A 104,843-nucleotide genomic window follows, 5' to 3' on the forward strand; every position below is an offset into this window, starting at 1 on the left:
ACTGGAAAGAGGACGAAGCCTACGATAACGAGCTACCTCGCTATATCCACTACTCGATTGAGTTTAAGGTGATATACAATAATAGGGTCCTTTTAAAGGACACAGAGCCAGACCTTGTGCTGGCGCCGGGTGCTTACTGGCTCAAGTACTTGCAACCAAAGCTCGAGAAACTGGTCGCGGCTAAGCTCCGACGAACTCAGGACTCGGTACAAATTAATAATACGACTATCACAGTCTCTGTACGAAATCGCTCCGCGCGCGATCTCGTCAAATATTTTAGCGGCTTTAATATTAACTAGAGGCTTATCGAGAAGCAGCTTCGAACATGGGCGCCCCTCTTTCAAAAAGGCAAGCCACTACGACTCGCGATCGCCTTTACCTACGTAGACATCGCCAGGCCCGGCGACGTATCAACGGGCACCACTACTCGGGGGAGATTATCTGCTACCCAAACAATGCTTACCAGACAAACAACGCAGCTACACGCTGAAGTAACGACGGGCCAGCAGACCACCTAGAACGAACTATACGAGCGTATGCGATGCCCAGGGCCTCCGTGCCACCTCGGACTATACTGCTGGCGCGATAGTGCGAACAGCAAACACTATCGACTACGCACTCATTACTTCCGAAGCCTTATTCGGTATATAGAAGAAGGTTACGCTATTAACTGTCATAACGATATACCCGATTTCCTTCGTACCCAGCTCTACGCCGAAGAACAGCAAGATATAAAGCGTAAGTAAAAGCGGAAGCGCGACGTTTCCCCCGAGATCTTCCATTTATTTAGATTACTAATGTCTTACCTGGCCAATCCAACGAGCAAGCCTCTGAGGAACATCCAGCTAGCAGCCCTAATCCTATTGCTATTTACGGTTCCAGGGATCGCGCCGTTAAGAGATATTGCGAATGGCAGTGTACTAAGGTGGACGATATAGGACTAAAGTTCGAGTTTCGAAAGGCTCGAGATTTAACTCTAGCTGAGGGCTTTGACTTGGAGCAGCTGCACGAGGATCAGGATGACCAGTTTCTTCTAGACAAGGGTGTAAAGCGTGGCATTGCGAGACGCTTCGTGCGCGATGTAAAGACCTGGGCTAGTCTTTTAAGTAACGAGTAGCAAGTAATAAACGACGATATATTGCTTTTATTTATATTTGTTCTAGTTTTAAGCTTCTACGATTCTTTAATAAACAGTCCTGTATGCCGAAAATGTCCCTCTACACTTAACCGTCTTGACCCTACGACGTCTACATACCACTCTAGAAAAACGGCAAAATCCTGCTGCATTGTATAGAGGTGCCCGTGTCGTTTAATAAAGGCCTTGAGCTCGGCAAAGAACTCTTTAATGGGATTCAAGTCGGGCGAGTACGGTAACAAGAACAGGAGCTTAACTCCGGCATTGTTACATAGCTGTTAGATTCTATCGGATTAATAAAACGGTGCATTATCCATGATCAGGACAGACTTCGGTTCCGGCCATCTCCCACATAAAGGCAGAAGCTCTTAAATAAAGTCTTTAAATTCTTTACTATCCGTAAACCCCTGGAAGATACGCGAAAGCATAATGCCGTCTTGGGTGTAAGCCGGCAGGATCTGGTACCTACGACTACGGTGGAACCGTGCTATTTGTACGGGTGCCACGCCTTAAGGAGACCACCCGGTTCGTCGAAATCCCGCACGCTTGTTACAACCCGATTCGTTAATGTACACTAGGTGGTAAGAACGGAAGTCGGATAGAGTATGGCTATAAAAGTCGCGTAGGTCGGCATTCCGTTCTTCGGCGACGCGTCGGGTAGTTTTCTTAGACCATCCGATGGACGCGAGGGCTCTGCTCACGCTTATTTTCGTCACCTCGACGTCGAACTCGGCCGCGAGAAATGCGACCATCTCGTCCTGGTACATTTCGGGCCTCTCGATCAAACGATCGCATAGAGCGTCAATCATCGGCGGCGTGATGGTTCGAGGTCGTCCGACGGCGTTTCGAGGCGCTCTGGTGGTGCGAAAGCATCGCAGGTTCGCTCGGATCGTACGAATAGAACGGGTGCTACACCCAACAGCTTCCGCAATCTGTTTATTAGCAAACTGATTACTCTCGATCATGACTTGGGCGCGTTCGTGTGTAGCCTCTGCCAGGTTTGGGGCCATTAATGTCACCTTGATGGCGGATGCGTGGATGGGGGTTAATGTCTTTGTTCTGGGTGTTCCAAGACAAGAACAAAGGCACGCTTAGGCCACCTGCCGCCTAAAAGCCCCGCCACGGGACGACTACCCCCCCCCCCCTCCCCAATACCTGCCTGAGAAGGCTGCTACATTGCGACTATTCACTAGACATTACAACAACAGGCAAATCTCCCTGTGCATCTACCAATTACATCGCCATACGCCAACGTCAAACACAGGAAAAACGACTCGATTGGCAGGACGTGCAGATCCCGTGACTGGCTCAGCCTCATCACAATTACCCCGACAACGTTCGACAATGTGTGCCTTGTGCTGGACTCCTGTTCAGCAGGCCCAGCCCTATGCCTGCATGGCCTCAATCGTCTTTCACACTTCCAACCGATTGCCTGGTCCTTAGCCGATGCATCAAGCGACATCCAAGCCGTAATGGCTGAAGTATTCGCTACTGCAGCCAGCGCCCTTGCCGTTGCTGAATTGACTGCGAAAGTCATCGAGCTTTGTGTACAATACTCGAAAGATGTCGCAAGCGCGAGGGCTGACATACAACAAATCGTAACTACGGTAACCTGCCTGTATAGCGTCATCGAGGATGTACAGCAGCTTTTGAAAGGACCCCATAGATGTAAGCTTCTCTCGACAGAGAAGCTCGATGGCGCGCTTCGAGACGGGCAATTACAACTCATCAGCCTCCATCAGAAGTTGACTTCGAGTAAAACGACGCCATTTGGGTTCAGCACATGGAAATGGCCGTTCCAAGCCAAGGACGTCGACAAGGTTGTCACTCATCTAAGGGGATGTAGCCAAACAATATCCTTGGCCTTACAGGTTGATCAAATGTAAGTCGCTTCTTCCGGTCTAGGTCTATTCTTAACTGCTTACAACGTATACCTACAGGACCGTTCTTCTTACCATCGATCAAAAACTTGTCCTCGGGAAACTCCCCGTCGCACAAGGAGCTACCTTCGACTCCCATGCCGAAGAACCTAATCCAATCTGCCTTCGAGACACTCGAGTCGATCTGTTGCGCGAAATCGACGAATGGATCCAGTCTCCGAACGCCGAAGCGATGTTCTGGCTCAATGGCATGGCAGGAACGGGCAAGTCGACTATCTCGCGTACCCTAGCGCATACTGCCTCCACGGGCGGGTTTCTTGGTGCTAGCTTCTTCTTCAAACGTGGTGAAGGGGATCGTGGCGGCGTCTCTAAGTTCATCTCCACCCTGGCAGCGCAGCTGTGCTCACGGGAACCGGCTGTTATACCGCACATCCAAGCTGCTATCGATTCCGACCCTGCGATCTTCGGAAACGCGATGCGAGAACAAATCGAGAAGCTTCTATTTCAACCGCTATCGAAAATTTCCGGAGCTGCTTATAAAGACCGTGCTCTTCTAATTGTCGTCGACGCCCTTGACGAGTGCGAGCGCGAGGAGGATATTAGACACCTTATTTACTTGTTCTCGGGCTCGAAAAGACTAAAATCGCCACGACTCAAGATCTTTCTTACCAGCAGACCCGAGCTTCCCATCCGTCTTGGCTTTACTGCGATCAAAGGAGCATACCAAGATCTTGTTCTTCACGAGGTTGCTGGGCCTGTTATTGAGCGGGATATCCGCGCTTTCATCGAAAGTGAGCTCACACAGGTCAGGAATACGTATAATGCTTCCGTGCCAGACAATCGACACGTACCCGCCACATGGCCGCGCGAAGCTGACATTCAAACTCTGGTCAAGATGGCGGTGCCACTGTTCATCTTCGCCGCTACCGTCTGTCGCTTTATCGGTGATCGCAGACTTGGCAGCCCGGATAAAAAGCTTCGAAGGGTTTTAGAACAACACACTACAGGTCTAGAATCCAAACTTAATGCTACGTATTTGCCTGTTTTGGAACAGCTGGTCTCCGGTCTTTCAGAACAGGAGCAAAAAGATGCGTTGAGATCGTTCCGCAATGTCGTCGGTTCGATCGTGGTGCTTGCTAGTCCCCTTTCTGCTTCGGCTCTGGCTCAGTTGCTTGACACTACTTTGGACGACGTGCTAAATAATCTAGACTTACTTTATTCCGTTCTCAGTATCCCCGATTCATCTGAACAACCGATCCGGTTGCTGCATCTATCCTTCCGCGACTTCCTTCTCGACCCGGAGAAGCGAGAGAGCAACCAGTTCTGGATTGATGAGAAAGAGGTCCATCGTCGGCTAGCCACGGAATGTCTGCGAGTCATGAATAGCTCGCTGCGGACGGATATCTGCCAAGTACAAGCACCAGGGACGACACTCTCCGATATCGACCCCCAGCGAATCAGGGAGCACCTGCGGCCAGAGATACAGTATGCCTGCCGCTACTGGGTTTACCACCTAGAACATTCAGGCACACAGCTCTCCGATAGTGACGAGGTATACAAATTCTTAACCCGTCACTTCCTCCACTGGCTAGAAGCGCTCAGTTTAATGAACAGAGTTTCGGAAAGCTTAGAAATTCTAGCTACGATAAAAGGCCTCACTGTAAGTTATAAATTAATTCGTTTCGTTAGGTAGCTAATATCCGTTGAAGTCAAGTCCTACTAAACAACTCGACGCTTTCTTCGACGATGCGAACCGCTTTATTCTAGCTAACGTTTCTACTATCCAAGTTGCCCCTCTTCAAGTCTATTCATCTGGCCTCCTCTTCGCCCCGAAACAGAGCGTAATCCGCGCTACATTTCAAGATCTTATCCCACAATGGATCTTGCACCAGCCAGTAGTAGATGACAAGTGGAATAATTGCCGCCAGACGCTCGAGGGCCACAGCTCCTACGTCAGCTCGGTGGCGTTCTCGCCCGACAGCAAGCTGGTGGCGTCGGCGTCGTACGACAAGACGGTCAAGGTCTGGGACGCGCAGACGGGCCAAGAGAAGCAGACGCTCGAGGGCCACAGTTCTTCGGTCAGCTCGGTAGCGTTCTCGCCCGACAGCAAGCTGGTGGCGTCGGCGTCGCGCGACAACACGGTCAAGGTCTGGGACGCGCAGACGGGCCAAGAGAAGCAGACCACCCACATAGGCACTACTTCCTCTACATTATCATTTAGCCCGGACTCTTCACATCTTCTCACCGCTGTTGGTGCTATTCCCGTTGGTAGCCAACCTAGCCAGCCATCACCTCCACCGCGCAAGATTGCACGCCTCGGCTATGGTATCAGCGAGGATCGCAGCTGGATAACTTGGTATGGAAATTATCTGTTATGGTTACCGCCTGATTTCCGGCCAGTATTATCCGCTGTTGCCGGCTCTTTGATTACGATCGGCTGTGCTTCGGGGAGGGTGGTTTTTATAGAATACGACATGGAAGGGGTTGGGAAGCAGTAATTCTTGTGCAATTTCTATTCTAGGGCTTCTACTCTTTATCTTCTTTTTTCTACTACCTTTGAAAATGGAGGGTTCCAGGGAGCGCCGTCAATTTATAGACCGCTTCGCCTTCGTTGGGGGACCAGGAAGATTCTAGACACAGGTCCGAAATGAGTAATATTTGTTGCCACCGTAAAGCAGGAGGGGTATATGCCAAATCTATCTAGTGGCGCCAGCCCTCAATCAATCGATAGAATTGAAAAGGGCCATGCCGGCTTCTTCATGGTGCTCAATTTGGGATGCTGGAACATTCCTCGAAAAGGGGTCATGTACGTATGCTTTTGAGGTAATGCCTTCATGTGGTTATATAGAAAGCAGCGTGGAGCTAATTCGCGACCCCGCGCCATTAGGGTCAACTGTCCTCGTAATTGATTACCTAAGAGCCTATATGGGATTACAGGTACATGCCAAGCCTTGGAAGAGTACAAATTCAGGCACCTGGTCAGCGAGTAAGCGTCACTGTGCACCTGTCCCAAAAGGGAAAGTGGTCCGAGCGGAAAGAGATTCTCGGCCCACTATCAAGGAAGCCGATTTCGTTACCTGCTGTATATAGTACATCCAAGAAAGACACGACAAAAGCACCTTGCTATTGCGTCTCGTTCTTGGACCCTTCGACACTCGCCCGTGCTCGAGAAGGACTTCCGCCATGTCCGTCCGTCCCGTCATGACCGCCCGCTGTAGCGGCGTGTAGCCCTGCGCGTCAAGTCCGTTGATAGCGACGTCGTAGCGCTGCAGTAGTACCATCCCCCACCACACCTCCGGACACACCAGCACTCCGGACTAGTAAAATAACAACAACCCCTTTAACTTCTGTATAAGTGTATTAACCAACTAACCATGTAATTAAGGTGTTATTTACATAGTTTTAATCAGAATCTCTTGCTCTATAAGTGCCATGAAGTTATTGGAGATGTGGCGTCTTGGCATCGGTGTTTCGGCTCTTAGAAGTCCGCGCCGATTGCAGAATTATCTGTATTTTGAGATGTGTGCGCCCCCTGACTAGAGACTCTTGCTCCTTATACACGAGGTATCAGAACCAGCCAAAATGCCTTCCCCCAGCTATACCGAGGACCAGCTAGTCGATACTATATTCGACATTACAGACAACGGCCTCTCCCTATCGAAATCGGCCCAGAAGCATGGGATTCCCAAGCAGACCCTTTCTGACCGGATGAGGGGCAAGGGAAGCAAGGAGGAGTATAGTCGTGATCAGAGACTATCGGAGAATGAAGAGAAGAGACTAGTCGACTGGATTCTGCGCCAAGAGAGCCTCGGATATGCCCCCTCCCACTCTCAAATCCGGGCCTACGTAGTCTCGATTTTGAGCAGGAATGGGGAAGACCTGGAGGCGCACCCTTGGGGGTTAATTGGGTGGCGAGGTTCGTGAAACGCACCGAGAGTATATCGAATAAGATGGGCCGGCGTCAGGAGGCAGTTCGGTTCAATAATTTCACCCCCAAGGCCGTCAAATGGTACTTCGATATCAGAGAAGGAATATGGCTGGATCAAGCCACAGAACACAGTCAATGTCGATAAGGGAGGCATCATGGCTGGGTTTGGTATGCCCCTGAATTCTCTGGCCAATTCTGAACCTATACTGACTCTCTCAAAGGACTGGATAGCTTGGTTGTTGGCTCTTCTGATATGAAACAGAAGGCCTTGCTGAAAGGGGCGCAAACCAGGGCCTGGACCTCCTTTATCGAGGCAGTAACAGCAGATGGTCGAGCACTCAAGCCAGGAATTATTTTCAAGGGAAAGGACCTCCAGAAGCAGTGGTTCGTTGAGCAGTTCCGGACTATAGCAGACTGGTATTATATTACCAGCCCCAATGGGTGGATAGATCACCACATTGCTATAGAGTGGCTCAACCAGGTATACCTGCCACAAACCAAGCCGGCCGACGAAGGAGAAGCTCGATTGATTATACTAGATGGTCATGGGAGTCACGCACAGGTGAGAGCTTATTTTTCCGATTTTCCTACGTCTGGATTCTGCGATCCTAAGTTGCTGACCCCTTTTCCAGGATGAGTGGATGGCGACCTGCTTCCTGAACAACGTATACTGTTGTTATCTGCCGGCACATACTAGCCATGGCCTCCAGCCCCTGGATAATGGGCCATTCAACGCCCTGAAGGCAGCGTATAGGCGAGAGCTCGAGAAGCTGGCTGTATTAACCGATTCCGCACCAGTTGATAAGGTTAACTTTATTAGAGCCTATTCGGCGGCCAGGTCGGTTAGTCTGACCGAGAAGAATATAAAGTCGGGGTGGAAGGTAACTGGGAATTGGCCAATCTCACGAACTAAGGCCTTGAGCCACCCAGAAATACAGCCGGACCTGGTTGATACACCCCTGGCAGATGAGGGAGGATGGCGCAGCCCCTGACTCGCCTCGCACGCCGAGAAACGGCCGCCAGATCAGAGATCTGGCTATAGGAAAGAGCCCCCTGACTCGCCGACTATTCGGAAAGATGGCCTCTAGTTACGAGTATCAACAGGCCGAGTTAGCAGTTAAGGATGCTACTATAGCAAGACTGGAGGAAGAACTGGCTCGAGCCAAGCGCGGAAGGACTAGACGGGCTATACCAAACCCCAACAAGCGCTTTATGGACTTGGCAGAGGCGCTGGGGGCCCCTGGACAAGAGGAGGTTATAGTCGTGGAAGAGGAGCCCCTTCGTCGCAGAAGGAGGGCTCGAGAGGTTGCGGTGGTAGAGGAGGAGGAAGAGGACGAGGAGGAGGAGATTGAGCCACCTCAGATCATGACTAGATCTGGTCGCATGGTGAAGCGGCGTAGACTGTCTTAAAGAGCTTGAAATTCTGATTAAAACTAGCTATATAACACTCTGATTGATTGACTATAACCTGTTTTTATCTATAAGTGAACATGTGGTGTTTTAGCTTATTTAACTAGTCCGGAGTGCTGGTGTGTCCGGAGGTGTGGTGGGGATGGTAGTCGAAGGGTGTCCATCGAGCCACCCGCCACCGCGAGATGTAGAAGAGGTGCGCTGGTTTCGGGCAGCACGGACGGGCCTTGCTGTTGCTGCTGTTCGCCGACGCTCATGTTGGACTGGTACTTCGAAGACGCTGCCGATGGGCATGTTGTTGGCATCGGATCGGCTGTTGTGGTACCAGGACAGATACCTCGCCATTCTAGCGCGCCCGAACGCGCTCCAGCAGCTATTTTACTATTCAAAGGCCCTTTCCGCTTCGGAGCCCTTTGAATCGGCCTGGGAATCGATCATAACTTTGTTTGATCCGTTGCTTGGCTCTGGTAGTCAACGCTCGCGTCTCCTACCTATTGACTTCGCTTTTATTAAAGCTCAATGTATTATGTTGAGCGGCAAACGTGGCGATGAATGTCAAACTTCAGTGACAGACTTCCTCGGCAACCTTGATAACCACACTAGCAGAACTACTCGAAACTGGATGGAAAGCGGGTAAGTTATTCACGCACTTCGGATGCCGTGCAATAGTTGACAGTGAACAGTTACTACATTGGAATCTCCAATTGCTGCGCCTTGTTATGTTGGGGCAAGGAGAGTAGCAGTTCCATCTACGAGACCATCCGGACCAGAAGAAAATCAGGCTCCCGCAAGGAAGATGACGAGCAATACAAGAACAGGGAGATCCCCGACCCCAACCACCCTGACAACGCAAAGGGCCTGGAACAAGCTCGTTGTCTTGCCGAAGGGACGTACAACAATTTTTTCTCTAGATTTGCCGACCCTAATATTTTGCCTTACCTACATACCATACTCGTATTCCATCGCTATCTGATTCTTTTCCCATCAGCTATGAGTCTGCTCGAGACAACGTTCCCTTGGAAACTGGTATCAGCGCTTCTCAATTCTTTTCTGCATTCGTACCACGAATATGAGAGAATTCAAAGTGACGAGTTCCCGAGGCCGGTCAAACAATCACCCAGACCACTCCCAGAAGACTTCGCCCTCCGGGGTTTAGTTTGGGCCGACAAGTACTTCCCGCCCGATTGGTTCTCCAATAACAAGATTGACGATGACGAGAAGTATTTCGAGGTCGCCTCTATGACGGATGAGCGAAAGGAGAGGGTTCTTTGGCTCGGCATTTCTATTGCGCGGCATGGCAAGTGGCTGCTTTATGACGACAAATCTCACCAGTTCTCTGTCCCTTCTCGATTCGAACAGGATATCAATATCATGAGTGTTAATACCGAAATGGACATGGTCTCCGAGCTCAACCTGTCACGAGCGTCCACGCTTGTCCCATATTTAGCCGGCAACAAGGCAATGGGCAAAGCCGAGAAAGGCGACAAAGATATACCGGATATCGAGGATTCCAGCCGATATGGCGAGACATCCCATCTTTGGACCAGGCTATCACATTACGCTGAGAATTTTGCGGGGTGGTGTGGGTGTTGGTGTGGACGTCGAAATAAACATCCTCCGTGCACGAGAGCTCCGAAGCCTCGACGATAGCTAGAGGGAGACTGAAACTTGGTTCCGTAAGAAATTTTCAAAGTAGCCATTCTATGAAAGGGAATGTGTTCTGACCACCAATTTTGGAGTTCGATCAACAAGCATCTTTTTTTGCAACAGAGACTACAGAGACTGCAGCATGAATATTGGATGGTGGAAGAAGCGGGTTAAGGGGGTGGCTGGTGTCAGCCACGGGAGAAGGTGGCTGTGCTACATGGGGCCGCGCTTCCAGTTCAATTGCAGTCAGAGCTCGTAACAGCAACAAATCTCATCTAAACAACGGAACATGCACCTGGTTGGGATCGAGCAAAGCGGAAAGCGGATACAATTCCATCGAAATGGATGTATGCTGCAACCATTACAGCCACGTGGAAAATCTGGTGACTTGCGCCGCAGATGTCGAAAAGCCGAGGTGCCCATCTCTCAGGAATCCTAGCCGCGTAGATGGCAGCGCCCACGAGATTTGACGTCGCCATCCAGCCCATCCAAACCAACGACATGCGCGATTTTTGCACAGCCCAGCCGTAAACCAGAATTCCGTGCACGACGAAAATAATAGAGCTCAGTCCAAAGCCAGCGTAGAAACAAACCCGCCAGCTGCGGAACCTTGGCGAAGCAAAGTGCGGATCAAGCGTAAGAATAGCACAAGTCAGTGCAGTACCACTGGTAGAGGACCAATAAAGCAAGCGCATGCTTTCGTTACAGAAGAATCCATAGTAGATAGTTGGGATTCCAGCTCCCCACATCAATATGAGAATCCCTAGATAGTCGAGCTTATTGCAGAACGACGTTAGGGGATGGCTGTGGTTCCATAGGATATGGAAGGTTGCAGAAAAAAGAAAGCAAACCGCCACCCCCAGACAGTACGTAGACACAACGACCAAGTCGACTACTTCCCTATTGGCCTGGAATTTGTAAACGACTTGGTGAAAATATACAGACAGCGTAATGAAAACGGCTGCACCGATAAGGTGCGAATAAGCGTTGACTGTCTGGTTATGGAGGTAGAAGAGGCTTGTGAGTGACCTCCAAACAGAGCCGGAAGTCGGCCTGTAGCCCGATAGAATGTATTCGTTGTCTTGTTGCCACGAAGGAATCTTGTGGAAGAACAGCAGCCGGGACGGCGTGTACCATGGCTGAGATGCCTCACTATTGCTGTTGGTGGGATCTCCGATGGGAGATACCGATTGCTCTGATCCGAGAGATCGGGATCGTGAGCGTGAGTGGGGGTATGGGCGGCGATACATTGAATCTATAAGCTACAGTAAAGAAACGATAAAGAAGTCGTACAGCCGGCGTTGGGAGCCTTTGTCAGCTGTACAGATACCCCGTTCTACCTCATTGGCAAGAATCCTAGATTGAAATCTGGACGGTGAACCTGGATTTTACTGTATAGTAATTATAACATATTTTCGTTATTGGTCACTAGCGTAGAGCCGGTTCGCGAGCCCGCATCATTTTAGAACTAACTGCCCAATCCTCCTAAACTGCGCAAGAATAACTGCGCAAGAACAACCGCAGCATTTGGGCAGCATTCCGTATTAGAAGCCATATACGGCACATCAGGAGCGGCGAATATCGGTCACTGTCGGTTATGGCGCCACGAGAAGGCGTTTGTACTGCCGCTGAGACCCAACAGAACTTGGGACTGGAAATAACCCGTGAGCCTCTTCGCGCTGATGCGGCAAAAAGAGAGTACGGTTTGCCACTGAGTAATTCTGGTTCCATTGCGAATCCGTCAAAAATTGGATACTTGGAGACTACGGTTACAAGGCCCCTTTTGTCATGGCTCTGAATCATCGCAACTCCTAGTTCTCTCGTACTGTACTGTCGGCTCCCGTTCAACTTCTCTGGTCGAGCGGATGCGGATTCGCTCCTCAGCCTCTCAGCGTCGGCGTCTCCTCTACCTGCCATGCCAGGAATAGCGGAGTTTCCTGGAAGTCAGCGTCTACCGTGGCGGCGTACGAAGCAGTGAGTAGGACAAGGTCGGGTACGGTACAGTGATCTCGAAGTGGCCTGCGTCTTTGCTCATGGTGGCTCGGTCACAATTGGAAGTCAGCCAAGCGACTACAGCGAGTACAGCGACAGCTGTCGTCTCCCAAGTCTGACTTCTGCCAAGGTCATTAGAATCGGATAGACCGTTCCGGACGACTTCGAGTGTGACGGCCCTCTTATAGTAGTAGTCAATCAACCTGATTATGGGTAAACAGTATGGAATGGCACTCTGCAGCACTGAATAGAAGCCTCCTTTGCCAACGTATGTCACACTAGCCTAGGCCCACCTTCTGTGGTAGTAGGTAGGCGATGTCCAGGGATTCTGGTACAAGTATTTGAGCATAACTGGCCCAAGAGCATCGTTCCTCTCACGCACGAGCCTAACCTCCCCGTATTATTAACAATCGACTGGGGCAGTACGCAGACATAAAATCCCCCACTTTCCCACAGGGTTGCCTACATACAGGGTCTGGGAACCAACACGGCTATCTTAGTTCTCAGAATCTCGTCTTCGTCTCACTTGGCCAATACTACTTGCAACACAAAAGGAGAATCACACCACAGCTCCCTTTGTCATGAAGAACATCACATCCAGCCTGCCGCCACTAAAGGAGGCCACACCCATGGGCATCTTCCAGGCCCTTCTCGGCCAGTGGATAGGGCAACTGGACATTACACAGACGAGCTCCATTCTCACTCTTGCTGGACTCCCTTGGAGCACATTCCTGGAGTGTCTATAGAGCTTCAATGGCGCACTAGCGTGAACTAGCGGGCCAGGTCTAGAACCCACCGTTATTAGCGTAGAGCCGGTTCGCGATCCCGCGTCATTTGAGAACCAACTGCCCAACCCTCCTGAACTGTGCAAGAACTTCTCCTCGAGACACGTCGAAGAGAAGCTGGCCCGGGATCCCTCTCGCCAACATGGGTTCGGAACCGGATCAGCAGCTCCCCTGGTGACGTTCGCCCAACTCGAGCTCATCATGCCATCCCCATTTGACACCCGCAAGCCAAGCGCGACTATATCTACCGTTACGCGGGACGCTATTGCTACTCTTCCGACTCTGCACTCTGCAAAGAGACAGTACTGTACTGTATGTCACTGGATGTTTCCGGTTTCATTCGGAATCGGCGTACCACATCGATAAGGGCACAATTGGATACTACGGTCGGGCGGACCAGAGTGGCAGGTTGGCCTCTCAGTATCATTTCTGCATACTACTCGGTGAGGAGTGGAGGGACCTGAAAGTGCCTCGTGTGAGCCAGCAAGTGCGACACGGCCAACAACGGAGCACAACAATATCGGCGCTGCTGTTCGCTGGCTTTGCTCATTTGGACCGGCGGCGCCACCAGCAGCTCTGCATCCTGAGGTCGACATCTGCCCTTGCGACGACTGGCTCTAGGGAGATGGATGTTGGTTTCATCCATGAGCCAATTGATTGCCTATGTATACAGTCGCTAGCGAAACCTACGTCCTCTTCCTCTCTCTTATAGTTCTAGTTCTGAACCACTTTGGAGGGGTAGCTGTTGACATTATGTACCCCGCCATGCTCCCAGGTACAGAGCCAATCTCTGCTTTTGCTACTCGTTCACTTGGACATCCACAGACCGATTACTATGCATTTGGATTACTTACTGTATGCTCAACGAGAGCTAGAGCTAGAAACTGTTGGCAGTCGTATGCCTTCCTTATGGCACTACAATCGTTCCTGTAAGCGTCTACAAACAGATGTTTTGTCACAATTCGGTCAACGTCGTTTTCCGCGTTGAGTTATTACAGTAACAGATAAGAATGAATACAGTACGATCTATTGATACTCGTTTGGCACGAGCCGAATAACTTCCATGCAATGGTCAGTCATAACAGTCCTTTAATCCAGGTAGTATTTGACAATCTTAATTGAACTGCAGGCCCTCATGAAAAGTTACATCCAAACGTCCATTATTGCCGACACAATGTCGAACTTTTGCTTTCGCTCGCCGATGGTAAGCTCCAGAATGTAACCCGGCCCGCTGCTTCGATGTGTAATGGGACCTGGACAAACATAGTCTGCATTGTCGCTGCCTTCTATACCAAATGTATTCGCAGATATAGAGAGTACTGGAATAATCCCACTTTTGTAGTAATCTCTTACCAATCTGCTACATTCTGCAATTACTACTGACTTGTGTAGAGGCATATAAGCGAGATTGTAAATATTCAAAGTGATATCCGAATCCGTAAAATCTAGCTCATATCGGTCGTTCATTTTACCGTGCGGCTTAAGGCTTGATAGGAACAGATTGAAGGCGCTCCCTGTTAGTTAATAGTCGTCATTCGTTACTATCAATGCCAAGTACCGCCCTTCGCAGCCAGGCGGCGGCTCGCTTTCGATGTCGCCAATGACAGTGAAGAAGATTTGTTTATCAAAGCAAGTTTTGAGGAAAGACATATTGCGAAAGAGCTCATCCCAGATCTTTTTCGAAGCTGGGCTATTTGCAATGTATGAAGTGTAGTCGTCCATAGGTAAGAAACTGGTCATAGGAATGCCTCTGATTGGTGATACATAGTTATCCTGTTTGTTGTAAACCGTAATATAGATATACCTACTTCACGGAGTAGTGACGCGGCATACCCACGCCTCAGCCGTAGACTATATACCATTCGACGCCTAGCGCATGCCATCGCCTATAAGAAGTAAACTGAACTCGTGATGTTTGAGATTGTGTATACCACGTAATCGAAGGCTTCTCAATCGCTATCCACCTGTCCACCTGTCTCCTGATCTGCGCATTCGCTTTCCTCTATTTGCCACAGCGACAGACCGGGCCTCGTAGAGACTTATGCTATAGTTTGCGGCGAGGTCTGGAAAAACACAGTTTGCTGTCACGAATCTGTTCGTTACAAAGCAAGACACCTTAACCAACAGTGCTGTACGAAGCCTATAGAGGCTGAGTTCAGAGGATGTGTCCCAGTAATGCGTTAGGATATGTTTCGAGGCCTCCCTTGGTAACAGAGCTTCAGGGGGATTGTCATCCTTGGCCAACTTTTCTCCTTGAAGTGGAATTTGCACGGGCTTTTCTCTTTCGACTCGTCACCCTTCCAAGTCTCCCGGCAACTAAAGCCACACGGGTATATAGCCCAGGTGCCCGGCCTCTACACTCCTGGATTTTCTCGTCCTTCCCTTCGTCAGCAAAGCCTTTACCCTAATCCTGTTATCATTCCTTCCGGTCATGCCTGCACAAAATCGTGCTTTCAATTTTATGGAGCACAGAGAGCTTGGTGAGAAGCTCGCACATTGCTATAATCTAGCCTATGAGTTCGAGGAGTCCGCCAAAATAGTCTAAAAAAAAACTCGGTAACCTGCTTAGTTGCGACTGCAGTTGTGACTGGGACTGTAAACTGCTATTTGTGGGGACGTCCTCCGCGGACTTGGACCTAGATACCTTGAAATTCGACTGCCTTCCGTACTCCCAGGCGTGCCGGCAAGTCCATGATTGGACGGCAAGGCGGCGTACCCTGCCTACTTAGAACCCCTAATCTCTTCTGCTAACACACTCCTATCTAACGCTCACGTTCCTACAAGCCATCTCCACGTCGCCGGGTTTGGTTCCTTTGGCAATGGCTCGTGTGTGACAAGGGCAGTAAGGGCTTGGTTCTGATTCAACTAATAATTGACTATGGCACTTCTAGGGGCTCTGGTCTTCTGTCTTTCCTCTCCATCCGGGAGGGTGATTCGTCAAGCTTATATACACCTAGTCTGACATCCTTCGGACGTCTTTTATCTCCTTAGCCGCCATACCCTTCAGGAATGTTATTATCCGTTAGGTCGATATGCATGCCTTCGTTAGCATGCGTGTGACATCGTGATACTCTTTACAACATCTACAACAGCACGTATTAGGCAGGTTGCTCCCCACTGAAGACTATTCGTGATTGCGGGATTTTGATTCTGGTTTTGCTTGTACATCTGTGTTTATCCCGTTCCCCATTCAAATCCGACTCCACCCACAGAGTAGATAACAGTAAATCGCAAAACGGCAAGCTTCCCGCAGCCAAGGTATGTGTTACAGACTATAAAGCAAGGCGATGTTGTACATACCGGGTGGCACTCGGTATGTGTCTCGGTCGCGCAAGTCTGAAGCTAACGACGGCTACTCTGAAGCGTCCAGATCCTGTTGGTTCGCGCAACCTCCGCCAACGCAGTTCTTGGGGCCTCTGTCACCATAACCGCGGGCACAAGCCTCCGACTTGGTCACTCGCTTGGACAAGTCACCTTCCGCCAGCTGTTGTTTTGTAAATGGAAGTTTCCGGGGCTTGATTTTGCTCCTCTCTTCCTTGTACTTCAAGACCGCCCCAAAATGAAAGTTCGTCCGCGCAGCGGGGCGGTTAGGCTCCGTGTGGAGCCTCAGGTGCTGTATCCAATTGTCTTTCCGGTTAAATTTCCTATTACAGAAGTCGCACTCCGCCTCTGCTCCAAGGCCATGTTTCCTACAGTAAGCTGTCAGCAGCGGGCATTACGGGAAAGGGCGAACGAAGTCGTACGTGTTCTGGTGTCTCTGAAGGTGCTCGCGCCTCTTGTAAGCCGTCCTATTCTTACATCCCGGAAAGCTACACACGTGAACTGATTTCGGGATTTTGGCTACGGAGATTTGGGCGTCATCCATGTAGCCTACCTCCTTCACGTTGCTTCGTAGGTTAGAAGCCGGCGAATCGGCCTTCATATCTCTGTGGAAACGCATGGACGATGGAGCGGCTATACCGTGAGCGTCCATGGCGTGGCTGTCGGCCATTCCTGGCCGTAGTGAAAATCGCTTATAGCCTTGGGCGACCACCCTGGGTGATAGCGTTCGAATAAGAGACAGCTGTGCCAGGGGATCAAGTAACGGGTATTGTTGCCAATTATAGGGGCCTCTAGGCTCGAGAAGGGAGGCGGGCTGGTGTACAGGGCCTCCAAATATATGGGTGAAGTCGAAATCGTTGTCGCAAACCATTGGAGAAGAATATTTAGATTTCACATCAACAGGAAAGTATCCGTTGAGGGTTTTTGAACAAAACATATTATAGGTTATAGGTGCGGAACCCTTAATGGTGTCCAACTCTTCCATAGCTCTTGGTGATCAACTTGAATTGGGAGTCGATCCATTGAATAGCGGTTTTTACAGGCTACGGTAGAGCGTGTTTAAGGAACTCCTCGCGGAAGAAGCACAAGAACGCCGTCGACTTTCATCAGTATGCCGTTTAGCAAGCTAATAACAACGATTCGGTGGTTGCTAAGTTGACTGCGTTGGACCAGGGTTGCCCAGCACCGCTCGAGTTCAGGTCATCTGCCTCAGGGCCTTACATAAGGGATGAAGTCATGACTCGTTTGAGAAAGGTTGGACAAATGATGATATAGTTATAGGGGCGCAGCTCTTAGCTACAAAGTAGCATTTTAGGTCTGTACCTCTAATCTTGCTCCTCTGGATCGTACCTACCCGTAGCATACTTTTTGCGTCTATTTCTGACCGCGCTAGCTGAAGCTACTCTGGCTTTATTGACTTTGTACTGTACAGTACCTCAAGATACATTTATAAAACAGAGACTGGTGTGGTGCTTGGTAGTGCCAACTATGTAAGGCCGTTCTGTGTCGTTAATATTATCTGCGGATAGCAGAATGCTTTTTTGTAGCGGTTTAAAGCATCTTAATCCTACTATATCCACTTTGCGAGTATCATTTGCTAGCTAACAGAAATGTCAGATGCACAGGCTACGATATGGTAGATGCGTATTTCAGGAGGCAGAGTTGCTGATCCGCCGCTCCAAATAACGAAAGCCAGCGAACAGCGGCGGATTTGAAGCCAGATGGGGACTCCACCAGGCGCCGGTACTGTTTTACTTTAGTCGCCCGCCTCCTTCGACTCCCACCGAGAGCGACAAAAGTAGACGCCGAACATATGACTGCCTCACAGCCCTCTTTGCGCCCGAGAATTCAGGCGTCAACACTTAACCTTTATCATTCATCAACGTCTTCTGGTGTCCTTGGATCGTTAGATTGTCTGCTAGGAACAGTTCTATCACGAAGTTTTTCCTTTGTTTCCATTGCGTCTGCCGACGATCATCGCTACTTCACAGTCTTACCAGCTTTTCCGACCCCACCCATCCACCTATGGACACATCTGAGAAGAAGCCTCCTACCCCACCACCGTTGCCCCCAATGCCAGTCTCAGCGGCGCCTGCACCTACACTTGCAACTGCACTTGCACCCGTCAGCAATGTTTCGCAAAAGAGCGAACGCCCTTCCGTGTACCTGGCTTCCCTCGAAGCCCTGGGACCAAACGTGGTGGAAAATGCCCTGTACATCCCGCCGTTCGATAACCGGCCTGAGCCCATGTGGTATTTCTTCTACGGGACCTTGACCAAGCCCGAGATCCTGCAGCACGTCATTGACGCGGACGAGACGCCAGCATACCGCCCAGCCAAGATCATCGGCTACGAGCTTGCTTCGTGGGGCCAATACCCTGCTCTGATCGACAACCTAGAAGGTAACAAAGTTGCCGGGTTCGCCTTCCAGGTCCCGACCCGCGAGCAAGAGGAGAAGCTAGCACGCTATGAGACAGACGCGTATCGCATACATTGTTGCAAGATCGAGTTCACGGATGGGCAAGATCCGGTAGAAGTGTATGGGAATACCTTCATGTATGCTGGTGACGCCGAGGCGTTGAAAGCTGGGCGGTTCGACCGGCGTTTGTGGCAAATTCGTACGGGACAAGTGCTACCCGAGGGTTGGGGAAGTCTTTTAGGTAACGGCGAAAAGCGACAACCTTAGATGCGCATCACTTCCTCAGCAACGCACGACGACTCAGACGAGGTGTAACAATACAGTATACTACAAGGACTAGGTTCATAAGGTGTTGCCATTTAGCTTTGCTAGAGACGGCTGTGTGCTGGTGATTTAGGGATTGCGTTCAGGATAGATATCATGCCTATTCAAATTGATGGGCCTAGCCTGTTTGTTGGCCGAGTTCGTAGCCTTCTTTTACTGCATCTTGTGTACGGTGTACCTGTGTCCTCACTTGTCGAGTTACCGAATGCTCCGATATTGACTGCTGAAAGAAATCCTGAAGACGCTGATGCTAGGTCTGGCACACCCACCTAGCTGCGGCAGCCTGGGGCGTCATAGTGTGGCCGGCATATGCCTTTTTCGTTTTGCGGGCCTCGGTCCAGGTAGAGGTAATTGTGGAGGTTTCCTTTTGGGGGACTCAGCCTTATCCTTCCATTGGTAGGTAGTGATCGTAGGCATAGAGGTTCCGTGCTTTGCATTCCGCGAAGGTCTATGTCCAGTTGAAGTGTTTGCACCGCCAAGCAGGGGGAAAAGCAGCAGCTTTCTTGTTATTTTGAACGTTGATCATCTTATACAGTCCGTGTACGGTTGGGCCGCCTTCTTCAACCGTGCCGATCATAGTCAGTAAACGTACTACGACCCCCCGTCCGTCTACCAATCGAGAAACCAGGAACAGCCGCCTTAAGGCGACCGCAACACCAAAAGCAAGATATAACCTACGATCACGCCCCGTAGAATTGGAGCAGCATCTCGATCGACGAAAGCGCCGGAGGTGCGGATGAGATGAAGCTTGAACTCGGCGGGATTCTCAGCGACGTAGGATTGAGCGACCCCTCGGCGTTTCTGCGGCGTCTCGGAGCGTTCTAAGATCAGCGTCGTCCGCGATGCGCCACTGGCGTTACTGCACTCGATATAGCCTTCGCCCCCAACCATCTGATCCAGCATTGACATTGGTTCCCACGTTGGCGTGGGCGGAAGACATCATCGCAGCCTCTTGGAAGTGCAAGAAAAGAGCAACAAGCAGGCGAAGTCGGTGATCCTACGAAATCGGATACAGCTACACTGAGAAGGGCTGAGGAACCGGACGAGATCTCGACTACGGCAAAAGAAGCTCACACCGCGCGTCGATCGCACTCTGGACCCTGCAGCACGACGACGATACAGCGAACGACGACGACAGCTATGATGATAGACCACTGTCATCGTAATGTTTCGCGTTGCTCTTCGCCTGCGCCTGTCTCCGCACCGGCGCCTTCTCACCGGACGTCCAGTTCTTGGGTGACATCAGGATCTGGCAGCGAAAACCCAACGCCAACATCCGACGCGACAAAAAGGCGGACGCTGTGACAGCTAATCCTCGGCGTGCTAGTCTGGCTAGTCGGTCTAGATGATTGCGGAACAGAACGCCACGGGAAGTGCCCGGAAGACTAGGCTACTGTGACATACGTTGTACGACCTTTCGTATTACAATGTGTGCCGATCAAGGCGCAAAGGAGGTTTTTGTTCAATTCTGCAGAGTACCGTTCCATACGGAAATCTATGTTCAGACTGTAGCGAGCATTTCTACTGCCCTGCCCCCTCGGCTCCCCGTTAACGAACCGCGCACTTCTAGACCGCCACAATTCCAATCCAGTATCCCCCATGTCACGGCAGCGAACCCCCGTGTGCCCGCTGCGGGTATCTTAGAAAAAAATAGGGAAGAATATCGTTCAGACCTTGGGCGAATGGCTAGCGGTTCTTGTGTCCGCGTTTCGACTTCGACGAATTCGCGGAAGTGGATTGTCCAGGTTTTTGCCGAATGCCGGATAGCATTCGCTGATATTTCCAACGTACAGCTGGTTCACTCTGTATGCTAAGTTTGCTTCTGGGTTATTTGCTGCCCAGCGTGCAGAATGAGGGTTGCTTGAGACTTACATCGCCGGTGTGTAGTGCTTCGTACGTGATACATGTTGTCGTTCTTATCCAGGACCGCTGTGCGCCTAACGCTGTCGAGCTTGATCAGGTATAATTCCTCTCGCAGAACGCGAGCTCCAGACACGCTCGTCTTTTCAGCGGCTTACTTGACTAGTCGGTACTCGGTCTCATCTCGTCAGACGATCTTGATGCGTTGGGGCTTCCTGGGGTCCATGGTCACGGCGCGGCATCGCCAGTCCTTCTGTTCTCCCGTCGCTCGTATCTCCTTCTCGATCGCGGCTCGAACCGTTCCGGCGGTCACAGCCGCCCGTTTATCGTCCTCCATCCGGGAGGTGTCAATCGTGCAGTACAAGGTATCGGTGAACGTGGAGGGCGTCGTGTTCATCGAGGTAAGCATATGTACGTTGCGAGATTCTTGTTCGGTCAGGTTATGAGATTTGGACTTGAACGCATTCTCAGGTTTCCATCCTGGTTGCTGTCTGCCAAAAACGACATTACTGTATGTACATGCCACGCTTGTTACTAATGAATGTCGATAGCGGGGTAACATAAGGCGTAGAAGTCAACTCCTCCACTGGGTGTATTGCCTCCTTGACTACCAGACTGTGCCGCTAATGCATTTTCAAAGCCAGTAGATCTCCTTATCCCATTATCCGTTCCTGGAGTGAGAAGCTTGATGAATCGAACCCCATCACTGACGGTTGTTGTTCCTCCGCAGGAACTTCTGTCATGCTCCCATCTTCGTGGATTTTCATCACCAAACAGTGTTCGTCCCCAATGGTACGTTGGCCATGGATCTCTGACCCGTAGCTGTAGAACGGCTACGAAGTAGCACTTCATACTCACGAAATATCCTACTGTACCTTGAGGCACGATCCCAATAAGACCGGAAGTAGCTTTGGGCAGCATGGTCAGAAACGGTCTCCGCTACCGTAGGTCCCTCCACATCCAGTCCGCGCGTTGTACTGAAAACGAAGAACGTCGGGCGACACCCAAGAACTGCTGGACAAGGTCAACGCCGTCCAGTCTCAGCTGGCCCACCACAACGAAAAATAAGTCTATCCCCGCCCTCGTACAGCAGAGTTCTCCTACTCACGCACAGTGTGGTAGATTAACCACTAAGCCGAAGCTTAGCTATTCGAAAATTGGGTTAGGTACGTTATCCCTGTGAAGAGACTATGCCCCGCCTCTCTAAGGCATCTAGCGTACGAGGGTCCGTATTATGGTATCGTTGGTATGGTGTCCCAACCAATACTGTAGTGGGTGGGCTATACGTGCCTGAGTGTGGAAAAGGCTTGGCTAGCTGTGTCGTCTGGGCTTGTGCAAAGTGCGCTCGGGATGGGTGGTAACCACGTTACCTGGTGATCGCAACGGTCTAGATCTGGCTCCGAACTATCGTGTTGAAAGTAGTGGTTCGTCCTAGCAGCCTCGATAATCTTGGTATAATAATGAATTTGCTTATGTTTTTGAAGAGCTTCGAGCGTCACCACCGTGGCTCAGTTATTCGTCATTCACGTCCCTCATCGTCGTCGTGCTTCCGTCACAGGGCTTAGTGAGGGGGGAAAGGGATTGAAGCTGTATTAGAGTTAAAGCCAGTGGACCCCTTAGATCAATCTCGTTCTAGATCCCGTTCTAGATCCCGTTCTAGACCACTTTGACCCCAGGCACTTAATTTTTAACCGTTACAACGTTAATATTCTCTAAACCATTCTATTTTAATTGAGATGAAGTATCGGTTACGATTTGTTACGGTAAATAACTCTAATAATGAAAGCGTAGGTGAAGATTCGGATTCAAAGATACTGAATCATTTATCTACTGCTGGTTCCCGCAAACTATGTAGTCCAAGGTCCCAGCCTTCAAGATAGCCATAGTATCATAGGACCTTGTAAAGCAAACAACACAAATCACAAGCGGTCAGTATCGGATGTGGAGGGAAGCATGGTGTAGCAGGGCAGGGGTCTTTGGTTTGAGCATGAGATGGGTCGTGCATGTCGATAGAATTGCACAGACTTTTGGCTTTCGACCGTCGGGTGGGGACTGGGTAGCTTCGTTCAGCCTCGAGGAGTCACTGTGCGCCGGCATGGTTCGTGGGTGGTAGACTTGGGGCGAACGGCGACCCCAAGTTCCAGTGCTGGTGAAGGTAGAAGTGCGCTTTTACGGTCGTGCCTGGTCGTTCACACTCGTCAAATCCTTTACTACGGCTTCCTCGAGAGTCAGTATCTACGATGTAGACGTGTGAGATGCCCTCACTTTCCGCTTGCCACGCCGTAGCTACGGTACATTCAGTTGAGTGGGACTAACCAGGGAGGGTTAAGTGAGGAATACGGACAATGGATGTGCCAAAACCCCTTGACAGGGTTAGAGCATCGTGCATTGATCATCTAGATGTATTAGGCGTCATGCAGTGCTTCCGCCTCTGAGTACTCCATCTCCATGTCCCAGACCCAAAACCGCTCAATCGACCAAGTTTCGATGCTGTAAAGTAGCCCAGTATTGGTCCAGAAAAGCAGCATACGCGTCTAGATCCTGCTCCGACTCCCAGGTTGGGCATTCATACCCAATCCACTTTACAGAGTAGTATAGGAATCCACTTCTGGTGTCGTAGTGCCCTATCACCGCATCCATGTTATGATCTGATTTACCCTCTCTGATTGCGGGCCGCTGCTGGCCCTCCTGCCATACAGTACCTGCCATCGTTGGAGATGCAGCCCTACGGATGTATTGCTAGGTGCTGACGCCTGTACCGTACAGTATATACTGTAAAATCCAGGTTCCGCGTCCGCCATTCAGACGTCAAAAGAATAAGCCCGGGGTACTGTGGGGCGCCATCGCCGTGCGTAAGCGATGTGGGGGAAGTACTAGTCATCGCCAAGCAAGGCTTCTGTAGGGCTGCATGTGTGGCGCGCTGACAGGTGCCGCTACCGCTAAGCCCTGTACTCCAGCGGACTTGGAGTCAACAGTGGATTACACCACGGGGTGGAGGAGCAGTTTTGAGCTGACTGTACTGTGCGTACATGGTACATACATACAGTACATACAGTTTGCATAATGCAGTTGTTAAGTCCAGACTCGGTATTTAGAGGTAATAGCGATAGAGTAGCGGGTCCGTGGAGGCTTGGAATGCGAGCTTCACTGATCTATATACAGTATATTATATAAATCAATATATATATCATCCTGCCAATATAATCAGCTCAATAATAGCATGGAGCTAGTCCAAGCTATAGTAGCAGGCAGTAACCTTTTACAACTACTTTACATACCAAATTGCCACGTTACATTAACATAATGCCGAGTCTAGCCAGCCCTCGTCCTATGCGACTTATTTGCCTAAGCCCCAGCCGGTAGGATCTTCCCGGCGCAGAACCATCTCGCGTAGGCCAGACCCAACCCGACTATTACTGACTTATTACCATCTGTTACAGGTCTGGCACCCATGCATTATACGAGGCACTTGGGCTATTGGGGTACCAGCCATACCATTTCATTGAAACCCTTAAGCAGGGTATTTCTCACCAGAAGCTCGCCCGTGAACTCCTAGACGCCTGGCAGAGCGGTACCGTGAAACCGTAAAGCCGCGGCGACTTCGACAAGTGGTTCGGGAACTATGATGTACGTATTAACGATTCGGACCTTTCCGCGTTCGGTCCCCGGCAATCCTCGCCGCCTTTTCTTCGTCCGGCATGGGACGCTTAGCGTGCTCACTCTCTTCAACAACCACAGGCCCTGACCGAGGTGCCCGCCTATGCCGTTCCCCAAATGGTGGCGGCCTACCCCGAAGCCAAGTTCCTTCTTCTCGAACGCTCGCCAAAAAGCTGGGCCAAGAGCTTCCAGGAGGCGGTCATTCCCGAAGCCCGCCGCGCCGGCCAGTTCCCGGCCAACTTTTTGAAGCTCATGGATGCTGGGTTCCGGGAGTTCAACGACATGTTCTACATTATTGGCCACGAGGTCTCTGGGGGTGCGTTTAACGGGCCCGGTGGGTTCGAGAACTGTATTCGCTGGTATAAAGAACAGTACGTTTCTCGTCTGTTTCACCCTTCCGTGTTCCCTGTGTTCCCTAACAGAAGACCCGAGCGTTCGGATCCCACGAAACTGAGTCCCGTGTCCTAGTGTGAAAAGAGTTAAAGACCTAGTTCCTGCGGAGCGGCTCCATGTCGTACACCTGGAAAAAGGCTTTGGCTGGGGCGACCTTTGCAGGATCTTGGAAGTGGCTGATCCCTGTAAGCCATGGCCTCGCAGGAACAATGCAAAGGAGCTCAAGGCCTTATTAAAGCCGCACATTGCGCGTGCCACCACCAGGGCCGTGACCAAAGCTGCCGCAGTTGGCGTTGGAATAACGCTCTTGCTAGTTTATATAACTAACAGTAAATGAAAGTACGTAACCAGCGAGCTACAGTATTAAGCTGGACGACAGTCTCGCTTTCGAGATTGCGTGGTTCAACATGGAGTACGTGGTCGAAACAGAGTTTGGCCGGGGAAACAACTCAAGTAGTGGAAAGCACGGTCCATGCCTAGGCACTTAGTCGCCGTGTTGTGCGAATATATTTGGAATACGAGTACACGAGCATACACTGGTCACGAGCACAGGAAACCCGAGGATATGGGGAGGGGTTCCACGTGATTTATTCAGTCTTCACAAGGTTTGCCAGCCCTCGCATACTCTAATCAGTTTTCGCATCCGAACCAAGCGGTATACAAATTCAAATATCGATTCGTTAATGCGTCTATAACGTTCTTTGGTGAATATTAGGTTGTTCCATCATGCGTGGCAAAATGACTATATAGTGCCTCCTGTTCTTCGTTCGTCATCGTGGTTGCTAAGCTACGTTTGGAGGCGATGAGCTCTGGAGTTGTATACGACCCGTGGGTTTTAAACGATCATCGATTGAATGCGTGCGTTCTTTTAAGGCGGAAGGGCCTGTGTTGCCTTCAAGACTACCCCAACCGCGGGAGAGCCCTTCACCAGAATTGGAGCGCTGACAAGGACTACGCCCACCATGTCCGCAAATGCGGTCAAATGCAGCTCGAAAAGTGTCAAGTCCTGTCCCAATGGAATTCTCTGCGATGATTCTCAACCGGAACTGATCATCCATAGCGAATCGCTAATGCCAGTAGTTGTGATTCCTTCGGCAGTTGACGGGGATCTTCTGCCAGCATAAAAGCACGCGTCGTGATTTTGACACGTCAATGCTCCTAGGCTACCATAAAAGGGCCGGAAGTTGGTCAATTCGCTAGCGCCAGCGACAGTTGACTGCATGCAGTATACACGCTACGTGGTCTAGGGGCCTTTGCATGCGACATTCAAAGCGCTACTGTTCGCCTTGCTGTTGTTACTTTTTTGACTTTCCACTTCCCAGCTCCTCTGTACCCTCCTCAATTCCAATTGCGTGGCATCAAGCTTGTGATTTCATTTCGATAACCTGCTGTTCCTTTTACGGTTTACTCGACTAGGACTCATCTCAAGCTTCATCACGCATTCGCTCTAAATCCACGACTTGGGTTACGCGGTATCCTGCTCCGGCTTAACGGTCTTCTCCCTTTTGAACTCCCTTCCACTTGGCTTCGCATTCGCCAACTTGAATTTTCCATTCTACCCTCGCGTTTTGAATACCCACCGTGGCCCCCGTCTCGCAATTGACCTACGCATGCATGCAGGACCCGGGGCAATGGACACCGATTGAGTCTCGGTCGGCCTTCGCAAAGAGTGGCGGCTCCTACCCGACCGTATGAAAAACGACATCCGGAAGCACAAGATTGATGGCTCCTCCCTAGTTCGAGCCACCAACAAGCAACGATACAGTATGATCTTCTCGGCTATTGGGGTCTCGCAGTCCCCCTAGAATATGATATTACTCGAGTTTCTCGAAAGGCTCCAGGCCTCCCACGCCACATTCTCCAGCAACCCATGACCAAACCCAAAGCGCAAACCCGACTGGGCTCAAGCGCCCAACGGCGAGCGGCGGCGTTTTCAGCTGACTGACTTCTCCCTTTCCACAGTTTGCACTTTTCGGTATGTGCCTCTGGAACCCCGGCGCCAAAGCTATTGGCATCCTTGAACCCGAGTCGGATCCTGATGCCGACGACGGCGCCCGACGCATCAACATTCAAAGTCACGGACCCGGCTACAAGGGACATCAGCGCCAAATCAACGGCCTCCTCGCACGTCCCAGCTGAAGCCTGATGAAACAACCTTCCCAACGACCCCCTCCGCGACCATAACCTTCCTCTCTACGGCGAGTCTGACGAGGAGTCTGCGTCGGAAACCTCGGCCGCTATGTGGGATAAAGACGACGGCGAGGACGCAGCAAGTCGGACTGACGCCGCAGACCAGCATCCCAGCCCGGGCATCGGTCTGCCCCGACAAGCCGCGAGCCGCGCTTGCCCAGGCGACCAAGAGCTTCGAGGACGACTGGTCTCGGCGCATGTCCGATCGGCTCAGATTGGAAGCGCCGCGTACCTGGATAGACGAGACCCGATCGAAGGCCGAGATCGTTCGCGCGCTCCGGCAGGAACATACACATTTAGATAAGCGCATCCGCGGCTTATACGAGCAGCTTCTGTCTCCAAACCAGTGGCGTTCGTCAGCCGACCTCGCGCAGGTCGCCGTCGTCCAGCCCTCTGTTGAAGATCGCCAGCCCGTGCGGTACAAGCTGGACTTGGCCGTGTGGTTTTCCTGGTCAGTCCGGCGCCCCTCCTTGCGTTCCCGTGCCTAGTTGTTCAAGCCCCTCTCCACCCGGCCCGTCCACTTCTTCTGCCCCTGGAATCGTCGACAAGACAGTACGGAGAACCCACTCGTTTTCTCTTCACTCTGCCGACATTCTTTGCTAGGTCCTGGGGACGAGGACGACTCCGACGGCCAGATCCCGGAGCCTTGCTTATTCGCCGAAGCGTGCAACAGCTGGAACGAGGCCGACTGGGAGGGAACCTGCGAGCTTTTCGGCCGTGACGCCTCCGCCACCAAGGCCAACGTCGGCGCCTTCTTGAGGCCGTGAACCGTTACCAAGCCATGGTCACGTTCGCCTGTCCTGCCCAGCCCGTGCAGCGGGGCATGGCCGGCGCGCTGCTGGCGGACGACATGGGTCTTGGAAAGACCCGGTTGGTGTTCGCTTTCCGACTTCATCTCATCAAACTGCGACATGACTTAGTTGACTCTCCCGACGAGCATCTGCCCCTAGGCCATCCTCCCGGCGCCTGGTGTCCTAGCCGAGCAGGGAAGTACGACCTTCCGCAGTACGCCTGCGGGCGAGGCGGCCGGGCCTGTCGGATCGCCCAGAAGTTCCCAGAAGCTTACAGACCTTCCCGCCGTCCTCTTCATGCCGGCCCGCCTAACCGACGGCCGGACCAAGCAAGTCAAGACATCGATTTCCGCCCTACCAGCCCCGCTGGCCACAATTATATTCAAAGTGAACCACTCGCGTTGGTGCCTGGTCCAGAGCAGAAACACTGCAAACGAGCGTTTCGTATTGAAGAAGTTGAGTAGGGCGCTGCCACTCCCAAGTGATCCTTCTCGTCTTGCAGAGTCTGATAACGCCAGCCTCGAGTGCTATTTCGCGAGCAGTTCTGTCCAACTCGACGGCCGCTTCCACGACAGATTCACCGCCAGCCCTCTTCGTCCTTGACGGAAGTGTCACGGCCTTGCCAACACCACCTAGGGCGCCGCCGAGGTCACCGCCCTCTTGGTACTCACCACCTTCTTACCCGGCCTTGTCCTGAGCAAGCTTGGTGGCGTCGTGGGTGGCTCCTTTAGAGCGGGTTGTGTAGTTGCCCAGCTCCTTTGATGCGGCCGGCGGCATTTGGACTCGTCAGCTGTTGCTGGAAGATACCCGGGATTGACTGGATGCTGCGCCCCCGCGACACGCTGTCGGTGCAGGACGGCTCCTCGAAGGACCTCGATCGCGGCAGTCTCTCTCGCATTCCAGGCCCAGGACGCTCTGTTGGGCGATTATAGCAAGCACTTCCGGGAGGACTTCCGCTCGTCGAGGAAGGATATCCGCCTCTGTCTGTAGCCCGGGGTTTAGAGCACGTGAGCGTGCTAACCTCCGAGGACGTTAGCGACAGCGACTCGAGCTTCGTCACAGACGGCTTCGTGGATGCAAACAGCGCCAGGTTCATTACTCCCGCAAAGCCCGACAAGAAGTCGTTTCAACGCAGCAGTCGACGACGCAGTGGACGAGGACGGCAGATCAAGCAATCACAGCGACGGTCTGGGTGTGCCAGCGGTGGTCTCTTGAACCTGCAGACCTGTAGGTATTCGTGGCACGTGGACTCATACTTAGAGCGGGCTTGCCAGCTACGTAGCGTACTGCTATACTCCGAAAGATAAACCGACAAGGAAATGCCATCGGATATATAAGCAAGTAGATATCCAGCTCACGAAGATGGCGTAATCGACCAAGTAATATATAAGTCAAATAGAAAACCATTTAAGCTCATATCCCCTATCGTAGTGTAAACCCCACTTTATAAATTCGACCACGAGCTGGAGTCGGCAAAAACCTTTTCCACAACAGAGACCAGTGTATTAACTATTAAGACGATGGTCTCGGGTGCCGGGTTGTACGCCGGCATGATCATGACATGATCACCCTTTTTGTCCCGCGCAGCCCTGTCCGTAGTAGATGGCCACGTTGTACGAGGCAGCCAGCGCCGCCGAGTGAACCTGCTGCGCGATTTGTAGTCGGGGGTCAAAAGGCTCCTTGCTGGTCTTGTCCTTCACGAACTCAATGCCCCAGAACAAACCCCGGCCACGAATATTGCCCACGTAGGTGTAAATACCAAGTTTTTCCTTGAGAAGTTTCTCCAGATAAGCCCCTTAGCTTCGGACATTAGCGAGCAAGTCGTCGCGCTGAATAATCTGTTAGACCTTCAGGGCTGTGGCGCAGCCCAGCGGGTAATCTTGGTAAGTGTGGCCATGAGTGAGCATCCATCAAGTCGGAAACCTTGTCGCCGGCCAGGATGGCTGACACTGGCTGATACCCTGCCGCCAGGCCTTTACCTACTGCTTGGATATCGGGAACGACCCCCTCTTGCTCCCAGGCGTGTAGAGTTCCGGTCCGGCCCATTCCCGACATGACTTCATCCAGAATCAGTAGCGCGCCATACTTATCACACACGGCTTTCATGGCCGGGAAGTAACCAGGCACAGCGGGTATACAGCCAGAAGCCGCACCGACGACAGGCTCGGCAATGAAGGCCGTCACGGTCTGGGGCCCAAGTTCGAGGAAAGCCTCTTCCAGCTCCGACGCTTTTCGCAAGACAAACTCGTCGTCACTCTCATCTTGGAGACGTTGCCGATACTCATTGCATGGAGGTATGCGGTGCACGCCAGGCAGTAGCAGGGACTCAAAGGGGGCGCGTCGTGTCAGGTGTCCTCCTAGAGCTAGGGACCCAAGAGTAATGCCGTGATAAGACACCTCACGTGAGATGTAATTGATACGACGTGGCTCTCCTTTCCACACCAAGTATTCGTGGGCAAGTTTCATGGCACCCTCCATCGCTTCCGAGCCTTGTAGTAGAAGAGCAACGTCAGTGGTAAATTGCACCTAAGCGGGAAGGAAGGCCCACTGACCCGAACTAGTCACCCAGGCTTGTCGGAAGCAGCCTTTGCGATGTAGACTTGAACCATTCGGCGAGTTCCCGCCTGCTATTGTTGTCGAAGAACCCATGTGCGGCATATGACAACTGGCTAGCCTGGGCGGCCATAGCATCGATGACCTCTTGGTTGCCATGCCCGAGACAGGTCACAGCCGCACCACCGCAAGCGTCCAAGATCTGCCGGCCATCTGACAAGCGAATATAATCCCCTTGGCCTCCAACAGCTATGGGCCGGTACCCTCCACTCGACATGGTATAACGATGTGTAGAAGAGCCCGGGGAAGTTATTTGGCTGGCTGATCTGTATCCTCGAATATCTTCAACACTATAATACAACGAGCGAATTAAGTACGAACATAGGCTAAAGCAGATAACCCTCTAGACGACATATTTCTCATCAAGTAGGGGACAGGCGCACGCTTATAGAATAAGCCGTGGCATGTTACCTATGACCCCCATGCTGTACTTCTTCGGGCGTTTGGCCGCCAAGAAATGTGGCGCGAAATTCGACGCGAAATCCGCCGAGGAGTGGTTGAAGTAGGTTGGCTCCAGCCTATAGGACTGGGCTATAACGGTCTAGGTATTCGTTTTACGCAGGGTTAGAAAACTACGTATTGGCTGGTAACACCATACCCGCGAAGAGTTCCAGATATTTCCAGAAGCAGCGAACCGCCAGATATAGCGGAAATCAGGAACTGCATCCAGTATTAGACGTGGATTGTATTATTGTTAGTTTGGAGCAGACAAAGGAGCTAGAGACGATGCTGAACGCTAAGCTGTATTCAGTCTGGGGCCCCTGTTCTACGCTGCCATGGACTCTTTAATAACTAAGAGCTTCTCTTTCACATAGAAATCGTCAAGTTTAAGAGGTATTGCGCACCTAGTTTAGAGGACTTCTTAACATAACAGGATCGATAATACGCTAGAACCTTGTTTAATTATATAATGAAGCCCGGTATGCAGTACTGTAATCGCTGATAACGGTTCTGCTAATTGTCCATTGTCTGCCCTAGAGTCGGACGGATTACTTCAAGTGGAGTGCAGAATTGGATGACAGATACAGTACGTACTGTAGCAGGCAGCCCTACAGAAGTCTTTCTTGGTGTGCTGACCAGTACCTTTATCACATCACCTGCGCACGGTGCCGGGACCCCACAGTAGGCTGACGCTGAACGTCCCTGGCACACATGTGTACAGCGAGTCGATATTGCAGACCAACGGGCCCTTCCAGACCGCCCACGGCGCCCGCCTGTCCTTCCGCCGCACCTAGCCCAGTTCGATGACTTCATGCCGGCCTACCGCGCCGGCAACCTGAACTGTTGGGGCTTCCACCCCGTCGTGGCCGAGGCTGAGAAGACCCACGGCAGCGCTGCGCGGCTGTACGAGGCGCAGGCCCACCACTTCTTCACACCGCAGCTCCTAGTGGGCGTGCGGGCTTACTCGCTGCACTCGATCCTGCATGACTGGGCGGACGCGGAAGGCGTGCGGATCCGCAAGAACCTGCGGCCCGCTGTACTCTACTTTCGTTGGTGCCGCTGCTCGCAAGCTTCAAGGTAGAGATTACGACGTAGGCTGGGCAATACGAACGGACAGAAAGGGTAAACTGCATCCATTTCCGAATTCCAAAGTTTCGCGAATCGAAAGCCACAGTGGGGGTACTCCACAATGTCCCCACCGATACTACGCGTGCGGCGCTCCAGTCCCCACAAGAAAAGCGACAGTCGGTTCATTCTGGCTTGAAAGAAAGCTGATCTGTTTATCCGCTCGAGTGATAGCTCGGCCTGACTTTTCGGGCATTTGCTCCGCTGCGTAGGATTCAATTTGATTTGCTAGTGTTAACGACAAGTGAGAGCAATGTGAACGGTAAGTGTTTTAAACCTTGTACAGTCACTAGCGAAACCAGTGTCCTCTCTACACTCTTTAATAGTTGCCATTCTGGCCCCACTTTATAGGGGTAGTTGCTGACACTATGTACCCCTCCATTCTTATAAGTACAGCGCCAATTTTGGCTTTGCTTACTCTCCACTTGTGCATAACTTAAATACAAGACCTGGAGCCAGAAGTTGCTGACCGTTTATGCTCTTCTTGGCGCTGTAATTGGTTCTAAGCGTCTGCAAACAAATCTTTCGACACAAGTCTGGTTGGCTTCACCATCGGTGCATATTCCATCCTCCGTCCATCCTCCGTCCGTATAACAGGGGCGAGTTCCCATGTCGAGGTCAGTCGCAATTTTCGTCTGCTTGGTCTTCTCTACTTTCCTTCTCCTTCTGGGTCACTATCACTATCATTGCCCCGAGATGTAGTATCCGGATAGCGGGATCGAGTATTTGATGCTCTATTTACTATTTTCCAGTTGATCTGGTTCACCCTACTAATGATTACCGCAGTTTAGACGCCCGCGAATTGGCTGCAAAGCATAAATATATATATATACAACACTATATTATATAAGTAATAGTGAGATCTGGTCTACCGTAGTTTCATGTCAGGTCTATCGCTTCCCTAAATTGCTCCATCCTCCGATTCATCTGCCCACATATTTAATGCTTCAAGAGAGGATAGGAAATCCGGATGTTCTGGGCCTAATCGGTGTTCCCGTAGTTGCACACATCGTTCCATTATGTCTTGTTTTCCTTCCTGGGTGCCTCTGCTTGATTCTTGGCACCCACAGGGGTGCTATTAGTATCGGATCCCATCTCAAAGCCTTCTAAGCCTCTCTTGAGCTTCTTTCCTGTAGAAGTTAGTAGGCCCGGCTGAAGGGGGTACTCATACACATGATCAATGTTACGCACTGTAATTGCGCTGAGTAATACGATTTCTACCCGTCTGCGCTCGGCAAGGTCTGAAATCTTGGTCCAATCCTCTACTGGTCTGCTCGAGGGAGAGAAAGCAATGCTTCTGTGGAGCTGAATACTGGTTGGGTGTCATGATAGTCCCATATTCTAGATATTAGGGTTGATATGAGGTCTGAGCCTCGGTATCGCAATGGCCTCTCTGTTCACTTCTGTGGGTATGCCGATAGCCCTGGGTTCCTTTTTGGGGGGCATCATCATCGCAGGTGTCCATGCCTACCACGGAAGCACCGTCATGCTCGTGTCTGCAGCCGCATTTCGGTTATGGGTAGCGTGTGAATGGATAGTGTATTCTCAGAAAAAGCACCGGATGAAGGGCTACGTCTTCATGGAGGCGTTTCTTCTTTCGGTGGTGGTCGTAGCCGGTGCTATGGGCATAACGTATGCCAAAGACTGGCGTCTTCTTCCTGTACTTAGGCTCTACATGCTACTGGTGAGTGGTGGTCTATCCCATATGAAAATGGATACTCTGACAAATTAGGTCATCTCCATTGGCTATGGACTAGAAGATCTGTTGGCCGCGATATGGGCGATCCAGTATCGGAATGACAGCGATGAATAATCGGACAATCTGGGATCTGGTTGATCCCTGGTCTCCGGTAACGGGCTGGGATATGCTATTTGGAGCATAGTGATGGCGCTTTGGGCCAGTTCATCAAGATACTCTGTTCCCATGGCCCAGTTATCGATCGTAGTTTTCGAGCCTCTACTGCGGCAACTGCATTTTAAAATGTATAACGCTACTTAAGCAACAGCCGTCATTTGATATGGTCTGAGGAGCACGGCCACAGATGTGCACTTGGTCTCCCGTCTAGAATCGAGCTCATCCATCTTCCCATCGTTGGTAACTTTATCTGTACAGTCCAATGTCAAGTTGATAGAACCAAAAGCATGGAATCGTACACTGTGCCAACGTGAGAATGGAGCTTCATCGATATTCGAAGGTCACTTACGGCCACTGGGGGTCCTCATCGCTGCAGACCCACGTTTGGTTGATATTGAGCCTACGACTGAGGCTGTTGAAGCCAAAGGTCGTCTGCGTGATAGTACCCTCTGGCCCATCGGTGCATGTATACGGAATGGTACTATAGAAGCCGCCGAACGGCTGGCTATCCGACGCACTACATTGAGATGTGTGCGACAACGTGGGATTCGATAGTTCGAAGCTGAGATTTCCCCGTGCATTCGACACCTGGTGGTCGAAGTTTTTGATTTCCCAAGAAAAGTTGCCGAGGGTTGCAGCCTGGCAGCCTGTGGCATTCGTCCGGCTGCGCATTGGCGAAGCAGCTGCCGATAATGTAGTCAAGACGGAGATGGCGTGCTGCATGGTGGTCAAGTGACAGGGTCAAGGAAATTTTTATTTTAGAATCATGGAGCGTTGAGGCTACTGCTCCCTAAATATCCGGCTGGCCAGCCGCCTTTGCGCGAATAAATACCAGAGCATGGCCTACGGTAGATCCAATTGAGTGGGACTAACCAGGGAGGGCTAAGTGAGGAATAGGGACGATGGATGTGCCAAAACCCCTTCACAAGATTAGAAGATCGTGCATTTGATCATCTAGATGTATTAGGCGTCCTGCAGTGCTTCCGCCTCTGAGTACTCCACCCCCCTGTCCCAGACCCAAAACCGCTCAATCGACCAAGTTTCGATGCTGTAAAGTAGCCCAGTATTGGTCCAGAAAAGTAGTATACGCGTCTAGATCCTGCTCCGACTCCCAGGTTGGGCATTCGTACCCAATCCACTTTACAGAGTAGTATAGGAATCCACTTCTGCTGTCGTAGTGCCCTATCACCGCATCCATATTATGATCTGATTTTCCCTCCCTGATTGCGGGCCGCTGCTGGCTCTCCAGCCATACGGCCACAGAACCATCTCGTCCGCATACCCAGAGCAAGTCCACGTTCGGCCCGGCCTCCAGCAAACGCTCCCTGTTCTCGGCTAACACGCCATGGAATACAGCATTAGGCGTTTGTAGAGTGTAGAGAACCTGCACTACGACTAGATTCAATGACCAATGTGTTCGGATCCCCAAGCCTTTCAAAGCTGATGTAAGATCTTGCGTTGCCATGTTTTATGCTTCCTTTCGTCAAATATAATCTATCCTGACGAAAAGCTGCGATGTGCGACCATAGTTCTGTACGGTATGTACTAGTGGGAAGCTTGTGTAGAACCGTGTCTGGAAGGCGCTTTTATGTGGATTCCGCTCCCCTATTCCGGTTATGGCGTAACAGCACCAGCTGGGTAGCGACATTATTGACGACGTAGGCCTGAATAGGCTTTTGCCGTGTACACTATAACTATCCGATTCGGGTCACAGTAGGCACATCTAGCACTAAAAGTCGACCTAGGTAAAAGTTGGCTCCTGTCTCAAAATTGCCAAAAAGCGCCATAGTATAGTTGCAGTTTTCCAACTCATATAGATGGGCATCTCGTCAGATCTGCGTCCTTAGGGCTTAGGTGAGCGAGGAAAGTCGCAGTGTAAGAATCATGGCAACTGGGTTGGATCCCTTATGTCAATCAGGTACCAAACGAGCCATGAATACGACCGCGCTTGCACGACTAAGCCTAGACGCTATAACCGAAGACATGACGTCCATTTTAGCACGTACTACCCACGACCTCCTCTCCCACGTAACATCGCCGGATGCAGTTGGCATTCATCAAGCCTCCAGGTGTTGCCGAAGATGGACGGGAGGCGTCTCCGATAGTTCCGTGGACAGTGAGGCATTATTACTTCAAGGTTTCATTTCCTATCTGGTGAAGGCCTCCAACACCAGTTCGCTTACATTGCTGGCTACCTTGGTGTACTTACACCGGTTGAAAGGGAAGCTCGCGTTGGCGACACGCAAATACAAATGTACAATGTACCGTATCTTCCTAGCTGCGCTTATAGTAGCGACGAAGTATCTACATGACTGGTCGCCGAGGAACAAGAAGTGGGCCAAATACAGTCGTTGGTCTTGTGGGCCCGTCAGTTTCCGGTTCACTCTACCGGATGTCAACCTGATGGAGGTCGAGATGTTGTCCTTGCTCGAATGGCGGCTAGGCGTCACTGAAGATGATTTCGTCCACGTTCAGGTGCCATCCCTGAGCCCCATAGGACAGCTGAGAAAACATCACCAGGTTCGGCACACCGGCGTCCGCAGCTGGGATGATATTCGAAGGCAGTGACGTAGCTGGAAAACAGTACACCGATACTCGGCTTGGGAACCTGTCTGGTGGTCTTTTGGGACTTTTCTTCTTTCTCCGACAGCTTGACAGACCCCTGCCGGCGCCCTACAGCTTGAAATGACCACTAAGAATCGGAAGGTAATTCAATACCTATCAGCCTTGGAAGGCATTTTCCGGCATGATAATATCTGTAATACATGAAGCACTTCAGAGTTCATTTAGATACCTTCACGGCTAGCTATTCCATCTAGAAGAGATATCCCACCGACAACGACTTGTTTCTGGTATGAATCTTCGATGGTGGGATCATACTGCAGGGCGGTAAAGTATTGATTAGTATGGGATGCAGGTGGGATTTGGGAACAACTTGCCGTTGAGACAATGGTGTATGTAGAACTGGATTGCAAGAGCCATTTTCCCGACACCTTCTTCTAATATCACCAGTCTGTGGAGTGGTACCTCGGAAGACATCGCGACACGTTAGCTAGCGATGAAGTCAGCATCGATGAAATTGTTACGCATCACGGTATGCCCGAAGTTGCGGGGACAGTCCTACAGTAGAATACAGGTCATACCGTAGTGTATTAGGGTGTGTGGTAAGTGAAAGAAGATCGTCTTTGGGCGCTTGGCAGCATGTTGTGGCTCATATACAACTCAATCAAGCCATTGCTAGATCTAGCCATGCTCAGTCCGATGGGTCGGAATGAGGTCCCCAGCCTGGTGAGATCGTACCCTCGACTAACGATGGCTGCAGCGGACCGAAAGCATGATGCTGGGTAGGGATCTTCTGCTTCCGCTTTGAATCGGGGCCTCTACGCCGAAATAACACAAGTGAAGCGGTTGAGAATGTCAGGCTCTTCGGCAGGCCGCGTCAGATCCATGGGAAGTAGGGCATTTGCCGCCGCTCCCGAGCGCCGATACTGTCGCGTGTATGTATAACACCAAAAGATAACTTAGAGTAAATCTCAATTGATCACAATTTCATCGTCAAGGAGCTATGTATTCACCCATTATGGCTTTCTCGCATGCCAAACGTGCCTTCATAAGTAGTCAGTATATCTTGCTTGCCATCAAAGAGAGGCTGTCTGCTACGCAGTGGGCACTGTATTACTCACATGGTGCATGAAAACCTTTTCGAATGAGTGCAGACCTCAAGTCGCACTCTGTTCTCAAACAGTACCAAATCTTCCAATCTCCAATTGCCGTAACGCATCAACGGCGCTCTTGACATGGACGAAATCGCTGGTTGCATCCCAAAATTGAACCACCGTCCGATATCCTGTTGGTCCTCGCTCTCAGGCCACGGGTGAAATGGGATCTCCTGTTGTTGATGCTCCACCTCTACAAACCCAAGCTTTTCGAGAGTGGAGGCAAGATCCTCCTGAGGCCACAGAGGCTTCCCGTGTGTGTCAAAAGCTTCATACAGCTGGTCCGTCCAGCGGTAGATCTCTGCATCCTGTGGCAAGCTGCCATCTTTGCTGAATGGACGAAAGTCGATCTCAATATGTTCGAAAACTCCCAAGCCGGGCTTCAGGTGGCTTTGTTACAGGATCAGCCTTTTATTTCGTAGATGTGACAGAACACGTGGTAACTGACTTGAAAACGTTTTGGTACAGGGTCGTCCAGTTCGCAACGCAGCCTCCCAGAAGCTGCATGTGGATCAAATCCATGGAATCCTTTTCAAGGCCCCAATTGAGATCGGTGATATCCTGTCCTTGAAAACTGACGCCCGGGGGGATTCTATGCTCGTGTTAGCAGCCTCAAAGCCTCTCAAAATATGCCGTTATCATACAGTTGGGGCTGCATTCTTAAACATGTATCTAATCCGATGACCTTTGCAAATGGATAGAGTCTATATGTATCAGTCAGTCACGAGTGCCCTTTCCAAGTGAATGCTATGATTAGTACTCAGCCATTTCGTTGCACCAAATCCCTGTACCACAGCCGAGATCGAGAACTCTCAGCACTGCGTTGCTCTCTATAGGACGTGCATGCAAGCCGCGGACAGAACCCATCGCTTGGCGGGTTTTGATGAAGAAGCTGTGGAAACGATCCAGCCTATCTTGCTCCCCCTCGTCAATCGGAAATAGGCAATTCCCTCTTGTACTATACGCTCGACCATTCTCTATAAAGTACTCTACATACTCCCGAGCTGCCTGGGCAGGACCCCTAATCACCCAGGTTAGTACTGTTCGACAAGTATTGTTGTGGTATGACAAGTTCAAAACAAAATTAGGGACCTTGTAAAGGTAGAGGACCATATACATACACCAGGCTGTTAGCCATTTGTAGTACTCGAATAGTTCTGGTACTAATAGCACATGTTCGATGTACAATCCACAGTTTGTTGGCTTGAACAAAGAAGAACGCGGATGCTTCTAGGAGTGTGGAGCAAAGGTAAGAATATATAGATATGATTACGTCTTTATCCTTTTCCCTTTACACTAGCTTACATGTAGTAGCTGTCATATGCAATATTTATGCAAATACTCCATGCCCAGGCTCTAGTGAATGGGCGCCTATACCCCTATGGGCATCTATTCACTCTATCGTACACGACCCTGACACCTTGCTCGTGAAGGTAGATGCCACCTTACAGATCCCTCCCCAATATCCTTTTTGATTTAATAGCGCTAGTTGCTCCGAGTAGATGCTCCGAGAATGCTAATGGGACCGGATGTAGATCACGACGGGTGCGCCAAAACAGTGTGGTTGAACCGGGAACGGGGTTGAAGACAGCTACGGATAGACGCAGGTCAATATGGCATACGATTACGTCTTGCGACCTGTTAGATTCGCTTTCTGAGCTAGGTTATTGCTAGCTTCAACTCAAGCACAGTGATTTAGGAATATTGATGCAATCCCAACCATCGCGTTTCGCCTCCTCAGTTGGTGGCCCAGCGCCACTGTAAACCTGTACCCAAGAGTAGTGGTGTTCTTCTATAGGGCAACTGCATGGCGCCTGAAGAATAGAATTTGACTGGTACTCTGCATAAAGTTGGACGCACAACCCGGCTGGTAACTTGGCAGACTACTAACAAGGTAGATCGTCTTGGCAGGCATATCACACGGCATAATACGAGGATTTGGCTTGATAGTTCGAGAGCTTTAGCGAGGTTACGATAGCGCCACGTCCTCGTTTCAGGGCAGCCTGTTAGTCTGTTCGTAGCAGTAGCAACGCCTGCTCATCTGGCTCGCATCAAGACACCGAAGAGAGCATGTATTAATAATAGACCGTATCTACGGCTAGTCACAATCTGCTCTTACGCCATAACCGAAACGGGGTAGCCGATATGTACATAACAAGGCGGTTCTACGCAGATACGGTAAGGTTATACCCCTGGCACAACCTAGTCATGTACCCTAATGACAGAAGTTATCTACCTCGGTGGACTCGCCCGTCTGGAATTGATTTTATTCTTATGCCACCTGAAGATCAACAATACGTCCAGGGTAATTAGAGCCAGGCCCCCGACACCAGCTCCGACCCCAATGCCGACCTTAGCTGCTGTGGATATTGCTCATCTCGTGGCTGTAATACTAGTTTCAGGGATGATGTAGTTCGTTGCTGGCGGCACAGCGGTCGTTCTCGCCCGGTACGTACTTTCTGCTGGCTACCTAATCGGCCACTCTCGGAGAATGTCACTGCAGCAAGCGGATGTACGTTGACTAAGGGAGGGCCGAATTGGTGCGATCCTACCACCGCCGCATGGTTATTAGGTGTATGTTATGTTGAAAATGGCTAGCTTGATCCCGGCTCGATGTGACACTGCCCCTTCAAGGTTGAATGAAATTACGCGAAGGGATACCAATCGATAACCAGTAGAGTCTATTAATCCAGCTGCCTTTGGTAAAGTAGGCTATCCTGGGGCCTCAGGCAGACCAACGCACGCCACTTCGTGTATGCAAACCCTTCATTCACGGAGCAACCGTTCCTGGAGGTCGGGATCAAGGATTGACTCGAGGTCTCTGTCCGCGGCGGGATAATAGACATGATACCTTTACTGCCTAGCTGTTCAAGCTCGAGTGATAGACCATGATAGGAGAACTCGAAGCAGGAGGAATGATAATCTGCCTTTAGTTGATGGGCTCGATCGTTTTTCTGCGGCAATGCCATGATGGGTAGGCCGTGTGCTTCGTTAGTAGTGTCGATGGTGATGTTTTTGGCGCTGCACATCGTCATGGAGGGCTTGTGGTTGCGAAAAGTGAAGAAAAAGGGGGAAAGTCGGATCCTGTCTAATAAAGGATGTACGTGTTATAGTTGTGCCGGGCAGATCGATCATCGAGTGCTGTCGAGGACTGCGGAAATTCACATCCGACTTAGAGGCAGTTTCCTGTTGGTCGACTTGAAAGCCTATTTCTGGGTACAACCATCCATAATCTTTCTCTCATGGAGGCCTCCCTCGATATCTAGTGTCGTGCAATGGATGACATGCCATGACTAGGTACCGTATTGTCAGCCTCTAATCTAAATCGGTACAGTTGCGGCTGACAGATCAGTGCCGTTCATCTCCCATGTGGTCGAATGCAAGGTGAGATAGGGCGCATCTGAGGCTGCCTATCTGTCATGCACGCCTGGGCCATCCGAAGAGGAGGCTACTATGTTGAATACGAGTTGGCTCGTAGGATTTGGCAGTGTTTGTGAGGCCGTGATCGTACACGGCCGACTCCCAACGCTGTCACACGAAGCCATGGCGTTCTGGCAGTGCGTAGGTAGCATTCCTCTTCCACGCTACTACTACAACAAGACTTAGAAAGTATTGCCATGCTCAATGACATGCAGGAAGCCGAGATTATCTCTTCCCTGACGAGGAGTCTCGCTTCGTGGGATTGTCGGTCCAAGAAGCCAAGACGAACATATTTGATGTGGGAAGCAACATACTAGACGTGATTTGACTCATGATAAGATGTAGGCCCAATAAGAAGCATTACAAAAGTCTACTTCTTAGACAGGATTTTCTGTCACTGACTGTACGGCCTTTCGCATTACGCATAATTTGGGACACCGATTTCTTCAATCGCAGCAGTCGGTAGCCGGGAACGCCAGGTCGTTTGCCATTTTAGCCTTGTGGCCTTCGCCCGACGGCAGCGCCAGCACCCTATAGCCTTCGGTGTAGCATCGGTGCCCTGTTGGAGTGCTGTGGGTCAATCCATTTGCCCCGTCATCATATCTTAGGCCTACGTTAAAACAACTGCAGGGACTGCGGTTGCCTGCACAATGGGCTGCTGTCCATCTATATAAGGCTATAGTACTACTCTCGATACTGTTTTCCCATCGCCCTTACTTCATTTTTGCAGCCACAAATGGCAGTCAATTCCAGGCAATTGGAAGTGACTCATGTGCCCCCGACTTGACCATATCGAACCTTTTATGGGGCTACGTACACCACACCAGTCATTCTTGAACAACAACGACGACCCCTCCCAAGGGCTATGGCTTTCACCGATGGAACTGATGATGTCTCTCAGTAAGTATGGTATTGGCCCTTTGGCGAGCTGTGACGAGAACTGATGAGAAGAAGTAGTTCATTCTTGGGCACCAGAGGCATCGGCAACAATGTCTCCCCACGGCAACACCAACGCCCTATGGATCGAATAGGCAGCCGAATATAGCCCTTGGCTCAATCGAATACCGCGGCGGTGACAGGGGTAGCAACACAATGGCGAGAGGCAATAGCAGCAATGCAAATCGAACCCTACGAGGCGGGTTTGACGGACCACACCAGTTTCTCCCACGGCCGACCCAGGAGTACATCAACTCGCTCGACAAAGAGCTGCCGCATTTACCCACCAACTTACTGGCGCAGGAACAAGATGACGTGTTGAATCAAGTCAACGACCGGCTCTCTCAATGTGCTTTTGACTTCGTGGCAAGATACCAATTTCCGGTCCCTCTTACCCAGGATAAGCGGCCAGTCGAAGGACCAAGTGATCGGGAATGGACGGAGTGGGTGGCCCTGCTTAAGAGCCTGGCAACCAAGAGGAGGATTCCGAGCCGTGTCATTTATGGTGGACAAATTAAGCAGCTGGTTACCATCTTAGAAAACTCTCTGGAGATGCGCCATGCTGCAAAACACCAATCCCGGCCGCTAAAAGACGACAGGAATGTCCTGCAGCTAATTAGTGCAGGTATTCAAGTGGCCAAGTTCCTCAAGGACGCTCCAGCTACGGAATACCTAGACAAACTATATTGCGAAACTGAGGAACTGATCCAATCTCGGAAACTTGCGCCTGCGTCAACCGACGGTAGTCTTGTACCCCATAACCGGAGTAGTAACACAGGCAGAGGCCAGTTAGCCTAGACGTTTAGATAGATCAGAGGGACTTGGTGTTTTGTCCCAAATCAGAGATGTCTTCGACTATGATCCTTGGGTAAATTGATCGCTGGACTGATAGTAGCAGACACGTACTCATGTGCTGTGACGCCGTAACTGGAACATGGCAGTGTTTACGATCCGGTTAGTATCCAAATCGCACATTAAGACTTGTCGAGTCCATTCACAGTTGACGTGAGTTCATAATACAATATGGCAACGCAAACCCCTACTTCCGCTTGGAAAGGCTCAGGGGTAGGATCGCATTGGTCGTTAGATCTAATCGTAGTGCGGGTTCCCCCATGTATGCTACTATGGACTAACTAGATATCTAAGACACGGCTTACAATTATCAACATCGTAAAATAGTACCAGACTGGCTGACTTAGAGTATTTCCATCTGAAGTGACCGTTAGACCCGCCGTAGGGGTCGGCGAGCGAATAAAAGAGACATTGGCGAACGTGCTGTTAGTTGGCATGAGACTGATTATTGTACCAATGGTACCTATAGTGCGGGTTGTCCCATTTGCGCTACCTGTCCAATCGGCGCTTGCAGTCCGGACCGAGCCAGAGTGCAGGACTGTAGTTGGGTTGGGGGTGGAATCCGTGATGGTGACAAACACAGTTTGTATTACAGTTCTCGTGATACGTTGAGCCCCACCCGTGTTGGCGTTGGTGGCCGGGGCATCCAAGGAACTCTCAGTGGTTGTCGTCGTTTGTTGCGGCGAGCTTTGTGTGTGGGGGCAGTAATCAGGCTCGAACTCTAGGGAGCCTATGGCTTTGAGCGTTCCCACCTGGAACTCGAACTTGACAATGTCCCCAGGTGAGACTTCCAAGCCTAACACACCCACAATGGGAGCGAGCAAGACGGGGATGGACAATCTCATCTTGACCAGACCCCGAGGAATGATGGTACTGCGCCTCAGCGGTCCTTAAGTACATCCATGGCTGTCTCGTCCCGGACGTCGGCCATTATTGCTCGTTTGCCCCGAGGGCGTACGGAACCAGACGCGCTCTATGGGGCCTCGATGGATATGGGTTCCATGGCTCTATTTTGTAATATCAGTCACTAGCGAAACCTACGTCCCCTTCCCACTCTTTGGTAGTTTCCGTATTCCTGGAGTGTCCATTAAGCTACAATAGCGTCCCGCGTAACGGTAGATATAGCAAGTGCTGGTTTGCGGGCGCGAAACGTTGATAACATGATGAGCTCGAGTTGGGCGAACCTCGCCAGGGGAGCTGCTGGTCCGATTCTGAACCCATATTGACGAGGAGGAATCTCGAGCCAGCTTCTCTTCGGCGTGTCTTGAGGAGAAGTTCTTGTGCAGTTCAGGAGGATTGAGCAGTTGGTCCTAAAATGACGCGGGTCGCGAACCAGCTCTACGCTAACAACGGTGGGTTCTAGGCCTGGCCCGCTGGCTGCGCTAGTGCGCCATTGCTACTCTTCCGACCTGCACTCCAACAGTAGGGCCAACAGGTCTGCAGGCAACTAGGAAGTCAAGACCGGAAACAGCGCGCGAGGATCTTCGAGCTCTCGACGGATGCAGCGAAAGGAGAATACGCTGCTGGATGATTCAGGCTCCATTCGGGATCGGCGCACTTCGAAAAGAGTACAACGAGAGATAACGGTCGTGCGGACCAGAATGGTAGTTTGGCCTCCCAGTATCATTTCTGCATACTACTTGGTAGGAATTAGAGGGACTCCAGAGTGCCTCTCGTGAGCAGCAAGTGCGCCACGCCCGGTAATGGACACGACTATATCGGCGTCTGCTTAGGGTCCCCATTCGCTCTAAGTCTGCTGGCTTTGCTCATTTGGACTGGCGGCGCCATCAGCAGCTCTCTACTCTGGGGTCTACATCTCGCCTACCGCAGCTTAACAACGTAGAGCTAGAGATAACTTTGAACCGACTATGAAGAAGCACTTCCTGATCGAGAGTCTAGATTCGCATGATGGGTACTGTATGTCTAATATGTACATAAGCTAGTATGACAAGGTTTTGAGTGCAGAGCCAACTGTAGAAGACAGGGACCGGCTGCCTTAGCAATCCTATCTGGGTCAGTAGCGAAGCTGGGGCCAGTTCCTGATTTGGGGCGGAAGCGTACCTGGGCCAGTCCTTATGCTGAGAGGAATAACAGCCCAATGCAGAGCCCGATCCGGTCCCTAGTCGGGGCCCTTTCTGCGGACCTGGCTCTCGTACAACCAGGATATGAGGCAGAAGCCAGTTGCGGAACTAATGGCTAACTCAGATAAGCTATGTACGTTCTCGGTGGGTAGCCCCAAGCATCGAATTGGCTGCGGTGGGACATGAGGCTAGTTCAGAAGCGAGGTTTCCTAGACAATGGGCCAGAAGCAATACGAAAAGGAGCGACATCTGGCTCCTACTTTGCCCTGGGTCAATAGTGGCTAGCAGCCAAGGCGTCGCGCAAGGCGGTCGCCAAGGTTGGAAGTGCCCGTAAAGGATCTCAAGGAAACACGTCAGGACTTTGCGCAGCCTCCGGGTGCTGCGGGGATTTTTCCATGGCGATCCAAAAAGACCTTATCACTCAGCCATGCGATATGCCCGTGCAAGTTGGAGAGCGTGAATACAATTGCTGACTAGAAACATAGTGAACATGTGAGACTCTATGGCCCAGCTGAAAGTGGTAAGCCGTTTTCGTTCCATTGGGTATTCCATGTTTCGAACCTTAATTCCGATAATTATAGTACAAAAGCTACAAAGGTAAGACCTCGTAAATCGGTATCGCAATATACGTATTTAGCATAACCTAAAACCGTGCGGTGTGTACTATGAACTGCGGGCGGATTCGAGGCCTGTGCTTCGAGACTCGATGTGGTAAAACTGTGATCGGTGTAGGCTGGTTACGGAGCGTGGCGTTGTTACGGTGCGCCTCGCCGTCTCCGTCCACGGTTCGGTCCGTCTGGGCGTTGCGAAAGGACATCGCGGAGGAGGGGGTCATCTTTGTCTTTATCGACGTGATGTACCCGCACATGCCTAAAAGGGAATCTGCGTTAGTATCGTTGGCTCCTCCCTTCATGCGACCAGTTCCAAGAAACAGCCTATCTATCCGTCCAAGACTTACCTCTGCAGATTGTCCGGCCGGGGGTATTTGTGTTCGCGATCAGGGCAGAACGGGCACACATACCCCGGCGACTCATGGACCAAACCATGCCGTATCATCTCGTTCTTCCGCTTGAACCCCTTTCCGCCCTCGCTTCGCGGACATCCCTTGACGGCGCAGTAGTGGGGCCGCGCCGAGGAGTGGACGTTGGCGTGGGAGTTGAGCAAGTACTGCGTCTGGAATGGGGCCGCGTTGCAGCCGGCAAATTTGCAGACAAAATTGCTCGTTGGATTTGTCATGTTGTCTATGCTCATCCGATCCGTAATGGAACTAGCGGGGGTGGGCAGATCCGAGATGTTTGGCCTGTCTCCATTGTTGCTGCTAAATTCGGAGCCGGACCGCAGCCTATTGCCGGTGCTGGGAGGTGAGAACGCTGCATGAAACGGATTGAGGATCGGTATGGAATGCGCCGGCGATGGCATACTGTGACTGTAGGCATAGTTGGGCGAAACCGGAGGCGAGGCGTGCGGGCTGCCCATGACCGGCATGCGGGACATTGCGGGCGGGGAATTCGGGAAGGATGGAGTGGGAGGAGGGTTGTGCCTCATGGCATGTTCTTTCTCCGTCATGCCGGGGTGGTCACTGAGCTGGTCCCCGAGTTGGGACCTGATGGGAGGTAAAGAAGCGTGACCGTTGACCTCCGATTGGGGAGAACCAATGGGCGGCAGGTCACCATGCATGCTGGGTGTCGGTAATTGCGTGGGAGACTTCGCATCGCTCGGATGTCGCAGGACTTGACTTGATGTTTGCCGCGGGGAGTACAAGTCTTGGGTTGCTGGTGACGTGTAAGGAGACATCGGAGGTGCTAGTACCGATTTGGGCGCTTGCGACATCGTCTCCCTCCGCAGAGGCAGTGGATGAGGCGTTCGTTGCTGCTGCCGCAGACTCGTGGAGCGGTCGCCATTCCGAGACGAGAACGTCTCTTGTGGGACAAGCTCCCTCTCACGCGGCTCCTGAACATCGCGCGGTTCGTCGGCCTGCACTGCCGACAGAGCGCTGGCTGCGAGAGATTTGAGGTCTATGGCGGGTGGTATGGTCGGGCGCGATTCCGGAGACATGGCCGGACTGTGCGTATGCTCGTCGTCTATTTCGATGTCACTGGATTCGCCCGAACTTGAGGTATAGCTTCCCTCCTCGTCATCCCCCTCCTCTTCCTCCTCTTCTCCGCCCTCGCCTAATGATGATGCCAGTGGCCGACTTCCCGCCTCAAAGGCGATATCCGGCCGCTTTCCACCGTCCATGTACTGTATCAACACAGCATCGCCTTGGCTAGGGGGTACCTTTCGCCGACGATTAGAAGACTTGCGTTTGCGACCGGGGTTGGAGGGAAGACTGACTCTAGGTAGCGGAATTGCAGGCGGAGGGGGAGGGCGAGAGGTTGAGTTTCGGTCGAAGAGGTTTCATGGGCGGGCTGTTGCGGAATAGCCCTTCATCGGGGTCGTATATCTCGCTGTCTTGGGCGAGAGCTGGTCCGTCGAAGGTAGTAGTCATAGTTCTCGGCTGGTTCTTGGGTATATCGTTGCCGTTACTCGCGCATTAGTGGGCTTCGGTACGCGCCACAGCGTGCGCGGCGCGATGCTGCTGCTGCTCAAAATGGGACCGTCAGATAGCTACTATTGCCAGTAAGTCTGCGCGACTCTTTTTCTGTCTCGAGAGACAAGTCCAGATAGTACCGTCGAAACAGCCCAGCCACTACGGCCTTGGGTCGGCCGAGGCAGAGGGTAAATTGCGCCGACGTGAGCGGTCGCGTAGGCTCGCACAAAGATGTCCCCTAATCTGAAGCAGTCGCCGACAGAGGGGATGGGCGCAGGTTGGTTTCGCGATCGGCAGGCGCAGCGGCGCGCAAACCTCCGTTGTGACAATATATTTAATTATTGTCTTGTGTAAGTTCGCCAAGGTTATGGTCGCAACAGGTTTGAGTGCAGTTGGCTCACACACACATGCATACCACACCATCCAAGAATGCGCGGCTCTTCGGGGGCGAGATACAGCGACACAGGTGGTCGGGGAGGCCAAGCATGGGCGGCGTACGAAAAGGGAGGGAGAGAAGCACTACCATGGAGCGAATGGGGATTTACAGCAGAGAGAAATAACTAAAGAATCCCCTCCACCTTTCCCTCCTCTCTGTGCCAGGAGCCAGGATAGAAACGATGGCGGTAAAGCGTCTAAGGTTGGAGCCCCAAGCTGATGTTCGACAAGTCCAGGCTTGGGACCTGACTCACGTATTTGCAAACCAATATTTTGTCAAGTTGTGTATGATCAAAATGCAGTGCATCCCAGCACTGACTTTTCAGTAGACGAGTGGGAGCTGGCTAAGCAAGGATGAATGACGATTGAAAGGAATGCCTCCTTTCGAGATGGAGTTGGGTGTAGAAGGCTGGGTCGGAGGCCCCTGGACCCAAACCCCCAAGGCACATGTGCATATACGAAAGGCGCCTTGAAAACAAACCTCGAGGACAATGCCTGCATATTACTTGGATGAGAAACCTTGCTTTCCATTGAGCTATAAGCCAGGATGTTGGATCAGGCCTCGAGTCGACCTCCGGCTCGTCCCGACTAATCCCATTGTTATATTACAAGGAAGGCCTCGGTGGAAAGTGGGTTGCAAGGAGCCTGACATTGAAGAGCTCAAGTTAACTCCTTGTTGTGCCTATACTTACAGTCATATTCGTCTTTTTCGTATCCTTTTCGGCCTCAGGGGGCTCGCTTTCGGTGAAGACGCCAGAAACTGAGGGAGTACTCAGGCCAGGGAACAGTGATAAAATATGGGATGCAGATAGTGACTGGCCGTGGATGCGGTATATTATTGACGAAATAGTGCGTGACGCACAACACACTTTCTATTAAAGTCAGGATGACCTGGAGAATATTCTTGCGGTGGATGACACGAAAATCATTCCCAAGGATCCCTCCAGATAGTTATCCTTAGTACCTACATTGATCCGAGGCTACTCAGCATGTTACCTCGCATAATCCCCTCCGTAATGAGCGTGCCATGGCCTAGGTCCAAGATGTGAGCTGGATACATTCGATCCTTGTCGAAAGGAACACACCCTTGATCTTATCAAAGACAAACACCAAAGATTTCCTCCCTATGAACCCGTCCAGATTCGGGAATTGATCAACGCCAGACTCCAGTGTGATGCAATCAAGGGTGTACAGGCCTCCCGTAAAGGGAACGTCGTACTGACCTCACTTTCTCTCACAGCCTCGCAGCTGCTGCTGGAGCAGCAGAGAGCCTCAACCAGCCTTTCTCGGTTTTAAAAATACCTTCATGCAGCTACACAACCAATGCGTCTTCAATTGTGACGTGGCTTGAAGAAAATGTGGATATCGACTGTGTGTCCCGGGTGGAAGACCGGATACTTGCAAGGAGCTGCCCTAAGATAGAACTCGCGTACTTATACAGTTGCCTGGGTGCTCTGTTCTTACTAGTGCCAGAGCAATGCATTTTCATGGGTCCTATTTAGGAAACTTTGTGGTAGCTCAGGCGCATTGAGCCGACTGGTCGTCAAGGGGGGCAAGTGAGGATGTGTGGTCTTCTCGGGCACAGCGTCTAAAGGAAGCAACGCAGGCTCTAGCCCTTGTTCAGGTTGGCCACCATTACAGGGGTCGTTTCGTAAGCTGATCCCGTCGGAGAGCCTCTTTGATTGGTCTCCAGCGAGCGACAAGGGAAACGGTGCGACGATCTCCAGTCTCCCGCTGATCTTGTCACCATCGGGGGAAGCCTTCCTCCTCGACCTCTCGAGCCAAGCGGCTTCCTTCGTGAGGAGTAAGGGGTGAAACAATCCCCAGGTTGACCTGGCCGCCATCACAGGGGTATCGGTAAAGCAGACTTCGTTGGGCCGGGATTTGAGTCAGCTAAGAGCGACGTTGTATTTTCAATAACCATCATAGATGACACTTTCTCATCCTTGGTCCAATATGAAGATCGAGGTATACCCACCCACCCTGTTGCAAGCTGGGGTGGCCATGAAGCAGCCATTGGCTGTTAGCGACGCACGATACGACTCCCTTCACGCCGTGCTCATGGATCACCCAGGCGAGGTTGTCGCGGACATGTGAATCTGTCACATTCCCGAATGCCGGCCGTGCTTGCTTCCTCAATCTCACTATCTCATGTCCTGGGCGGTACAGACTCCGCCTCGATGCATATACGGCAGGATACGGACAGGCCATGCGCAAAGTATGCGTGGTGAGTCGCGAGCTCACGGTTTAAGAGAACCCAGTGGATAATGACAAACCGAGTAAGTCATGTCTTGTGCCGGAATTTATTACACGCGCTAAGTATCTCAGCTTCTTAGGGAAAACAGGTCTTACACAGAGTGGAGAAGCTGGACCAAGCCAGCTTGGTTGCATCACCCGGGATGGGAACAGAATGTATATAGGACCATGTAGCTTCCGACCACCGTAGTGCTTTTCTACAGGTCTCTTGAATATCTATTGCTATCCTTCATCATTTGAAGCATTGGGGAAAATGCGCTGCGTCTGCAACATATGCCACGCGGACCCTCTTTGTCGATTCTCGAGCCTTACCAGGAACTCTTTGGTTCTTTTCGGTCATTACTGGCGTATGTTGAGACGTTACCTCCCCCCCCCCCGGGATGATTGAATGCCTCGATGTGTGCGGAACCCTAGTCAGGGGTTGTCACCCAAAACGGCCACAGCGCCAGTTTCACAGCTGCTTGTCCATGGTAATCTTTACCCGAAGGACAAGTCGTATCACCTGGCATGAGTGCTCATCTCGCTTCCTCTAGGCGCAATTAATTTATCACTCTCTACAAGCGCTGGCGCGAACTCGACGTTGTGCCTTGTTTGTCCCCGACACCCCCATATTTACCCATGAGGGGCCAATACCCCTTTCGCCTTTCGATACCTCACTTCATGCTGCCACCTGACTTCTTCAACATGAAGGATCAGAGAAAATACGAATGCAAGTACTGCTCCCGTCTTTTCAGACGTTCTGAGCACAAGATGCGACATGAGAGGACTCGTCAGTTATCCCAACTTCCCACTTGTCTGTAGTGTGCTAATCGACCTGCAGATACGAAGGAAAAGCCCTTTGTTTGCGATTGCAAAGATTCATTTGCGCGATTGGATTTATTGAAACGTCACAAAAGACTTGTGCATAAGGATGATTCGAACAAGTCACCGGATATGGCTGCTTCAGCCGTTGAGTCCTTGGATGTGAAATCGTGGAAGGATCCATCACAGCAGCCAGTAGGCGGCAATAGCACCGATCCGAGGCTGGACGGCGTCCCGGATAGTATCAACCAAAGGAATCAGGTCGAAGCGTTGGCGCTGTCTTTTGGAAGCGGTGAGTGGAAACCGAGCCGACTCGAGTCAAATATTTACTGATGAGTCTCCAGGGGACCAAAGAACCTGGATCAACGACATCGACTTGCCGGAGAAAATGGATTTAGATATAAGTGGACATATCCCGTCCTCCAAGCCGTCTCAGACATCGTTGGTGCGATGGAAAGTTGATCCTTTTCCTTGCTCATTTGATGGCTCGGATAGCTGTTATCCCGTGCCACCATCGCCCGGAACGGTCCATGGAAATCCTTCTTCTAGGCTGTCAGTACCACTTTGCGAATCTTATCCCCTACCTGCTAGTGGCATTACCCACGTCTCAGCCTGTGCCCAGAGCCCGCTCGCGTCTCACGCTACCGTCCCAAATGACCAACAGCCTGCTCAAGTCGCTCGATCGCTGGGTAGGTTTGCTTGCGAACCTTTAGCTCCAGTCGCTCCTACCACCGATCTGACACTAGACGATCGTCGGGGTATTGTCAGCGAGCCCCATCAGAAGGCTCTCTTGCTGCATGACTGTGGCAACGGTGAAGGAGAAGAGAATCCCTCCAGGCACCAACCAGAGCAAGCTGTCCGGATTGGGAGAATTTCATCGCCCAAGAAAACCGCAGTGGACGTCGGACCACCAATTAGGCCGACATTTGTGGGCTTCATTGGATCGGTGATGGACGCTCTGGTCCTTTTCGAGAGTTGCTTGAATGGTACGAAGACCGCCGTCCGTCGAAACCCACGCAAAGATGAGCTGTCGAGCCTGATACGTAGCGGCAACATCTTTGTCTACCAGGATATATCCAGTGACATACACCGATGGTGCGACGAGCTGTCTTGGCACAGAGTTCTTCAACCCTCCAAACGCAACACGTTCTCAATTTACCGCGAATTAGTGAAGCAAGCGATGATCCAGGCGCCTAAGATCAAGAAGGGTGGTCTGGTCAAGAAGGTATTGGCAGTGAAGCATAACGGGATTAAACACTTTTTGGTCTCGTACTGCATTGAAGATATGGAGAACAAGCTACCCAGGCCTTCCGAGTGCTTGCAGATCACGCTGCGGGATGGGCTTATCTCGGACGGAGGCGGGCAGGAGACTGTTCTGAAACGAATATCCACGCCTAGTTATCAGAAAGGCAAGAAGCGGAAACGCCGAACTTCGACTGAGAAAAGAGATATATGCCGATTCGTTACGAAAAATCCAAAGTATAGCCAAATGGACGTCTCAAACAATTTTAAGATACCCATAAAGTAAGTGCCAGGTTCTAATTTAACGAGTTCTATAAATCTGACTCCTACGTAGCTCTCTCCATAATATTTTACGAGAGAAACATCGCTGGTTGTCGCATGAAGAGGAAGTGAGATAAGAAGTGCCTTTGGTCGTTACTGCCCGTTGTGGATAGTAACGATGGAGAAGTTCGCATCGATCGACATCAACAACCTGCCTGAAGAGGAACACGTGCTGTTCTACAAATTCGACGACATCTTCAAGGGCAGGGAAGAGGTCGTCAGGTCGTGGCGGTCACCCACAACCACTCAGCTACGGAGCTCACACTGCCACAATCAATGGAGCATCACTAGACTGGCCTACATGGCGACATGCCCGTGGGGACTAGACTGCTGTTATGGTCTCCTATTGTTTTCTTTTCTTCTTTTTCCTTTTTTACCTGTACTCTATCTTTAGTCTGCCTGATGTGCGTACTTGCCAGCTCCTAGGAGAGAAGTCAGAGATACGTAGGGCTTAATGGGTCCCACGTGCTCGTTTCTCGCGCCACACCATAACTCATAATACGATTTCCATACGGGCCTCATACAGCTTCACCGCGCTTTTGCCGCCTGTGCATACACATGCAAGCAACTGTGTGCGTAGTACCACTCCGTCTGAGATAAAGCCATGCATGCGCAGCTAGTGCTTTCAATGAAGTAAAGGGGCGTGCGCCCATCGGGGGAAGAGGCTGTGGTACCCTGGACTGTGGTCGGTCTGTATAATTAGCAAGGCAGCAAGCACTGGGCTATTTCATCCAGGAGAGTACATAACCTCCCAATACAAAGATTCTTTGGGGCCTAGTCAAAATGATATTGATCATCCCCGTTTTGACAACTCTTTTCGCGGGTGTCTTAAGTTTGGACACCGATGGTATCAATCACAGTGTGGAATGTTCTGTTTGAGTTACTTGTACAACTGGCTCCAACGAAACACAATCCTTGACCAGATCCACCACGTATGCAGCGCAAGCAGAAACTCGGGCCAGCTATTTAGGGAAGCGATAAACCTGACATGGAACTACGGTAGACCAAGTCTCACAGGAAAAGAAGCGGGAGGGATAACATGGTAGAGAGAAACCAACCACTAGTTTAGAGTATGGATAAGCAAAGGTTGCTCCATTCAGAAACTCCCTCTTTGCAAAACGTGGTGTTTGTTGCACTGCTTGTTTGCACTGCCCCTCGACCGACCGCACTTCCTTGCTGCTAGAGATCGGATTGGCCTGAATCAATACATCCCATGTACTTGCTGGTACCGGCACCCGTACAGCACCTTCGCCTGCCGTCCTCTCTTTATTTGACCTAACATACATTATACATACCTTGGATTGTTTCCCCTCGACCTGTTGTTTTCCCATCTTCTGCCAACCGGCCTACCTGAGCATTTCACATTTCTCGCAGTCCCTAATCATAGCATCATTTGTTGTTGTTATTCAAACTTGAGGCCCAACAACACGTTACTACGCAATCGCTTATGGAAGGTTTGCTGGCATCTTTACGAAGGCAGTACCCTAGGAAGGCTATGTTAAACGCGGCAAACGAGAGAGTGACCGGACAGCCATAAGAGGAGGCAGACGCATTCCACGCCCGACATCTGGAATTCTCTCATTTCCCATATCGTCTCTAGACCCAGCCATTCGCAAATATGGCCGACTCTACCAACCAGGACGTGGCGACACCCCGACGACCCCGGGCCCCGACCATCACCATAGATACCACAGCAGTTGGCGCATCGCAAGATGATAACCCGGATCCCACGGCTGCTGCACCTCATCGTCATTCTCCTATCTCTCCCACCGACGACACCGCGAGTCCTACATCAACCGCAAACCCATTGAACCACAGCTGGACGGCTTCGACCGCTATGCCTCAACGGCAACCTTCCGGGGCCTCTGCGACTTCGGATTACCAGGGTTCCCGATCTTTCGACAGCGACAACAGCCGGCCCCAAAGCCCCCATAATGTCTCCAGCCCTGTCACCTCGAGGGGGAACGACCGTGTCCAGAATTTCCTGGCGGTGCCCAACAATTACAAATCAAGGCAGAACTCGGTAGACAGTGAGGATGGCAACAGATCTATCGCTTCTGCTTCTTACGAGGGCGAGACGGTGGCACAGACGGCATCGTGGCAACCCGACAGAGGCGAGAAGATTGGTGGTATGGCGGACGACGCCAACAACGACGAAATCATGAAGGATGCGGATGCTCTAAAGCCAGACGCAGGCAGGGAAGCTGACTTCGAAGTGAAAAACAATCCCTTTGCGTATAGTCCGGGACAGCTCACCAAAATGTTCAACCCGAAGTCGTTGGCTGCGTTCTATGCCCTCGGTGGTCTTTCTGGCATGGAGAAGGGCCTTCGCACCAACCGGGACACAGGCTTGAGTGTAGATGAAAAGAATTTGGATGGTTCTGTATCGTTACAGGATGTGGCCAAAAAGGACGTAAAGTTGACGACAGAAGGAGTGGAGAGTCCAAGCCCCAAGACGCCTGTCGGCAGAACCAACACGGCCGGCCACGAAATCAACGATGCATTCTCCGACCGCAAGCGTGTTTATGGCGACAACAGGATTCCCGAGAAGAAGGGCAAGAGCTTTTTACAGCTCGTATGGATCACGTACAACGATAAAGTTCTGATTCTTCTTTCTGTTGCCGCTGTTGTATCCCTGGCCATCGGCTTATATCAAACCTTCGGTACCGCACACGACCCCGAGCATCCAGGAGTTGAATGGGTTGAAGGTGTCGCCATTATTGTGGCTATCGTTATTGTTGTACTCGTTGGATCTTTGAACGATTGGCAAAAGGGGCGCCAGTTTGCCAAACTCAACAAAAAGAAGCAAGATCGAGTCGTGAGGGCTGTGCGATCGGGACAGACCGTCGAAGTTTCCGTATTCGACATCATGGCCGGAGACGTCGTGCACCTTGAACCCGGTGACCTGATTCCTGTCGACGGTATTCTGATCCAGGGCTACAATGTCAAGTGCGATGAGTCCCAAGCAACTGGTGAATCCGACATCATCAAGAAGCGAGGTGGCGACGAGGTCTATGCTGCTATCGAAAACGGCGAAAATCTGAAGAAGGCAGATCCATTCATTCAATCTGGAGCACGAGTTATGGAAGGAGCTGGTACATTTTTGGCTACGTCCACTGGCATTTATTCCAGCTACGGAAAGACCATGATGGCTTTGGATGAAGATCCAGAGATCACGCCTCTCCAGTCCAAGCTCAACGTCATTGCCGAATATATCGCCAAACTTGGCGGTGCTGCTGGTATACTGCTGTTTCTCGTCCTGTTCATCAAGTTCCTCGTGGTACTGCCTCACAACCCTGCCACGCCTGCGGAAAAGGGCCAAAACTTTTTGAACATCTTCATTGTCGTTGTGACAATCATCGTCGTCGCTGTCCCTGAAGGTCTCCCTCTCGCTGTCACACTTGCTCTGGCGTTTGCAACAACTCGTATGCTTCGAGAGAACAACCTCGTGCGGCACCTGAAGGCTTGCGAGGTCATGGGTAACGCTACCACGATCTGCTCAGACAAGACCGGAACCCTTACGCAGAATAAAATGCAGGTCGTATCTGGAACAGTTGGAACCAGTCACCGCTTCGGCGGCGATAGCGACAACTCCACCACTAGCCCTACCGCTAAGGAGCTTGTGAACTCTCTTGGGCAGGAAGTCAAGGATTTGCTCCTGAAATCAATCACTCTTAACTCGACCGCATTTGAAGGCGATGTTGATGGCGTGAAGACCTTCATCGGTTCCAAAACGGAAACGGCCCTTCTTACATTTGCCAAGGAGCATCTTGGTATGGGCCCTGTTAGCGAGGAACGCTCTAACGCCAAAGTCTTGCAGCTAATCCCGTTTGACTCCGGCCGGAAATGCATGGGTGCTGTTGTGCAGCTGGCCAACGGCAAGGCCCGTCTCTACGTTAAGGGAGCATCTGAGATTCTACTGGCAAAATGCACGGAAATGTTGCGCGACCCCTCCCAGGACATGGCACGTGTCCCTCTCAGTGAGGAGAGCGCAGAAACTGTTCGTGGCCTCATAGACAGCTATGCCTCCAGATCTCTCAGAACTATTGGCATCGTGTTCCGCGATCTCGACAAGTGGCCCCCGCGAAACACCAGACGAACTGGCGGCGAAGTAAACTTCGATGACATATTCCAGAGAATGACTTTCCTGGGGATGGTCGGCATCCAAGATCCGCTTCGTGAGGGTGTTGCCGATGCCGCCCTGAGCTGCCAGAAAGCTGGTGTCATGGTCCGCATGGTTACTGGTGATAACAAGTTGACGGCACAAGCAATCGTAAAGGAATGTGGTATTCTGCAACCCGAGGGTCTTGTTATGGAAGGACCAGAATTCCGTAATCTCTCAAGGACGCAGCAAGAATCCATCATCCCCGACTTCAAGTTCTGGCCCGCTCCAGCCCCGAAGACAAACGTATCCTGGTTCGACGCCTCAAAGACCTGGGTGAGACTGTTGCCGTGACGGGTGATGGTACGAACGATGCTCCCGCCTTGAAGCTTGCTGATGTCGGTTTCTCCATGGGCATTGCTGGTACTGAAGTTGCCAAGGAAGCCTCTGCAATCATTCTCATGGATGACAACTTCAACAGTATTGTCAAGGCCTTGAAGTGGGGTCGCGCTGTCAATGATGCTGTGAAACGCTTCCTGCAGTTCCAGCTTACCGTCAACATCACTGCCGTAATCCTAACATTTGTCACCGCTGTTTCCAACGATAAAGAATCGTCCGTTTTGACTGCTGTCCAGCTTCTCTGGGTCAACCTGATCATGGACACTCTTGCCGCTCTTGCCCTCGCTACCGACCCCCCTCAAGATAGTGTGCTAGATCGAAAGCCAGAACCGCGTGGTTCAAGCATCATCTCCGTTACCATGTGGAAGATGATTATCGGACAGGCCATTTATCAGCTCGGCATCACACTTCTCATATACTACGGATCTCCTAGCATTCTCTCTTACGACGATAACATCGAGAAGGCTCAACTGAACACCCTCGTATTCAACACATTTGTATGGATGCAGATCTTCAACCAGTGGAAGTAAGTATTAATCACCCTCTTCTATTGCTCCCAACGGATCTTTATTTGGATCGTGTGACTAACTGTGACTTTAGCAACCGTCGTCTCGATAACAAGTTCAATATCTTCGAGGGCCTCTTCCAGAACTGGTTCTTTATTGGCATCAACACACTCATGTGCGGTGCTCAGGTCTTGATCATCTTCGTTGGTGGCGACGCGTTCAACATCGTACGAGTTGACATGAATGGCCAGAAATCACCCCCACAGACAGGAGCTCAATGGGGATACGCTATTTTCCTCGGAATCCTCTCCATTCCTGTTGGCGCCATTATTCGATTGATTCCTGACAGTCTGCTTGCGAGCCTTGTCCCGGAGCAGGTCAAACGGAAGTCGCCCCGCCTCCCGGGCCTGACCGTGTCGGACGAAGAGCGATTCAACTACTACCCAGCTGCGTTTACTGAAGTTCGAGATGAACTTGCCTGGTTGAAACGCATCAAGGGTGGACGACTCAACAACCTGAAGTTCGCCATGCAACATCCACGAGAGATGCTGCTTAACAGATCCAGGTCGAAGAGTCCCGTCCACTCTCGATCTAACTCAATATCAAACATGCCGTTCCCGCCCTCGACCCCGGTCCGCGAGGACAGCGTGGGGTCAATGGCACCTACACCAACCCCAGATTCGCGCAAGCGCTCGCGCTCAATGAGATCGCGCTCTAATTCCGCACTGGGCGCGCCTACCGTCATGACCGGCATTATCGCGGGAAGTATCGCAGCAACCTGGTCGCCCGTTGAGAGGAAAGATGACGACACGGTTAAGCCGGAACAGGATACCGCGTAACCCAAGTCGTGGATTTAGAGCGAATGCATGATGAAGCTTGAAATGAGCCCTAGTCGAGTAAACCATAAAAGGAACATCAGGTTAATCCTGGCTCTCCGTTGATTTCTCTGTTGGATTGGATTTCGTCCTTTCCCCCTCATTCTTTCCAGGTGATAGCGCCAAGCCATCATTGCTCTCAGCCAATTCTATCTTGCCATCCCCGAGTGAACTCCAAGGTAGGAGCCGATCCATTTTTTCCTCCACGGCCTTCAGGTTGCTGTCCATCTCCTTGTCCATTCTTATCATGCGATCATCCATCGAAATAATCTGCGCCTTGGGGCTTTGCATACATCGCAAGATGTCCGCGTCGACTTTATTGGGTCTGTCTTTCGATCAGTAGTAATACGGGCTGCGCTACAGCTAGTGATCTTACTATTTTGCAGGAGGCTCTTGGTAGTTGCATTGAATGGCTTTCTCTTCAAATTCCTTACACAGCTTCAGCTCGTCCTGTTTATCTTCCAGCTGTTGGCCACTGTTTAAGGCCTGAACTAGGAGTTAGCAGTGGGATTTTAAAAGTAATGGCATGAGGCCTACTAACTGGGTAGGCTATGGTACCCATTGCGAGAGACCGTTTCCGTTTTATGCCAGCGCTAAGCTCACTACCAGCTCCTACAAACTTTGCAGACGGTGGTGCGCTGGTAGCCTGCTTCTCCTCATCCCTAGGCAGACTATACAGAAAGCTCTGCAACGAGGGCATCAAGCTCCTTCAAGATCTGGACGTACTTCCTGACCTTAGAATGGTCTAACTCAGGAGTGCCGTCCACGTTCAAGGGGCCACCCTTATACAAGCTAAGGTTGGGGTCGTTCAAAGGCGCACACTGTCCCCAGTTCTCGCCGGGTGGTGGCGTTGGGGCATCAGAGCCTTGTCCATCCATATCGTTCACGTCAGTCATGAGGTCGTTGTAATGAGGCTCCTTAAGAACGTTCTTGACCTCCATGTCAGTGCCTTCGCCCTTGCCATGAACACGAAGTAAGCCACGCTGTTGCTCTTGCCGAATGGGAAACTCATTGACGTGCTGAATCTTTTCGGTTTGCAGAGTGGACTCCACCAATTTTGCGATTGAGGGCCACTTCAGAAGCAAGCCGGCCAGAGTCGTGTGGTTGGCGGGCATTGACGGCTTTCCGGGATCAACAGGCGGTTCTGGTTCCTGCTCTATCTCGATCTCGTTGGCTTGCTGGAAGACCTGGTCGGCGGCTTCCTTCGTCATTGCCGGCTCTCCGTTCGTTTCTCTGTCGGATTGAATCTCGTCCTCGCCGCCCTCCAGCTCGTCTTGAGAGTCGTTGTCTCCAGGCGATTGTGCCAAGTCGTGGTTGTCCTCAACCGATTCCATCTTGACGTTCTCGAGTGAACCTCCATTTGTTAATGCCCTGTCGATCTTTTTGTCCATCCGCTTCAAGTTGCTATTCACCCGACTGTCCATCCTTGACATACGTTCATCAATCGAAGTCGTTTGCGCCTTGAGGCTTTGCAGTATCTCCAAGATATCTGCGCTCACTTTATCGGGCCTGTCATCATGTCAACAACAGTAACAACACTGACCGGCTAGGTAATAGAAACTTACTGCTTTGCAGGAGGCTCTCGGTAATTGCATTGGATACCTTTTTCCTTGCAATTCTTGCATGGCTTCAGCTCGTCGCATTTAGCTTTCAGTTGCCGGCAGCTATCACAAGCCTACAGCATGAGTTGTTAGTGGAATGTATAGGTATGATAATAGCTTGGATGCTTACCTGCGAAGCACGTTGCGCCTTTCTCTTAGTCGCAATGGCAACTGGGGCTGGGTATGCCACCTCTGGACTCGGCGCATGATATCCATAGCCGTGGTTTTGAGGCTCATAGTGGCCAGGAAGCTGGACTGGTGTTGGAGGGGCAGGCGTGTAGGCTCCAGGCGGCCGGTACATGGCAGGCGACTGAGGATACTGTGGGCCGTTATCGAAACTCGGGGGCCTTCGGTGGTCGTCTTGTTGGTGATTTGGGTGAGGCATCTGGTGAGGTGTGGGTGGTAGACCATCTGGCGCATTACCAGTCGAGTTCGGTCGGCGCAGCTGGGGGAGGGTCATGTCTTCTTGGGCAGGGTCAGGTTTCACAAGAGGCTCTCTGGAGTACTGGTGATACGGTGGCGGGATATGCGCTGGCGAGGAGGATGTCGATGGTGATCCTGTATTGGAGGTGGCGCAAATCGATCTGGCTCATGATAACGGCGCTCGTCAAGCTGGGCTTGCACCGGGTTGTGTGGCAGCTCGCCGGGACGAGAGAAATGGATGATGGTGAGGAGGAGGCGGCTGGTACTGCGGTGGAGGTAATTGGAGATGATGAGGGCCAGCAGAGTGCGGTGGAGGAGGATTGGTTGGTTGAGGTTGAGGAAGTTGCTGCCAGTGCGACGGACCGACAGCTGTGAGACGAGGTCGTTTGGCCTCGGGCGGTCCAGACTCCATATTCGAATCAACGGATGTGAAATATGTTGCTTGAAGTCAGGCAGGCCATTCAGGAAAGTGTGTGAGTTGACTTCCCTGATTTTGGCCCACGAGCGTTGGTGGAAAGGCTCGAATGCCATTATGTAGTTCATCGTAGATTTCGCGGTGTGCTTCCTTCGGTGTGCATTTTGACTGTCAGGAACTATTGCTATCACGGCCCCAGGCCAATGAGAACGGCATCGAAACGCGGGCCCTGGCACCGGTGACCTCGTTGTGAATTTCCGCAAGCGATTGGTTGAAGGTGTAGATCACCTACGCCCGGACAATAAGGAACAACCGCCCGACAGCAGTGGGCAATGATCTCAACGAGCATCGGATTTAACACTTTGCATGATATACAGAGGGCCCTGCCCTCCCCTACCCGCAGACAAGCCTGTCAGTCTGGTCATTGTGCCGAATCGTCACAGTCGCGTCTTGTGTATACTGATACCTGTAGTGGCCATGTTGCACTTCACAAGGTGGGCTGGCCATGGCAGTGCTACACGACCGGCAATATGTATCGGCAGCCTCCAACGGTCATGCAAGGGGTGTAGGAACGCCACCACTATCAACGCTCGGAAAGGGCCTCATTGAGTACCCACTAAAGAAGCTTAATGAGACATCAGGAGACTCGCCAAACCGCCAAACGGAGGCGTAAATTCTGTAGCGCATCTGGCGAAACCTTATTGTCTTGTGGTTCGCCGCCCTCCTCGCGGGCGCGCTGGGAGTATCGAGAGCTAGGTTGGTTACTGTTGTCTCACCGCCAGTAGCAGCGTTTGTTGTTGTCACGTCCTGGCTGAGGGCTACCTGGCGGTGCACGGCCGTGACCATGCAGACCAGGGTTCAGAAAGGCAGCAACACCAACCACCCACGCCCTGCAGGAACGCACGGGGACCCCGGAAAGGAGGCTCCGGGGTTGGTGGAGGACTTCCAGCCTTGTTGGCGACGCAGACACAGGGACTGCACAGTACTACTTCATATCCGCCGGCGGTGCTTGTCTCCCGACTGCGAATAGCAGGCATAGACGGTACTGGTTCAAGCTGATCTTGGTAATCGACGGCACGAAGCCTGGGTGGCCACCTTTCTCAGCCGGTTTGGAAGCGATTGGTTCTGGAGGCAAATTATGGTGATAGCACTGCGTGACAGTCGCCCGAGAGCGGTGGGCAGTGTTCGCGAAGGGCCCTGCCCTGACTGTTGGCTGCATGGGTTGGGTTGTCCTGCATTGAGTAGCCCTACACACATCCCTGGCGCCAGCCTGGCACGGGCTGTCTTTCGTCCCAGTGCACTCGTGAGGCATGCCCAACCCTGGCGGCCACCGCTTCTTTGTCTGCAAGCCGAACGAGAGGACGCTCCAGCACCGGTGAATCCAAACTCGGCTCATTTATTTCGCGCTCTGCTAGAGACTGCTCACAAAACCCCGCGTACAATGTGGGGTGCAAGAGCAAACGATGTAAGCTGATTGGCTACTCTTTCCACTTACTACGCGCAAAGTGCTCCACGACCAATCCCTGCTCCCGTCATGACGCTGATCGCAACCCCTGGGCGCAGATGTGCTCGTGCGCGCTGGGAGTACCAAAGCCTAGGTTGTTTGCTTTTTCTCTCAGCGCCAGTAGTAGAGTTTGTTGTTGTCATGTCCTGGCCGTTGGCTACATGAATTGAGCTGTGCTGCATCGAGAAGCCCTGTGCGCAACATTGGAGCCAGCCTGGTTGTTTCTTCATGTTTCTCCGTTACCAAAGCGTGGAGCCTAGCTTCAAAGCGTTGGGCCTACTTGGAAGCGCTTGCTTTGGGGAGTCGGTCGCAGTGCACAGCCGTGTGACAATGCAAACCAGGGCCCAGAAAGGGAGCAATACCAATAAATTACGCCCTGCAGCAGATGTACTGAGATAGCAGTGCGTAATAGTTGCCCGATAGCTGAAAATAGTGCTTGCAAAAGCCTCTGTCTGACCGCTGGGTGCATCGGTTGCATTGTTCTGCATCGAACAGACCCATCCATCGCTGAGCCTGTCTGGCTTTTTCTGTCTCTCGCTCCAATAGCTAGCAGCAGCATGCCGAAGCCTTGTAGTGTTCCTGGAGCGGCCCTGTTATACGTCAAAGATAATAGTTTGTCGACGTTTCGCATTATTCTCTTCATTACTTGACGTCCTTACAATGCATCGTGACTAGTCATCGAACGAATGAAGTAAACCTTAGTGATGGAAGTGCCAGGCGCCAGTTCCAAGTACCGAAACTAATCCAAACCTTTCAGCTCCCTCCAAACAGACTTATCTATGTCGCATGAGTCGAGTCTTGGATGGCCGTCTCTCGACGTTCCCGTCTCCTCTTGTCGCACTGGAGTTGGCATTTGAGGCAGACCCAACCACTGGCCACTTTTCGACGTTCGAGGCATTGGTTGCACCTAAACCACTGATCTTTGCAGATTCGTTTTTCCCACCATGCTTCCCACCATTTTTCGTCTTCCTTCTTCTTAGGAATTAGGTCTTCTTTATGGTAATCACGCAAATGTTCTCTGAAATGGTCCTTTCTGCCAAATCCAGGATGCGTGCATTTCTTATAGTCGCAGATTATGAGAGTTTGCACTTCGTTATGAACATTCTTCACGTGTCGATCTAGGTCAGGTTGACGGCGGAAAACTTTACTGCAACCGTCGAAGTCGCATCGAAAAGATTTTGCTCGAGGCAGTAGTTCTTGAGGTTTAGAGTCATTCTGACGCGGCAACGTCAAATTCTAGCAAAGTGTTAATTCTTCCACATTGCAGCACAAGATAGCACACTCACCTTTCCTTTGTCGTACTCCATCTTCACGGTCTCTAAGCGTCTGTCTTCTAAAGCTGAATGCTCCTTTAGCGACTGTAGAAACGTCAGAACGTCTGGACCATCGTTGTCCACAATACGGTGGATCTGTGCTTCGAGACACAAAAGAATAGCAGGCTCTCGTTGACCAATGCACAGTTCACCTTCCTTTATGGGCTGCTGAAATATCCTGTGTATCCTGTGAGTATGGATATTACGCTGGCCGTGTTGGTGGTCGTACCTTCCCATCTCCATCGATAGCAGGACGCCAACGCCCAACTTGTTAACGTGACCCAACCAAACCTCCCCTTTAGATAGCCATCTTAGCTTAGTTAGCTTCGATGCAATTTCCCCATTGGAATAAAAAGTCTCCAGCATCTCCTTAGAAACGTTTGATCTTGCGAAGCCTATCCATGCCATCATCCGCAGGATGGACTGCAAACTGGAGGACATCATGTCTACCTGAAGTATCCGAGCCCAGTCGTCCATAGACCAATCGAGAGGCGCCCCTTTAAGGTAAGCTAAAATCCGATTATATTCAGGCTCAATATTGCCACGGGAGTGCCTCTCACGGTTTATCCGTCCAAAGAGGTGGATAACTCGGCGAATCATAGTCTCTGAAGCTGGTACGCCGTCCGGTTCGTTTATCAACTCACCGGACGAGACTGAGCTTCGATCATCGCTCTCCCGGTTGTCAGGGACCAACCGAACTCCTTCGACCCCGAATACCTCGCGTAAGGGAGGCGGAGTTTTCTTGCTGGCGGACGAGACTACACCAAGGTTGAGTGTGGTGGTGCGTGAAGTGACGGGGATGGGGTCATGGATATTGGCGGGGAGCTCTTCAAGCTGGGTGGTTGGGGCTGATTTACCAGTAGTTTTTGAAGTCATGCCACTGTTGCGAAGCTCTTGTCGCTCAATACAGCGCTGCTGGATCTTCGACAAGTTGCAATTCAATAACTGCTGTATCTCGAAACACTGACTGCGAAAAGAGTCTGTAAGGGGCGAGCTATAATCTGATCGACTTGAAGGGATCAGATCTTCACATCGTGCTTTATGCCATCGAATTCCTGACTGATGGTAGTTTCTACTACCTCCGTTGTTCGGTAATCCTCCGACGTTCAAGGCTAAAGACTTGCCACCATCCGTTGAAGAAACAGCCGCTGCCAGCCCTGGGGAAGTCACATCCCATGGAGCTAGTCTTGATCTTTTGCTGGGAGTTTCATTGGGCGGTGGAGAAAGTTGCCTTTTCTGGCCGGATCCGAGCAGGTTGCCAGTTTCTCGGGTTGGTCTGTCCTGGCTTCGCCCCTTTTGTGGTCTTCTAATGAATTTTGTACAGTTTAGAGCTCCACAGTGGCATTCGACGTCTGAATCCCAGCGATAGTTGATAGTAAGTTCGTTACCTGGAGGTATTTCTCTATTTGTGATGATGACAGCACAAGGTTGGTCCCCATCGTTCCTTTTCAGTAAGTCACAATTGGGATCGCAGGAGTGGTTCAAGAACCGAGCCTGATTGCCTTGCCGTTTTGCGTCAATGAAAATGTCTCCGAGCCGCAAGAGATAGTTGTTTTCGCCTTGTTCCCTAACGGCGGCCTCGTTCAAGGTCTTACCGAGGTATTGACATACGAAGGTGCCGCTCGGAATCATTTGTGTTGACTTGAGCCCCCAGCCTTTGGAACCATAATTGTGTATCAGAATGTCGGGACGTTCGTTGGGCATTTGGTTCTTACAGACGTGGTGGGTGCAATACGTTCTTTACGAGCTTCGCCACGATGTACTTCGGCTAGATGAATCCCATTGATGCTCATGAGACCAAGGAATATCAATCTTCTAGGCCTTCGTGTAAATTGGTGACTTAACTAAATTGAAGCTCTACGCTCAAAGGCGTAGCTGGTTTGATACCGAAATCAAAGAACAGGGAGAGGAGAAAAAATAGAATGCGATCAGGCTCTGCTGTAAGACGCATTGTGGGACACATACCCGTCAGGGGCATCGTCCTAGGTAGGAAATATAAATGGTTGCAAAACGGGCTGGTGGCACTGCCTGACGATATCGATTACATCTGAAAATTACCCGTTCAGGAAATCAGAACAAGTGAAAGTATTTGAACGTCAGTCAAGCACCCCAAATATTCCCATGCATGCCTATCTTCACGAGGCTCCCTCGCTGTTACCATTCACTGTTCTTTCCTATGTGCTGAATGTCCAGCAATGATAGTGCCACTATAAAGCCCTTGAAGATTATGACCTGGTAGTCTACTGGATTCCCAAAACACATGTAGCTTGGAGGCTGTGTCTGAAAAACATAGTTTTGTGACAGAATAGAATTAATTCAACATGCTCAGTCGGTGGCTCAGGCAGCTCAGGCAGCTCAGTCATGGGCCCTGTCATATTATCCGGATCCAAAACATGATCCCGATCTCGCACTAGCTGGTTCTCAAGGGGTTCACCAGCTTGATCTGGAGTAGGAATTGGATGCGACTCTCCATATTCCATATTTGTTAGCCAGCCACAGAATTGGCATTTTCTTTCCTTTCACCAACATAACTGTTAGGGGCGCAAAACGTAGCCACATGCCACCTGAAATAGCCTCGCACCGAAGCACATATTACCCTTGAAGCGAAACTGGAGTTGAGTGCAGTATCGGACCCCTGCGCACCGTAAAGTCTGAAATACATATCCTCCCAAGTGCTGTTTTGACGTAGCCGTTCGATTCGCCGTTGTCCAGTATCGTCCAGCCAACTCCTTCTATTTATGCTCTATATACCTAGGATCGGAATCAGCCTCAATTGGGCTGCACAACGCCAAGGCGCCGAATCGAACTGGGCCAGAAATCATTCTCGCCAAAATGGGTTCTGGAACAGAACAGCAGCGGACCAGCCGAGGATATCTGTATCTGGCTGCCACTTGGACGCACGCCCGATATAGCGTAGCGCCAGAAACGATGCAGCCCCGACCACCATGGCCACATATGAAATGAGCTCCACTACACCCGTTGAGTCAAAACAGTTGGACGCGTCCGCTTCGAGAGACTACTTGAGGTCTTCATCTGTACTGTATCTGATGCATTCAACTCGGCGTCAGATGGGCTGCCTCTGCTTCTGTAGCTTTTCGATTGTCCGTATGTAGCTATCTAGCTATGACAGACATTGAGACAAACCTAGCCCTAATGAGGGCTTGCTCCATTTCAACCAGGAGAGTACAACCCAGAAATTCCATCGCTCAACTTGCTGTCCATGCGCAGCATTTTCAGAGAAGTTGCAAAAGGGAAGCTTTGTTTCCCGTAGAAACGAGAGCAAAGCTCTCTAGCTAGATACAAAGCGGTGCTTGGCCGGAAGCGGTGCTGGGGAAAGCTCGAGTGCGGGGGAGCAGTATTGCCGACTCAAACTTGGTCCTGCCCTATTCGATCTTGTTTCTGCTTATATGGCTCGTAAATGAATGTAAATTGACCAGGATAGACGATGCACCTGCTGGATAAAGGACCAGCGCATCGGATTCAGAACTCACGCCACATTAGTCCATTACAACGTTGTAGAAAGCCCGGAACTGGCGGCGGCTGTAGATGAGCTGCTTGCTTACGAATTGCTTCTAGTTATAAAAGAAAGCTACGCCGTATTCGAGGAAGAACCAGATTAGGGGGTGGCTGAGCACGTCAGCCACAAGTGGTTGTGCTACTGCTCAGGCATATCGCTGCCAAGAATCTCGTCGTTAAAAAGCGAGGCACCTTGATGACCGATGCTGTACGAAGCTTATATAGTAGAGGCTGTGTATAGATGATGTCTAAACTCTTCCTTCTATAGCGTAATTAGGTGCTGCGGCCTAGAACCTGATGTGCAGAAAATGAATCGGTATGCTTCCAGTACTAAAGACCTGTCTATAAAGCATGAGAATAGAAGATCCGAAGATCGTAGCTTTGAACCTCAGCCATCTCAGACCTTACCACGCTTACAGTACCAAATGCTCACAGATAATAATTGGTATTTGGACATAGCTCTTGTTGGTAGACAGCCCTCCACGAGTATTTTTCCTCAAGTCGAGTTGCTGCTTGATCATCTTGAAGAGGCTATGAAGGGGTCAGTGTTACAAGACGACGGCCGGAGTTTCGTTGATTTATTCGAAGGGCTTGATCACAACACGAGGCAGGTTTTTCGAGTTTATATCAAACTTGGGTGGGAAAAGCTCAATACCTACTATATCAACATGACCTCCTTAGCGTACTACGCATCTGTTATTTTCTACACCCTTGTCGGAAAATGAAACAGCTAGATGACTTATGGACCCAGTTACCGTGCCGCCAGGTAACAGAATGGAGAAGAGATATATCCAAAACGCTGCGTGGTCTATGGGAAACTGAATACGCGAATCGGTGAGTTGATCGCTTTCGAAATCAAGCGTGGCCGTGGCTAATATATTGGTAGTGTGTTGCCGCAAGAGGAAATTGCGGTGGCTAACTCCCCCGACGACGATGATCTTGATTTCGTTGGCCGAAGGATAGTATACTCACAAAAGAGGGCGTTAGACGACGGGCTGCCTAGTCAAAAGGCAACTGTGGGTGGTGGTAAACGCCGTTGCCGCCGGAGCGCTACAGACTCCCTTAAAGAGGTGGATGACGAGTTAGCAAGATATCTCGCCGAACCGCCGTGCCATCTACGTGTATACAAATACGACCCCTTGAAATGGTGGCAGGAGGTTGGGCAACTACAGTATCCTAGGCTGTCGTATATGGCCACTGATCTACTGACGATACCTTCATCTACGGCTGAAACGGAACGTCAGTTCAGTAGTACAGGCCGTATGATGACACCGATGAGGAGCCGGATGAAGCGGCACGTGGTGGACATGGGCCAGAGCATTAGATCGTGGAGTATGGCAGGCATCTACACACCAGGCTTGCCGTTGAATCTTTGCGAGGGACCATGAATGGGAACAGGTGTTGCATGATAGCATGATCACGGGGTTGGAGTAAGTACAAGAACGGAGGTGGTGACAACAGGGGTGGTGGCTTAAGTAAACACCAAATCTAGTATCGTGAGATTCAATATACTGGATCATCCAGCCTCACTCTTACCGCTTTCGGTAAGTATAAGTAGTGGGGCCCCGATATTTTCCTACGTGTGCAGATACCACCCGACGATATCGCCGAGATCGCCGGGTAGGGGTACTGCCCGCCCGACGGGCGATCAACACCAGAAACTTTCGCCCGCCCGTCGGGCGGGCGGTGGTGATGACTCCACTACCCGATCGCCGATCGGGCGCCATGGTGGCGCCCGACGCACCCGCCCGATGTAGAAGCCTGGTACTCACCCATCCTACAATCCTACTGCTTTGTCTCGAGTTTGCCTCTTCTTCATTTTTTTTTGGCCACTTCGACAGTGAAAGTAGAGGTCCACATGCAACGTTCAGGTGATTTCATTACGGTGGAGGCCTGAGTGCTGATCGCGACAGGGCAAAATCTCCAATCCTCCTGACTGGTTAGAGAAGAAACCCCATAAAACCCGGAATACTTATGATTAGCTTCCAAAAAAGAGAGTTTCGCTTAGTAGAGCCATACGCCGCTTTGTCTACGTTGAGGAAGGACTCTTTAATCAGGCTCGAGGCAACATTCGCGAGGTTCTCAAACGATCGAGCCAGCAATAGACTAGACGGCAGCAAGTTAAGTAGTCTCAACTTGAACATTCTTCCTTAGATGGTCGTGGCTGCGGTTGCCTAGATCAGTATCATTCACCTGTCATGAGGCTGAGAGATTCCACAAATTCTTTCTTCCCATAAGTCGCCTGAAACGCAAAATGAAAGCAGCCATGGTGTGGCGTGCGTATGGTGCGTCCGTGAGGCGACAACACTATCTCGTCCGCACGAGGTTGAAGGTTGGAATGGGCCATACAGGGCGGTGTGGATAACCTCTTGCGCTCATGATGTAAAGGTGGATGTGGCCGCTCATCGAAATTCATGGGTGGTACACACTATGATCCAGGCTGGAGTGCCTTGTAAGAGGCGACATTGGAATCTAACTTCCCGCTCTGTCTCTTAGTTGCTTATTTAGGTGCCTGTGGTTGATTCTCGGAACCGGCAGGGGGGCTATTAGTAGCGGATCTCTTCTCAAGATCTTCTAAGCGTTTCTTGAGCTTCTTTCCTGTGTAGTATATTAGGCCCGGCTGATAGGGGTACTCATACACATGATCCACGTTATGCACTGAAATCACGCTGGGCAATACGGTTTTGTACCCGTCTGCGCTCGGCAAGATCTGAAATCTTGGTCCAATCCTCCTCTGATCGGGTCGAGGCAGAGAAAGCAAGGCTGTTGCGTCGAGCTGAATACTGGCTGGGGGCCATGACAGTCCCATATTCTGAGTATTGTGATTAAGATGAGCTCGGAGCCACGCTATGTCGGTTATGATGCCAGAAGTATGGGCAAGTGTCAGTGGGGATGTGGTTCGTGGAATGCCTGGCCTATCATTACTGACGCAATGGCCGCTCTGTGCACTTCTGAGAGGAGAGAATGGCGGCTGTCTAACAGTGTACCAAATGCTCATATATAACAATTGGTATTAAGACATAGCTCTTGTTGGTAGACATAAGTGAATGAGTGCATTGAGTGAGTCTTTTCCTTAGGCTCCTGAGCCCGGGAATAGATAAAGAACGTAGCATATCCAGGCGTGGACAAAACATTATAGATACATCTGGGGTCATTACAATGGAGCTTTTCTTTGAATCAATACAGTGAGTCGACTTCGTGCTATATCAGCTGTTAAAGAGATCCCTCCACTCCTGTTCAAGTCTCCTAGACTCCAGATGGCCTATACTGTGGAGCCTGCGTCATTCTAGCTATATATGCCCTCGCATCACTCACTGTACATCCGTCAGGTAACCTAGTCGAAGAAAATTGGTAAGTAACTCACATTGGTTGTCCATCTTGTCCTTTCGACTTCTCGTGCTTTTTGGGCCCTCTGGGTTGGGGCAACAGGCACAGAATGATGGATATAATGGTGATAAAGGCTCGAGCTCCGGTGTAGAAAGTCTTACTATCTCAGGCGCTCTCGGTGGAACCTGGATGGCCGGCGTGTCGAGCCTTTGGCAGATGACAGCCTCCATACTTCGATGTATCTTAGGACTTCGTACATGCTGGGGTCTAGCTAGCTCTACATCGTAATCGTCTGAGTCGCCTAGGTTGTGGTCGTTAAAAGCAGGGCGCTCCCACTTATTCTGACTTCCAGAAAGAAAGCCCATTGTCGGAGGGTGGGAGCCCGTTGCATGGCTAGATTGATGTGACTCGGTCCTTGAATCTCCCCTTAAAATACCATTCCCGATCTTCTCTAATCCGCAAGGAAGGTATGGGGCCTCTTGAATTGGTGAACGGCCGACCTGGAAAGCCGCCGCCGAGGCACTCGTTGACCCCAATGGAGTTTTACGGCGGCCCTCGGAAGCTGCTCTATAGCTGGACTTTTGTGTATGATCCTGTGAGATCGGGTTGGATGCACCATGAATGCTCCATGGTTGCAAGGTAGGTGATGCTAGGTATTTTCAGTTAAGCATATTCTCATGCTGTCGATTCAGGAGACCTAGAGGCACTTACTCGATAAATCCTCCATATTCCTTTCGGGGGGTACAAGATCGTATACATTCATTGTACGGGGGTCAAGCAGCTTTTTGGGAGCCTATCCGGATGATAAAGGCCACTTATTCGAATTTGAGAGAAGAAGGAAGGAAGAGGCAAGAAAGGAAAGAGAAAGAAGGGAGGCCCTTTTTAAAGGCATATAATTTCCTTACCTCCGTAGTTACGCGAAAAGACAGTGGCGACTCAATAAAGCCCACAATTCAGGAAAGGGGATGTTACCCGACGTAATGGCGATTTGTTTGCGTGGATACCACTCGTGTCTATATATGGCGATCATGTCTTTCACATCCCATCAGTGTCCTGCTTCTACAAGGAAAGCGTTACCTTCTACACACTGCCAGCACGTCATGGTTTCGTAAGACAACGTGGGAGTCCATCGTGTGCGAGCATGGTATCACCAACGCTGCCATATTCTGAGCCAACGCATGTTCAGGACACTCGTCTCCTCTTTCAGATGACCGAGGCGCGCATGATAAATAGACACACTTTATCTCGCCTTATGTTTCGACCTCACAAGAGGTAAACGACACTGATCTGCTCACCCACAACGGTAACCATTTAGATCCGAGGCTGAAGATACGGTAACTAGTCATGCCGTATTATCCATTGAACGTCACGCGATATCGAGGGAGGCCTCAGTACGAGAAAGATGATGGTTGCAACCAAAAACAGGTTTCCAAGTCGGCCAACAGAAAACGACTTCACAGCCAGATGTGAAATTCCGCAGTCCTCTGCAGCACTCTATGATCGACCAGCCCGGCACGACCAGGTACTGTATAAAACCCGTATATCCTTCATCAGATAGAATCACTCTTTCCTTTCTTTCTTCACGTTCCTCAACCACAAGACCTCCACAACGATGTGCACCGCCGAAAACATCTCCATCGACAGTGTTCATGAAGCACACGACCTACCCATCATGACATTGCCGCGGACCAACGACCCAGCCCATCAATTAGAGGAAGATTATTATTCCTCGTGCTTCGACTTCTCCTATCATGGTCTATCACCCGAGTTTGAATGGCTAGGCAGTGAAGGTATCCTTTCTGTATCCCCACCGTGGACAGACGATCAGGCAGTGGACTTTTTCTTCAGCAAGGCCGTTGCCCCTATAACACCATTATCATCTGAATGCCTCGATGGAAACACTTTGGAGGGCTCGATACTGGACGACATGCTATACTTCTTTGAACAAATTCCCGCAGAATGTGGCGACAAGTGGGGGAGGGCCTGGGACGAGCTCGAGGAGGTTGGGCTTGGGCATGATGAAACGATGAATGACAATACAGTACAAGCTTGTTCCCTTATCCCTGAACCACCATACGGCCCATCCTTGGGCGGAGCCGGCCAGGTGAAGGGCTATCTTGCCGCGCAGGATGACCCGGAGAATTCAGTCCCCCTCGAAGCATCCCTTCCACGAGAGCACCGCGTATGGTCCCGCCCAGATCCTGTTGCACCAATGCAGATGGAGGAGGCCGCCTTAGAACTGCCTGAAGCAGGACTTTCAAGAACCCCATGTCGAAAGCGGAGGGCAGGGCAAACAGGTAGCCCAAGCCCATGCAAACGTCCAAGAGGCCGATCTACCCGCCACAAAGTGTCTGTGCGCCTCGTCGAGGTTGTCTCCAAGATTACGCCGGATGACCAACACTTCTGTTGGGATCGACGACGTGCATTGTGGTGTGGCCATCTTGGGCAAAAAACATGGGGGAGTGAGGACCTTTCGACCTATGTGTTGGCGGGTCTGCCTTTCCTGTCGTTGATTGTGCGGCCGGGTGGCTATGGATTCCCGTACCGCTTGTTTGGGACGAAAAGACACAGAGGTTCAGCGGATATAATGCCATGAATCGAAAATGGGTGCGTATAACTTGTGGTGAGATGGCTGAAATGCTGGAGGACCCAAACGTCGGGGTGATGGTTTCGGGATAGGAAGTGAGCAGGTTAATGGCCCGCGGAGGTATGCATTGGCAGGTGTTGAAACGCGTTGGCTACACTGAGACCAAAGTATGAAGATCCGAGAGTGACCATAAGACAATGGATATATGTGACAACTTCCCAAGGCTCTTCTGCGATGTATTTTCTAAGCGGTTCCATTGGAAAGTCTACAGTAACTTGCTCTCCTAGAGGTAATGAAAACGCAGGATGTCTGTGGTGAAGTGGACATCCAGATGTTCATGGCCTTCTATGTACTTCGTAACGTTATGCTTTACCTGCTCTTATCCCCCGCCAAGATTGGCGAAGCTGTCTGCTGTAGTACTAGTCTCTTCCACAACCCCTATCGACTTCTGAAGCAGGACAAGTGCTTTATGTAGATTTGCAAATAGCCTGTAGAGATTTTCAACATCGGAAGACGATCGCTCCTCTGGGGGGAATCTCGACGTGCTGGACTGCTCCGACACAGCGAAACTGCTCTCGTCCGAGGCCGAGTCATTGATAAAGTCCTTGAGGCTGCCTGGGCTGTCTAGCACATCACTAGAGCATTGACTGTTGGTCCCTAAATCAATTAGCTAATGAAAAGCCATCTTTTGCTTAGCCATCGACTTACCTATGTCGTCGTCTTCCGCTTCTGAATCATCAAGGAATGTGTTGCAGTGAGCTGACATTGCCGTGGCTGTCCTTCTAGATATGCTGTCTATATATGCCAATTTCGTTTGCAAAGATGTTTTGGGTAAGTAACAAAAGCTCAGTTTCAATACGAAGGCTGATAGGAAGAGAATGCGGAGTAACGGAAGCCTTGTGAAGTTCTACTATACTACAATCAATACTTTCCTGGACATATATACTGAAGCCGACTGTATGTACGGCCAAAATGAAAGCCCAGTGTCATCAATCGTTCAGCTTCTTGCTCTTTTCGCTTTTTAGCCGCTTACATTGTAGAAAGATTGATACTGTAGGCATCACGAACATGAAGCGGTGATTCACTCAGGGGCTGTAACCTTGTTCTAGAAGAGATGGATCCTACATTCGCACCGGTTGCCTTTTGCATAGATACAGGATTGTAAGATGCATAAGCTACAGTAGGGCAGATATAGACCTCAGGATGTGGAGAGTTGCTGATCCGTCGTTCATAGCAGCAGAACCGGGACGGACGATAACACTACACAGGCGCCGGTTCTTCAGAGGTATCAGCTGCTAGTAGGCCATGTCGCGAAGCTAGCGATTCCTCGAGGAGGAAGCGCTTTTTTGTAGCCGACTCACATGCATCTTGTTCCTACTGCATTCGGATTATGGACACCGGGCTGTATGATCGCGCGTTTATGGCGTACAGGACGATAAGATCCATATGTTACAATAGGCTAGATATAGAGCCCAGAATGGATAGAGGTGTTGATGACGCCGCCACTCCATATTGGCGAACAGCGGCAGACCCGTGGAGGGTGGAGATCATGCACGACAGAGCGATTCACATCGACGCTGTTGCCCGGCTCTCCCTCGAAATGGAAGAGTGACCCGATGATTCAATGCTGTCTAGAAGACATCTTATTTGCAATATATTGTTATTCTTCTAGGGCCTTTCTAATGCTTAGTACCTTTTCTTCATACCTCGCATTTACGAGCTCTAGCTGTACCGATATTGAGATTGCTTCATCCAGCTTCACTCGTTGGTTTTCATAGTCCTTTCTCATATTCACCAATTCATTCTCAACCTTCTCACGAGCATGTCGCTCGACTTGGAGTGACTCATTGCAGCCCCGCAACTCTAACTCTAGCCGATCGATCTCTCCTGCCATGTTGTTAATTCGTGATGTGAAAGTGCTATCACCCGGGGTCTTCTGTGACGTATTAGCTGATTATATCCTGTTCTAAACATAGGGATGTCCGGTTCTTTACTCTAATGCTGCGGACTTCCTCACTATTGTGATGTGGTGAAACGACAGCTTCAAACGTGCGTCCAACACCTTCACATATTCTTCTATATGCTCCCACTGAATGATCGCTTAGATGTTTAGCAAAGAGAGGCTCGACCTCTGGTAGCCGCTGCCAGCCGTATGCATCCTTTTCGGAGGTGATCAAGCGAACTTCGGACGGATCAATTTTCACACCAATATGCTGTTCTAGAACAAGTTAGAAGTCATTCCCAAGATAGATCTCATTCGACGAACCGATATGGTCAGCAAGCACCATCCTGCACCTAATCCGCCACCCTTTTCTTTCCAAATTACTGGCTTTCACAACACTCATGGCCCAAGTTGCAATCATACACCCTCAATTATTAACATGTTTACTGAGGTAGGCCCTTAAGTCCTAGAAGGTTTTCGGCATGGACAGTTTACATATTGGGCTCAGCGCTTGGTCAGCTCGTTCTAAACCCCAGTAATTAGAACTAGATAACGCTCTAACCCCTGGCCGAAAACTTAGCATCGTAACAGTTTCGTCCATAACATTGCCATTGCAGAGCGATACTACAGGTATGGGAGTGACGAGAGCTGTTTATTACCAATATTTCCACCCATTCTGGATCCTGGCTAACAGTTTTTGACGTACTGCACCACTATGAAAGCCAGTAAGCAGCAGCAGACCCAGGGCGGATGGGCATACCGGCGCCAGCTTCGACGTGCCATTGTTGATCGTGATCCACTTGCGGCTGGTACTCATTTGCCAGTAGTTTGGAATTCTCAACGCTCCGCTTGTACTGTACCGTTTCCAGCGTACTGGTCGATTTACAACGGAACCAGAATTACCCAGGGCGTCCGTCCCCTCTTTCGACTGCTTCCATCGAGAGATCGAAGCGTCTCGTGGGCTTTTTTCTGGTCTTGACTGCCATAGTTGCGCGTAGACCAGTTCGTCCCTAGCGATGCATTATAAGAGTAGCTATAGCGAACATGTCGGCGGCGCGTTTCCGAAGGGTTTTTCCTCGCTACCCAATTAGTTTTCGAGCTGCCTGCCATTGAACTGGAAGCCCGGCCCCAGTGGCACAGCCGCCTTCTCCTGTGGCTGACACCAGCCACCCCCTTAACCCGCTTCTTCCACCGTCCAATATTCATGCTCTTTGGCACGTGAGCCGAATGGTTTCCATGCAATGGTCACAATCACAACAATCCTTCAATCCAGGTAGTAAACCCATCGGTATCGTCAGAAGCCGCCCCTGAGCCATCCTTGCGTGGGGCTCTTGAATCGAGATCACTTTCGCGTGCTGTACATCTTCGTCGTTGATGAGGCTGTCTTGTACGGGCCCTTGCTACCTGTCCGTACAGTATTACCACTGCGTCCACCAATACAGAGATCCGTTTCCACCCAATTTCAGAGGCAGAGACCCGGCATTGTTGTGCCTTCACCGGACAACGCCACCTTGTCAATTGGAGTGCCGGGCAAGAGCTACTTACACTATGCATATACAACTTTGCAGATACGCTGGCCCTGCGATGAGATGGTGAGGGCCTATAGAAAGACCGGGCTGGGGCCAACTCAACCGAGGTACGCGACGCGAGAAGGAGCAGTCCGGCACGCCCTTATGCCCTCGGGAGGCTTGGAGTGAGCTGACCAGCGCAGCCCTCCCTTGGCGTGAAATTATAAATCAATCAAATCAACCATGTACTGCGTCATGATCCGAGGTAGCTTGAGATTCATAGTGCGAGATAACTATTCCACCGCCGGGCCAGCGCCTGTTTCTTCAGGCTTCCAGGGCTGTTCCATATCAGGCCGCCTAGGCAGGGAATCGCACAGAATATAAATACCTGCGCCATTCCTATCCTCTCACCAACTTTCTTCTTCCTCTTCCTCCCATCTTATCGCCCCATTCTCTTCATTCCATATATTTCCGTGCACACATATAACCTGAGAATATTTACCCCATCTTCTCTGGGTACCAATTACCATGCCATCCTCCAACGGGACAGTTTCGACTGCCCAGTCCGTTGATATGGGATTTAACAAAATCGATGTCCTCTTTTACGGTCCCATTAAGGAGCGTGACCGCTTGATCGAAACCATCGCCAACCCAACCTTGATAGATGGTGCCATCATGTTTGACGTCACCTGGAAGCCAGTGTGGGTAGATGCACACGATATTATGGGGGAAGGTGTCCCGTACCTCTACGAAGCTTTGTATCTACGCACTGGCTTCCAAAAGAACATGAGATGGTCGCGTCAGCTCAAGTTGGGTGCAACAAAGACTGGGGGGACTCTCCCGGTCAGGGTCATGCAATCAGAGGTAGTCGAGGTTGACGGATGCACCAAAGATTGCTTTTTGGTGTCATTTACGGACTCCAAGGTCGACCTCCAAAATCTGCATGGCCACTGGCTTGAATACGGCCAGAACCTTGCTATGAGCCAACTCGGGAAAGCTGCTTTGCTCTCAAAGGAGGTGGAGGTTCCATTCGTCAATACAGAGATCCAAAAGCCCATCGCCACCAATACGTGCCACTCTGCGGATATCAGGGAGAGCAGGCTCGCTTTAGCTGACCATGGCCCTTCGTATGCAGAACGATCATCCCCAGCACGTAAGCAAAGCCGCCGCAGTTCTTCAATCATTCTCGTGGGCCCGCCACTCCCGATGGGAGTAGAGCAACCAGGTACTCGTACACTTGTGCAGAAAGGGCAGGATCTGCACAGAGACGATGGAGTCAAGGATGATTCACTTCCTCGCCAGATAAGGCGCCATCCTATGGCGTTCAGGAAACATCACCCCTTCCTGGCGATAGGCTCACGGGGACAGGGGGAACGGAGGCAACCCAGAACGAATGCCATGAAAATGGTAATAACCCTGGCAACGGTATAAAGCTCGAAACTCTTTTTGTCCATCGAGCAGGGGCCAGGTTTGGATTGTACGAGTACGAGAAGCTCACTAATGTGCACGTGGGCAAGAAAGGCACACTGGCGACGGTCGATGTTCACTGGAGACCCTCGAGTGTCTCGCTACAGGACCTGCCACGAACCGCTCTACCAGAGGTCCGTGAAGTATTTCTCAGGATGTACTCAGAGGGAGAGTGGGACGAACAAATGGAACTTCTCCAGAAGCCAAGCAGACCGTCGAAACGGCAAAAGATTAGGGGCTAGCTAGGCTCTGGTCTGCTGCTATTGTCAATTCGTTTGATAAGCTTGGCTCTCGTGCTTTTGTCAACCATCAATCGGAAAACAGTGCTCGGGAGGTAGTGATACTCTCGTATTACCAATAATATGGTATAAACAACATGAACCGTGCCACTGCAACTTTTGAACTGGGATCAGTGACTTGCTGCTTGGGAGCTATACTGCAGAGCTTTTGTAAGCCCTCGTACTTGAACAAGTTTCTAGTGTCGGACTCTGGATCAGTCGAATGAGTAGTATTGTTGTTGGCTATGATAGATATGTACCTCGTAGCTGACGAGACCCGCCATCCCCTTAACCCGCTTCTTTCACCTCCCTTCAATATTCATACTCTTTTGGAACGTGAGCCGAACATCAAAGCTTCCATGCAATGGTCAATCACAACAATCAGCCTTCAATACAGGTAGTAAACCTTCCTTTTCTATATTCTACCAGAAATTTTACCGCCAAGGCCGTGAGGTTTCTCTCCCGTACGCAAAAGCATTGCCATTTGTACCTCGGTCGTTTGTCTTCTCCATACAAGGCTAGGCTCGCCTCTCGACACTGTTGTCGGGAGGCAAAGATGGCATGTCAAGCGACTGCCTCATAGAGGCCGCAGCATCACTGTCCGCAGAGTTCGCTCTATCGCTGATGATGTCCTCGGGCCATCGTACACTACACTCCGCGCCATATCCAAAAAGTGCTGGGTTCATCGTACGGGGCCATGGCGAACAGAGGTCGGATAGGCCGCCCATATCGTATGTGTTGGGAAAACCTGCAGACGGGAGTAAAGCAGGGTCAAGCGACCCCGAGCCAGCGAAATGCGGATTAGGGGTCTTGATAATGAGCAGCGTCAGATCGCTGATTTCAGCTCTCATCTTCCGTATCTCATGTGCTGAACCAGGCCAGGGTGTGTGTGTGTGAATGGGGATCGAGTTATGGTGAATTGTGGACTCTGGAAACTGGCGAGAATAAGGTGTTTGGGCCTCCGGGGCAGATAATGGAAGGACGATGTCTCACGTCAACGTGAGCTGGGGTGGAATCAGCGAAACCACTCCTGGGTCATTAGCCTGGGAAGAAGAGTCTTTGGGGGAAGCTTAAGCTAGCACGGAGACGTTCTGCATAGTATGAGGAAAACCCGTAGGACCTGACATAGAATTGTTGGTAGAATATCGAAAATAAAGGTTTACTACCTGGATCGAAGGACTGTTATGACTGACCATTCCATGGAAGTTATTCGGCTCGTGCCAAACGAGTATCAATAGATTGTATTCATTCTCATCTGTATTTGGCAATCCTAATTGAACTGCAGGCCCTCATGAAAAGTTACATCCAAACGTCCATTATTGCCGACACAATGTCGAACTTTCGCTTTCGCTCGCCGATGGTAAGCTCCAGAATGTAACCCGGCCCGCTGCTTCGATGTGTAATGGGACCTGGACAAACATAGTCTGCATTGTCGCTGCCTTCTATACCGAATGTATTCGCAGATATAGAGAGTACTGGAATAATCCCACTTTTGTAGTAATCTCTTACCAATCTGCTACATTCTGCAATTACTACTGACTTGTGTAGAGGCATATAAGCGAGATTGTAAATGTTCAAAGTGATATCCGAATCCTTAAACTCTAGCTCATATCGGTCGTTCATTTCACCGTGCGGCTTAAGGCTTGATAGGAACATATTGAAGGCGCTCCCTGTCAGTTGATAGTCGTCATTCGTTACTATCAATGCCAAGTACCGCCCTTCGCAGCCAGGCGGCGGCTCGCTTTCGATGTCGCCAATGACAGTGAAGAAGATTTGTTTATCAAAGCACGTTTTGAGGAAAGACTTATTGCCAAAGAGCTCATCCCAGATCTTTTTCGAAGCTGGGCTATTTGCAATGTATGAAGTGTAGTCGTCCATAGGTAAGAAACTGGTCATAGGAATGCCTCTGATTGGTGAAGATGGTCAGAATCGCATTAGTATTTACTAGATCAGAATTGGTTTATTTATAGTCACCGTTCCTCAACGTGTGCCTGCCATTAATCATCCACATTCGACCCCAGTTGGTAGAAGTCAAAATGAGCGGCACAGCCCCCCATTTGCAGACTTTGATCAAGGTATCCTTGGATCTGTAAGTGGCAGAGGATCATGAGTACTGTAATCGATTTATGGATGTACAAGAGAAGGAGAAGCAAAGGCAGAAATTAGCTCTGTACCTGCGACCATGGCGGGGTACATAGTGTCAGCAGCTACCCTCAAAAGCGGGTCCAGTACTAGAACTATCAAAGAGTGGATAGAGGATGGTAGGTTTCGCTAGCGACTGTACCGTGGTGGATCATACTTGGGACTCCGGGTCTTATGATAAGCGATGGAAAGCAGGAGTTCTTCGACCTCTTCGAGCCGCGGAAGGAGCAGTTTATCAGGGCAATGGAGCGGGCCGAGGATGCCTCAACCCTACCAGCGATGGAGTGGCGTCTCTCGGCTCGGATGCGGGATTCGTGGGATAGTGGGCGTTTCTGGTTCAACCTTGCGTCACGTAGCAGCTTCGTCGTGGACGAAATCTATTGGAAGTTTTTACACGACGATGATCGAGGCGAGGCAATATTGGACGAGGCAGTACTTGCTGAGAAGTGCGAATTCCTGAAACGGAAGAAAGCTCAGTTTGAAGCGTATTGGGCCGAGAAACAAAGTGACAGTCGCTTTGCTGCAGAATAGGAGTGTATATTTCCCTGATGTGCGACACGTACTGGCTACGACACGGGAGGCTATGAAACTGGGGTTGTTGAAGTATGTCCTTTCATTACTTCCTTTGCCCATTCGGTACTGACCACATGGTAGTGTTAGGTAGTGTTAGCGTTGGTGGTCGGGGTATTCCAGAGCCTCTTAATGGTGATCGTTTGTTTCGACGAGCTTTGTGCGTAGGGATAGTAATCGGATTCAAATTAAGGGTCGGCTAGCTAGAAACTTCTTCTTCACGATATTCTCGGGCTTTCGCTGCAGACTGGATTCCCAAAATTCCCACGGCGAATGTGCGACGTCTTGTTCTGTATCTTCGGCTTCGCTTTTACGATTAAAAGTAACCTCCCATTCGACCCGAGCATTTCGAGCTCTCCAGTGTCACAATGGCCGCTAGGTACTGAATCAAGGGTGCTGATCTCACCTCAGCGCCTCCTAAGCTAGCGCTGAGGCGACGGCTGCCAATGCCAACCAACCCCACAACAGATTTCGCCGCGTCAAAACTGTCTCGACCTACAACTTCTCCAAAGCATCCCTGATTACGCCTACGCAACCCAGACAGAGATGCAGTACGTGCGCCTTACGAAGCATGGCAATTGCGCTGCCAGCGCTCGAAGCGGCTTCAATGATTTTCTGATAGAGTCGATGATGCGCAGGCACGAGTGCCGGCCATACCCTCCGCTGGGTCTACTTCACGCAGACTATAAAGCCTCGCTGCGGTCTCGTCCCGTTCAAAGGCGATGAGTCTTATCGCCCTCGTTCTACACACCCGAAATCACCATTCAGAAAGCGAGATAAATGCGATCGATGGCAGTCTACGACATGGTCGACAGTTACGAATACGATGCTAGCGAGGGCGAGATGTGCATCAGTCCAGAGCCTCGGACGCCACGATCACGGCTTCCGCAACAAGATGAACCTCGACACGTTGTCGACGCCACCGAGGAAATCAGCGCAATCCTGATGCAAAAGCTCGAGGCCTTTCAAGGAGACCTGAGGCTATACCAGCGGGAGAAGAGCCGTAGCCAAGATGAGTTACAAAACATGAAGAGCGAGATCATGCAGGAACTGTGCATGGCCAAGAACGGCTGCTGGAAGAGCTCGCATCCGCAACGACTGCGCGGATGGAGGGAGTCGAGGCGTGCCTGCCACAGCTGCAATCGGAACCTCGACCCCGACCGCCATCTCCACGACAGCCAGGGTCTCACGCAGTGCCGGGGGACGTGACGGAGGAGGTGACGGAGGCTGCACCAGAGACGGAGCCGCTGCAGGTGGAGTTGCCGCCAAACGCCAAGTTGGCGTCTCAAATCGCGCCGAGCGGATGCTACATGCACGACAAGCGGGAGAAAGATAAAATACGAAAGTCGGGGGAATCTCTACAGCGAAAGGCGCTTGCGCTTGGAGAGATGTGCAATGTGTTCAGCGTGACAATGTACTGGAATATTGTCCGTGGCCGGATGGAAGTGGCCATGTATGTCCCCGGAGGCCAGAAAATCCCCGATCTCGGCCAAGTGGTAGGTGGCCCGCTCCTTGCTGTATGTCCATCCCCCGCCTAACGAGCATACCTAGATCCGGAGCTTGCGCGGCCGCCAGGCTCGCGTAACCCAACGGGCTCGAGTCTTCCACACGTCGAGGCCAGTGCAGAAGCCGTCTTTCAAATCAAGCCATGCCAGAAACACGGGGCAAGGCTCGGCGGGCCGACTGCTGCGATCCCAGAGGCGACACAGTGCTGAAACAGGCCATCCAAGCCCGCAACCCATGGTAGGGTTGACGGGTTGCACGCCGTCGACAAAGGACGATGTTGATTGGATGTTTGCCATGCAACAGGGAGCGCCGACCACCCATCAGGCCAGCGATCGGGTTGCCCCAGGATCGCCGACGGAATTGTCGACGGGGTGCAATGAGCGTCTCGACTCTCCAATGTGCGATGCGGTGGCTGGTGACGCCAATGGCTTCGAAGTTGCAGGCGCAGCGTTAGGAACTGGCATGGTAGCGACGGCAGGTGCCTCGCAGGCCACAGCAGTGGAAGCCGGTCGGTGTCAGCCAGGCGGCGGGGGAGAGGGTATAAGCGACATAAGCGACATGAGTGCAGAGTCCCCAAATCCTGAATCCGATGCGTCTGGCTTGGGCAATGGGCATGCCATCGGCTCGCACCAGGAAATGAAGGGGCTGCATGATCAAGACGGGCACGCTGGGGATTCCTCAGCAGAGATGCCAAATAAGCCCCCGACGATCCTAGCACAGGAAACGGATGCAGGCGGCCCCGCTACAGAAGGACCTCGAGGCCCTCAGCCTCGATGTGGGAGTCCTTTCGTCGGTTATCCTGCTCGGGCAGCGTCTCTTGCTCGAAGCTTCGCCCAAGGGCCGACCGTTGAATCAGGCAAGGGCCGGGGGCCGCACGAGGTCTCCATGAATGTATGGGGGCTACAAAGTCGGGCAAAGACGAGCCTGGAATATATCTTAGCATATAAATGTTAGGGTCGGTGTGGAAGTTAGGGCTGAAACGATCGAATGAACCTTGCATCTAGATCCATCGCAAGAACATGATAGGAGAACTACCCCATAAAAAACAAAGTAAATGGCTTCGAATCAGTGTAGATATTAAAGACAGCTATCTGGAGGGATCATGGGGAATGCCTTTCTTGCCATCTACCGCAGGGATGTTCTCCTACTCATCCGACTTGAATAGGGAGTGGGCTGTACGTTGCACACTATTTCTTCACAGCAGAATCACTGTGGGGACTAGTAGTAGGGAGTCACAAGAGCAGAAGGGACGACAGTAGCGTTAGGTTGTTGGTTACTGAACTAGAGCTGAAAACATGCTTCAACATAAGCATAGACAGAGCTTCCTTGTGTTATTTGACGCATTAATATGTGCCACGTCTTCACCCGAACTGCATACCGCTGAGACTCGTCCGAAGGTCCTCCAGCATTCCCACCATCTTCTTCGCCAGGGTGTCCCGCTGTAACTTGCGCCTGTAGTCCTTGTAGTAGTCTGGCGCGCGCCCCGCCGCATTCTGCACAGACCCTCTTGGACGGCCTCCCTGTGACAGCTTTGCGCACTGCCGTGGTTGGGTCGACATGGTCGACGCCAAGGGCCTTCTAGCCGCCACCTGGCTATCCCAACGTGCAGCTCTCTGCAACGACGCACCCATCGCACTGTGGTCGGCGTATCTTGTGGGTGCTGGCCGAGCTCCTGCATTCGTCGCGGCGGTCGGCGCGGTGTTCGTAATAAAGCTGGGCTCGGTGCGGGCGGGCTGCCGCTCTACTGTCGGTTGGGAACCTGGAGTGCCTGCTGTATGATGAGCGTCAACAGTCAGTCGACTATGTAGTCAATAGATGAGAATCATGCTTACCTTGCGGCCTTCGCGGCGAAGGCTGCTGCCTCGGACCCTTCTGTCTCGTGGGACGGTTGGGAATGACAGTCCCGCCGTCCTCGTCGGGGATGATGTCGTAGACAGACAGAGGCTCTGCCGCGGCAGCGGGAACTGCTGCAACATACTCGGGATCGGTTTCGTACTCGGCATCCGCGTCGCTGCCTATGCCAGCAACGGCATTCGCGTCGTCGCTGGCGTCCGCCTGGGCCTCGAAATTGATGGCTTCGACTTGGCCGCTCGATCGTGTCGCTCGGCCGTTGCTCGGCCTCGCATGGCAGGCGACTGATTGATGAAACTGCGGCTGCCAGCAACGGAGTGGGATAAACTCGACGGAACGGTAACCGGGACATGGGGACGGACAATCCTGTTGAGGTCCGGCACGCGCTGCCCGCGTGGGACGTGCATCGCCGTCTCCATCCGCTCGTGCGTCGGGTTCCAGTACGCAAGCGCGCTGAAGACATCGCAGTACCGCCCGAGGTCTTTTGTCTTGTTCTGTAGCGACAAGCCGCTCTTGCGAACCTTGTCTTTCTGCGCCTTGGTGTGGGCCATGACGGAGGCCTAGCTACTAATACGGTTCGGGTAACTTGCTGGACTCTCTTGGAGCATATTCCTGGTGTCCATGGAGCTTCAATAGCGTCCCGCGTAACGTAGATATAGCAAGTGCTGGTTTGCGGGTGCGGAACGTTGATGACATGATGAGCTTGAGTTGGGCGAGCGTCGCCAGGGGAGCTGCTGATCCGGTTCCGAACCCATGTTGGCGAGAGGGATCTCGGATCTCAACCTGCTAGCAATGGACCCTCTGTACAACACGAATCAGCGGCTTTACCGAGAGTTACCACCTGGTGAGTTTCAGGCCACTGACCTCGGCTTTCACAGTGAAGCGCCCTCCACCTCGCGGGCGACTATTCCTGCGAGCCGTTCCTTCTCCGGAAGAGAGGACCTAAGCAACCCGCCATCCCTAAATGATCAGTCCTCGGGTCTTTTCGAGTGTCCCAGCAGCGAGAATGGTGACGAGGTTAGTGATGTACCCATAAGCAGGATTATTTACTAATCATGGACAAGTCCCGACGGCGAAACGAACGGCGACAGAGAAGCAACCTGCACATGCGACTGACGACCGTGGAGGCGCGTCTGGAGAAGACCATTCACAGGTGAGCTATAGAAAGGTCAGGTAGAGAACTGGCCGAATAGCTAACAAGGACTACGCACAAGACTCGAATCCATGTACGTCCGCGGATCTCCGTGGTCACGCCGTAGCTAACATGGATCGCTCACTAGAATAGAAATGCAGAAGAAGTAGGTCTCGGGGCTGTGCCGATGTCCGTTCCACCGCTAACATGTCCTTCTGCAAGGTCTAACTCACTGTGGGTTGTCAGTCATTCTACTTGCCCCCTATGCTAACAGTCGATGCATCAGGATGCTACAGCAGCAGAAAAGGTGAGTGCGCTTGCATGGCGCGGTCCGGGCAGGTCTGACGCCGAGAGTAGATCCGATGCTCAAGAATAGAAATTACGATACTTGATGGAGTATGTTCGCACTCGCCTCGGTGGATCGTGAAGTTCAAAGTAATGGTGCCTGACGGCAATCATGTCTCTCAAGCGCATGCCAGACTTCTGCCGTGACCGCAACCTTGTGACGGTCCGAGCAAGGCCCCCGCTCTATATCGACCAAACACACCTAAACTGGGGGTGGATGATACCACGGATGATACCGTGAACGATACAGCGTCCAATACTGCCGACAACGGTTTGACTGATCTGACGCCCGACCAGGTGGACTTTCTCGCTTTTCTGGGCGCCGTCCTGGCCCTGGCCCAAGAGGCCGCTGCGCTCTGGAAAGAGGTGGAAGAGGGTAAACTCCCTATTTGGACGGCTGCGGCTCGTAAGTGGCATCCCCCGAGACGTCTGACATGCTCCGTCATCCGCGGCTTCTCCCCCTCTCACGTCTCCATATTGGGTAAGGGACCTTCCTGGTATTCGTAGGCGCGGAATTCGTTCTCACGGAATACAAAAACTTGACCGTGGGCCTCGATACCGTCAATGTCATTGAAATCTGTGAACTTAGCCCAGCGGCTGGGGCGTGCCGCACTCTTGTTCGCTGTAGCCTGTCCGCTGGCCTTCGATCCGTACACGGATATGCCGAAACGAGAGAAAGCTAAAGATGAGGAGCAGTCTTGTGCCCAACACCCAATCACACAACAATTACGATGTCTCTGGATCAGGGATCACCATCGATGCAGACTAATCATGGAACGATGGCTTGCATATACGTGAAGGTGCGGCCAGCATTTATGGTGGCTTAGTACGCAAAGATGCCGTATTTCCTGCCGCATTTCATGCTACATTATATGCCACATTTCCTGCCACATTTCCTTCCACATTTCCTTCCACATTCTTGCCCACGCCCACCCTTATTATCGTTATGCCAATTCTTATCAAATGTTCCGCCGAAATTAGCTCCATTCCAAGATCAAATCTTATGCTAAAGTTTCCACCACATTATCTGCCGTATCTATTGCTGAATCCGCTCATTGTAACCCACACTCTTCACACACACATGTATACTTGTTCAGGTCAGTTTAATGCTTGCACACAACAGATTTCTTCATCATCTGCATGTTCGTCGAGATAGCGCCAACAACGTACGACATGGACGCTGGTGAACTAATACGCGTATCTTGTATGCGGTACAGCCAGCGTAAGTGCTGCGGAATTATTTGTTGTTGAGATAGAGATAAATAGGCCTATGTTTGCCCAATGAGTTGCAGTTAATGTTACTGAACAAAGAATCACCATCAATATCATTCATCCTATATTATTACTCTCTTTGTATATCAAGTCTCTTGGTTGAAAGCCAATTCTAATGCCGTCCCACTCGCACAAGTCATCCAAATCTTCCAAGGCCAGTAAGGCAGAAACGAGCAAGTCTCACAAGTCCCACAAGTCACATTCTGATGAGCGGAGATCCAAATCTTCCAAGGCCAGTGAAGCAGAAACGAGCAAGGCATCTGAACAGCAATATTACCTCCGAATCTACTGTGCTGTCTATAATCCACAGTACGGCAACTACTATCACTGGGCGTTTGCTGTCAACGACGAGTCGACCGGACAATGGCATATCTTCGAGGTAGTCCAAGATGAAGAATCCGGTCCGTTCAGGGCTGTATGCCGCCAAGCCAACCCGTCAAGCTCTTCAAGATGCATTCAGTTGCTTGAATTGACCTATATCTCATCAACTTGGGGACAAACACTGACTCAAACAATCTACGCTCTCCCAGTCCCTGGTGAAGGTTTGTCTTGGAACTGCCAAGATTATGTCATGGATATTTGGGAGGCTATGACGAACGGAGGAATGATATATCAGGATGTGTACGATTATGGGAAGATGTTAATGATGCCTTTCTACGGTCAAGACTATGGCGGTGATGGAATTGAGGAAGAAGAGGAAGAGGAATTAGGCAACGCACCTTCCCAGTTCTTATCAGACGAATTTGCTGTGGATTCGGACGACTCTATGACGGGCTGATAGATTCTTCGAGTGTCCAAGACTGCTATAGTAATAGGATGCCATTGAGCTCGCGATAATACTCTGCCTTCGCCGTGGGGCTATCGAGAATTAACTATTGACCATATTCCGATCCAACAGTCTATCTACTAGCCATGGAACCGGATATCGATGCTGAGCCACCGACTTCGGTAAGTGTTTGTACCAGTCAGATTTGTCTCTTGGAGTTAGGTTGTTAGTCATCTTTATACACTCCCAATAATCCGGATAAAAGCCACTGGCTTCCCAATCTATGATGCCAGCAACTTTCCAAACGCCATTTTCCTCCTCATCCACCATAATATTGGCCAAGCGTATGTCTCCGTGGGTAAAGACGAGGTTGGCTGATGTTGGCACAAGCTCACGTAAAAGCCCTTTGTATACATCTGAAGCTGTTTCGGCGCCGGCGAAAATGAAGTCCTCGAATTGGTCCACATTCCTGATTTGCTCGCGGCAGACACGTACGGCTCGTCTGACGTCCTTGCAACCGTCCCCACCTACACCACCAAGTGAATCGATTCGAGTTGAAGGAAGCGTCCTTAGAATAGAGAGAAGCTTATCGATCTGGCTGCTGATACCGTGTTTTTGACTATGGCTCAGCCTAGGCCACACATTCTCCAGGTTGTATCCGCAAGTGAGACTTGTGAAGAGAAAGTAGAAGGACCCTTGTTGCATCAAACCATGTACTCTCGGCGCAGGGAAACGAGGCAGATTTCTTTGAAGATATAGCAGAGATTGGCATTCTGTGGTAGCGCGCTCTTCATTGGTGATTTTGACCACGATCCTGCCATTTCCTGGAAGTAGTATTACCGAAGTGCCGCCTGTATCATGAAGGACCGCACCTCTAGACACCAGACTGATTACACTCTCTGTCAAACCAGGCCTGTCGCTACCGAGGATCCCTTTCAGGTCGCCCGATAACTCGGAAATAATGGCAATAGGCTTGACGGTGTTGAGCGTTGAACGAACATCCCGCAATAATGGTTTGGACACGTTGCTGTTCTCTGTCGTAGAGGATCCAAGGGCTGGAAGAAAATTTAGCCTCATTTTATTCTGATAGACATAGAAGATACTGACCTTGTAATAACCGCAGATTGTCTGAATACTTAGGTGACAAAAGAGAGCGTATATCTGCCTCGGGGGTTTTCTTCAGTGCCACCTGAAGCCTATGGAGCATCTCGAGATTGTACTTGGCTGCTCGTGTCTGTTGACTGGTTTTAGTTGTGGGGCTGGTAGAAGATTCCGATAATGGCAGTATTTTCTTTATTGGAGATTCCGATTTATCCATTGCAGAGGAATTACGTCGTCGATTTGGTATTCCTGCGACTTTGTTCATTAACAGGCTGTGTGGCAGTGTAGAGTGAGAAAGTTCTAGTAAGTTAGCAACTGCCTTCAAGTGGGTTCCTTGCTCAATATTGACTACGGCCATGGCCGGCTGGCAAGACATGGCAAATAGCTAATGCATTCTTGGCGAGGAACTAGCTTGCACTCCCAATCTGAGATTCTTAGCAACGAGGTAGTGCGGGGTATCTGTACAGCGCGTAACGGTCGTTTCTGGAGTACAGCCGGTGTTGGGACAGAATTTGGCCTTTGTCCGCTGTAGAGATACCCCGCTCTACCTCATTGGCAAGAACTCTTAATTGGAATCCGGACACTTGGATTTGACAGTACTGTCTTTCTGTCTCACGGGCTATTTCCAGTCCTGAATTCTGCTGGGCCCTACTGTAACGATGCAGAGTGAGAAGTGTAGCGCTGGCGCACTAGCACGACTACCCTACCAGGCCAGTCCCCTAAAAAGCACCGTCATTAGCGTGAAGCCGGTTCGAGACCCCGCGCCATTAGGGCCAACCGCCCAATCTTCCTGCTGCGCAAAGAGAAAAAGCTACCAACGCCAATATGGTCCTGGAACCAGATCAGCAGCACCAGGATTTCAGTCCGCAAGCCAAGCTGTATGACTATAACTACCGTTCCGTGAGAGGCTATTGTAGCTCCATGAACACTCCAGGAATATGCTCCAAGAGGGTCCACTAGGCCTCCGTCATGGCCCACACCAAGAGGCAGAAAGGCAAGGTTCGCAAGCGCTTGCGTACTGGAACCCGACGCACGAGCGGATGGAAACATCGATGCGCGTTTTGTTTTGTTTTATAATTTTACGTCTGGAGAGCTGCGCTAGTCAGCTGCGACTCCAAGCTTCCCGGGGCATGAGGACGTGCCGGGCTAATCTAACCATTCTATCTCTACGTATACAATAAAGGAAGATTATCCGACAGAATCGGTTGGACTTTCGCCATTTTTATGGCAGCTTTCTCCTAACAGCGATGCGCGTCCCGCGCGGGTAGCGGGTGCCGGACCTGAATTTGATTGTCTACCCATGTTCCAGTTACTGTCCCGTTGAGTTCCTCCTACTCCGTTGCTGACAGCCGTAGTTTTGTCAATCAATCGCCTGCCATACGAGGCCGAGCCACGGCCGAGCGACACGGTCGAGCGGCCAAGTCGAAGCGATCGATTTCGAGGCCCCGCCGGGCAGCGGCGGCGACGCGAATGCCGTTGTTGACGTGGATAGCAACACGGATGCCGAGTACGAAACCGACCCCGAGTATACTGCAGCAGCCCCCTGTGGCACAGTAGACACCGCACCTCCGTCTGTCTACGACATCATCCCCGACAATGACGGTCTGACTGTCATTCTCAACAGTCCCACGAGACAGGTGGGTGCGAGGCATGTGCCTCCACCGCAAAGGCCGTAAGGTAAGCAAGGTTACTTGTTGACTGACCATGTGGCGCTCATGATACAGCAGGCGCTCGAGGTTCCCAACCGATAGTGGAGCGGCAGCCCGCTTGCACCAAGTCCAGCTCCACGGAGAACGCTACGCTAACCGCCGCGACGAATGCAGGTACCCAGCCAGCACACACAAGGTGCCCCGATCACGGCGCGATGGATGCGTCGCTACAGAGAGTTGTATATTGGAACGACCGGGTGGCGGCTAGAAGACCCTTGGCGCCGATTATATCGACACAATCATGGCAATGCCCTCCCAGACAGGGGGGAAACGGTGAAAGGCTGTCACAGGCAGGCCACCAAGGAAGAGCTGTACAGAATGCGGCGAGGCACTCATCAGACGGCTACATGGACTACAAGCGCATGTAGCGTCTGCCCGGCGCGATTTGAAACGCCAACTTGGCGTTTGGCAGCAACTCCACCTGCAGCGGCTCCGTCTCTGGTGCAGCCTCCGTCACTTCTTCCGTCATGTCCCTCGGCGCTGCGTGAGACTCTGGCTGTCATGGAGTTGGCGATCGCGGTCGAGGTTCCGATCGCGGCTGTGGCAGGCACGCCTCGACTCCCTCCATCCGCGCAGTCGTTGCGGACCCGAGCTCTTCCAGCAGCCGTTCCTTAGCTATGCATAGTTCCTGCATGATCTCGCTCTTCATGTTTTATAGCTCATCATGGCTACGGCTCTTTTCCCACTGATATAACCTCAAGTCTCCTTGAAGGGCCTCGAGCATTTGCATCAGGATTGCGCTGATTTTGTTGGTGGCGTCGACAACGTGTCGAGGTTCATCGTCTCGCGGAAGGCGTGATCGTGGCGTCCGAGGCTCTGGACTGAAGCACACCTCTTCCTCGCTAGCATCGTATTCGTAATAGTGGTCGGCCATACTGGAAAGGCGATTTCGGATGTGTATAACGAGGGCGATGAGTCTGATCGCCTGGAACCGGACGAAGCCCTGTGTCTGGGTTTTATAATTGGTATAAAGTATACCCAGCGCGATTGCCATGCTTCGTAACTGGACGCATGTACTGCATCTCTGTCTGGGTTGATTCAATCCCTATTAGCGGCCATTGCGACTCTGGAGAGCTCGAAATGCTCGGTTCCTCTTGTTCTTTTAGCGTTGCAAATTTTGGATTTATACTTGTTGGAGTCGCAGAGCACCAACCGAGGACTTCGACTCCTCGATTGATCAATTCTGCCGCTCCAAAGAATCAGATTCTAGCGAAAAAACCATTGTACTGTAAATCGAACAATTGGTCTCGATAATATTTAGGTGGGCCAAACCGCTGGCTGTCAACGAACGCTAATATACTGTACACTGAATGTATAGTGGTCTGTGCTCTCTGAAGGTCACGTGGAGATTGAATGGCCGAAGATTGAGGGGCCAAACTTTGATGGTTGGGCATCATTGATCGCAAAATTATCTAGTCTCCCCATGATTCCAACAATCTCTTTCATCTATTGATCGCGGAACCGAACAAGACATGCTATGCATATAAGCCGAAAATACTTCTCAGTTAGGCCCCGCTTAGTCGCCGCCCGACATGTCTGCCGGACCTAGACTCTTCTATATTAAGCGAAACTGCCCAACCTAGCGCAACGGACTCGATTACCTTTCACGACACATTCCTCATTGCCGTTACGCCGAAAAAAAGCCACATACTTCACGTTCCAAGTAAGCCAACAGGCAGGGAACCCGAGAGACGGTAGAAGCCAGAAGAAGCAGTGTAATGTTTGTTGCATTTCTTGCTATTGGAGTATATTGGCTAAATTGTTCCTGCAGAGTCGGAGATGGCTAGAAGCAAGGAGGCCAAAGATAATCTAAGAGCAAAAGCCGAAACTCTAGTACTATTAAGCTGTCCAACATTGAAAGAGCATACTAATGTCTATCTAGATAGCTAGCAAGGAGCATTTGGTACTTGCGGACGACGAAACTACCGAGAATTTGCAATCCTGGACAGCATCCGATATTAGTGCTGTTGTTATAGATTTGAGTAGCGACGTTGGCTATGTTGGGATATCATCTGCCAGTGGGCCTTTCAAAAAGATTCACACAGGCAATGGAAGGAAGGGTTACGAATATGTGGAGATATTTGATGATCGGCTTTGTATGCTCTACGGGGACTCTACTGTATTGTGTGTCCTCCAACGTCGTCAAGGGCATTCTGGACTCTCTGCTTAGCATACCAGAGAAGGTACTGAGTCATGGTTTCTTCAAGCCGTATCGAAGGTTCTTGATTGCCTGTCAAAGGTATCTCCATCTGTAACTCAATAGGATAACCAGTCATGGCATTCGTCTTGGGAAACTGATTTAGAAGCGTTTGAAGGTCCTCGAGTTGGATAATCCCTTTCGCAACGGGAATGTCATCAGTCTGGACTCCGACATCTCGCGTACTCAGCTCTGCTTGAATAATTGCTTTTTGGATAGTCAGAAAAAAGGGCAATGAGAATGTGCATGCTGTACTTACCGTCAACAGATTCAGGTATATCGTACTGCTTTGCGATCGACCGAAGACCTTCATCGGTTTTATAGCTTTGAATGTATTCAAATATGTTGTGAAAGCCCTTTGTCACGAACTTCTTTTGGTTGAAAGCAGTAACACATAAGACGAGACCGCCGGGGCCACAGTTTTCCAACAGATTGACTAGAATGCGCTGATATGCTGCTGTGCTGTCCGTCGCTCCTTCTACCAAAAGCTTTCTTACAGACACCATCCGCCTCACAGACACTTTTCGGAGTGACCTGCTGATTTTGATGTCTTTGAAAGTCTTGGTAATTCTCTCCTTTCGGGGATCGAGCTCCATTGTTAGATAATGAGGCTAAAGGTGTAGCAACAGATACGGCAGATAATGTGGTGGAAACTTTAGCATAAGAATTCATAGGATTTATGGTGTCAAATTTGGTCTTGGATATGGAGATGAATTCGGCGGAACATTTGTAGGGGTGGGCTTGGGCAAGAATATGGAAGGAAATGTGGCAGGAAATGTGGCAGGAAATATGGCAGGAAATATGGCATGAAATATGGCATGAAATATGGCAGGAAATGTGGCGGGATATATTGCAGGAATTGTAGCAGGAATTGTGGCAGGAAATGTGGCATAGCATGCGGCGGGGAATACGGCAGGAAATACTCGAAGGTCGATGGAGACTCAATGTCGGCTTGTTAGATGGGGGATGATCCCGCAGTGTCGTCGGTTGGAATCAAGCTGCTTGGCTGTTTCTTTGAATGGGGCTGGATCTCGCGAAGGGTGGTCTCCTCGCTGTCTGGTTTTGTTTCTGCAGTTGCGCCACGGGCGGTCATGGTGGAGGATTCTATGGCAGGAGATGAGTCGCGATAGGAAATAAAATACTGAGGGCAATCCAAATGCGCTGGAAGGTGCCTTCGCGCAAGCTAGAGGTGAGGGAAGCTATTGTCATGATGCCACTAAGCTGCAAAAAGTCGACACACCGACCGTTCGCGAGCTACAGCTCAGGTGCCCAAAACATTCAAAGGCCGATGCAGAGTCATTGCGATATAAGATGGAGTCTGGGGAAGCATTTTCTAAATTTGACGTTCGCGAGCGGGGAAGCATCTGGGGCGACCTACTGGAGATCGATTGTTTGATTCCATCTTTTTTCACTCTGTTCGAAGACCTGAAATAAGCTAAGGCACCCCTCCACGGACCACCCCTTCACGGACCAGTTGAGGGGCAATTACACCTCTTTCAATTAGAATCATCTTTACAACCAAAATCGATAAAACAATCCTATCTTTGGGTGTTTTCAACAATGATACAGTCCTCTGCCTCCGTTCCATCCTCTTCTTCAGCTTCTGCAGCGTTGCGAGGCGCGCCTGGCATGTCAACGTCGCTGGCTTCGTCCTCGTATACGACTCTACCCCTTAGCCTCCGCTTGGCCCGGCGTATGTCAGCCATGCGAACGAATCGCTGTCCCGGTGCGATTCTTACCTTTTGACGTACCCTTGCAGTGTCGAGCTTCATGGTGGTGCGGAAGGCGTGACCCTGACAGAGGCTTTGGAGTGACGCACACCTCGCCCTCGCTAGCATCGTATTCGTAACAGCTGTCGGCCATGCCGTAGACTGCCATGGATCGCATCTACTTGCTTTCTGAATGGCGATTTCGGGTGTGTAGAACGAGGGCGATGAGTCTGATTGCCTTGAACCGGGCGATACCCTGCGTGAACCTAAGCAACCCAAGTGCATACCAAAACGAAATAGCACATTCCTTCTTAAAAGAATTATGAAATAGCATGTGACGTCAGAGAAGCTAGTTTCAGATTAGCTAATAAACATTCCTTCTTGTTATGCTTTTTATGGGTGCCTTACCTGGGAACGGAGTGCTTCCGCCTTGCATATGCTTCAACCGAAAAGAAAGCGATATTGATGACTCGGGCATGCATGTGAAAATGCGAGTACGGTTGGTGATCTTGGCAGTCCTTATCCCTCCTGCTGTCCCTGTACAGTGCATTCGGACATGTAGCGGTACAGTACCTACAGTAGCGAGGTTTTACAGAGCCGTAGGAGAAATGCATCTCCAGGGCTTACTGTACATGTACATACCGCTACAGTTACTGTATGCAAGTACCGAACAACACTTGTATTACCATGTTCTGCTCCACTGTCTGAAGTGAGCGGTTGTGTCCTCTATCTATCACCTTGGCGTGCATTGGAACCCTTGGGATGCGCATGAACGATCCCACATTGAATGCTCCCACATTGGGTGCGAGGATCCGATCAGGTGAACATAATTTCATGCGGCAGGAAAGGTCAGTAGCTGGCGATAGCAGCCGGGGAAGATGCTGGGCAACAGTTGTAGGTCAATTCGATGCCCACCCGGTTACTTGGACCGCAAGAGGTAGTTGGCGAAGGCGACGATACGGAACGAGCTACGATGGGGTAGTTAGATGGACTTCACTCCTACGCCGCAAGTCGTCTACGTTGTAGATATTCTGCAGGGCAAGCCTGCTTGAAGATAGGCGTTTCTCTGCAGAGAATCTCACCGATCGATGGAGAGGGGCGGGGCACTGCTATTGGTATCGGTAGGCTGGTCAGGTCGCTTGGCGCCTCGTATAACTGATTCCTTGACCCAACGTTCGGGCCGTCCCCTTCCAATTGGCCGTTAGTCAACAGTCATCACGCAGCACCGCTACCGAAAATTATGTCGCTGGAATGAGTTCAAGCATGCTCGGCATGCCGAATCGGCAGCAATCACGTCCTTGGAGCATGGATTTGTTCGATTTGCGGAACAGCCGCAGAGGTGATATGTAGTCTAGTAGTTGACTTCGTAGGCGGGGTGTAACAATAAAATATACTAGGACTAGGTTCATGCGGCGTTACCATCTGGCCTGCCAGGAACGAGATCGTGTGCAAGGGGCTTAGGGATGGTAGTTTAGAATACATATTTTATGCACATTCAGAATGACGGGCCTGGCTCTTTGTTGACCGTGTTCGTTCCCTATTTGTACTGACTGCATCTCGTAACGGGGTATCTGCGTCACTTGTCGGTTCCGAGTGCCCGAGATTGACTGAGCTAGAAGAAAGCCTGCAGACGCTGATGCTGGGTCTGGCACGCCCACCTAGCTGTGCCAGCCAGGGCCGTCATACCGTAGTACTGCCGGTGAATTATTAGGCCATATCGGTAAGCAAGCGCTGGTAGGCCATAGCAACCTGGCGGCATTCCGGTTACCTCCTTTGCATGACTCGTGCCGAGTCTTGTTCTCTCCCGACCGTAGGTAACCAACCAACAGCAGAGGCAACAGCAGAGGCGGCATGGTTCATTGTGCCAAGCGTAAGCTGGAATGCTGCCACGAAATTGCGGTCCATGTAGCCGGAACCCAATCAGCGGCCTTCACGGTCATGCCTGCATCCGGTGACGGTCAGTCGTCGCTGCTGCGGGGTATGGCACTGCACAGGAAGAGAAAAGCAACGAAGCGACTTTGAGCGTCACCGCCCCGCGCTCGATTGCTCAGCATCCGGGCTGTCATTGCTGTTTTTCGTCACAATGTTGGAGGCAAGAGAATGGAAGTCGCATTAGAGTTAACTGGACTACTCGGGCCGGCTTCTGTTCTGACCGACCCATTAGGGTGTGGAGCGACTGGTCTTGCGGCAGGGCTATCTTATGGGTCGCGACAAGTCTCACTAGCGAGCCATGGCCGGGGTAAATGGAGCATACAGAAGCCCCATTGTACCCATCGCCACTAGTCAATCAATGCAAGCGCTTGGATACTCTAGGAAACGAATCGCAAGAAGTCGGCCGTCAAGGTGCATTAGTTAGGAATCAGAACGAGCCAACATCAGAGCCAGTCCGTTCAGCCAGCCATTTGTCTACTTGCCCCAACTATGCCAGAACAGCCGAGCGAAATGAGTAGGACGCCATGCGACATCTTCGAAGGGCGCTAGTAGAGGGATAGTAGAGTAAAATGCGAACTCCTGCGTAGCTGGCAAAATCTCCTACATTGCTACTTAGACATTGGGTCACTCGCCCTGGTATGCGAACAGCCGGACCATGGTGGTGACAGTGGCCTTGCGGCCTCAGATCCAATCCTCCGCGTAGAATGTATTATAGGTACTCCCCACTGCATGCGGCTATGAGGTCCAAACGCGCCGATAGGGTGCGTCCTGGAAATGTATTGACGGCCCAGGTACGTTTACTGTGCGACGGCCGTTCCGTTGTGGCCGAGAAATGGGGCCGTCGCGCCTTGAGGAGGTTGTAGGGATTGCGGACGGATACTGTTGGGGAGTTGGAATCACACAGTCGTTGTTGAGCGCATCGTGCGACGGAGGGCATGTCTTGTTGACTGGTAATGCAACAGGTGGAGTAGCCTATTGATGGAATATGAGACTGAGGGGTATCAGGCAATAGGCTTAAAGTATGTAGCGTAGTGGCGGCAAGAGGAGATGGATGGGAAGTAAAGAAGGAGGGAGAGGAAGAGAGAGGCGGAACGAGGAGAAGGGGGAGGAGAGTGAGAGAGAGGGAACAAGAGAGGGAACAAGAGAGGGAACAAGAGAGGGAACAAGAGAGGGAACAAGAGAGGGAACAAGAGAGGGAACAAGAGAGGGCGAGAGAGGGTGAGGGCAAGAGAGACGAGGGCACGAGACAGACGGGGGAACGAGAGAGGGCGAGGGAACGAGAGAGGGCGAGGGAACGAGAGAGGGCGAGGGGAACGAGAGAGGGCGAGGGAACGAGAGAGGGCGAGGGAATGGGCGAGAGGGGGTGAGAGGGGGGCGGGAGCGAGACAGACGGGGAACGAGAGAGGGCGAGGGAACGAGAGAGGGCGAGGGAACGAGAGAGGGCGAGGGAACGAGAGAGGGCGAGGGGAACGAGAGAGGGCGAGGGAATGGGCGAGAGGGGGTGAGAGGGGGGCGGGAGCGAGAAAGGGAGTGAGAGCGAAGCAAGGGAGCAAGTGAAGGTAAGGAAAGGTGTGAAGGGGGAAAGAGAGGAGGGACAAACATGGCCCAGAAGGCGAAGAGGAGGCATAGATGCAGGAATAGATCCTGGACCGGAAGCAGGCGAAAGGGCAGCTTTGGCTACCCATATGCGGTCAAGTAGAGGCAAGAAAGAGTTCCAACGGCCGCCCGCACTGAAACGGTCGAACCTGACCACCCGGATAATCAAGAGGGCACCGTTTGTGCCGCATGGGGGCTGGGCCTCCCTAGACCAGCCGACCCCCCGACAAGCAGCACCAGAACCGGTCCAAAGCCAGCCCATGGATAGTAGCCCGTGACGGACAGGGGCCACCGACCCGTGGGTCTTGGCGGCGCGCTGCGACTATATAAGGGTGACCTGCCTCCCACCATTGCCAGTAGTTTTCTCTTCCTTCTTCGCGCCTCCGCCCGGAGCGCCGGCCACCCTTGCAGCTTGAACAGACTCCTCTTGGCACCCTGCGGCTTGAACAGACTCCTCCTGGAGGCCTTGCGGCTTGAACAGACTCCTCTCGGCGCCCTGCGGCTTGAACAGACTCCTGCTTGCAGCTTGTCTGACTCCCGCCTGTGTTGTCCAAGAGCTTGAACTGACTCCCGCTCGTGTCGATCAGGGGCTTGAACTGACTCCCGCTTGTGTTGTCCGAGAGCTTGAACTGACTCCCGCTCGTGTCGATCAGGAGCTTGAACTGACTCCCGCTTGTGTTGTCCGAGAGCTTGAACTGACTCCCGCTCGTGTCGATCAGGAGCTTGAACTGACTCCCGCTTGTGTTGTCCAAGAGCTTGAACTGACTCCTGCTCGGTGGTCTTTGGGATTCTTCTTCTTCCCACTCTGGCAGCTCGACAGACTCCTGCTTGACGATCCTGCGGCTTGAACAGACTCCTGCCGGCGCCCTGCAGCTTGAACAGACTCCCCCTGGAGGCCTTGCGGCTTGAACAGACTCCTCTCGGCGCCCTGCGGCTTGAACAGACTCCCCCTGGAGGCCTTGCGGCTTGAACAGACTCCTCTTGGCGCCTTGCGGTTTGAACAGACTCCTGCTTGCAGCTTGTCTGACTCCCGCCTGTGTTGTCCAAGAGCTTGAACTGACTCCCGCTCGTGTCGATCAGGGGCTTGAACTGACTCCCGCTTGTGTTGTCCAAGAGCTTGAACTGACTCCCGCTTGTGTTGTCCAGAAGCTTGAACTGACTCCTGTCGGGCTGGTTGATGGTCTTTTTGCTCGGTCTCCCTCCTGCGGTCGAGTCATCTCCTGCGAGAGGGGTATCGGGCCTGGCTCTGGCGTCCGCAGTTCGAGTCATCTCCTGCCCGCCTTTGCCACCCGGGTTTTCCTCCTACATTCGAGCATCTCATGTACCGAGGTTTTTCCCTGCATCTGCTAGTGGCAGTGCGGTCAGCGAAGCCGGCCTCTGCGCCTGTACGTGGTGCTGGCTACGAACCTGTTGGCGCGGATCGGGCAGTCCCGACCCCGTGAGCAGAGCCAATGCAGAGACGCGACTAGGATAGATGAATATACTACATTGGCGGATACTTACATACATACATAGCACTCCGCGCCCTCTCCTTCGTGCTTCTTGAATGGCAAATCGTCGCCGCCGCCCGTAGCTTTCCTAATCCTGCGCCTTGGTCCTGCGCCTATGCGGCCACTCGCTCTCGTAGTGTAGCATTGACTGCATAGATCCATGTGGTTTGGCAACACGTACTTGTCAAGGCGTAATGCGGTGGACATGCCGCCGCCAAAACCGCTCATGCTCATTCGCCAGTGCAATATGTACCTGCGTGCATCTGGGGTCGAAATGACTGCGGTTGGTGTTGAGCAGGCTAAAAAGTTGTATTGGCAACACTGGAATTGGCGACACCAGAATGGACGTACGCCAAGATGGGCGTACGCCAGAATGAAGTCCGCCAGAATGGAGTCCGCCAGAATGGAGTTCGCCAGAATGGACGTTCACCTGGACGGAGTTCATCAAACTGGACGCACCCGGAACTGGCCCACGAGCATGCACGGCCTTGCTGCTTCGTCTCTCCTTCAAGGTCTTGAACACCTCACGCGCTGTTCCCGGCCCTTGGTCACAATGTCGCCCATGCAATCCTGCAGGCATCTAGACTGGCTCAGGAACAGGGCAGTCAGTGGCGCGCCGAAACCGTCCAGCCTCTAAATGGGCGGCCCAGAAGCAGCACCGAAAGGGCTGTTCACGCGCGAGGGCGGAAGCGCTGCTGGAGCAGTTCGGGGGTGGGGAGCAGCCAGCCCAGAACTGGATCCTAGCCCCGGTCGACCTCGTTCTGCAGGACCGTAGGACGGATAACGCCTCTGAGTCAGAATCCACGCCAGAACACGGTGCTACGTCCCACACGTAGAGTCCGGAACTGACGGCAGCTGCAGATGAGCCGCTTGCTCACGAGTAGGCCAAAAATCCTTTACTGCTGGCGGCTCTCGGTACAGGCTCACTTCGGCCCTCTGCTCCACGTCTGCTCTGTGTTGGATGCTGCCAACTCGGCTCTCCCACGCATGGCTATGCTCAACAAGTCGTGCTTCGTCCAGAACTTCGCCTCTGTCCATAAGTGTAAGTTATGGATCAGTACTTCCAACTGGAAATCCCAATTCCGTGTAAATTGTGCTGGGCTAGCATCTATGTTTGCTGCTTCATTACAGAACCGCACGAATTTGGCCACATAAATACCACTTACGGGGTCGAGGCTCCGTCAGTGAGTTGCAGATTCCATTATCTTTCGTCGCCTTGCTCTCATCCACCGGTAACTTCCTCCGTCCGCCTATCGCTTCCATCCACGCCGACATGCTCCCTTCGCAGCGATACGGTATGCAGCGTCCGCGCCAGCCACGGCAGGGCCGACCATCAGCAGGCCACGCCACCACTGCGCCCGCGACTGCACCCGCAACTGCGTCTGCGCCCAAGACCGTCGCTCCTTCTGCAACGCAGCTCGAGCCTCCAAACCAACAACCACTGTCCTTTCCAGACGTTCCCAACTTCTTTGATGACCAACAAGACCTCGACCCAGGCCCTTTCAGCTCCCCGTCACCGTAGGTCCCCCCACATCCAGTCCGCGCGTTGTACTGAAAAGGAAGAACGTCGGGCGATACCCAAGAACTGCTGGACAAGGTGTATGAGCTGCTGCACAAGGTCAACGCCGTCCAGTCCGAGCTGGCCCACCACAACGAGAAGTAAGTCTATCCCCGCCCTTGTACGGCATAGCTCTCCTACTCACGCACGCCCACATCTCGCCAGATTCACGACTTTGTAGGTCTCCACCGCCGTCGCAACAAAGTATACATCTGACCACAGGTACCCGAACAGCACACAGAAGGTCGAACAGCTGTAAGTCGCCGTGTGTTCAGCCCTGCACAAATCTTTCTACTGACATCGAGTACAGGTTCCTGCAGCAAACCCAGAGGGTCACGGGCTGGTTGTCGCAGGTGAAAGCCCTGTTTGAGCGATTCGTCCACGTGGCCGACGCCAATCCCTTGGGCGACACCTTTTTCGATGAGGTATAAGACTTGAGACAGGGAGTGTTGGGGCGAATTGGGCCATTCGCAAACATGATGACCCCTTGGCGCGGAACCGTGTTGTCTTCTGGCATTGTATGTGTCGACCGCTGGTGCTCCACTCCTCTGCCAATAGCTGACCTTTTGTTGTCTCGTTTATCGGGTCTCTATGAACCACGTAGTGGTGCTCGGCTGTCGGGTGGAACTCGTCGGTGGGATGCGTCTATCGCGCGATGCATGCAGGTCGGTCGTGGCAATGTCTATCACGCTGGTTTCGTGGGGGCTGGGTAGCCTCGTTCAGCCTCAAGGAGTCACTGTGCGCCGGCGCGCTTCGGGGTTCGTTGGTCATTCGAAACAGTGAACAACAACCGTGTGGCTATACTGTCGTCTCTCTTGCAACACAGAAGTGACGGTCACCTCAACTGGTATTCTTGGTAGTAACTGTCGTCATGCTGCCGTGCTCAAGTCGCCAGCTTGTCCCCGCTCCTGTTGTGCTCGCCGCCATGCAGTGCGGATTTTGACTCATGTTGTCGGTTGTCGGTGGTCGGTCGTCGGTCATCGGCGTACGTTATGCGGCGCATTGCCAGCGCGACACGGATAATCGTCTTTTTCGTGCCCTTCAATCACGTCGCTGTGTCGGATAAGAAGCTAATCATGGCATTTGCTACTGTTTTGACCTTCGCTCGTAATTGAACAGGTAGCCCACCCCCACCATGGCACAGCCGCGTTTTCCTGTGGCTAACACCAGCCACCCCCTTAACCCGCTTCTTCCACCGTCCAATATTCATAAGAAGAAAGTCAATTCCAGACGGATGAGCCCACCGAGGTAGATACCTTCTGTCATTAAGGTACATGATTAGGTCGTGCGGTTTGTAGAGGAGTCGAACATAGTATTCCCTTCTATATCATAAGATGTATTCGGATGCTGAGAAGAGCTGTTGTCGTCAGATGCCACATGTCTAGTGTTGCTGTCATAAATAGCCCCATGCTGGAACGATGCTGCTGATGCCGCTAGGGAATCATACATCAATTGCGCGTTGAACGAGCTGTGGCCCATCCTAGGGCCATCGAGCAGTCCATTGCTGGGCATGCCGCTACTCGGGATGACCGGCGTATTGCTCATGTGGCTCTCGCTAATAGATAATATAGACTTATAGCTGCTGTGCCCGCTACCGTTAGTGTAATAATCATTGTTAGTTATCGTGTTATGCCGCGGCGAGGGCATTTGCATCGAAGAGAAGTTCGGTGGCTGTGCTGGCAAACGAGAGGCTTCGTAGCGGGCTGGGCGAGGGAAAGAAACCGGCGGGGGCGGTAAAGTATGAGGAGTCACGGCATACGAATCGGGTTGCATATGATAATCTGTAGTCCATCCTGTCTGGTAGCCGTGATGTACGTTGGGTATGTACGTGGACCGAGACCCAGCTCCGTATGGGTTCATATCGGGCGGAATATGGCCTTGGGCGATGAGCACTCGCATCCGGTCGTCCATGATTAGCTCGTAGCCATCAACCGGGACACGGATGTTCCCGGCCGAGATCAAGGCAGCGCGTGGCGTGATATGCTGTAACTCAGGGGACTCCAAGGGGGTGCGTAGTTTCTTTTGAACCACGTCGTCAATGTTGTAATACGAGACGAGGTGATGTTGCATGCCTTTATACTGCACACTAATCGTCTTCTTTACCAGGCCATCCGGCTTGAATTGGTAGCTGTCCACGAGAGATCCCACCAAGGCTTTCTCAGCGTCCTTGTTGTTACTCGACGCATCCGAATACTGGGAAGCTAAGCCGCCCATATTCATATCACTGAAGCGAACCGAGTTTGCCCTGGAGTTGGTGGTGGGTTTCGATACTCCATTGGTGCTCTTGTTGTCCTTCTTCATGGCCCTCTTCTTCTCGCCCGGTTGGAAAGGTCTATCAAGTTCGCGGTACAGCATAAAGTTGCCCAACATGCGGCTAGGGCTCCATGGGACGCCATCGGTCCACCGCTTGATGCCGCTCGAGTGCTCCTCATATATTAACACGTTGCCGCTGCGAATCAGGTTCGCTCGCTCTCGGTCATGTGGCCGACGAGGTACGCGAGATATGTGGCCAGTCAGACACGCTTCGAACAGAACGAGGGCGTCCATCGTCGAGCTGATGTAGCCGAAAAATGTCGGCTGTAATGTGGCCCCAGTCGATGTGTGGTGATGATGGTGAGCCATCGCCCCTCTCGCCACTGTGTCCGACATGATGGTAGCCTAGACGATAGGAGTCGACTGATACCACGACAGCAGGCCCTGTTGAGAGAAACTTTAGAGGAGAGCAAGCTGTATCTATCTAAATATTTCCGCACGAGGTTGAGCAAAAGGTGATTCTTTTGTGACAGGTAAGTTGGTGAACAAGAAGATGATGGTTCGAAAAGGCCCAGCACAAGTATAGTCCCTGGTACGTTTATAGGATGCCCAACAGGAATTAAAGTACCGAGCCGTCAAAGTCAAGTCGTGATGTGCAATATAGGCGAAAGTGCAAAGAAAGATGTATGCTGGCCGTTTTAATGATTCTTGTTCGTGAGTTCGGTCTTATGTTAGAGGCCTGGGACCTTGACCTAGCGAGTCGAGAGAGGAAGAGAAGTATGCAGGCGAATTCCTGGCCTAGATTCTGGCGCGACTGGTAAATACGACCAATATGGTTTGTCCGGTTCGTATATGGTATCCTTTGATCTTTACGGGGATCCTTTTCAGCACACTGATGCGTAAATGTTTCTCCCTTCAGCTCACAAACTACGCAGCGACTCCACGCACAGCAAAGTCCAGCCGCGTCACTTCCCCTTCAAGAAGCTCTGTCGGATCGCAACGAGTGAGATTCTCTGTGGTAAGGCACACAAACTTCGCAAGCTGTTCGGAAGGACTTGGAGAGCGGTTACCACCTATTCTGCGCGAGTGAGAGCGGGATCGTCCACTGTCTTCCACTCGAGCGCTCCTTTTCCCTATGAGGGCTGAGATGCAGGTAAAGTCAAGTACCAGGATCAAACCAAGTACGGCGCGATTATGGAGCCTTTGGAGGTTCTGGGTCTATTAGGAGTGTCTTCTAGTGAGTGTGGTTGTGCCCTTATGTTGGAACCCCAGAAGGTCGAGACTGTTTTTGGCTGACCCAGGAAAGATGAACATAAGGCGTTCGTTCCAGTTTAGAGTGGAATGTGCTGTATACGTCGTAATCGAGTAACTTCACGGTTCCTAATAGTAGTAAGGGTAATTCGCGGCTCACACGTGGACCGGAATTCTTCTACACCGTACAATAGTAGCCACCACTAAGGAGAAGAAGTAGTACGTGAGTGATCGAGTGAGCGAGCGAGCGGGTAAACGGGTGAGTAAGGTGCGCTGCGGTTGTTGGGCTCTCTGTACCCTGCTAAGGGGCTGTGGTGCGTGCGGGTGTATGTGTGTGGAAGATAA

At 51.5% G+C, this 104,843-nt stretch overlaps 24 protein-coding genes across 24 annotated transcripts; 13 read left to right on the forward strand and 11 right to left on the reverse strand.

The window, feature by feature from the left end:
• Positions 1 to 6,597: 6,597 nt before the first annotated feature.
• Positions 6,598 to 6,939, forward strand: PG994_015264 (uncharacterized protein; the record flags this gene model as incomplete). Its single annotated transcript, XM_066866671.1, has 1 exon — positions 6,598 to 6,939. The coding sequence occupies one exon, from the start codon at positions 6,598 to 6,600 to the stop codon at positions 6,937 to 6,939; it is 342 nt and encodes a 113-aa protein (XP_066707585.1).
• Positions 6,940 to 8,020: 1,081 nt separating this feature from the next.
• PG994_015265 (uncharacterized protein) lies at positions 8,021 to 8,353 on the forward strand (the record flags this gene model as incomplete). Its single annotated transcript, XM_066866672.1, has 1 exon — positions 8,021 to 8,353. One exon carries the CDS (start codon positions 8,021 to 8,023, stop codon positions 8,351 to 8,353), a length of 333 nt encoding a protein of 110 aa, XP_066707586.1.
• A 286-nt stretch (positions 8,354 to 8,639) lies between these two features.
• Positions 8,640 to 11,146, forward strand: PG994_015266 (uncharacterized protein; the record flags this gene model as incomplete). Its single annotated transcript, XM_066866673.1, has 2 exons — positions 8,640 to 8,986; positions 9,037 to 11,146. 2 exons carry the CDS (start codon positions 8,640 to 8,642, stop codon positions 10,001 to 10,003), a joined length of 1,314 nt encoding a protein of 437 aa, XP_066707587.1. The 3' UTR covers positions 10,004 to 11,146.
• Positions 11,147 to 18,171: 7,025 nt separating this feature from the next.
• On the forward strand, positions 18,172 to 18,783 carry PG994_015267 (uncharacterized protein; the record flags this gene model as incomplete). Its single annotated transcript, XM_066866674.1, has 1 exon — positions 18,172 to 18,783. One exon carries the CDS (start codon positions 18,172 to 18,174, stop codon positions 18,781 to 18,783), a length of 612 nt encoding a protein of 203 aa, XP_066707588.1.
• Positions 18,784 to 19,479: 696 nt separating this feature from the next.
• PG994_015268 (uncharacterized protein) lies at positions 19,480 to 19,743 on the reverse strand (the record flags this gene model as incomplete). The annotated part of the gene is made up of 1 exon (XM_066866675.1): positions 19,480 to 19,743. The coding sequence occupies one exon, from the start codon at positions 19,741 to 19,743 to the stop codon at positions 19,480 to 19,482; it is 264 nt and encodes an 87-aa protein (XP_066707589.1).
• Positions 19,744 to 24,003: 4,260 nt separating this feature from the next.
• Positions 24,004 to 24,825, forward strand: PG994_015269 (P-loop containing nucleoside triphosphate hydrolase protein; the record flags this gene model as incomplete). Its single annotated transcript, XM_066866676.1, has 3 exons — positions 24,004 to 24,059; positions 24,141 to 24,276; positions 24,439 to 24,825. The coding sequence occupies 3 exons, from the start codon at positions 24,004 to 24,006 to the stop codon at positions 24,823 to 24,825; spliced, it is 579 nt and encodes a 192-aa protein (XP_066707590.1).
• A 1,902-nt stretch (positions 24,826 to 26,727) lies between these two features.
• Positions 26,728 to 27,707, forward strand: PG994_015270 (uncharacterized protein; the record flags this gene model as incomplete). The annotated part of the gene is made up of 3 exons (XM_066866677.1): positions 26,728 to 26,878; positions 27,055 to 27,391; positions 27,494 to 27,707. The coding sequence occupies 3 exons, from the start codon at positions 26,728 to 26,730 to the stop codon at positions 27,705 to 27,707; spliced, it is 702 nt and encodes a 233-aa protein (XP_066707591.1).
• Positions 27,708 to 28,085: 378 nt separating this feature from the next.
• PG994_015271 (uncharacterized protein) lies at positions 28,086 to 28,508 on the reverse strand (the record flags this gene model as incomplete). Its single annotated transcript, XM_066866678.1, has 2 exons — positions 28,086 to 28,329; positions 28,414 to 28,508. The coding sequence occupies 2 exons, from the start codon at positions 28,506 to 28,508 to the stop codon at positions 28,086 to 28,088; spliced, it is 339 nt and encodes a 112-aa protein (XP_066707592.1).
• Positions 28,509 to 29,296: 788 nt separating this feature from the next.
• PG994_015272 (aminotransferase) lies at positions 29,297 to 30,561 on the reverse strand (the record flags this gene model as incomplete). The annotated part of the gene is made up of 3 exons (XM_066866679.1): positions 29,297 to 29,526; positions 29,579 to 30,220; positions 30,297 to 30,561. The coding sequence occupies 3 exons, from the start codon at positions 30,559 to 30,561 to the stop codon at positions 29,297 to 29,299; spliced, it is 1,137 nt and encodes a 378-aa protein (XP_066707593.1).
• A 1,035-nt stretch (positions 30,562 to 31,596) lies between these two features.
• On the forward strand, positions 31,597 to 31,866 carry PG994_015273 (uncharacterized protein; the record flags this gene model as incomplete). The annotated part of the gene is made up of 1 exon (XM_066866680.1): positions 31,597 to 31,866. One exon carries the CDS (start codon positions 31,597 to 31,599, stop codon positions 31,864 to 31,866), a length of 270 nt encoding a protein of 89 aa, XP_066707594.1.
• Positions 31,867 to 37,444: 5,578 nt separating this feature from the next.
• On the reverse strand, positions 37,445 to 38,139 carry PG994_015274 (methyltransferase LaeA; the record flags this gene model as incomplete). The annotated part of the gene is made up of 3 exons (XM_066866681.1): positions 37,445 to 37,871; positions 37,930 to 38,073; positions 38,126 to 38,139. The coding sequence occupies 3 exons, from the start codon at positions 38,137 to 38,139 to the stop codon at positions 37,445 to 37,447; spliced, it is 585 nt and encodes a 194-aa protein (XP_066707595.1).
• Positions 38,140 to 41,993: 3,854 nt separating this feature from the next.
• On the forward strand, positions 41,994 to 42,635 carry PG994_015275 (uncharacterized protein; the record flags this gene model as incomplete). The annotated part of the gene is made up of 1 exon (XM_066866682.1): positions 41,994 to 42,635. One exon carries the CDS (start codon positions 41,994 to 41,996, stop codon positions 42,633 to 42,635), a length of 642 nt encoding a protein of 213 aa, XP_066707596.1.
• Positions 42,636 to 45,525: 2,890 nt separating this feature from the next.
• PG994_015276 (C2H2 type zinc finger domain-containing protein) lies at positions 45,526 to 47,008 on the reverse strand (the record flags this gene model as incomplete). The annotated part of the gene is made up of 2 exons (XM_066866683.1): positions 45,526 to 45,640; positions 45,729 to 47,008. The coding sequence occupies 2 exons, from the start codon at positions 47,006 to 47,008 to the stop codon at positions 45,526 to 45,528; spliced, it is 1,395 nt and encodes a 464-aa protein (XP_066707597.1).
• Positions 47,009 to 50,675: 3,667 nt separating this feature from the next.
• PG994_015277 (Gti1/Pac2 family protein) lies at positions 50,676 to 52,432 on the forward strand (the record flags this gene model as incomplete). The annotated part of the gene is made up of 4 exons (XM_066866684.1): positions 50,676 to 50,760; positions 50,812 to 51,084; positions 51,137 to 52,316; positions 52,369 to 52,432. The coding sequence occupies 4 exons, from the start codon at positions 50,676 to 50,678 to the stop codon at positions 52,430 to 52,432; spliced, it is 1,602 nt and encodes a 533-aa protein (XP_066707598.1).
• Positions 52,433 to 53,973: 1,541 nt separating this feature from the next.
• Positions 53,974 to 58,201, forward strand: PG994_015278 (calcium p-type atpase; the record flags this gene model as incomplete). The annotated part of the gene is made up of 3 exons (XM_066866685.1): positions 53,974 to 56,793; positions 56,847 to 57,382; positions 57,457 to 58,201. 3 exons carry the CDS (start codon positions 53,974 to 53,976, stop codon positions 58,199 to 58,201), a joined length of 4,101 nt encoding a protein of 1,366 aa, XP_066707599.1.
• A 411-nt stretch (positions 58,202 to 58,612) lies between these two features.
• Positions 58,613 to 60,792, reverse strand: PG994_015279 (C6 zinc finger domain-containing protein; the record flags this gene model as incomplete). Its single annotated transcript, XM_066866686.1, has 6 exons — positions 58,613 to 58,723; positions 58,779 to 58,899; positions 58,964 to 59,746; positions 59,803 to 59,912; positions 59,969 to 60,303; positions 60,354 to 60,792. 6 exons carry the CDS (start codon positions 60,790 to 60,792, stop codon positions 58,613 to 58,615), a joined length of 1,899 nt encoding a protein of 632 aa, XP_066707600.1.
• A 2,165-nt stretch (positions 60,793 to 62,957) lies between these two features.
• Positions 62,958 to 65,197, reverse strand: PG994_015280 (uncharacterized protein; the record flags this gene model as incomplete). Its single annotated transcript, XM_066866687.1, has 4 exons — positions 62,958 to 63,416; positions 63,467 to 63,671; positions 63,723 to 64,002; positions 64,054 to 65,197. The coding sequence occupies 4 exons, from the start codon at positions 65,195 to 65,197 to the stop codon at positions 62,958 to 62,960; spliced, it is 2,088 nt and encodes a 695-aa protein (XP_066707601.1).
• Positions 65,198 to 68,422: 3,225 nt separating this feature from the next.
• On the forward strand, positions 68,423 to 68,766 carry PG994_015281 (uncharacterized protein; the record flags this gene model as incomplete). Its single annotated transcript, XM_066866688.1, has 2 exons — positions 68,423 to 68,439; positions 68,598 to 68,766. The coding sequence occupies 2 exons, from the start codon at positions 68,423 to 68,425 to the stop codon at positions 68,764 to 68,766; spliced, it is 186 nt and encodes a 61-aa protein (XP_066707602.1).
• A 4,536-nt stretch (positions 68,767 to 73,302) lies between these two features.
• Positions 73,303 to 73,689, reverse strand: PG994_015282 (uncharacterized protein; the record flags this gene model as incomplete). The annotated part of the gene is made up of 2 exons (XM_066866689.1): positions 73,303 to 73,580; positions 73,632 to 73,689. The coding sequence occupies 2 exons, from the start codon at positions 73,687 to 73,689 to the stop codon at positions 73,303 to 73,305; spliced, it is 336 nt and encodes a 111-aa protein (XP_066707603.1).
• Positions 73,690 to 76,901: 3,212 nt separating this feature from the next.
• PG994_015283 (uncharacterized protein) lies at positions 76,902 to 78,082 on the forward strand (the record flags this gene model as incomplete). The annotated part of the gene is made up of 2 exons (XM_066866690.1): positions 76,902 to 77,526; positions 77,676 to 78,082. 2 exons carry the CDS (start codon positions 76,902 to 76,904, stop codon positions 78,080 to 78,082), a joined length of 1,032 nt encoding a protein of 343 aa, XP_066707604.1.
• Positions 78,083 to 80,503: 2,421 nt separating this feature from the next.
• On the forward strand, positions 80,504 to 80,791 carry PG994_015284 (uncharacterized protein; the record flags this gene model as incomplete). Its single annotated transcript, XM_066866691.1, has 1 exon — positions 80,504 to 80,791. The coding sequence occupies one exon, from the start codon at positions 80,504 to 80,506 to the stop codon at positions 80,789 to 80,791; it is 288 nt and encodes a 95-aa protein (XP_066707605.1).
• Positions 80,792 to 86,128: 5,337 nt separating this feature from the next.
• Positions 86,129 to 88,779, reverse strand: PG994_015285 (uncharacterized protein; the record flags this gene model as incomplete). The annotated part of the gene is made up of 3 exons (XM_066866692.1): positions 86,129 to 86,343; positions 87,656 to 87,794; positions 88,000 to 88,779. The coding sequence occupies 3 exons, from the start codon at positions 88,777 to 88,779 to the stop codon at positions 86,129 to 86,131; spliced, it is 1,134 nt and encodes a 377-aa protein (XP_066707606.1).
• Positions 88,780 to 92,626: 3,847 nt separating this feature from the next.
• Positions 92,627 to 93,305, reverse strand: PG994_015286 (uncharacterized protein; the record flags this gene model as incomplete). Its single annotated transcript, XM_066866693.1, has 2 exons — positions 92,627 to 92,916; positions 92,969 to 93,305. 2 exons carry the CDS (start codon positions 93,303 to 93,305, stop codon positions 92,627 to 92,629), a joined length of 627 nt encoding a protein of 208 aa, XP_066707607.1.
• Positions 93,306 to 102,272: 8,967 nt separating this feature from the next.
• Positions 102,273 to 103,643, reverse strand: PG994_015287 (uncharacterized protein; the record flags this gene model as incomplete). Its single annotated transcript, XM_066866694.1, has 1 exon — positions 102,273 to 103,643. One exon carries the CDS (start codon positions 103,641 to 103,643, stop codon positions 102,273 to 102,275), a length of 1,371 nt encoding a protein of 456 aa, XP_066707608.1.
• Positions 103,644 to 104,843: the final 1,200 nt, after the last annotated feature.

The sequence above is a fragment of the Apiospora phragmitis genome (genome assembly GCF_038363925.1).
Source record: "Apiospora phragmitis strain CBS 135458 chromosome Unknown utg000016l:1.0-887042.0:1.0-888152.0, whole genome shotgun sequence".
NCBI lineage: Eukaryota > Fungi > Ascomycota > Sordariomycetes > Amphisphaeriales > Apiosporaceae > Apiospora > Apiospora phragmitis.